The sequence below is a fragment of the Pseudorca crassidens genome, chromosome 3 (assembly GCF_039906515.1).
Source record: "Pseudorca crassidens isolate mPseCra1 chromosome 3, mPseCra1.hap1, whole genome shotgun sequence".
Lineage (NCBI taxonomy): Eukaryota > Metazoa > Chordata > Mammalia > Artiodactyla > Delphinidae > Pseudorca > Pseudorca crassidens.
In genome coordinates this window covers 136,468,825-136,585,587 of record NC_090298.1, presented here as the reverse complement: position 1 = coordinate 136,585,587, position 116,763 = coordinate 136,468,825, and the positions used below count along the sequence as shown (strand labels likewise).

At 44.7% G+C, this 116,763-nt stretch overlaps 2 protein-coding genes across 12 annotated transcripts; one reads left to right on the top strand and one right to left on the bottom strand.

The window, feature by feature from the left end:
• Window positions 1-14,662: 14,662 nt before the first annotated feature.
• Window positions 14,663-20,113, bottom strand: JMJD4 (jumonji domain containing 4). 5 transcript variants are annotated; one of them, XM_067732527.1, is made up of 6 exons: window positions 19,492-20,113; window positions 19,070-19,235; window positions 16,873-16,998; window positions 16,256-16,523; window positions 15,532-15,678; window positions 14,663-15,081 (listed from the first exon to the last, which is right to left on the bottom strand). In XM_067732527.1, exons 1-6 carry the CDS (start codon window positions 20,111-20,113, stop codon window positions 14,779-14,781), a joined length of 1,632 nt encoding a protein of 543 aa, XP_067588628.1. In that variant the 3' UTR covers window positions 14,663-14,778. The 5 variants fall into 5 exon arrangements, with proteins under 5 accessions (XP_067588628.1, XP_067588630.1, XP_067588631.1 ...); XM_067732529.1 differs by having other exon boundaries at window positions 14,663-15,024; XM_067732530.1 differs by having other exon boundaries at window positions 15,532-15,606.
• Window positions 20,114-20,209: 96 nt separating this feature from the next.
• On the top strand, window positions 20,210-107,734 carry SNAP47 (synaptosome associated protein 47). Of its 7 annotated transcripts, none has more exons than XR_010942234.1 (6): window positions 20,210-20,368; window positions 30,758-31,302; window positions 54,939-55,429; window positions 62,915-63,039; window positions 72,305-75,658; window positions 80,388-80,525. XR_010942234.1 is itself a non-coding variant. In XM_067732533.1 (6 exons), exons 1-5 carry the CDS (start codon window positions 20,210-20,212, stop codon window positions 80,532-80,534), a joined length of 1,467 nt encoding a protein of 488 aa, XP_067588634.1. In that variant the 3' UTR covers window positions 80,535-80,554; window positions 92,910-107,734. The 7 variants fall into 7 exon arrangements, 5 of the variants coding, with proteins under 5 accessions (XP_067588634.1, XP_067588633.1, XP_067588635.1 ...); XM_067732533.1 differs by lacking the exon at window positions 72,305-75,658 and adding an exon at window positions 92,910-107,734 and having other exon boundaries at window positions 80,388-80,554; XR_010942236.1 differs by lacking the exons at window positions 62,915-63,039; window positions 72,305-75,658 and adding an exon at window positions 92,910-107,734 and having other exon boundaries at window positions 80,388-80,554.
• Window positions 107,735-116,763: the final 9,029 nt, after the last annotated feature.

Below are 116,763 nucleotides of genomic sequence, written 5' to 3'. Positions count from 1 at the left end.
CATAATAAGGGCCATTTGTGGCAAACCCAGAGCCAACATTATACTCAATAGTGAAAATCTGAAAAATATCCTGTAATGTCAGGAACAAGACAAGGATGTCCACTCCTATTTAACATAGTATTGGAAGACCTAGCCACAGCAATTAGACAAGAAAAAGAAATAAAAGGCATCCAAGTAGGAAGGGAAGAAGTAAAAATGTTACTGTTTGCAGATGCATAGGAAAAGAATAAAATGCATAGGAATAAATTTAACCAAGGAGGTGAAAGTACTGTTCTCTGAAAAATATAAGACACTGAAGCAAATTGAAGATGATACAAATAAATGGAAAGATATCTGTGTTCATGGATTGTAGGAATTAACATAGTTAAAATGTCCATACTATCCAAAGCAATCTACAAATTTAATGCATTTCCTATCAAAATACCCATGACATTTTTCTCAGAACTAGAACGAACAATCCAAAAATTTGTACCTAAATACAAAAGACCCCAGATAACCAAAGCAATCTTGAAAAAAGAATGCTCCCTGGCTTCAAACTATACTACAAAGCTAAGTAATCAAAATAGTATGGTACTGGCACACACACACACACACACACACACACAACACACACACAGATCAGTGAAACAAAATAAACAACCTAGAAATAAACCCATGCATATATTGTCAGTTAATCTATGACAAAGGAGGCAAAAATATATAGTGAGGAAGAGACAGCCTCTTCAATAAATGTTGTTGGGAAAACCAGACAGCTACATGTAAAAGAATCAAACTGGACTACTTTCTCACATCATACACAAAAATAAACTCAAAATGAATTGAAGACTTAAATGTATGACCTGAAGCTCCAAGAAAAAAACATGGGCAATAATCTCTTTGACACTGGTCTTAGCAACATTTTTTGGATATGTCTCCTCAGGCTAGGACAACAAAAGCAAAAAAACAGGTGGGACCAAATCTAACTAAAAATGTTTTGCACAGTGAAGAAAACCATCAACAATTTGAAAAGTCAACCTATTGAATGGGAGAAGATATTTGCAAATGATATGTCAGATGAGGAATTAATATCCCAAAATATATAAAGAACTCATACAACTCAATATAAAAAAATCTGATTAAAAAATTGGGAAGATGACCTGAATAGGCATATTTTCAAAGAAGACCTACAGATGGCCAACAGGCACATGAAAAGATGATCAACATTTTACTGAACTTAGATTGGGTCTGCTCACCAAATGCACAGCAAAGCCAGTCTGCTGACACTGAGTTGTATTAAAGGAAGGTACAGCTTTTATTGTAAGGTGCCAAGCAAGGAGTTCAGGTCTTTTTTGAGCATGAGCTGCTGATTCTCCTTGCTTGGTTCCCTGCAATAAATGCTTTACTTTCCTTAACCACAACCCAGTGTCATAAGACTGACTTTGCTGAGTGTCAGGTGAGTGGACCCAAGTCCAGGTTCAGTAACAAATATCACTACTCATTAGGGAAATGCAAATCAAAACCACGGGATAGCACCTCATACCTGGTAGAATGTTATTGTCAAAAAAACTACAAGGGCTTCCCTGGTGGCGCAGTGGTTGAGAGTCCGCCTGCCGATGCAGGGGACATGGGTTCGTGCCCCGGTCCGGGAGGATCCCACATGCTGCAGAGTGGCTGGACCCGTGAGTCATGGCCGCTGAGCCTGTGCATCCGGAGCCTGTGCTCCACAACGGGAGAGGCCACAACAGTGAGAGGCCCACGTACTGCAAAACAACAACAACAACAACAAAAACAAAACAAAACAAAAACTACAAATAACAAGTGTTGAAGTGGATGTGGAGAAAAGGCACCCTAGTACACTGCGATGGGAATGTAAATTGGTACAGCCAATATGGAAAACTTCATGGCAGTTCCTCAAAAAATTAAAAATAGAACTACCATACAATCCAGCAATTACACTCCTGGGTATTTATTTGAAGAAAATGAAAACACTATTTCAAAAAGATATATGCACCTGAATGTTTACAGCAGTACAATACTCAAGATGTGGAAGCATCCTAAGTGTTCATCAACAGATAAATGGATAAAGAAAATGTGGTATGTATACACAATGGAATATTACTCAGCCTTAAAAAAGAATGAAATCTTGCCGTTTGTGACAACATGGATGAACCTGGAAGGTATAAGTCTTAGCGAAATAAATCAAAGACAAATACTGTATATTTTCACTTATATGTGGAATTTTAAAAAACCAAAGCAAATGAACAAATATAACAAGAGAGAAAATTACTCAGATACAGATAATAAACTACTGGTTGCCAGAGAGGAGGAGTGGGGGAAGAGGTAAAGTAGGTGAAGGGAATTAAGAAGTATAAACTACAAGTTATAAAGTAAATAAGTCAGTGGAATGTAATGTACAGCACAGGGACTATAGTCAATATTTTATAATAATTTTGTATGGTTCATAATCTATAAAAATATTGAATCACTGTGTTGTACACCTGAAACTAATATAATATTTTCGTGAACTACACTTCAATTTTAAAAAATTAAGTGAAATGGTAAGATACTTGTAATAAAAGGTGTTTCTAACAACCTGCTTGCCAGATGCATTCAGTAGAGTATTCTTTCAGTGAATGGAAATGATTCCTGTTCACTAAGGCATGTAGTGATATGGTTAGAATCTTGTAATAAAGGTATTTCTAACAAGCTACTTTGCATTATGCATTAAGTACAGAGTTCTTTCAGTGAAAGAAAGTGAAACCCACTATATAATGACTGTAAAGAATTGTGTCAAAAATTGAACTAAAGATTTTTCTATAGAGGTGTTCACATGTGTGTTAACCATGGTACTCTTTCAGTATATACAAGTGAAATCCATTCTTTAATTCATGTAGTATAGTGTTACCAAGACTTGTCATAGTTTCTAACAAGTTAATTGCAAGATGTGTTTGATACAGTGTTCTTTCCGTGATTGGAAGTGATAGTCATTCTGTAACGCATATACTGAATTGTTTACAATACTTGAAGTAAAGATGGTTATAACAAGCCACTTGCAAGTTGCACCACAAGCACAATTTGTTTTTCAGTTCATGGAAGTGATACTCATTCTGTAATGCATATCATGATTATTTAAGAGACATAATAAAAGTGTTCCTAAAAAGGTATTTGCATGCGATATTCAGCACAGTATTCATTCATTGAATAAATTGATATTCTTCCATAATGCATGGAGTGAAGTGTTTAAGAAACTTGTAGTCAAGGAGTTTCTAACAAGCTGCTTGCAAAATGCATTTGCTACGGTGTTTTTTCAGTGAATGAAACTGATACCTGTTGTGTATTGCATTTGAGAACTGTTTAGAGGACGTATAATAAAACTGTTTCTGAAAACACTTGCAAGCTGTGTTCAGTGCAGTTTCTTTCACTGAATGGACGTGATACTTATTCTGTAATGCATGTAGTAATGTGTTTATTTTTAAAAGTAATAAAGATGTTCCTTTCAGCCTACTAGCAAGCTTTGTTCAGCAGTTTCTTTCAGTGAATGGAAGTGATACCCATTCACTAAGGCATGCTGTGTGTGTTTTAAGTTCTTGTAAGAAAGGTGTTTCTAACAAGACACTTGCAAACCATGTTTATCACAGAGTTTATTCATTGGATAGGAGTGATATTTATTCTGTGATGCATTTAGTGAGGTGTTTAAGCGACTAGTAATGAAAGTTTTTCTAACAAACTATTTGCAAGCTGCTTTCAGCATGGTATTCTTTCAGGGATGGAAATAGATCCTGTAGTGCATGTAGTGAAGTATTTATGTGACTTGTAATAAAATTGTTTCTAACAAGGACTTGTAACAACAGTGTTTCTTAAAAGCCACTTGCAGTATGTGTTCTGCATAATGTTCTCTCAATGAATGGAAATGATGTCCTTTCTGTAATGCATGTACTAAAGTGTTTAATAAACCGTAATAAACATGTTTCTAGCAAACTACTTGCAAGATGTGTTCAGTTTAGTTTTCTTTCAGTGAATGGAAGGGAATCCCATTCTTTACTGCATATTGTAAAGTGTTTAAGAGACTAATAACAGTGTTTCTAATAAGCCACTTGAAAACTGCATTCAGCAAGTGATACTATTCTGTAATGCATGTAGCAAAGTGTTTAAGAAATTTGTGGTTTCTAACAAGCTTCATGCAAGCTATATTTAGCACATTATTCAGTGAATTGATGTGATACCCATTCTGTAATGCATGTAATGAAATGTTTAAAGTCTTGTATAAAGGCATTTTTCTAACAGCAAGATATTTTCAGTAGTGTTCTTCAGTGAATGAAAGTGATACCCCATGTGTAATGCATGTTGTAATATGTATAAGAGACTTGTAAGAAATTATTTTCTAAAACACCACTTACAAGCTGCATACTGCACATTGTTCTTTCAGTGAATAAGACTGATAACCATTCTGTAATACATGTAGTAAAGTTTTTAACTTTACAGGCATGGGCTGTTTGGTTAACCAGCTCTTTGCCCTAGGCATTTGGACTTTCCCTCAGCACTGGACTGGTAAACCAGTTGTCCATCTGAAGCTTCCAGATCACCAAATTATTTGCCTTGAGTGCCAGGCTGCCTGGGTGACCAGCTTTTCTTCCAAGCCATCCCAAAGTTGACCATGGACTCCAGGGTGCCAGATGACCAGCAGTTCTTCCCAAGCATCCCAGACTTAGAGTTGACCAGCTGTCTGTCCCTGGTGTCATGTACTTGGCCTCAGATGCCATGCTTTTGAGTCGACCAATTGTCCATCCCAGTCTTGGCCTTCAATGTAGGATCACCAATTCAACCAGATGTCAATCTTGGGCATCGCTGAGTTGGCCTCAGTTGCCAGGCTGCTGTGTTGACGAGCCTACCATTTCCAGTGTCCTGGATTTGGCCTCAGAGAGTGCTGCTGGATTGACCAAGTGTCCATCCCTAGCATCCTGGACTTGAGCTGTGGCACCACGCTGCCGAGTAGACCACTTGTCCATCTTGGACTTGACCTCCAGTGTTGGGCTGCCAGGTCAACAGGGTGTCCTAGACTTGGCCTCCAGATTCAGGCTAATGAGTTGACCAACTGTCTATCTGAGGCATCCTGAACTTGGCCTCAGCAGCCAGGAAGTCAGGCCAACCAGCTGTCCATCTTAGGTGTCCTGGAATTGGCTTCCAGTGTCAGGCTGCAATGTCAAATAGCTGTCTTTCCCAGGCTTCCCAGGCATCCAACACTTGGTCTTGAGCTCTGGACTTTTGGATCAACCAGCTGTCCATCCTGGAATCCTGGACTTGGTCTTAGGTGCCTGTTTCCAGGTTGACCAGCTGTCATTCTGGTACATCCTAGACTTGGCCTAATGTGCTAGGCTGCTGGATTGTCCATCTTGGATGTCCCAAACTTGGTTTCAGGTGTTGGGCTGGTAAGTCAACCAACTGTCTATCCCAAGTGTCCTGGTTTTGGCCATGTAAGCCAAGCTTCCAGGTCAACCAACTCTTTGTCTGATGCATTCTAATTTGGCCTTGTGCACTGGCTTTCTGGGTTAATGAGCTGTCCTTCCTCTCTGCCCCAGAATTGGCCTTCCTTAAGTGCCAAGCTGCTGGGTTGACCAGCTATCCATCCTGTTTCCTGGTCTTGGCCTCAGGAACCATGCTTCTGGGTTAACAAGCTGTTTGTCCCAGCTGTCAAAATCCTGGCCTCAGACATCATGCTTCCAAGTCAACCAGCTTTTTGTTCATCTCACATCTGGTCTCAGTGTTGGGATGCTGGGTTGACCTGGTGTCAATCTCAGGTGTCCTGGGCATCCCAGACTTGGCCTTGGGTGCCAGGATACTGGGACAACTTTGGGCACCAAGCTGCTGGGTAGTTCAGCTCTTTTTCAGGCATCCTGAACTTGGCCTCAGGCGGCAGGTCTGAGGTTGCCCAGCTTGGGCATTCCATAGTTGACCTCACCACCAGGTTACCAGGTAAACCAACTGTCTGTCCCAGCCTTCCTGGAAGTCTTGGACTTGGTCTATAGTGCCAGGCAGCTAAGCTCTCCAGCTCTGTGTCTCAAACATCCCCGGCTTGGCCTTTGGTGACAAGCTTGGGTTGACCAGCAGTTTGTCTCATGCATTTTGGAAATCCCAAACTTTGCCTCAGGCACCAGGCTGCCAGGCCAATGAGCTGTCCATTCTGGTGGTCCTACACTTGGCCTCTGCCTTCAGGCTGCTGGGTTGGACAGCTGTCTATCCTGGGCATCCTGGACAACTCTGAGTGGGCCTTAGGTGCCAGAGTGCCAGCATGACCAGATATCTTTCCTGGGCCTCCCAGACGTGGCCTCTGGCACTGAGCTACTGGGTCAGCAAGCACACAATACTGGGTATCCTGTACGTCTGAGACTTGGCATCAGGTCAGGCTACTGGATTGACCAGCTGTCCTTTCAGGATGTCCTGGACTGTTTGAGAGTCCCAGACTTGGCCTTGAATGCTGAGCTGCCAGGTTGATCATCTGTGCATCCCATGGCATTCCAGACTTGGCCTCAGACCCTGGGCTGCCAAGTTGACCAGCTGTCCCTCAGAAGCATCACAGTCTTGGACTCCTGTATTGAGCTGCATTGACCAGTAGTCTGAGGTGCCCCGGACTGGGCCTCTGGTGCTGTTCTGTGGGGTTGATGAACTGTGAATTCTGTGGCATAGGGAACTTGGTCTCAGACACCCAGCTACCAGGTGAAACCCGTTGTTTGTCCCAAGCATCACACACGTGGTACAGTGTTGGGCTGCTGGGTCAACCCGGTATCTATCTGGGGTGTCTCAGACGTGGCCTCAGATGTTGTGAAGAGTTGACCAGCTGTCAATTTGAAGTATCCCAGACTTGGCCTCCAGTGTTAGGCTGCCAGGTCGACAAGCTGTCCTTCCTGAGCACCCTAGTGTCCTGGATTTGGTTGGCAGTTTCACCAGCTCTTTGACCTGGGCATCCCAAACTTGGCCTCAGGTGCTGGTCTGCCAGGTGACTAGCTGTCCTGTTTGGGCATACTGGATTTGGCTTTAAGTGTCAAGTTTCTGGATCAACCACATGTCAATCCTGGGCATCCCTTGTATCCCTGACTTGGCGTTGGGTGCTAGACTGTCAGGTAAACCAGCTGACAATCCTAGGAGTCCTAGACTTGGCATCAGGCACTGGGCTGCTGGGTTGACTTGGGTGTCCTGTGTGTCTTGGAGGGTCCCAGACTTGGCCTTGGGCACTGAGCTGCCAGATCGAGTTATCACTGGCATCTCAGGCTTCCTGAACTTGGCCTTGGATACTGTACTACTGGGTCAACCAGCCGTCCATCCCAAGTGTCCTGGACTTGGCCTCTAGTGCCTGACTTTAGTTGACCACCTGTATGTCCTGGGCCTCCCAGACTTAATCTTGGGTGCTGGGATACTGAATCATCCAGCTCTTTGTCCCATATGTCCTAGACTTGGCCTTGGGCACTGAGCTGCTGTGTCTACCAGCTGTTTTCCCTAGGCCTCCCAGACTTGGACTTGGGCGTTGGTCTTCTGGGTTGAAGAGCTGTTTGTCCTGGGCATCCCAGACTTGGCCTTGGTCACCACATTGCTGGGTCGGCCAGCTGTCTTTCCAGGGTGTCCCAGACTTGGCCTTTTGTGCCAGGCTGCCATGTCAACCAGCTGTCTGTCCCAGGCATCCTGGACTTGACCTCTAGTGCCAATGTGTGAGGAGACCACTGTCCTTTCTGGGAATCCTGGAGTTGGCCTCAGGCTTTAAGCTGTCGTGTTGACTTGTCTGACCCAATCATCCTAGATTTGGCCTCTAGCACCTGGCTGCCAGGTCAATCACCCATCTTTCCAAGGTGTCCCAGCCTTGGCCTTGGCCCTGGGCTGCCTGCTCAACCAACTTTTTGTCCCAGACTTGCCCTCTGGAATCAGGCTGCTGTTTTGACCAGTAGTTTGTCCCAGGCATCCCATATCTGGCATCAGGTGATGAGCATCCAGGTCAACCAACTGCCTGGCACCCTGAACTTGCCTTAGGTAACAGGCTGCTGAATCAAACAGCTGTCTGTCCCAGGCATTCTGGATGTCTTGGACTTAGCCTCAGGCATGGGGCTGCCCAGTCAAACAGATATGTATCCTGGTCATTCAAAACTTTCCTTGGGTGACTGTCTGCTGGGTAGACCACCTTTCTGGTCCCAGGAGTCACGAACTGGCCTCAGGCACTGAGATACCAGATGGACCAGCCATTCATTCTGATCTTGGACTTGGCCTCGGGCACTGGGTTGGCCAGTTGCCTGTTCTGAGTGTCCCTGTCTTGGCACTGGCACCAGACTGGGGGGCCAACAGTCATCCTGGAATTGGCCTCACAAGACAGGTTGCTGGTTTAACCAGCTGCTCATCCTGGGCATCCTAAAATTGACCTCAGGTGCTGGACTGCCGGGTTGAACACCTGTCCATTTGGGCATCCTGGACTTGGCCTTGGGCACCAGGATACCGGCCTGTCTAACCATCAATCTTGGGCATCCCAAACTTAGCCTCTGGATTCAGGTTGCCATGTCAACTAGTAGTTTGCTTTAGACATTCCATACTTGGCCTGGGGCTCTGGGTAACCAAGTCAACCAGCTGTCCATCCTGGGCCTTCTGAACTTTATGTCAAATGCCAGGCTGCCAGGTCTACCAGCTGTTTGTTCTGGGTATCCTGGACTTGGCCAGAGTTTCCAGGCTGCTGAATAGACTGGGCTATTCATTCTGAGCCTCCTGGGTGTCCAAGACTTGGCCTTAGACTTCAGAGTCCTGGGTCAGCCAGCTGTCCACCCAGAGGATCCCACCTAGGGTGCTGGGCTGCTGGGTCAATCAGTTGTTTGTACCAGTTTTCCCAGACTTGGTCTTGGGCACTAGGCTGCTGGGTTGGCGAGTTATCCATCCTGAGCTCGGCCCTGGGTGCCAGGTTCCAAGTGACCAGCAGTCTGACGTGGGCTCCTGAGCATCCAAGACTTGGCCTCAGGCACTGGGCTGCCAGGTCAATCAGCTGTTTGTCTTGGACATCCTGGACTTGGCCTTGGGCACTGGTCTGCTGGGTTGACTAACTGTATATCAGTCCAATTGCCTTCCAATTCTGATGAAGTCCATTTGTTTTATATTTTGTTGCTTGTACCTTTGGTGTCATGTTTAAGAAACCATTGCTAAATCAAAGGGCATAAAGATTGGCCTCTATGTTTGTTTGTTTGTTTTCTTTCCCCTAAGGGTTTTGGAATTTTAGCTCTTGGATCCATTTTGAGTTAATTTTTGCATATGGTGTGAGATAAGGTTCCAACTCCACTTGTTTGCATGTTGAAAACTGGGATATCCAGTTTTCCCAATGCTATTTGTAGAAAGACTGTTTTTCCTTCATTGGATGGTCTTAATGCCTTTGTTGAAAAATCCACTGGCATGGGTTTAATTTTTAAGTCTCAATTTCTATTCCATTGATCCTGCAGCTTGACTGAATTCATTTGCTAGCTCTAACAGTTGTGTGTATGTGTGTGAATTTTTTAGGATTTTCTACATATAAACTTTTGTCATCTGTAAATAATTTTACCTCCTACTTTCCAATTTGGATGCTTTTTGCTTTGCTTGCCTAATTGCTCTGGCCAGAGCCTCCAATGAAATGAATGTTGAATAGAAGTGGTAAAGGTGGATGTCTTTGTCTTGTTTCTGATTTTAGGAAGAAAGCTTTCAGTCTTCCAAAACTGAACATGATGCTAGTTGTGGGGTTTTATACATGTCCTCTATCATGTTGAGGATGTTCCCTTTTATTTCTACTTATTGAGTTCTCTTATTCTGAAAGCGTGTTGGCTTTTGTCAAATGCCTTTTCTTCATCAGTTGAGATGATCGTGTGGATTTTTCCCCCCTTCATTTTACTAATGTGGTATAGATTGCATTTCATATATCGAGCAGTACTTTAACCCCTGGGATAAATCCCACTTGACCATGATGCATAATCCTTTAATATGCTGCTGGATTCTGTTTGCTAGTATTTATCAAGGATTTTTGCATCTATACTCAAGGGGGATATTGGTCTCTAGATTTTTCTTGTGAGATCTTTGTCTAGCTTTTGTATTAGTGTAATGTTGCTCTCACAGAAATCCTAAGTGTTCCCTCCTCTTTTACTTATTGGAAGAGTTTAAGAATTGGTGTTAGTTTTTAAATGTTTGGTAGGATTCACCGGTTTTGTAATTTGTGTGCTTGTTGGAATTTTCCCATTTCATCTAGAGTATGCAATTTGTAGGTGTATAATTGTTCACAGTTTCTTATAAACCCTTTTATTCCTGTGGGGTTGGTAGTGTTGTCCCAACTTTGTTTCTGACTTTAGTTACTTGAGTCTTCTCTACTTTTTTCTTAATCAATCTAGCTAAAGGTTCATCAATTTTTTCATTTTTTCAGAGAAAAAACTTTTAGTTTGTTGATTTTCTCTATTGCTGTGTTGTTCCCTATTCTATTCATCTCGGCTCTAATATTTATTTTTTAGGTTTACTTTGCTCTTTTTCTGGTTCACAAAGGGCATCTTCTAACTGACTCCTGGCACTAGCTAGCCTCAGGATCACCCTCTCCAGGGTGAGCTAAAAACTTACAGACTGGAGTGGCCCAGGCCAGACAGGCACCGTGCTCCCAACGTGACAGCCCAGGCCACCTCCAGGCTTGTTTCACCACTGAACCTCTTCTGGCTGGGTATGACACCTAACAGTTGACAGGCTGAGCTGGACTCCTGTGGACCTTCTTACTGCCTTAGTTGCCTTCTGCTCTCTGGGAACCAGAAGGCTAGTTAAGTTTAGCTGAGGAGCACTACCAATGGGCACAGTGCCCTGCCTGCTGCCAGATATTGCCCTCTGTACACTTCTCTCATTGCTTCACAGGTACCAGTCGTTGTCATCTGTGCCCACAGGCATCCCAGAGCACTCACCCACCCAATGGGTCTGACAACTTCAGTTCTATCTTCATGACTTACAGCACCTGCCTGTTACCCTCCCAGGGGTCCTGGCCCTGCCTCCCACTGCGTTCTCAGGCTAGATTCCATCAAGGCCAACTGAGAGTGATGGACTTACCTACCCCCTTCCCCCAGTAGAGGAGAGACCCCACTTCACATACCTTGCTGTTCACCAGGTGAGGGGCAGCTGAGTCCCACTGATGTTGTCTGGTGCCACTGCAAGTGCCAGACACCAAGGACTTTATGAGACCACAGGAGATGGGGTCAGTGGGAAGGGAATAGTTCAGAGGAGGTGAGAGGGTGATTGATTTTTTTGTATAAAAGGTAAAAAAAAGGTTTACTATAGTTGTAAATAGCAAAAGCTGTACTGGAATATTATATTAAAATCCCATTTCTACTATAGCCTGGGAGTTGTGGTTTTGTTCTTTCATTTCTTGTGTTTCAAAAGAGATAGATACTCTCACTCTTCATTCAATAAGTCTTTAGGGCCATCAGTTTATTGTATGTGGGAGAAGTAGGAAGGGCCAGCTACCCTTCTCTGAAGGACATGCCCAAGTCCATCTTTCACAGAGATGTTTGTTTCAGTATCATTAAACTGGGCAAGGAGCTGAGAAAGCCCCTCAGAACTCAGGGGGCTTGGAGGGAGGTTGAAGGTACTTTCACAGGCATAGCAACAACCACTGAAAACTGGGCATCTTTAAAAGTAACTCTTGCCAGGACCATTTCCTGTCCCAGGACAATGGCTGCTTTTCTACACTCTGGCGAGGGCTTTTTGCTTCTCTCGCTGAGGTATCTTTTGACCACCAATTAGGAAACTGTAGGTCAAACTCTGGAATTCTATAAGCCCTAAGTGGGGAAAATGGTAAAAAAAAAAAAAAAAAAATACAACATGGAAAGGAAAAAGCCAGAGGAAGATTATTTGCAAACAGACTGAGGGCAGGCAGGATTTTTCATCATCCCTCCCCACCAAGGTCAGCACTTTACCTAAATTTGAATACTCCTCTGACTTCAGACTTCCTTTTCCTGCTTATTTCTTATCCAGGGGAAAGATTTGTGATGCAGAGTTTAGGCCTATAGCTGGGTGTCATTCTATAAGCATCCCTGCAATGCCCTGTATAATTGTTTTAACCCAGAAATGCCCTAGATGGCCCCCAGGACACCATCAGGTACACTGATCAGGTACATCAGGTCACTCCTCTCTGGCTGGGGCCTGATGAATATACTTTGGTTATGTCAAGGGGATGTCAACCTTTCATGTCGGAAGGGCTAAAAGATGCAGCCTGATAAGCAGGGGAGGAGGTGTACCACCAGGACCAACAATCCATGGGCAGCACAGACACAGCTCTACCAATTAAACACTAGAGTGCTTCCAATCTGGGTGGGAAACACACACTGCCCTGCACTCACCTGAGTGCCCTCCTGGGGCTTCTCCCAGGATTGGAAGCTAAAGGGCTAATGCCAGGCACAGGGAGGGAGCCCCTGAGACCCTATACAGCCTTCAGCCTGCACCCTGTCACCTATTTTCAGTAACATCCCCTAAATATACAGCCTATAAAGGCAAGAGACAGATGAAATGCAGGGCAATTCTGAGTTACCTTTTCCTCCGTGACGGCTCTGTCACTCAGACACAGAGCAGGGCTCACCTCTGCCAGGCCCTAAGTGATTTGTGCAAGTGACTGTTGAATGCAAGTGGGAGTGCAAGAAGCGGACACAGAACAGAGCAAAATGGAGCAAATGGTTGTTGAACTACAGATAGCAATTGCAAAGTTGATTATTGATGGCTTAGTGGAATTAGGATGGCGCAGAATGTGCAAGGAAAGATTGATAAGTTGACAGAAACGTGCAAAAGAGTAGTTGTTTTGCAGTGAGTGCGCAAGCACTGACTTAAATGGCACACAGTGGCTGTATAGGAGGGGAAGCTGGAAGAATAGTGAAGAGTAGTTGATAACATGGCCCCAGGGAGTATTCAGTGACTCTTGCAGTGGGTGCAACAAGACTTTGTTGAATAGCACACAGTGGGTGTGTGAGAATAGAAAATTTGATGGTGAGCATGGGAGGAGCAATTGTTAAATGCTGCAAGAGTGTGCTGGAGTGAAAGTGGGATGCACATGCATAGATTGGCTGTTGAACTGCACATGGCGAGTGTGTAAACACTGAATGGCAGAGGTGTGCAAAGTGTGAAGTCAAATGGAAATGACAGTCATTGGCTTTTGAATTGCACAGTGAGTGAGCAAGGAGACACTGGTCAATATCATAAGAAGTGGGCACTGGATGAAGCAGAGTGACCAGTGAATACGCGGGGAGTGATTACAATGGTGCATTTTATGTGCCAGTGTGGTCAGGTCATGGTGCACAGTTGTTTGGCTAAATGCCAGTGGCTGGATGTTGCTGTGAACTCAACAGACTTTAAGCAGATTACCTTCCATAATGTGGGTGGGCCTCATCGAATCAGTTGAAGATCTTAAGAGCAAAGGACCTAGGTTTCCCAAAGAAGCATTTCTGCCTCTAGACTGCAACACAGAAACCATGCCTGAGTTTCCAGCCTCCAGACTCAAGACCGCAAGGTCAACTCTTCCCTGGGTCTCCAGCCTATCCTGCAGATTTAACAAGCAACAGCCCTTAACACCTCTCTTTCTACACATACTCTATTGGTTCCATTTCTCTGGAGAATCCTGAAACTCTGACTATTGGGTGTAATATAGGTGTGCAAGAAGTGGAAACTGGATAGTACATACAAGTGTAAAGAGTCTGCAATGACAAAAAATTCTGGACGGGGCAGAATGAGTGCACAAAGAGTCGTTGTTGAATCAAACACTGTTTGCAAAGTGACTTTAGATGGCGGATAGTGGGTGTTCAATGAGTTGAAGTAGTATGGTGCAGAACAGGTGTATGAAGTGTGGAAGAGGCCCAGGTTCCAGCTGGCCTTTTGGGCCCTACCTGGCCTGCAGGGAGACCTTGGGCAAGGCCCTCTCCCTCACTGGGTATGCAGCTGCTAGGGTTGGCTTAGTCTCTGAAGGGGAAAGGTGGTGCTGTAGCAAGCAGGAGGGGGATGAACTCACTGGTGCTTTGCCTTGCCCTACTGGCAGCACGGCCCAAGCGGCACGTCAATGATGTACCTATGACACTTGCGGGGCTTGCATGAAGGACAGCACACGAGGCCTAGAGCCCTGACCAACAGACATCCTTGGCTTAGGATCCTGCTGGGGAGGAGGTGGGCACAGGTGGTTCTAGTGTGGGATAGAGACACAGGCCTTTGGTCTTGGGGCTGCCTTGGGGCCCAGACCCTCCCACTGATGGTCTTGCTCCAGTGGGAGATGTGTGGACTCATGCAGGGATGTGGTGCTACTGCAGAGGGGGCCCTGCCAGACGAGCCAGCTGCCCTGCACTGCTGAGGATGGGAGGCCTGTCAGCTTGGATGCTGGCCTTTGCTGAGGGAAGGCTGGGGGGTGGGGGAGAAGAAAACCTAGCCACATGCCACCCCCACTCCTGAGTCCCCAGCACATTTCCAGCCTCCTTGCTGTGGGTCCAAATGACCAACACCTCCCCATGCACCCCCCCTCACCGGATCCAGTTCCCAGTCCTGGCTGGGCCTCACGAGGACAAGGAGCCTGGACCCTCTGGACAGGCATCGGGGCCCCAGGGATGCCAAGAGACAGCCAGGACATATCAGACCCCAAAGAGCAGGAATTGTGCCTGGGACGCCGAGGTGACAGTTCAACAGGGAGGTGACACATCCCAGGCCACAAAGGAGGACAGAGCTTTATTTCCAGAAGGGACCCTTGCACAGGGTGACTGCCTTCCACACTGGTGCCTCCAGGGTCCCCCAAGGATGTGCTGCACCCGATCCTTGCAGCATGCACTAAAGGGATGTGGTGGTGGCCACAGCCTCCTCCAGCTGCTGTAGGAGCTCCTCTGGCCGTGGTGAGAATGCACTGGTGTCCACTCTCTGGAAGTCAGGATGGGCCACGACGGACTCCAGCACCTCAGCTATGCGGCAAATGTCAAAAGCGGCCTGCTGGGGGCCCAGCCTGGTGCCCTTGCCGCCCTCCACCTTGCCAGGACCCATCCCCTTCGCCAGGAGGAGAAGCCTCCTTTCAGCAACGACCTTGAGGAAGTGATAAAATTCCTCGAAATTAATCCCGGAGCAGGACTTCATGATGACCTGGGCCAGAAAGAACAACCAGTGAGCTGCTGCTCACTCACAGCTCTAGGCAAGTTCTGCTGACCCTGCATCGAGTCTAGGCTACACAGGGCCCTGAGACACAGTCCAGTCCTCGAGGATGGAGACACTTGGGGGCCAGCCAGTGATCAAATGGGTCTGAGTCCTGCAGCCTGAAAGCCCCAGAACCCTCACTCAAATAGGTAGGCCTGGTTGCCACCAGGCCCCCAAGACTACAGATCTGACCTTAGAGACCACACCCTCCCTTAAGATTGCAGGCTGTCCTGGGGCTTTTCCATACCCTCCCCACACTGACGCCCTGGGCCAGGTGAGCACCCTCTTGCCCTTGACTGTGGTCCTGGTTCAGGTGAGCCCCCTACCAATCCTCCCACTATAGATAGCCCTGGTGAGCCTCATCCTGTGCCCCCCTCCTGCTCAGACCAGTTGTCCCACCTGGCAGTGGTGGTGCCAGTCGGGCATGCTGTCCCTCCACTCAATGATCTCCTGCTGCACAGCACAGAGCTCCTGCTGCAGAAAGTGCCACATGTTGGCCAGGTTACAGCCGTTGACCCAGTTGTGGTTGATGGAGATGGTGTCCTCCTGGAAGGGGTAGGGCACAGGCTGTCCCCGTGAGCCCACAGGGGGCACCATCCCCTCCCCGTCCTGAGGTCCTCTCAGCTTTCCTCCGCTGGGAGGAGCTGCTTCCATCTCCCAATGGGAGCCAGCAGAGAAGAGGGAGCTGGGATCATTTGAATCCACAATTAGCCCAGAATGGGGCTCCGTAAGGGCTGGGACACCACAGTGTGTGGATCCCTTGCCCACTGTTGCCCAGGAAAGCAACATGGGAGGGAGGGAAAGAGGCTGGGGGCCCTCAGCAGTGCTGCATGCAGGGAACCAATATAGCCACATGCAGTACCAGCCTTGCCCATGGCCTGCCCCATCCCATACCCAGGCTCTCCCAGAGGGACAGCCTGCCCACTCTATGGGATCAGGGCGGGTGGGCTCAGCCCTCTCTCTGCAGGAACGCATTTAGGAAGGTGCCGAGGGCAAGAAGAGCTGCTGAGCAGGCCAAGGGGCACAGGTGAACGGGGGTAAGAGTCAGCTCAGTGGAGCCCTGTGGCCTGTCTCCCTGACCCATCTGGGCCACAGCACATGGGGTAGGGAGTGCCCAGCATACCAGGTTGTGGACTTGATGGTGCCACCCACTGGGCACAAACACCATCTCGCCTGCCTCCTGTGTGACCTCCAGTGGGGGGCTACAGTGATCTCGCATGGGGTGTAGGCGGCTATCCAGGAGTGTGGGGGAGGTCACGTCGTAGGGCAGGCTACCGTGGCAATCCCGCAGGGCTTCTTCTTGCCCCGGTGGGAAGAAGAACCACTTTTTCCTCCCGCAGATGTTGACGGACCAGCTGAAGGAGCGGAAAATGTCAGCATGGAACGGCGACCTGTGCGAGAGCTTCTGTTGGTGCTGTGTGGCTTGGATGTGGGCTTTGCTTCTTCTGAGTAGACTGGCCAGGCTCAGTGGTCCCCAGCTCTCACACCTGGCCTGTGAGCCAGGTGGGAGGGCCAAGCCTCCCCCACCCCAGAACATCACACAGGAGGTGCACGAGCTCTTTCCACAGAGGAAAGAGGTAAGTGGGCTTAGAAATGCCAGACCTGGCAGCCGACTCCATTACGTGGCTAACAGGAATCTCTGAGAGGCTCTGGGCAAGAGCTGACACACCAGCAGGAAGGTTCAGGAGAGTGACCAGGGACGGGGTGTAGGATGGTGGGTGGGAGCAGACAGGCGGTTACCAGGTGCCGGTGGGCCCCATGTAGATGAAGCGGTAGTCATCCACGTCCAGGGCATCCCAGTACTCGTTGAGCCAGTCAGATGAGAAGTATATGGGCAGAGTGAACACGCCCTCCGCCGAGGAGTCCCTTTAGAAAGTGGCATGAAGCTACAGAAGTGGCTACAAGCCAACCTCCCGGCACCCACGTCCTGAGTGCATGAAATATCATGAGAGCTTTGAAATTATGTGAATGACCCCTGACCTGCCTTCTGGAGTCAGCACCAACCACCAGAAGTGGGGCCACCTCAGACCACCCAGCCATAGACCCGCCACCAGATGACCACAGCCCCAAGTAGCCCTAGCTGATCCCTGCCCAAATGACTGAACCAGAGTTGTAAGCAGATGAAATGGTTTTGGGGGTGCTGTGACACAGCCTAGACAACTTGTACAGGCAGTGACCTAGATGTTCCTGGCCACTCCCACACCCATTCCAGGATTTCAGCTTCGGGCTGAGCTGGGGTTTAAATGCATCATCTGCATCATGCTGGTTTCCAGAATTTGGGGGCCTCCTCCACTTTTTTAACCACACCAGTGACCTTGATTCTGCCGAGAAGATTCAAAGCCACAGGCCCAGGCGTGACGACAGCCCAGGTACACGGAGGTCCTTTTCAACCCCTCACTTCCCTGGATCCATCCCCACAACCCAACCAATGGGGTCCCAAACAGAGGAGCATTCTAAACCAGCCCAAGGGAGAGTGCAGTTCTACCAACAACATGGTCACACAACACTCTCGGTCAGAGCCCATGACAGGGGAGAGCCTTAGTAGTACCAAACCACCAGTAGTTCCCCAGAACACCATGCAGGTCCCTCCGCTGCCATGCCTTTGTACAGTGACAGTCTCCTGCTTATCGTTCAAAACCCTGCTCAGATATCACCTCCCATGTGGCTACCCCTGCGTGCCTGATCCAGGCCTTCCTTTGTTCTTTTTATTTTTGGGTTGCCAAGGAAAACGCAAGACACTTCCTCAAGACTGAATTTCAAATAAACAGTGAACAAGTTTCTAGGATAAGTATGCCCCTTGTAATACCTGGGACATACTTATACCCAAAAAACTACTCGTTGCTTATCTGAAGCACAAATTCACAGTGCACGAGTGTCTGAATCTATGAGTCCATCTGTGCTGTTGGAATATGAGTCCGTGAAGTCTAGGATCAGAGTCTGGTTGCATCTTAGTGACTGTCTGCCGGGCCAGGTCTCTCTGACAAGTAAGAAGCTGTGTGGCAGACAGTACCAAGGGCAAACTTTGAGCAGGATGCTCGTGCCCTTCATGTACTCTTGGATTGCTCTTGGGAATCACAAGGGCCTGAATTTTTTTTTTTTTTTTTTGAGTCTTAGTTCCTGCATCAGCAAAACAAGAATTCCACTGTTCACTCATTCATTAAATGAGCACCTGATCGGTGCCAGGGCCCTGTGCTAGATGGCGGGGGTCTGACTAGGACCTCCTCTCTGCTTGTGAAAAGCATACCCCTGGCAGGGGAAATGGCTACAAAACCTAAGGACCACCTCAGAGAGTGGGAAGGCCAGCAGAAGGGGTGGGGCTGCCTTCAAGAGCGAGGCGTTTCTCAGAGCACATCCTTTGAGCTCCCCAGGTGGAAGAAGCATATGGTAGTGGCAACAGATCTCGGAAGGCCTTGTTAAAGAGTTGGCATTGCTTGTTAGTGATGGAGATTTTAAATGGTTGGGGCACAGTCCTGCTTGAAAGCTCACTTGGACTTTAGCAGTGGGGTGCAGGACTTGAGGCGGGGCAGCTAGTCTGGAGACTCGCAACAGCCAAGGTGGATGATAACAGGCCTGACTTGGAGAAGTAGGTCTGGACAGGGGAGGCTGGTCCCAGGGGCATCTGAGAGAACAGGCAAAGGCTGGATGCTGCCAGTTAGATGGAGGTGAAGATGACAAGCATGGTTCTGGGCAAATGTGACAAAGAAGAGGTGAGTAACCATAGCCCATCTGTGCCTCTGCCAGGCCCACATTCCTCATAGCAACCAAGCCTGTGCAGGCATGGTGAGATGGCCATGATTGGAGAGAATGACACTTCCAACCAGGCCGAGGAAAGTGGGTTAAATTCCGAACTGGGGAAAAGATGAGTTCCTCCGTGTGCAGCCAGGGCTCACTCAGAACTGAAAAGCAGTGCTGTGGCCAGTGCTCCAGGCTCCTTTACCTGCACAGATGCCAGTCTTTGAGATAGAGACAGCCCCGTGAAGAGGAGTAGTTTCCCTGAATGTACTCTTTCCAGTAGCTGATGTAGTCCCTGAGGGTCATGTGTTCTTTGGGGTTGGAGTTGTATTCCCGGACCCCACAATTTGCAACAGGTACAACCACGTCTCCTGAAAGGAAAGGGTCAGGGACAAGACTTTTCTGAGTCCTCCAGCCTGTCAATCCTCCCTGACCCTGTCTGCCCTCCAACTCATTGCTACACCGTCTCCAGGTGAATTCTTCTGGGGAGTGACTCATGCCTTGCCTCCCTCAAGCCCTCTGTGGCTGTCCTCATTTGCGCCCTCCCTCACAGTCCGACCTAAGAGTCTAGTCCTGTGTTTGCACTCCATGCTGTTCTTGCCCGGGGCACTCGCGCTCAGTCCTTACCATAGTTCTGAAGCAGATAATCGAAGTTGGGCTTTCCACTGGGTGTCACCCAGAGCCTCCTGCTGCCCCAGCCCTCGGTGAAGGCGCTGGAGAAAACACAGGGTAAGTTAGGGAGCAGGTAACCCTTGAAAAAGTCGGCGTAGGAAAAGGAGTCCGGCTTCTCGATGAAGTCCACGCGGTCCAGTTTCGGGCAGACCCTGCGGGGGAGACACCCCTCAAGGCCTCGGAAGTGGCTCTCGGCGAACACGCGCGCCTCCCTGTCCATCCCGGGCCAGGTTCGCCGTCCCTGGCGCGCGGGATGAGTGGGGTGGGAGTCTGCCGGGGGGATCTGGAGGGCTCCCGGGAACAGGGCGGGGCTCGGGGGGGTGTCGGAGGAGCTGCAGGGCACAAGGAGGGCTGCGGGGCGGTCACAGACGCTGCGCGGAGTCGGAGGAGCTGCTGGGGACAGAGTGCTCCTGGAGGCCCAGAATCCGGCTTCCGGCTTCCCACTTCTCTGCTCTTTAAACAGGGAGGTGAAAAAGGAAGTATTTGTTAAACCTGCTTCCGGAGTACACGCTCTGAGCACCCGCGCCTCACAGCCCCGCGCCGGCCAGAGCGAAAGCGGCGAGGTACAGACACTCATAGGCCGCGGTCGTCCCGGAGCACTCGAGCGGAACCTAGAGCCCGCGGTCTAAGTTCCTGGCCGAGCCTGAAACACGGCGAGCCAGTTCTTGGGCGCATGCTCGCTGCATTCTACGGCCCTCACCCGGCGCAGGCACAGGAGCGGCCCACAGCACGATCTTCCCAGCTCCAGGTTCCCCCGCCCCCGCGGCTTCAGAGATTGTTGAACGGTGTCGGCCCCCAGTTTTGTCGACTTCGCGCCTCCCCCGCGACTCAGGTAAGGCGTGTCTCCAGTCTGCAGCTGGGCCTGTGCTCTTCCGTCAGGGTCCCTCCTAACGCTACCGGCGAAGTGAGGACTCCTCCTCTTTTCAATGCTCCAAGGACTACGGAAGGTGGTGGGATGTGGGCTGGGCTACCAGAGAGGCACAAGGGCCAAAGGTAGTGTCCTGAGGGATGCTGGGTGTCTAAGGGGATGCTGGGGACCTGGAGGGAATGCTGGGGGACTAGGGCGATGATGGAGGCCTAGGGGGCTGATGGGGACTTGGAAGGAATGCTGTAACTTGCCGGTGATGGTGGGACCTGGTGGGGATGCTGGGAGACTAGGGAGGTTCTGAGGGCCTAGGGCGATGCTGGGGACCCGGAGGAAATGCTGTGGACCCGGAAGAAATGCTGTGGACTAGGAGAGGATGGTGGGACCTGAAGGGCATGGTGGGGACCTGGAGGCATGCTGGGGGACTAGGGCAATGGTGGGGACCCGGAGGGGTTGCTGGGGGAATAGGGTGGGTCTGAAGTGAAGGTGTGGGGGCATCAAGGGTGGGGATATGAGGCTGTGCACACCAGCAGACCTGAAATGGGGGACATCAAAGAGGAACTTGGGTGGGGGTGACACGTCAGGGTCTCAGCATGTTGGAGAAATAGATGTCTTTCCTACCCATATCAATATGGAAAGGAAGAAAACAGTTTCATTACTGTATGAGCAGATTACATGCATGTAAGGCATCTTCAAGAGAGTACAGAGCTGGGCAGAACGTCACACATTTTATACACAAGGAAGTAGAAGAATGAACTGTTAAGACCTCTCTCATCTCCTTGAGGGAAAAATAGATGCACCAGTGTAGTCTGCAGCTGATGAGTGACTCCTGCCTCAGTTCTGGAGGTCCGTGTTTACTGCTCTGAGTCAGCAGGTGGTGACTGTGCCCTGTAAAATCTGAACACTGAGTTTGTTTCATTCTTGACTAAAGGAAACACTCAAAGGGCAGGGAAGGGGCAACTTCTTCCCCTTTGTTAAACAGTGAAGATGTAATCTTGTTTATTTACCCTTATAGATGGCATAAGTGAGATTCTGGGGATATGAGGGCTCTGAGCTTTGGAGCGGGGCTTGAGGGGGGACTCTTTCCAAGGGGTATGAAGCTTATGCAGAAGGTGAACAGCGAGGACCAGAAGTGGGGAAAGGCAGAGAAGGGGAGGACTAGGAAAAAGTGAGTTAGGGAGAGTCTGAAGTCCAGGTATAGGAGGGGTCTAAAGTGGGAGCTGAGAACATGGGCAAGATGTTGGAGTGGAGAGTTCGTTGCAACCAGAGCAGTGTGAGGGGTTGTGTGATTCTGTGTGCACTGTGCTCCCTTCCCAGTCTGTCTCATTGTACCTCACATGGTCAAGCTGTGGAATTCTTCATTGGGCCAGTGTTGGGCAGAAAGTTAGAATGCACTGGGAAGTTAAAATGGAGAAAAAGAGTCACCCTTAATTTCATCCAGAGATGAGCAGCTTTTGTTTCTTGATATAGAGTTATCCTTCCAGGCATGCACTCATTCATTCATTTTTTTTCTCTTTGTCCCTCCCTGTACACACACACACACACACACGCACACACACACGCGCGTGCGCATGCGCGCGCACATACACAAAGACACAGTCTCTCTTTCTATTTTATATGTATGTAAGTTTATATATATAAGCTTTTGCTGCTTTTAACTTTTTTAAAAAGATTAACAGATGTCAATTTCTTGCCACATATTGACCAGATGTTCCTTAATTATTTGGTTTTAGTTGTGGTGAGTGCAGATCATGGAAGGCAAATAGAAAAAGTGTGGGAAGCAGAATGTTCATAATTGTCTAAAGAACTGAGAAATATGGCTCAAAGTTTGCCTCACAGGGGAAATATGAAATTCAGATAGACATTGCCTGGGAAGAATCCCAGGATTCTAGCTTCTGAAGCTCTGTGGTTGAGACTAAGTTTCATAATAAAGGGGACGCTTTAGGCCAGCAGGTCCACATGCTCCCCAGGATTGTTGGGGCAACTGAACCAGTAACTCAGGGTAGGAAAGAAGGTCTCCTTTCTTGAGCATTTGCCCTGGACCAGGCATTTTGTCCTGTATTTCCCCTAGTTCACATGATGGCTCGCTGGTGTTGACAGTATTATCACAACTATACGCATGAGGCCCTGACATAACTAGTGAGAACAGGGGACTGGAACACAGGTCTGTGTCCCTCCAAGGCCACTAGACGGCAGCCCTGGCATCACCTGGGAACTGGTGGGAAATGCACATTCTTGGGCCCCACCCAGACCTGACTCAGAATCTGGGAGCAGGGTACTGCTCTAAGCCTTGTCACATCTCAGTGACACACCCCACAGAGGGCCAGAAAGAAAAATGGCAGGAGTGGAGTTTAAAAGTTAGCATTTTGTAGGAGATGCAGTGGGAATAACATAAAATCCTAGTTGTCTGCTCTGAGAGGTTAGAAAGATAGCACGTACCATGTGAATAGGCTATGTTATTGTAATGAAACGAACACCTGCAAACCTCCCCGGTTGAAAGTGAGAGCCTCTGAGGAGCAGGAGGTGAAGGTAATGGAAAAGACTGGCCACTGGTGCCTGGAGACACTGCTCCCAGTGTTCTGACTCTAAGCCTTCTTGTGGTCAGGAGTTATTGGAAGGTGTATAAAATGTTGCTTAGTCTGTTACTTTGGAAATTAACTAAAAATAGGATGTTTACTTGATACTGAGTCTACTCCAGAACACAGGTCTGATGGAAGTGCTAAGAGAGATCCATTATACTAATTGCAGTGTGTTAATTAGTTCAGTCCCTGTGACCATTCATTTCTTCCCCAGGAGCATCACTGTGTGGATTAGTCTCAAAGACTCTTGAGGTACCTTGCCATGACCTCTTCTCCCTAATTCAGCAGGCATGTTGTGTTTTCACTGGAAGATGTGGGTTCCAGTTTACAGCAGGTGAGGACCAAATGAGGACTCTGTGAACTTAGCATAGAGTGAAGACCTAGTTCAGCAGATAGATGGAAGAAAACTGTCCACAGTGGACACAGTTAATGTTTTCACATCATATGATTTGTGGTTCACTCAACACGTATTTAATGGGTTCCTATGATGCACCAGCATTGTGCACAAGGCACCCTCCTTGTAATGTTTGCCTTCTCCATTGTTTTGACTGAGTTGGTCAACGTGTAAGCACATTCACAGGCTTTTTGGAATTATGGTGAGTACTGTGGTTGGTGAGTGCTGTGGTTGGTGAAGGGGCAAGGATGCCACTGGAGCAGAGGCCTGGAGAGTGAGGTAGAGTTGGCTGTTCAGAGTCCCAGGAGCAGCAGGTGGGGAGCCTGAGACAGGAACAGAGCAGAGCAGAGAGAGGGTACGGGCTGGTCGGTGAGGCTGTAGTTAGTAAAGCCTACATGACTTGGGTGGCGACTTTGGACTTTACTCGAGGTACATGGGGAAGGGTTTCAGCAGAAGAATGATATTTTCTAATTTTGTTTTATGACTGTCACATTGGCTGCTGGCTAGAGAACGGGTAGTGGGAGGCAGAGTGAAACAAGGAGGTCAGGTGGGAAGTTGTCCAGGAGAGTAATGACAGTGTTGCATAGTCGTGTGGCTGTGGGGATGGGGGGCGGTGCAGACGGCAGATGTGAGATACAACTGCCAAAACTTGCTGACAGATTGAGAGGGATGAGGAAGAGGGGATCCAGGAGAACTCACCTGGCAGTGCCTTCACTGAAATGCAGGAGCAGAAGGAGGGGCTTGCTAAATTGCAGATGCCTGTTAGATGGTCATGTGGAGACGCCCAGGCAATACTCAAGTCTCAGAGAGTCTGGGCTGGAGAGGAAAGTTTGGCAGGCCAGGCAACAGCTGGAAGGTGATATTTAATGCTGTGAAACTGTGTTGACTCACTTAGAGAGTATTGATTAAGAGGACCAAGGTTGTGACCTGGTCATTCCAGCATTTAGCAGTCAGGTGGAAGAGGAAGAATCAGCAGAGGAGACTGAAGACAGGCCCCAGGGAGTGGGAGACCAGGGGAGCATGGTATCCGGGAAACCAAGACGTGATGTGTCTCAGGAGATGGGCAGGTGTGTTGGACAGAGGTTAGAACAGATGTGGGCATTGGATTTGGCCACCTGGAGGCCTGGACAGAGAAGTGTCAGCGAGTGGCGGGGACAGGAGCCTGTCTGGAGGGGGAGATTCCTGGCTGGTGGTTGGGGGGCAAGCACAGGGAAGCATTTGGAGTCTCTTGGAGGAGCAGTAAGTGGAGAGGACTGCGGGGATGTGGGGAGGGTGTCTGTTTTAAGATGGTCTTAGAGCGTGAGTGTAAACTGATGAGATGATCTAGGACGGGTTGGTAAACTATGGCCCATGGGCCAAGTCTGGCTGCCACCTGTTTTATAAGTGAAGTTTTATTGGAACAGCCACACCCCTTTGTTTCTGTATTGTCGCTGGCTGCTTCTACTCTACAATGGCAGAATAGTTTAAGGGAGACCATGTGCTCACAAAGCCTAAAATATTTACTACCTGGCCTTTAGGGGAAAAAAAGCATGCCCTTTCCTAGTGTCGAAGGGATGGAGACCAGACTAGAATCTGGTCTTTGAGGGAGGGAGCGGGGACACTGCTTCCCGCAAACTGTGCATGGAGACCAGAGGAAAGGCAGGACACCCAGGAACAGGTGTGGTATCAGAGTCCTCAGCTGAGGGAGAGGGAGGGTGTGGGTGGGGTCATTCTAATGCACACGGGAATGTTGTTCTCACTTTGGCCCTTCCACTTAATCCTCATTTATTTTGGTCTGTTGGGAAAGCTGCCATGGAAATCTGTGGTAGGAAAAGTTGTGGCCACAGGTTTTTCCTTTTGCTTTTTCCTTGGTATTTGTCAAACCTGAGTACTTTTCTCATATTTCTTGTATTAGTACAATCATGAGAAGTGTTTCTGTTCTTCTCTTAAATTTTCTTTCCTCTAACTTTTCTCTCTTTTTGAATTTTAGAATAATTTAGAGCTGATATTGCCCTTAGGTCTTTTAGTTATTTTCATGGTTAAACAGAGGCCCAGAAGATGAAATAGCTTTTCCACAGTCATAAAGTTTGTGGCAGAGCTGGAGTTGGAACTACAGCATGGTTCCTTGGATGCTGCAATGCCAGACTCAGTAATTCTTTGGGGAATTTGTGCATAATCTCACTCAGTGCTTAGGGAATACCTCTCAGTACACACTCAGGAATGACAGCTTGGGTCAGGCAATTGTTAATATAAATTCAATTTTCATGCTAAATCAAAGTCTCAAAGTATGGGGAATAGCGGTAAACAAGATATGGCCCCTCCTCGACTCTCTTGGGGGTGGTTCATGGCAGACAGGGGGTGGCCAAGTGGCAGGAGGCTCTTTTCAGCCAGGAGAACCAGAGTCTAGCTGGTTTCAGGGGCTGACCCGAGCTGTGAGCACATTGCAGTGACTGAGGCCAGAGGTACCTTGCCTCTGACATTTGTTTTGAACGTGGAAACACTGAAAACCATGGTTGATGGGGTTAGTAGTCCCTAATGCTGAGAGTAAAAACTTTTCTATTATTCACATCTGAATAACTGCCGAGTGGCCTCATGGCAGGACAGTGCTAGCAGGTTGTGCCGGTGGCTCGCCGGGGACCTCACAGCTCATGGGGGACTGTAGGTGTGTCAGTCATAAAAGCTGAAGGTCTACACACCCTTGCTTCCCTGTCCTGTGAGAAGCCCTAGTCCAGCGACACTCTGTAGTCTGTTTTATGTCTGTTTCAGAGTGCTCAGGTGAGTGTCCTTCTTACTAGGGAGAAAGGTCTGATGAAGACACTTTGGCTTTACAGTTCCTTTTGTCCAGAGTGAACCACTGTTAAAGAGGAAAGGCACCCTCCCAGCTGCTCTGCCCCACGCAGGGAGCTTCCACACAGTCCCACTGTGTGCAGGGAGCTCACACATAAAGCCCCTAAAGAAGACACCAGTCTTCTGTACAGGAGGTCAGGAGTTTTAAACACCTGAGATCTTCGTTAGCGTTCCAGCGACATAAGAGCATGGGTTTCCTGGATCCTTTACAGAGCCCTGCTGAGTTGGGAGTATGAGATTGTTTGTTTGTAGTGTTGAGATTCCCCTTGGTCTGGCATTCATCATCATGTTGCCTAAGAAGATGGATTCTTGGGTTTGTGTCTCCTTGGGGAAGTTTCTGACCCCATAAGCCTCAGGCTCCTCTGTGACTCAGAATGGTCATTCCTACTGACGCACAAGAAGGTGGCACCAGACCTGAGAGTGGAAAGTCTCTGCTTCTTCCTGCTCCAGCCCTGCTACATTCTTCAAGTAGGAGGCTTGCCTTCCTTATAATCTTAATCTGCAGTAGTCTCTTCTAGAATGTTCTTTACCACTTACTGTTTTTGCAGTTCAGTGCAAGTATCTGCAGTCTAATTGTTGCTTATCTTTAACTGTATATGTTCTGTCTCCTTACCCCTGTACCCTCTGGTCCCTGCACTGTATTGTATCTCCTTAAATATGTAGGTCCTAAGGCTATTGCTTTTTCAGAATTGACACTCAGAGAAAACACTTGAAGATGGTAATACTCCTGAAAGAGTATTAGCCAAGCTATCAGTGGACTTTTAGAGCTTCTGCCATGATAGAGTTGTGCTCATTCATTTGTTGAATGAAGTGAATTGGAGATGATCTCTGTGGTCCCTCCAGCCCTGACATCATTTTGTCGTGATGACAAAATTCTCATGCTTAATATGGCAGCTTTCTTTTAGGTTTGTCCTAATTTCAGGTATTAGTAATTAGCAGAGCTGGTAGACTGGACTGATTTGTAGTACTGAGTAACAGGGGTTGATTGGCACATACGCATATCTGGGAAGTTTGGGTCAGCCCTTGCTACTGTGATTAAGAGAAGTTCTAGAGTGTACTTGGGAAGTACTTCAATCTGATTAACATAGGAGTTAAATTTATTTCTCTTATAATGGAATCAAGTTGTTTGGCACTTTAATTTTGTGTACACTAGGCACATTCTTCCTTCTTTCTTTCTCCTCTTTTTCACTGTCATGTTTGTTTTTGTGGCCAGGTGCTGTCTATAGCCAACTCTGATCAGGTGGTGAAAACTAATGAGACCAAATAACAGATTCTGGGTATGGTGATGTTTTAGCAGTCGTTAAAGAAATGGAATCAAGAGTAGACTCTTCACATTCCTAATAGATGAGCTGAGTTAGTTCTGTAGATACTTTGTAGTATTCACAATGATTGTAATAACACCTATAGCATATATTAGGTGCCAAGTACTCTTCTAAGCACCTTTCACATTATCAGTTCAGTTAAGCCTTACAGCTGCAGTGTGGGATAGGTACAATTATTATCCCATTGACAGATCAGGAAGTGGAGGCAGCGGGGCTGAGTAGCCAGGGGTCACACACAGATGAGTGGGAATACCTGCCGTTGTCCATATGAAAGGTTTGTGCTGTAGTCTTCCAGCTGTGCTGCTACCTAAGGCAGTGATTTCAGATGTTTTTGAAATTGTAATGCCCAGCTGAAATTTAGTTTTGGTATATCTTTCATATGTACATTTATTATTAATTTTTAATAAAATCTTATATTATTACTAAATATTTAGTAAATCCTTCATTGAAGTATTAATGAAGAAAAGTGAACAAATCATAAGAACCGAAAATGCACAAATCTTGAATTATCAGAAAATTAATACACCCAGGGCAAGAAATAGAACATTACCAGCACCACAGAGTCAAGGCCTCCTTTCTCCCCAGTTATAACCACCATTCTGACTCCTGTTTCTGAACTTTTCATGTACTTATTTTTAAAATGAATTAAAGTTTGGGGAAAGTTTTAATTCCCGTAAGTCAAATAAAAACATCCTAGGGTGTTATGAATCAATAGAGTTGATTTGTAGAGTTTGCTTCCTAAATATTTAGCTTAATAGAGATTCTCGTATGAAGAACCCATACCCAAAGTAGAATGATCTTTGTGTTGCACATCACTGTTGGGGATTGTGAAGGGTCTGAGACTTTATTGCGGGTTGAAGAGTGAGCCTGCCATAGTTTTGTAGATGTGGCAGAAGAGAGGAGGCCCTCTGTCAGAAAGGGCCTGTTATGCATGGCACAGCAGGATTCATGTGTGCATCTGTTCCCCTTGCCCCCTACATTCTGAGGGCACAGGTGGATGCTGCATATACCATGGGTTTGTGTCACAGCTTATGAGGGGGCTGCTAGCAAATCTGTCCAACACTTGCCTCCAAGGGGACACTGACCTATTATCCTGGTCAGGAAACAGATCTTCTTTCAACCAGGAGGGAGACACTGTCCACAGTTACAAGGAAGATAGCCTGGGACAGTTTTTGGTACATAAAATTTTATGTCAGTTTTTGACATAAAATGTGGAGAAGCACTGTGAAGAATTGCCTCCATAATGTCCATACCTTGTATGTGCAGTATTTAATTAAGCAGTAGGATGAGACCAGCCTGAGCATTGACCTCAGCTATGCTGAGAGTCACAGATGGACAGATACCATAAACCACGAGTGTCTGTTCCATTTATTCAGTCACAGAGTGTTTCCTGAGTTAGGATTATGAATAAAATATGGTCATTGCCCTTTGAGAGCTTGCAGTCAAATAACAAGTGGTCATCCTACCATTTAACAGGTACAGTAAGTGTGCGTAAGTTCCATACAGCCCCACAAGGGAGAGAGAGGGTGGGAGCGGCCGAGGGCTGGATGGGGCCTCTCTTACTGTGGAAAGAAAATTGCAGTGGCAGTGGGGGGGTATTTTGGAGTACCAGCGGCAGGAGACCAATTAGACTGCCACTGTAGTCCACTTAAGACTTCCTTACATTCTGTATCATGCCTACAACCCTATGAGCTTTGGGGTTTTGTTTACATTAACATATTTCATATTTGATGATACATTGCCTAATCTCAGATCACTTTGTTTCTTCATAATTAGGAATCTCAATTCAATTCAGGTTCTTCAGGTGCAGGTACTGCCTTTTTCTTTTGCTGTCCAGGCTTGTGCTGCTTGATGTGGCGTCTATACAGTAATTACATTGAAGAGTCTGAGTCTTTAGAATATAACTCAATGAGGAAATTTATAGAATTCCAGTGGACTCTAAGCTCCATGAACCAAGGACTATGTCATTGTTGTTTCTTTTGTACTTGCAGCCCAGCATGGCATGGTGGGGGCTTAAAACTTGTTAACCAAATGCAGAGAATCCCTGTACCATTCTGTAAAAGTCCACACGTTTCAACATTTTTAGGGATAATATTATGTCTTCTCCTGTTTTTATAAGTGAAATCATGTAATAATTAAACTCGTGTGTGTGTGTGTGCGTGCACGTGCGCGTGCGTGTGTGCATGCAAGAGAGAGAGAACGAGGATTTGAGGAAAGAGGGAAGGAAGGAAAGAAAGAAGGAAAGAAGGAGGAGAAAGGAAAGAAGAAACGCCATATTACAGGTGGACCTCTAATTGGAAGAGCATTGGACTAGGCATTACCCTGCCTAGTTCTAGCCATGTTAATATCATGAACTTGTGGTTTGACCTTGTACAAAGTCCTCATCTTTTCTTGGCCTTATATTCTTTATCTGTACAATGAGAAGGTTGGACTAAGTGTTCTACAAGGGTTGTTTCAAATCTGTCATTCATAACTTTAAAATGCATCCACAGGGAATTCCATGGCAGTCCAGTGGTTAGGACTCCACACTCTCACTGCCGAGGGCCTGGGTTCAGTCCCTGGTCGGAGAACTAAGATCACACAAGCCGTGCAGCGTGTCAAAAAAAAAAATGCATTGATAAGTGCAAATGGTGAATAGTACACCTTTGTTATGTATAACTATATATAAAATATATACATATAATTATATAATTATGTAGAACCCTATAAAATTAGTTGGGATTACAAGAATGGAGAAGGTTGTCTGTAAGATTATTTTCTAAGTAAATTTATAAAACTAAGTAAATTTATAAAAATTTCAAAAGGAGAATGTTAGTTTGGAAACTTGTAGAGTGTGTAGTTGATAGGGGTCATCACAGCTGATGGTGTTCCTATGAAGAATCCTTGGGTGGTCTTTTCCAGTGATTTTCTTCTTTTGGTCACATCAGCTGTGGACCCTGGTCCCAATGTGGGTGCTCTGGTGAGTGAAGAGACCCTGGGGACCTTGATGCTTTGGGTCAAGCACAAGTCTGGCCCCAGCCCTTACCTCTCTGCTGAGTAGGGCAAGGTCTTCATCCTGCCTATCACAGGTGGTGTGAGAGTCCTTGCTAGGTGAGGACTTGGCCATGTGCTGGCGTCTCCAGTGTGCTTGGAATCCAGACCATATCCTTGCTGTCAGTGTCCTAGTATCTCTAGTCCAAGTGTGATGTCCTATTTTAGGCTCATCTATCCACTAATTTGTCCCCCTCTCCTTCAGAGGCAGAGTGACCTTGGCCGTAGTACAAACCGACCTAGGAACCAGATGAGCAGAGACATCTGCGTCCACACCTGGCCATGCTCCTATTATTTAGAACTTGAGAAGCAATGGGTCCCTGGAAAACTTTCATTAACTTCTCTCTCACTAAAATTTATGACTGATAAAACTAGAGAAATTCTTGTCAACTTTCCTCTTTCTAGTATAATTGAGATCAAGAAAGAAGCTTCTTATTTTATCTTCAGTTCTATTACCATCCTGGAAAAGGACCACAACAAGCACTGGTTCAGTTCCTTGCAGCCTAGTCGAAATGTCGTTTTCAGCATCATCGAGCATTTCTGGAGAGAGATGCTGTTGTCCCAGTCAGGAGCTGCTGTTGAGGAATCATCCACCCCCATGACCAAGGGGAAGGAGTTGACTGGTCTGATGGCCTGTACCCAGAAGCGTCTGGAAGACACAGCCAGAGTCCTTCACCATCAGGGCGAGCAGCTTGACAGTATCTCGAGAGGCCTGGACAAGATGGAATCTGACCTGGATGTGGCTGACAGGTAAACAAACACTGTAATCATAACCTGACCTTTGGATGGCTGAGGTATGGTATCTTTTCCATCATCCCATATTTATTACACATTCAGCCTTCTGAAAACACATGCTGTGCCCCTGTTGTGGACAGTTACACTGGGCTGACTGCTGTGGGCGTGCAAGTAATGAGGGCCAGCGTTCGCTAAGTGTGCAGTATGTGCCAAGGACAGTTTTAAGTGTTGAAGGGGGATTACCTCACTGAATCAGCAGACAAGTCAAGAAGAGTGTGTTGTTCTTCATTTTACCCATGGGGAAACTGAGGCTGAGAGGCCGGGTAATTTGTTCAAGATCACACACACTAAGTTCGTTAGTGTAGTTTATCTTAATTTCTTTACCATAGCTGTAGAGCAGCAAGGTTTGAGCCAAAGCATTTTGGCTTCAGAAGCTACCATCTTAGCCACTGCACTAGCCACTCTCAAACCTTCAGTCTTGGGGGCCACTCCATCCACCTTAAAAACTGAGGACCCAAAGAACTTTTGTTGATGTGGGTTATATATACCGATATGTACCATATTTTTTTAAAACTAAGAAATTAAATAATTATTTATTTAAAAAGTACAATGATAAATCCATGACCTAGTAACATAAATAACATTTTTTTAATGAAAAATAACTTTTATAAAGCAAAACGTGTAGTGAGAAGAGTGGCACTGTTTCAGATTTTTGTACCTCTCTTTAAAATAAAGCTTAGCAGAAAACAGCTGGATTCTCATGCCTGCTTCTGCAGTCAGTCTGCTGTGATTATCACAGGTCACATGGTCTCTGGAAACTCCACTCTACACTCATGAGAGAATGAGAGTAAAAAGCCAAATAGCCAAATAGTGTTGTGGTATTGTATGAGGTGACTTTGACCTCCCAGACTCCTTTGGAGGGTCTCAAAGACCACACTTTGAGAAGCGCTGCACTGACTATAAGACATATAAGGTAAGTCAGGGATCTTAGAGTCTAGTAGGAATAACCTCTCCCCCATGTCTGGAATGGTTGCTTGAGAGCTCAGGATGAGGTGGCAGCCTCTCAGTGATGGGCCCTGAATGTGGGCCCCCTGTCTCAGACCAGGGCTGCATGGCTGCTGTTCGTGAGACCCCTTGCCTCTGAGTGACCCCACTCTGCAGTTACCACCTGTTGCTATTTCTAAGCACTATGTGGTAAAGGGCATCGTGCTAGAGCTACAGGGAACAGGGCCCTGCATCTTATTCTTAGAGGGGGTGCTTATGGTGGTTGAGATGTAAGATCACCAGACCTTTGTGAGTTTTCCTCATGGGAACATGGCTAGACATTTTTCCACCCTCCCTTGCAGTTTGGGGTTTATATGACTGAGTTGTGGCAGAAGTGATGTAGGTCACTTGCAGGCCTAGTCTCTAAAAGCCCTGCTACCCAATCTCTAGTACTGTCTTCCCCTTTACCTGCTGGAATCCTCCAGGACTCGAAGGCCCTAGGACAGAAACATTAGTTAGACAGAGTTTAGGGCCTCAAATGGCTTCCCAGAGCAGAACGCTGACCCCAACCCTCAATTGGACTACAGTGTGAACAGGAAATAATCCTCTATTGGGGCTAGGCCCTTAAGATTTCGGGAGTTGTTATAGCAGTCAGCCCTCGCAGAATAACACAACATTCCTGTAGGAAATTGAGACACCTATTAAATATCTTCAATACGTAACAGGACATAGAGACCAGAGATTTAGAAGAATGTTCATTTGCACTGGAAATCAAAGAAATACACACTAAAATAATGGAAATCTAGGTTTTAATGATCAAATTAGTAACAATTAAAAGTAAGAATACACAATACCAACTGAGGATAGTGAATAAGCATTTTCATACACTGCTTATTAGGAATGACAATTGGTATAATCCTTTTGGAGAACAATTGGGTGGTTTGTAAATCTTCTTTTGACAAACAACAAAGTGAAAGGATGAACCTGAGGCTGGGAGAAAGTATTTGTGATACCTACCCATATCCCAACAAAGGATTAATACCCAGCTAGTTAAAGGCAAAATGAGAAAAAGGCAATTCAGCAGAAAAGTTAGTAAAGGCCGTTGACTGGAGTTTAGGCTAAGAAGCTCCTATAACAGAGATCCAAAAATATTGTGGTTGAAATAAGTTAGACCTCCATATAATGATCCAGAGAAGGTAGTTATCCCAGGCAGATAGAAAGCCCTGCTTTAGGCCTTCACCTCTGGCTGCATGTTGGCTAGAAGGTCTCCTGTCTTATCACATGGCACCATCACTACATCAAAAGTTGCTGGTATCACTCATTCGCAGCCAATGGGAAAGGGGAACAAAGAGGGAGGCCAGGGAACACAGCCTTGTCTTTAAGAAGGTGACCCCAAAGTTGCACATATTACTTCTGCTCATATCCTACTGGTAGGACTTAATCTCATAGTTACACCTAGGAACAAAGAAGCGGGGTAGTTGTGAGAGATTACTCAGGCATTCCATTATGGAAGGAAGAACAGGAAAATGGACACTAGGCATCATTAGTTGTCTCTGCCACAGTGTCTCACAAATGAGAAATCCCAAAAGACCAATGAAAAGGGAGTTTAGCATCCCTAGTGATTAGGGAAAGGTAAATTAAACCAACACATGTATTAGTTGGGTAGCACCAGCTGTTGGTTAAGATGTGGGGTGATAAGAACTCTAATGTTTTTGTCAATAACATGAAATGGTTCAGCCACTTAGGAGAGCAGTTGTCAATACCTAGTGAAGCCAGAGGTGCACAGACCCCATGACTGTGACCTTGCTCTTTCAGATGTGTATCTTAGGGAAACATTGGCACTTGTGCACAGCATGTGTGGACATGAACTTTCATTAAAGGATTGTGGATGGAAGCGAGTGATTGCAGTCAGTTGCTTCTCAAGGGGGATTGGGTATATAAGCTATGTTTTAGTCACAAAATAGACTAATTCTTTCATGGTAACTGTTATATGTTAGATCTATACATATCAGCTTGAATAAATCCCAAAGCAGTATTAAAAAAACAAAGCAAGTTGCAGAGAGATGTGTACAGCAGGATACCATTTATAAGGCTTTTTTTTTTTTTTTTTTTTTTTTTTTTGTGGTACGCGGGCCTCTCACTTTTGTGGCCTCTCCCGTTGCGGAGCACAGGCTCCAGACACGCAGACTCAGCAGCCATGGCTCACGGGCCCAGCCACTCCGCGGCATGTGGGATCTTCCCGGACCGGGGCACGAACCCGTGTCCCCTGCATTGGCAGGTGGACTCTCAACCACTGCGCCACCAGGGAAGCCCTATAAGGTTTTTTTTTTTAATATGCCAAATAATACTATAGGAAAAACATTGAGTTAAAATATGAAAACCTGAACAGGAAGGGTGCATGCAGGGCACCATACTGTGTAGCTCTGTGGTTAGTTATCCAGAGAGCAGCTGACTGGTGTTCCTGGAGTGGTCTTGGGGTTCATGATGCTCTTTGGCGTGGGTCCTTTCAAGCCGATTGTGGTAGGCCCTCAGTGAGCTCTCTAATTTGTCCATCAGAGCTGGGGAAATTTCCTGTATTATTTCTTTGATAATTTTTCCCCCTCAGTTTTTAAAATGTGTTCCTTTTGGAACTTCTCCTTTTTTTGTTATCTGACTTCCTGAACTGATCTTCTAATATTGTTCTCATTTTTTATTCTCCTCATCCTTTTGTTCTGCTTTTATTTCTTGAATTTTATCTTCCTACCTTCTATTTCTGTTATCATGTTTGTAATTTCTAAGACTTATTTTTTGTTTTCCAATGTTCCTTTTGAATAGCAGCCTATTATTGTTCATGGACGCCCTATTCTCTTATCTCTTGGGTTGTTATGGATAGCCTTGTCTTAGTATGTTATGTCTTGTATGGGAAGGCCTGGGTGGACTGTGAAATTTTTGGTTCTGCTGAAAAGGGCTGTGGTCACAGTGTTTGAGAGCAGTGCTCTGTGGTCTGAGAATATCTGGTCTCTCTTCCCATGACAGTCCTAGATTTATGCAGTTACAGTGTTTTCAGTAGTCTTCACAAAATGTGGTCTCTTCTCTTTCTCTCTCTCTCTCTCTCTCTCTCTCTCTCTCTGTTTCTCTGTCCCTATGTCCCTCCTCCCCTCTCTGTCTCCCTTTCTATCTCCCTGGCCCCCTCCCTCTTTCTCTTTCTGTACTGAAGGGTGAGTTTTATGAATTCTAAGGTTTTTGGAATCTCTAATCTGATTAGATTTAAAGCGACTAATAACTCTTATTTCAAGTGGTATAGAAGGCACTGATGATGTGGCAATGGTGATATGTAAAATAATCATCATGGGATACTCGTAATCAAATATTTTAAAAAGGCTCTGAGTGACCATGTATTTGATACCTAATAACATTTTTGTCAAGCTAATGAGTAATGAGATTGGCTGGCTGCTCTAACTCTACTGGACAAAGTGTGGAAAGGAAAGGATGAGTTCAGAGTGCCCAATAATGACCTGAACATTTCTATATCTGCCTTGAAAGAAAACCTTAGGTCCCGTAGCTGCAGCACTGAGATTTCTGAAATTCAGATCCGGAGTGTCATCCTGTAAGTGACTAAATTACAGTGTAAATTGAAATCTCAAATTTGCATGGTGTCTGCTGTTAAACTGAGGGTATTGATAGGGGAGAAATGGGATCCTGAAAATTGGAATGTAGACATATGGGAAGATCCTGATGAAACTGAGAAAATAGAACCCCTAAATTCTGATGAGTCTTCTTTGCCAGTAGAAGCAGCCCTTCCTCCCCTATCTGAGGTGATTAACCACACTTTGCCTGAGGAAGCTGTAATGGCCTCCCCCGAGATAATTGCTTTGCAAGACGGTGCAGATTTCTTTCAAGACCCACCCCCACCACCCCCCTTTGCTTCCAGGTATATTGTTAGAGTTAAGTCTCAGCACAGCCCAGAAGATGAGGCATAAAGTGTGGCCCATGAAGAGGTGCACTGCACTCTGAAAGAACTACATGATTTTTCCAATTTATACAGACAGAAATCCTGTGGGAATGGATATCTTGGGTGTGGGGTGATGGTGAGAGGAATATGAAGTTGGATGGGGCTGACTTTACTGAAATGGACCCACTAAGCAGAGATCCTGGATTTGGTACCATGGCTCGAGGAGTTAGAAAGGCTCTAACAGTTTGGTTGGTTGGCTGAGATGTGGACTAAAAGGTGGCTTACTCTAAATGGAGTCTGAAATGTCAGAACTGCCTTGGTATACTCCAGAGGAAGGATCCAAGACTGAGGAAGATTGGAATGGTAGAATAGATTTATTATGTGAGATCTCCTCACCCATCCTGGCAGGGTCCAAGAAGACACACTTTTTACCATGACTGTGAGAAATAAATTTTTAAGGGGAGCCCCAGCATCCTTGAGCTGTATGGTTGCTCTTCTCTGTAGGCCAGAAATTACAGTGGGAAGTGGCTGGGATCTGAGCTGGGAAGCCACTGAGCTGGGATCCTTAAATGCAGCAGGGATAATTGGATCCTGGGGTGGCAGGGCTAAGTGGTAAGCACTTAATCACCAAAGACAATTGGGGTTGGTTACCATAATGGACAGCAGAGTCAAAGCAGCAATCAGAATAGTCTGACTCCCAGAGACCTATGGCATTAGCTAGTTGTTCATGTGCCCCTAGAAGAGAAATAGTTGGGCAGTCTGCTCAATTCTTACTTGATCTGTTAAGCAGAAGAGTTCTAGGTCATGTGAACAAGCATCTAACCTGAATTTAAAAAAAAAAGTCACGGCTCCTTAATTGATTTCTAGATTTGACCCGGTTTACACACCCAGAACACCTTGAATGACGGGGAAGGTGGGTCCCCTTGTGGAAGGACCTCAGTATGCTACCAAATTTTGTACTGTTAATCTTTCTCCCAGCCTTTCCCAGAGAGACATACGGCATTTTACCAGGGTGACTGTGCATTGGGGAAAAGGAAATCAGATTTTTCAGGGACTACTGGACACTGGCTCCAAACTGACACTGATTCTAGGAGACCCAGAACATCACTGTGGCTCACCTAGGGGCTTATGGAGGTCGTGATCAGTAGAGTTTTAGCTCAGGTTCATCTCACAGTGAGATGGCCCCTGAACCCATCCTATGGTAATTTTTCCTAGTTCTGGAGTATATAATTGGAATAGACATACTCAGTAACTGGCAGAATCCCCACACTGGTTCCCTGACCTCTGGAATGAGAGAGATTCTGGTGGGAAAGACCAAGTAAAAGTCACTAGAACTGCTTCTACCTAGAAAAATAGTATACCAAAAGCAATTTTGCATTCCTGGAGGGATTATAGAGATTAGTACCACCTTCAAGGACTTGAAGGATGCATGGATAGTGAGTCCTACCCCATCTCCATTCAGCTCACCTATTTGTGCAGAAAAAAGATGGATCTTTCAGGACAGTGGATTATCTTAAACTTAACCAGGTGGTGACTATAATTGCAGTTGCTATTCCAGATGTAGTTTTACTGCTTGAGCAAATTAACACATCCTCTGGTACCTGGTATGCAGCACCTGCTCTGGTAAATGCTTTTTTTCCATCCCTGTTAGTAAAGACCACCAGAAGCAGTTTCTATCAGCTCACAAGGCCAGCAATACACCTTCACTGTCCTACTTCAGGGGTATACCAACTTTTCAGCCCTATGTCATAATATAGTTCACAAAGATCTTGATGCCTTTCTCTTCCACAAGATAGCATGCTATTAATGCTGATTGGACTGAGTAAGAAGTAGCAACTACTCTAGACTCATAAGACATTTGCATGTCAGAGGGTGGGAAATCTGACAAATTCAAGGGCCTTCTACTTCAGTGAAATTTTTAGAAGTCCAATGGTGTGTGGCTCATTGGAGTATCTCTTCTATGGTGAAGGTTAAGTTGTTGCATCTGGCTCTTCCTACAACCAGAAAGGAGGCACAATGCTTCTTAGTGTTTTGGAAGCAACATATTCCTCATTTGGGTGTGTTACTCTGGCACATTTACCAAGTGACTCGAAAGCTGCTAGTTTTGAGTAGGGCCTAGAGCAAGAGAAGGCTCTGAAACAGGTCCAGATTGCCACAGAGCTGCTCTGTCACTTGGTCCATATGATCCAGTGGTATATGATGGGTCAGTGGCAGATAGGGGTGCTCTTTGGAGCCTTTTGCAGTCCTCTGTAGGGAATCACAGTGCTCACCCTTAGGATTTTGGAGCAAAGCCCTGCTATCCTCTGCAGATAACTACTTTCCTTTTGAGAAACAGTTCTTGGCCTGCTACTAGGCCTTAGTTGAGACTGAACACTTTGGACTTTTCAGCTTCCAGAACTGTAAGAAATATTTGTTGCTTAAGCTACCCAGTCTGTGGCAGCCCAAGCTGACTGATAATACTCTGGAAATCTAATTCTCCTATGCCTCAGGGGTTGCTGGGTTTTGCTTGCTGAGGGTTGGAACTGACTTTTTGTGACTTTTCCAAATTATTTTTTCAAAGTGTGTATTCCTTGTTAAGTGTGGTCACTGAATTTCCGAAGAAGGAAAAAGTAAATAGGTCTTGTTTCTCTCAATTCCCTCCTGGCTGGGAAGCCACTTCAGCTCATGGTGGTAGAAAACTCTATGCCAACCTCTCAGCAATCAGAAGCCCCAATCAGACTCACAGTCCCAGTTTTTGGAGGAAAGGTCTTTATTGCCCACCCTGGCTTCAACAGGCCATACTAAGAATACTTGCGGCTGTCCCACAGCTGCCAGTTATGGATTTGTGGGATGGGGGTTGGTAGCTGCTACTGCTTGAAAGCAGAAGTTGATTGAAATTTATTGGTCTCTCCATCAAACTCACTGCTGGATGCTGCAGATGTTCTACTTGACCTAGAGTTCCAAAATAGTTGCTTCAGACAGTTCTGCCAGTTCCTTCATTTTGCTGGAGGGACAGATTCCTGCAGCTTCCTATTCCACCATCTTCCCTGCTGCCACTAACTGTATGGCTTTCATGAATAGATGCTGCCCTTCATGTACCATTTCATTCTGGGGCAGATTTCATGGAGGTTTGCTGTTTTTCTGTATTTAGCAGTTTTCAAGGTAATGACTTTGTTCTTTATCCTCAAAAGATGTTCAGTTATTATTTTTAAAATCCTTTTGAATCCCTGGATTTAAAAATAATTGAGTTTCAATCCGTTGCAATTAGTATCTTATTGATCTTTAAACTTCCATCTTTGAGCATGTTGTGACATTTTTAATCCAATAATTTAGCAAGGAGTAATGTCTAGGATTGTAAACCTTAAATTATATAATATCATGGGTTCCTGGACAGTTCCTGTGACCATTTTTTACACTTTAAATATAACTGTGTTGGGTGAATGGGCAGACAAATACCAGGTAAAGTCCACATTACAGAGCAGAAGCAAGGGGTGGCGCAGAACGTCAGAGTGACTGGAGCAAGTCTTGTCAGTGAGGTTGGCATCCAGAGGCTTTATTTGCAGCTGCCTCTTGGGAGGGAGTTAAGAGCCCTGGTTCCCTAATGCTCATTCAACAGCCATGCCATTCTTTAATCAGATCTTCACCACTTCCTCACATTCTGTGGTAAAATAAGGACTACATAGTGAATTTTTAGAAAACAAAGTTTATTTACATATATTAAAATTCTGGATTAGACACTTCCTACTTTTTGGTATTATGTATGTCAACCGAGAAAAGAGGCACAGCTAAAATAAAAGAATTTATTTGGTGTCTTAGAACCATCACCTCAGTTGTTTGTCAAGAATTGTGATTGGAAGATATAATTACAATTTACGTTTCATTGGGTTTCTAAGCACTTTGCATAGGATACTAGGAAATCTATTATTGGAGTGTCCAGATTTTATCTTGGAAATGTGGCCATAGCAGTCATGTGGTCAGCCATCTGCCTTTGCCCAGTACAAGAGTAAAATTTGGTTCATGCTATATCAGCATAAGGTGGAGGTCAAATCCAAAATGCAGTCTGTTCTGTTCAGTTAAGCACACAGGTTCACACATGTCTCTTTAAGTGAAACGAGGACGTGTTAGTAACGCAGACTTGATCGCAGTTTGCTGGAATCTACTTGGTGAAATAATTGGTCTGATTCTGTTTTCACTGGGGTTTGTGAGTAAGTAGTATTGTCTCAGTCTTTATATGTTGGAAAATGCCTTTATTTTACTGACACTCTGAACGATAATTTGGCTCTTCACAGTTGAGCCAAATTTAGCTCAACGTTTTGAAGATGTTTTTCCATTGTCCTCTTTGCGTATGTTATTGCTAAAGAGAATTTACTGTTTCTTTGTGGCTAATGTTTTTTTTCCCCTATTTTAGATGTTTTTTTACTCCATTGTGTCTGTGTAGATATTTTAGAACAGCTTTCTAATTTACATACCACAAAATTCACTCATTTTATATGAACAATGATTTTTAATAAATTTACAGAGTTGGACAAACATCACTATAGTTCAATTTTAGGACATTTCCATCACCCCCAAAAGTTGCCTCAAGCCCATTTGCTGTCACTCTCTGTTCTCACCCTAGCCCAGGTCACCACTAATCTATCTATTCTCTTTTCTCTGTTGTATAGGGTATTATCTTATGGGACTCTGGACATTATATTCTGTTTTAGCAGATCTTTCTTTGACACATTGCCCCGGGGAGCAAGAAGCTGATTCTTCTTACTGCCATGTGGGGATGAGAGTCCAGATTCTTCTCTTGGCCCTAGTTTATCCCTTGGGATGGAAAAGGACACCTGTTGCTACTGACTGGGAGTGGAATTTCAGGTTTCCCCATAGGCCTCTGCTAATACCACCCTGATTGGGAGAATGAGGGCTGTCTTGTTACCCCCTCCTGGCCTATGTTGACCTGTAAGGTTTCCCTCATTACTGCTGGCTCCTCACATGGCCTTCTCTGACACTACCCCAGTTAGGAAGAAGTACCCCTCAGTGCAGGTAGGAGAGGGTCCATGTCTAGGCTCCTCATGTGGTGTTTGCTAATGAGGGTGGGAGTGGGCTGTACTTCTTTCTAGGGAGTTTGGCTGGAGTAGAGCTGTTATTGACTAAAAGTTCTCTGTCTTGTCAGCTTCCCCTTTTCTATAGGGTAGGGAGAGTAGGCTTTCTTTTATTTATTTATTTATTGTCTGTTTATCCAGGTTTCTGGCTTCTTCAGGACTCAGTTCAGAATATAGTAAATAAAAAGAGAACTCGCTTCCTCAGAGTTTCTGAAGTCCTGAGACCTACCAGCCTGACTTTTTCTCTCCACTCTCCATAATCTTATGTGTGTTTCATATATAATATCCAGGGTTTTAAGCTGTATTTAGTGGGGAGAACAGGGAGAAGCGTATCTGCTCTATCTAGTCCTCGAATTGGAAGGCCTTCAATAGATCTTGTCTTGTATCCAGCCAACTTTCTGAATTCGTTTATTAGTCCTAGTGGCTTCTGTGTGGATCTGTAGGATTTTCCACCTGCAGAATCATGTCTTCTGTGAATAAAGATTGTTTTACTTTTTTGCTTCTAATCTTGATGCCTTTTATTTCTATTTCTTACCTAATTGTACTATCTAGAATTTGTAATACAGTGTTGGCTGGAAGTGGTGAGTGCAGACATCCTTTACTTGTTCCCAGTATTAGGGGAGAAAGCATTCAGTCTTTCACTGTTAAGTTTGATGTTGCCTGTAGGTTTCTGATATCAGATTGAGGAAGTTCACTTCTATATCTGGTTCATTTAGTGTTTTTATTAAGAATGAATATTGGGTTTTATCAAAAGCATTTTCACCATCTATTGAGATGGTCATGTGGTTTTTGTCCTTGATTCTGTTAATACAGTGTAGTATCTTAATTGATTTTCAGATACTAAACATTTCAGATATTTTTGTTCTTTTGATAAGTCCCACTTGGTCATGGTACATAGTCCTTTTGGGTTTGGTTTGGTAACTTTGTTGGGGATTTTGTGTCTGTAGTCATGAGGTTTATTGGTCTGTAGTTCTCTTTCTTGTGATGTGTTTATCTAAATTTGGTTTGGGTAATACTGTCCCTCATCTGTAGTTTCTGGAGAAATTTGTGAAGGATTGGTATTATTTCTTCTTTAAATCTTAATAGAATTTACCACTGATGCCAACTGGGCCTGAGTTTTTTATGTGTGTGGAGTATAATTACCAATTCATTTCTTTACTTGAATAGGTATATTCAAATTTTCCTTTTCTTCTTGAGTCAGTTTAGTAGTTTGTGTTGTTCTAGGAATTTTAAAATGTTATCTAAATTGTCTAATGTTGTAGCGTGAAGTTCCTTGTGGCTTCCTTTATAATCCTTTTCATTTATGTAAGGTCTGTATTAATGTTCTGCTTTCATTCCCAATTTTAATAATTTTTTAAAAGATTATTTATTTAATTTGGCTGTGCTGGGTCTTAGTTGTGGCACGCAGGATCTTAATTGTGGCGTGTGGGATCTTTTAGTTGCGGCATGAGGGCTTCTTGTTGCCACATGTGAACTCTTAGTTGTGGCATGCATGTGGGATCTAGTCCCCCAACCAGGGGTCAAACCTGGGGCCTCTGCATTGGGAGTGTGGAGTCTTACCTACAGGACCACCAGGGAAGTCCTGATTTTAGTAATTTTTGTGTTCTTTCTTCTTGGTTGGTCCAACTGAACAGTTTGTCAATTTTGTTGATATTTTCTAATAATTAATTTTTGTTTAAAATGATTTTTCTTTTATATTTCTCTTTTCCATTTCATTGATTTCCTCCCCTCTTTAATTTGCTCTTCTATTTTCTTGTTTCTTAATGTGAAAGCTTATGTTTTTGATTTGAGATCTTCTTTTGTAATACAGGTTTTATGGTTATAAATTTCCCTCTAATTACTGCTTTAGCTGCATCCCATAAACTTTGGTATGCAGTATTTTTATTTTTATGTAGCTCAGACCATTTTCTAATTGTCCTCAGGATTCTTTCTTTAACCTATTGGTTATTTGGAAGTGGGTTAATTTCCAAATATTTGTGGTCTTCTGAAATTGCGTTCTGTTGATTTCTATTTCATTCCATCATGGTCAGGGAAGAAAGATACTTTGCATTATCTAAATCTTTTTGAATTTATTGACACCTGTTTTATGACTTAGCAAGGAGCTGGCAAATGACAGCGGACTAAATTCATCCCACCTCCTATTTTTACAAATGAATTTTTATTGGGACACAGCCATGCCCATTCATTTGTGGTTGTTTTCCTGGTCTAATGGAAGAGTTGAATATTTGTAACAGAGACAGTTGGTCCTCAAAGCCTAAAATATTTATTGTTTGGCCCTTTGTATAAAAAGTTTTCTGACCCATGGTCTAGCATAGCATCTATGTGGGAGAATGTTCCATTTATACTTGAGAAGAGTGTACATCCCAGTGTTGTTGAATGAAGCGTTATTTAGATACCATTTAGATGGAATTGGTTGATAATGTTCAAGTGTTCTGTATCTTTGATGGTTTTTTCAGTCCATTTTGAGAGCAGGGCATTGAAGTCTCCAACTATTATTGTTGAATTGTCTATTTCTCCTTCAATTCTGTCAATGTTTTCATAATGTATTTTGTGATTCTATTGTTAGGTGTGTATATATTCATAATTATTGTTTCTTCATAATGAATTGACCCTTTTATCATTATAAAATGACTCTCTTCATCTGTGTTAATTTTAAAAAAAATTTTATTTTGTCTAATAACAATAGTATAACTCTATACCTCCCTTAGGATCACTGTTTGTGTGGTGTATCTTTTCTCTTTTTACTTGCAGTCTATATCTTTGAATTTAAAATGTGTCACTTATGAACAACATATAGTCTGATCTTTTTTTTTAATCCAGAGTGACAACTTCTGCCTTTTGATTACAGTGTTATTCATTTACATTTATTCTAATTATTGGTATGGTTGGATTTACTTCTGTGACTTTGCTATGTGTTTTCTATATGTCTGTAGCTTTTTTCTTTCTGTTTCTCCTTTACCACCTCTGTGTGTGCATTAGATTTTTTTCTAGTGTACTGTTTAAATTATTTCATTAGTATTTTAAAAATTATTTTCTTAATTGTTATGTTAGATATTACAATGTACATATTATGATCTATTTCAGATTAATGCCAATTTAATGTACTCCATTATAGCTTCATTCCCTCCCCTACCTTTGTGCCATTGTCATATATAGTACATCTATATATATTTTAAACGCAATAAAACAGTACTATAATTATTACTTTGTATAGTCTTGTATATTTTAAAGAAATTAAGAGAAGAAAGAAAAATATAGAATATTTTATTCTAATCCAAAAACTGCTTTCAGTACACATCATTTCTACCTGCGGACCTGAGTTACAATCTGTTGTCACACTCCTAACCCCCTTTTATGCCATTATTTTTCATATATATTATATCTTTGTATGTTATAAGCCTCAGTATAATTTAAAATTATTATTTTATGCAATTATCTTTTAAATCAGTTAGGAAAAGTAAACAAAATACTTATATTCTCTAATTACCTGCATGATCTCATTACCAGTGCTTTTTGTTTCTTTGTGTGGATTTGAGTTTCCTTCTGGGGGTGTCTTTTATTTTCAGCCCAAGAAACATCCTTTAGTCTTTTTTTCAGGAAACAGGCTTGCTAGCAGTGAAGTTTCTCAGCATTTATGTGTTTGGTAATGTATTTTCCCTGATAGTTTTGCTGGTGTAGAATTCTCTTCTGGCAGTTTTATTTCTCTCAGAACTTGGCTTTTGTCATCCTATTACCTTCTGGTGCTCATTGTTTATGATAGAGGTCAACCATTAATATTATTATGATTCCCTTATTCATGATAAATCATTTTTCTGTTGCTGCTTTCACAGTTTTCTCTCTCTCTTTGGCTTTCAGTGGTTTAACTAGGATGTATCTTACTATTGTTTTAATTTAAGAAATTCCATTTGGTTCTTTTTTATATAATTTCTCTCTCTGATTTGATAGTCTCTGATGAATCATTGTCACTATACTTTTCTTTACTCTTCTTAACATGGTTTTCTTTAACTCTTGAACATTTATAATTACTTCTTTGACATCTTCACCTCTTAAGTCCGGTATATGAGTGCTCTCAGAAATGGATTCTGTTGACTTTTTTCCCTACTCCTGTGTATGAGTCACATTTTTCTGTTTCCTTGCATATCTAATACTTCTTTGTAGAAAACTTGGCATTTTAAATAATACATTGTTGCAACTCTGGATTCTGATCTCCCTCCTTGCCACAGGATGGTGGTGTTTGTGGTTGTTTTTATTTGTTTACTCATTTTAGTAATTTGCCTGAACTAACTCTGTGGAGTGTGTTTCCACTGTCATGTGCAGCTTTTTTATTTTTGTTTTTTTTTTATGTTTTAATTTTTAAGCATGGTTTTAAGGCTTGGTTCTTGGTGGTTGTCCCTGCATCAGCATAGCTTAGTGGTCAGCCATTGATTAGTCAGAGGTTATGTTTAAGTGCCTTGTGCTGACAAGGCTCTACCCTTTGCCATTGGATCTCTGTGTAGATTTGGGGAATACTTTCAAAATTCAGATACTTTAGAAGTCTGCCCATTTTTTAAAATTTGTTTCTGATCTTAAACAGAAGACATTGACTTTTTCAACATGAGGCATACAGTTACATGTACGTTTTTTTATAGATACATACATGTATGCTTTTATAGATGTCCTTTATCAGATTGAAGAAATTTCCTTCTAGCTTGCTGGGGTTTTAACATGAATGAGTACTGAATTTCATCAGAATCTGTTTTTGCATCTTTTGTGATGATCATACAGTTTTCCTTTTGTTTTTCTACCAATGAAATAAGTTGCGGTGATTAATTTTCAAATGTTAAACCAACTTCAGTTTCCTGGGATTAATATCACTTAATCATGATATTATATTCTTTTTTTATATATTATTAGATTTGACTTAATATTTTCACGGAACTCTATCTGTGTTACTAAAGGATATTTTTACGTACGTATTTCCTTGTAATGTCCTCATCAGGTTTACGTATAGGAGTTATATTGGTCTTGTGAACTAAATGGGCAAAACATTCACTCTTGTTCTGTTCTTTGAAAGAGTTGGTATACAGTTATGATGATTTCCTCTCTATATATTTGGCAGAATTCATCAGTGAAGCCACTTGGACCACAGTTTTCTCTATGGCAAGATTTTAAATTGCAGATTCAATTTCCTTGTGAGGCTATTCTTATTATTAAACTATTTCTTGCCTCAGTTTTGAAATTTTGGGTTTTTCAGGTGTTTTGTGTATTTCATGTAAGTTGTCCCATTTATAGGTATAGAGTTGAGTATAAAATTCCCCATAAACCTTTCAAAGGCTAAATGATCTGTGGTGATGCCCCTTTTTTTATTCCTGATATTGGTAATTTGCATTTTCTTTATTTTTTTCTTTATTATTTCTTGCTAGGTGTTTAATTTTTAAAATTACTTCAAAGAAGCAACTTCTGGCTTTGTTAATATTTTGTATTTTTTTCTGTTTTCCATTTCATTGAGTTTTTAAAAAATAAATTTATTTATTTATTTATTTTTGGCTGCATTGGGTCTTTGTTGCTGCACATGGGCTTTCTCTAGTTGCAGCGAATGGGAGCTACTCTTCATTGCGGTGTGTGGGCTTCTCATTGTGGTGGCTTGTCTTGTTGTGGAGCATGGGCTCTAGGTGCATGGGCTTCAGTAGTTGTGGCACATGGGCTCAGTAGTTGTGGCTCATGGGCTCCAGAGCGCAGGCTCAGTAGTTGTGGCGCACGCAGGCATAGTTGCTCCGCGGCATGTAGGATCTTCCCAGACCAGGGTTCAAACCCGTGTCCCCTGCCTTGGCAGGCAGATTCTTAACCACTGTGCCACCAGGGAAGCCCCCATTTCATTGATTCCCACTTTTCCTTTCTTCTACGTACTCTGGGTATAATCTGTAACTTTTTGAGGTAGAGACTTAGATCGCTGATTTTAAACCTTCCTAAGACGTTTTCAAATATATGCATTGAGAGATATGAATTTCCCTCTTATGACTGCTCTATTTGCATCCCCGTTTTTTTGTGTATCATGTTTTTAGTTTCGTTCACTTCAAATATTTTCTAATTTCCTTTATTTTAGAATTGTGTTTAGTTTCCAAATATTTGAGGATTTTCTAGTTAACTTTTTGTTATTGATTTCTAGTTTCATTTCTTTGAGGACAAAGGATGTGCTCTATATAATTTCAATACTTGAAATTTATTGAGACTTGTTATACTCTTTTTTTTTCTTTCAGTGTTATTGAGATATAACTGCCCTACCATACTGTGTAAGTTTGATGTCCAGTATAATGATTTGAGTTACATACATTATGAAATGATTACCACAGTAAGTTTAGTGAACATCCATTGTCTCTGATAGATACAAAATAGAACAGAAATTTTTTTTTTCCCTTGGGATAAGAACTTACAGGATTTACTCTCTTATCAACTTTCATGTATAACATACATCAGTGTTAATTAAATTAATCATGTTGTATACATTACATCCCTAGTACTTAATCTTATTATTGGAAGTTTGTACCTTTTGACTACCTTCATCCAATTTCCCCTTCCCCCAGTCTCCACCTCCAGTAACCACAAAACTGATCTCCTTTTTTATTAGTTTGTTTCTTTGTTTTTTTTCTTTTTAAAGATTTTTATTTATTTTAATTGAAGTATAATTGATTTACAATGTTTCAGGTGTATAGCAAAGTGATTCAGTTATACATATATATGTGTATGTATATTCTTTTTCAGATTCTTTTCCATTACAGATTATTACAAGATACTGAATATAGTTCCCTGTGCTATACAGTAGGTCCTTGTTGGTTATCTGTTTTATATATGGTAGTGTGTATCTTTTAATCCCAAATTCCTAATCTTTCCGCTCCACCTTCCCCTTAGGTAACCATAAATTTGTTCTCTTTTGTCTGTGATGCTGTTTCTGTTTTGTAAATAAGTTCATCTGTATCATTTTTTGAAGTGTAATTTACCTACAGCACTATATTAGTTCCAGGTGCACAACATAAGTGTTTTGAAATTTCTGTACATTACAAAACAATCACCATGATAAGTCTAGTTACTGTCTGTCACCATTCAAAGATATTACATTATTATTGACTATATTCCCCATGCTGAATTCATCCCTTTGACTCATTTATTTTGTGCCTGGAACTTTGTACCTCTTAATCTTCCTCACCTGTTTACTCATCCTCCTCTCCCTTCTGGCAACCACCTGCTTGTTCTCTGTATCTTTGACTCTGTTTCTGATTTGTTATGTTTGTTCATTTGTTTTGTTTTAGATTCCACATATAAGTGAAATCATACAGTATTTGTCTTTCTCTGACTTATTTCACATTGCATAGTACCCTTCAAGTCCATCCATGTTGTTGCAAATGGCAAGATTTCAATCTTTTTTTATGGTTTCCATTTCTATATATATACCACATATTTATGCATTCATCTGTCAATGGGCACTTAGGTTGCTTCTGTAATTTGGCTATTGTGATTAATGCTTCATTGAAAATAGAGGTGCATATATATTTTTGAATTAGTGGTTTTGTTTTCCTCAGAAAAATACCCAGGAGTGGAATTGCTGGAACGCATGGTAGTTCTAGTTTTAATTTTTTGAGGAACTTCCATAATGTTTTCCATAGTTTTCTGTAGCTGTACCAATTTACATTCCCGCCAACAGTGTTCCAGAGTTCCCCTTTATCCATTTCTTTGCCAGCATTTCTTATTTGTTGTCTTTTTGATAACAGCCAACTGACAGATGTGAAGTGATATCTCATTGTAATTTTGATTTGCATTTCCCTGATAATTAGTGATATTGAGCATCTTTTCATGTGTACGTTGGCCATCTGTATGTCTTCTTTGGAAAAAATGCCTGTTCAGGTCCTCTGCCCATTTTTTTAATTGGGTTGTTTAGTTTTTTTTGATGTTGAGTTGTATGAGGTCTTTGTATATTTTAGATAGTAACCCCGTACATGTATATTGTTTGCAAGTGTCTTATTTTTCTTATGTTTCCCTTGCCTGCGGAGACATATCCAAAAAATATTGCTAAGACTGATGTCAAAGGGCGTACTGCCTATGTTTTCTTATAGGAGTTTTATGTTTTCAGATCTTAAATTTAACTCTTTAATCCATTTTGTGTCTATTTTTGTGTATGGTGTGAGAAAGTAGTCCAGCTTGATTCTTTTGCATGTAGCTGTCCAGTTTTCCCAACACTATTTATTGAAGAGGCTGTCTTTTCCGGGTTGTATATTCTTGCCTTCTTTATTGTAGATTAATGGACCATATAAGTGTGACTTCATTTCTGGGCTATCTGTTCTGTTCCATTGATCTTTGTGTCTGTTTTTGTGCCAGTACCTTACTTTTTTGATTACTGTAGGTTTGTAGTATAGTTTGAAATCAGAGCATGATACCTCCCACTTTGTTCTTCTTTCTCAGGATTACTTTAGCTATTTCTGCATCTTTTGTGTTTCCATACAAATTTTAGGATTTTTTTTCTAGTTTTGTGAAAAATGCCATTGGTATTTTGATAAGAATTGCTTTGAATCTGTAGATTGCCTTGGATAGTATGGTCATTTTAATAATATTAATTCTTCCAATCCATAAGCATGGTATCTTTCCATTTGTTTTTGTCACCTTTGATTTCTTTCATCAGTGTCTTATAGTTTTCCAAATATAGGTCTTTAACTGCCTTAGTTAGATTTATTCCTAGGTATTTCATTCTTTTTGATGTAATTGTTAATGGGATTATTTTTTAATTTCTCTGATAGTTTGTTATTAGTGTATAGAAATGCAACATTTCTATACACTAATAACAAACTATCAGAGAAATTAAAAAATAATCCCATTAACAATTAATGCAATGTATTTTACTGAATTTTACTGTATTTTACTGAAATTTTACTGAATTCGTTGATGAGTTCTAGTAGTTTTTTGGTGGCATCTTTTGGATTTTCTACATATAGTATCGTGACATTTACAAACAGTGGCAGTTTTAATTTTTCCTTTCCAATCTGGATTCCTCTTATTTCTCTTTCTTGTCTAATTGCTATGAGTTGGACTTCCAATACTATGTTGCATAAAAGTGGTAAGAGTGGGCATTTTTGTCTTATTCCTGATTTTAAGAAAATGCTTTCAGCTTTTCACTGTTGAGTATGATGTTGGCTGTAGGTTTGTCATATGTGGTGTTTATTATGTTGAGGTATGTTCCCTCTAGACCCAATGTTGAACATTTTTATCATAAATCGATGTTGAATTTTATCAGAAGCTTTTTCTGCATCTTTTGAGATCATATAATTCTTATTCTTCAGTTTGTTAATGTGGTGTATCACATTGATTGCTATGCAGATATTGAGCCATTCTTGCATCCCTGGGATAGATCCCACCTGATCATGGTGTGTTGTCCTTTTAATGTATTGTTGAATTTGCTTTGCAGATATTTTGTGGAGGATTTTTGCTTCTATGTTCATCAGTGATGTTTGCCTGTAATTTTCTTTTTTTGTAGTGTCTGTCTGGTTTGGTATCAAGGTGATGCTGGCCTTGTAGAATGAGTTGGGAAGCATTCTTTCCTGTTTAATTTTTTGGAATACTTTGAGAAGGATAGGCATTAGTTCCTTTTTAAATGTTCTGTGGAATTTACCTGTGAAGCCCACTGGTCCTGGAATTTTGTTTGTTGGAAGTTTTTAAATTAATAATTATAATTAGTCTGTTCGTATTTCTTCCTGACTCAATCTTGGAAGATTGTACATTTCTAGGAATTTATCCATTTCTTCTAGATTGTCCGTCTTATTGGCATGTAATTGTTTGTAGTAATCTATTACAGTCCTCTGTATTTCTGAGGTTTCATTTGTAACTTCCTTTTCATTTCTGATTTTGTGTATTTGGGTCCTCTCTCTTTTTTTCCTTGATGAGTCTGGCTAAAGATTTATCTTTTCAAAGAACCAGCTCTAAGTTTCATTGATCTTTTCTATTGTTTTTTTAGTCTCTATTTCATTAATTTCCACTCTGATCTTTATGACTTCTTTCCTTCTAACTTTGGGTTTTGTTTGTTTTTCATTTCCTGCTTCCTTCAGGTGTAAGGTTAGGTTGTTTATTTGAGATTTTTCTTGTTTCCTGAGGTAGGCATATATCACTATAAATTTCCTTCTTAGCACTGCTTTTGCTGTGTCTTACAGATTTTGGATTGTATGTTTCCATTTTCTTTTGTCTCCAAGTATTTCTTTATTTCCTCTTTGATTTCTTCTATGACCCCATTGGGTTTTACTAGCATATTGTTTAGCCTCCATGTGTTTGTGTTTTTTGCAGTTTTTTTCTTATAGTTGATTTCTTGTCTCATAGTACTGTGATATGAGACTAGAGTTATCTTAAACTGTCCTCATTTTTAAAAATTTCTCTTTCTTTTTTCTGTTCAACTTGGGTGATTTCAACTACTCTGTCTTCCAGATCACCTGTCTGTTCCTCTGTATCATCTAATCTATTGATTCCTTCTAGTGTATTTTTTAGTTTCAGTTACTATTTGGTTCTTCTTTATATTTTCTATCTCTTCTTAAACTTCTCACTGTGGCCATTCATTCTTTCCCTGAGTTTGTTGAGCTTCTTTATGATCATTACCTTGAACTCTACTGGGTACGTTGCTTATCTCCACTTCACTTAGTTCTCCTGGGATTTTATCTTTTCCTTCATTTGGAACATGCTCCTTTGTCACCTCCTTTTGTTTACCTAATTTTCTGTGTTTATTTCTATGAATTAGGTAGGTTGGTTATGTTTTTGATCTTGGAGAAGTAGGCTTGTGTAGGAGACATCCTATGGTGCCCAGCAGCACCAGAGTTATATGATCTAGGGATGCCCCTGTGGGCATGTTGGTAGGCAGGGCTGTCCCTGTCCCAGTTGGCTACCAGGCCTTGCCTCGTGCAGAGGCTGTTGGCCACTGGTGGGCAAGGCTAGGTCCCAGAGTGGCCAACTGAGTGGCCCTGGGGTTTCCTGAGGCATATCTCAGCCTGCTGATGGGTGGTGCCTGGTCCCAGTGCAGTTGACTTTGGGGCCTGGGGGGCCTTGGACTGCTGTCTGCAGGTGCTGACAAGTCCCGGTACTGGTACCAGCTTGCTAGTATGTGGAGCAAGGGCCTTGAAACTCCTGGGGCTGGTGCCAGCCTGCTTGTGGGCAGAGCTGTGTCCCAGTATGGTCGGCTATAGGGCCTGAGGTCCTGGGGCTGGCTCCAGTCCATTGGTGGGTGGTGCCAGGTCCTTGTGTGGCTGACTACAGGGCCGTGGGTCCAGGACTGGTCTCAGCCTGCTGGTAGTCAGGGTCATTTCCTCATGTAACTGGCTTGTCAGTGTGGGAGGTCCCAGGACTGTGGCCAACCTGCTGGTGGGTGGGACCATGTCCTGGTGCAGATAGTCTAGACACGAAAATGGCCCTTGCCAGCACCAGTGTCCTCGTGGTAGAACCTAAATGGCCCCCATAAATGGCTGCCACCAGCATCTATGTCCCCAGGGGGAGTTCTGGTGGCCTTCTCCCTCTCTGGCAGCCTTCTCCAAGTTCAACAAGTGGGACTGACCTAGGCTTCTTTCAGATTACTCCCTCTGTGGTGGGTCTAAGAGCATGTGAGATTTTGCTTGTGGTTTTTTTTTTTTTTTTTTTTTTTTTTGCGGTACGCGGACCCCTCACTGTTGTGGCCTCTCCCGTTGTGGAGCACAGGCTCTGGACACGCAGGCTCAGCGGCCATGGCTCACGGGCCCAGGTGCTCCACGGCATGTGGGATCTTCCTGGACTGGGGCACGAACCCGCATCCCCTGCATCGGCAGGCGGACACTCAACCACTGCGCCACCAGGGAAGCCTGCTTGTGTTGTTTAAGAGCAGAGTTTCTGTTTTCTACAGCCCTCTAGCTCTGTCTTATGTAAGTCCCACTGGCCTTCAAAGTCAGATGTTATGGGGGCTTATCTTCTGTGTAATACTGGGCTGGGGAGCCCAGTGTGAGGCTTGGACCCATCACTCCTTGGGGAGAACCTCTGCAATTGTGATTGTCCTCCCTTTTGTATGTCACCTACCTGGGGATGTGAGTCTTAACTATACTGTGTCTCTGCCCCTTCTACCCATCTCATTGTAGTTCCTTCTTGATAACTTTAGTTGTGGAAAATTTTTCCTTTCTAGTCTTCAGGTCCTTCTCATCGTTAGTTCCTCTGTAAGTAGTTGTAAGTTTGGTATACCTGTGGGAGGAGGTGAGCTCCAGGTGTTTCTTCTCTGCCATGTTGACCACTCTGTTATATATAATCTTTTTGTTGTTATTGTTTATATTCTGAATATACTTAACAGAGTGCATTCAGCATTTGGATGATGTTTCTGTAAATATCAGTCAGGTTTGAGATGGTTGAATAGTGTTGTTCAAAATGTCTGTATTCTTATTAATTACTTTTGTCTTCTTGCTGTATCAGTTGTGGAGAGCAGTTTGTTAAAATCTACAACTACAGGTATGATTGTCTATTTCTTCTTTTAGTTTTGCCAGTTTTTGCTTAATGAATTTTGAAGTTCTGTTATTAGATGCACGCATATTTACTATCATTAAGTCTCTCTTTTGGATTGATCCTCTTATTATTATGCATTGTCCCTCTTTTTCCCCAGTAACACTCCTTGTCTTAAAGTTTACTTTTGGCATGATTCTTTTTACTTTACTTTTCCAATCCCTTTACTTTCAGTGTATCTGTATCTTTATATTTCACATTGCTTCTTGTCAACAAGATATAACTGTGTCTTGTTATAGACTGACCATCTGCCTTTAAAGGCTGACAATCTGCCTTTTAATTAGAGAATTTAGTCCACTTACATTTAGTATGATTACTAATATGGTTGTGATAATTCCACCATCTTGTTACTTGTTTTCTATTTATTCCATTTGATCTTTGTTCCTTTGCTTTTCCTTTCCTGCTTCCACCGTTTTCCTCTCTTATTGTCTTTTTAGATATATCTCTGGATATTATTAGTGGTTAATTTAGAGTTGTCCAATATGGTAGCCACTAGCCACATTAAAATTAAGTTTAGGGCTTCCCTGGTGGCTCAGTGGTTGAGAGTCCACCTGCCGATGCAGGGACACAGGTTCATGCCCCGGTCTGGGAAGATCCCACATGCCGCGGAGCGGCTGGGCCCGTAAGCCATGGCTGCTGAGTCTGCGCGTCCGGACCCTGTGCTCCGCAACGGGAGAGGCCACAACAGTGAGAGGCCCGCGTACCACAAAAAAAAATAAATAAATAAAAGTTTAAAATTCAATTCATCATTGCATTAGCTGCATTTCAGGTGCCCAGTAGCCACATGTCCCCATTACTGGATTAGGCAATACAGATTACTGAAGAAAGTTCTATTAGACAGCTCTCTAGAGATTATGATCAGGATTTATTTTGGTCAAAATTACACCAGGTCAAGTGTGAAAAGAGCAATATTCTAGTCACAAGATGTGTGTTTTTGTTGTGTGTCTACTTCTGGTTAGTTTTGTATCTGTAGGCAAATGTCCCACTGCTCTTAGCCTCAGTTTTCTTTTCTAAAATGTGGGGATAATAATGCCTGCTTTATGGAGTGCTTGTGGAAAAGAAAACTATAAAATGGTAACATTCTTTATAAAAGTCAAAACAGTTTTCAAAAAAAAAAATTAACTCATTGACTACTTTCTGTGTTGTGTTTGCTTTTTTAGGCTGCTGACAGAACTGGAGTCTCCTTCTTGGTGGCCCTTTAGCTTCAAGCTTTGGAAGATGCCATCAGAAACAAAGCCCAAGTGGGACGCCTCAATGGCTAGTTCCAAAGCTTTTGGAAAAGAAGGGATAGTGATCAAAATTCCTGCTGTTATTTCCCAAAAAACAGAATCTCATGTTAAACCAGGAAGGCTCACCGTCTTTGTTTCTGGGTTGGAAATCCACAACTCAGATTCTTTGCTCATGCACAGATTTGAAAGAGAAGAAGTAGATGACATCAAGGTTCATACACCTTATGAAATTAGCATCCGCCAGCGGTTCATTGGGAAGCCAGATATAGCTTATCGTTTGATATCTGCCAAGATGCCAGAGGTTATCCCCATTTTGGAAGTGCAGTTCAGCAAGAAGATCGAGTTTTTAGAAGATGCCTTGATGCTCAGAAGCACTAGAACCTCTCCCCTAGCAGAGAAGGGCTACTCAGTCTGGCATGCAGGTGAGTGATCATCAAAACAATCCGTGCGCAAGACCTCTAAAGTCACAGTCAAACTCAACACACCCATGGTGCGTTGCCGTGATGCATCACATAGAGCAACTGCCAGTTTCAGCTCACTAGTGACTACTTATTTGTTTGTAAATAAAAATAATTTCAGACCATTTTCCTTAGTACTTGCCACCTGAATCTCAAATCACTCAGGTTTATCATGTACTTGAGAGCTGTGCCTTTTCAAATAGGTCAGAAATGGTTTTGGTGATGCTTTCAGAACAAAGGAAAGCTCCAAGTTAGATGTTTTCACCTCTTTCCTCTGTTTGATTTGAGAACCAACACTTTAGGGTCTTAACTAGCATCGTCCCCACCTGCTCTGGTGTGTCTCCAGTCCCTTCCCCTGACCCAGCATCACACTCGGTTTTCTTGGCACTTAATTGAGGTATTCCCAGCCCACCGTCCAGATGGGCATTTGGATATCAGAATTTTTTGAAAATTACGCAGCATAGTTTCTGTGTGTTTTTTTTTTTTTTAGCATCCCAGAAGTATTGTGAAACCCTTGCTTTTCTTGGCATTATGGCTGCAGTATCCTCTTTTAGGTCTCTGTGGGGCATAGACGGTATAGCTGAGTTTGGCCTGAGGTTCTAGTGTGGGTGGCAGGACATGTGGATATGTCCCCAGGTCCCAGCCTCCTCCCTAGCATAGAATAACTTGGTGGTATCTGACTTCTCGGTTTTGCCATTCTGACTGATGTCAAGTGGTATCTTAAAGGTATTTTTATTTTTTTGATTGATTGTGAGGTGGAGCATCTGATGCCTTTTAGTTGCTTTTTGGTCCCACAGATTTTGCTCTGTGGGTTGCTTGTTCTGGGTTTTTTGTGTTTTTTTTTCCCCCTACTGGGCTTTTCTTTTTTCCTCTCTGATTTGCAGTAGTTCATTATTCATTCTAGATATTCATCCCTTGTTGACTTTAGAAGCTACCAATACTTCTCCTAGATTGTCAGCTTCCATTACAGAAATCTTTAATTTTGCTATGGTCAGATTTACCATTTTTCCCCTTAAGTTTATTTTTGAGCCCTGCTTAAGGAATCCCAAAGTCATAAAATATTCTAATACTAGCATTATAGGTGACATTACTTCTATGTTATAGTGATTTTTCTAACAAGTAAGTCTTTTCTTATTAACTTCGATTGCTAGAGTTTGTTTAAAGTAAGAGATATGGGCTTCCCTGGTGGCGCAGTGGTTGAGAGTCCGCCTGCCAATGCAGGGGACATGGGTTTGTGCCCCAGTCCGGGAAGATCCCACATGCCGCGGAGCGCCTGGGCCCGTGTGTCCAGAGCCTGTGCTCTGCAGCGGGAGAGGCCACAACAGTGAGAGGCCCGCGTACCGCAAAGAAAAACCAAAACCAAAAACAAAAAATAAAGTAAGAGATATGTTTGTTACTATTCCAGTTCCTTTTCTTTTTTCCTCTTAAGTGATTGATTTCAATTCCAATATGTAATCTGTTTCCCTAACATATGAATATTTTGATGTTATTCTAGATGACTTCAAGTTTCAAAAAGAAATTGCTTGATAATAGATCTGGTCCCATAAGTATCAAAATGTTGGAAATGTTAATGTAAAAACTTAATTTAGAAACTTACTTTCTTAATTTAGAAACTTACATTTCCAGATTTTTCTTTGGCCCCTCATTCAAGGCAGGGCTCAGAAGCTGGCCCATAAAAGGGCCAAGAAGGGTACACTGTACCAGCCAACATAAGATCCTGACCAGAAGGGCCCTTCAGGAAAGGCCATTTGCAAGCTCAGCTGGGTAGCCTCTCTGATACCCCAAATCTCTGAGTCCCCCTCACTGCTGTTTTCCTCTGGGAGGAGCCTCAGCAGTGAGAGGAGGGAGGAGGCCCTGGCTGGTGGGACCAGATGCAGAGCACCGTGGGCTGTTGGTTCTGACAGTGCTGTTGGAGAATCCCTCTGTGCCAGGCATGGTGCCAGGTACCTACTGTCCTGAAAACAATCCTTCTTCTTATGGAGCTCTACCATATTCGTGGGTTTTATGTTAGGCATGGTGGTTTCAGAGAGAGAACACGACATAGAATGTTACAAATGAGATGGCAGATGCGAGCATGTCACGTGTGTCACAGAAAGTCACACTGTACAAGTGAGAAGGGTGCAAGCTTGCTGTGCCTTGCTGTCATGGAGGGTGGGTCCCGAGGAAGATGGGATGGTAAGCTCTGACTCCAAGCATACAGGTGGCAGATGGGCCTAGAGAGGAGGGAGTGAGTGCCAGGGCCTCTGCAGCCATAATCAGACTGCAGGAAGCTGAGTGAGTGCAAATTCTGCAGGGCCACCCATCAGGAAGGGGAAAATGAACCTCTTGTGCACAAGCTGAGGCTGCTGACCAGAGGCTGACCGTCTTTCTCCTCAAGGAAGCTGCAGATATACTTTTAAGGTTTTTCAGCTGATTGAACCAGGCCCACCAGATTGTCTAGGACAGGCTCCCTTCACTAAAGTCAACTGACTGAGAGCCTTCACCACGTCTACAAATACCTTCCCAGTAACACCTAGATTAGGGTTGGATTGAATAACTGGGGACTATGGCCTCACCCATCACAGTAACGGATTGTATATGTATGGAATGAGCTGAGCCGCATCCACGGTGACAGATGGGTTTTCATCTCAGTGCTAATTTTAGCCTGTGGGTAGGATCCCTACAGTGTGTCAGAGTCTGGACTGAGCATGAAGTGCCATCCTCCCCTGGTGAAGCCTCCCTGCGTAGGCGAGGCAGGTGTACCTTACAGCTGTGGATTTGGAGAGGTACAGGTGACAAGGAGTTATGTTTGGAAGAAGCCGGCATGCTGAGTTCAGTAAGCAAGATGGTATCTCATTTGCTTGGAACTTCACAGTAATCCTGCACAAGCCCAGCAATGAGAACTTACTTCTCATTGTTACCTCTCTTGTTGTTGCATCTGTCAGCACCTCTGTTTTTACTATTCTGCACTGGAAACTACAGAAACGGTGGAGGTAGAAACCATGACTTTGACCTCTCAGAAACAATTTCTCTCCTCGATGAGCTATTTTGGTAAATTGTGTGTGGCCAGAAGGTGGCGGTCTAGTAACAGGGGACCAGTGTCCTAAAAGAACTTTCCAGAGACCTCTGTAGTAATGTATAGAGTAGACAGGTTGAGGGCCTGGGGTGGCCAGGCCAGGACTGGGGGAGGAAGAGAGTCTCCTGGGCTTCAAGGGCTGGAAATGATACAGGTGGGCAGATCCCACCTTAAGGAAGAGCAGTTGCAAATCGCTGTTTTTCTGCATAGTATCTTTAAAATAATCTTTTAAATTTTAGAATAGTTTCAGACTTGAGAAAAAGTTGTGAGGATAGTACAGAGAGTTCCCATGTCTCCCACACCCAGTTTTCCCTATTCTTGTCATCTTACATTAGTATCGTTCATTGTCACAACTAATGAGCCTGTACTGATACACCTTTATTCACTAAAGTCCATATTTTATTCAGATTTCCTTATGTTTTACTGTTCCAGAATCCCATCCAGGATCCCACATGATATTTCGCCATTTCATCTCCTTGGACTCTTCTTGACTGTTACAGTTTCTCAGACTCTCTTTGCTTTGATGATCTTGATGGTCTTCAGGAGTAGTGGTCAGGTTTTTGTAGACTCCCCTAGTTGAACTTTGTGTCATGTTGTCTCATGATCCACTGGGGTGATGGGTTTTGGGAGGAAGCCCACAAAGCTCTTATCATATAAGAGCAAGGTCCGTGCATAGCATTTTTAAAGAGTTTTTTTGGTACTGATTTTTGTTTTCACTGTTTGCGAATTGTCGCCTTCTGAGAGGGGCCTTCTCTGACCACCTAATTTAAGAGGACTAGTTTCCCATTCACTGATCCTATAGAAATCTTGCCTAGCACTTGCCCTCTGGTGCTGGTACCCTCTAGTTTGCTGTTCAACTTCCCACACTGGGATGTGTGCTCCAGAATCAGACACAAGTCTGTCTTTTCTCACCCCATCTCCAGCACCCAGGACAGGCCCAGGTAACCAGAAGGCACGCACATCTCTGTGTAATGATAAATAAACTTCTGAGGCATTGAAGTCTCTGCATAGGGTCATTAATTTAAGATCATCTTTTGAAATAGTGAAGTTCTGACCCTGGGACACAGCACCATGCTGACCACCAACAGACTTCATGTGGTCACTAGATATGGGTATCAGGTTGACCACCAACAGACCCCTCCATGTGGTCACTAGGACACAAGCACTGCACTGACTTCAGACAAGCCCCATGTTATTAGTTTATTAGGACATGGTGACCCCTTGACTATCGACAGACCCCCGGAGAGCTGCTTGGCCCTCACCCACTTGATCCCTTCCAAGGACCCATGAGTCAGTTGAGACTGCTGTCTCTCTCCATTTCAGTTTTCTCTCTGTTACACTTCCTGTTGTATTGAGGACATGGGGCGTTTTGTGTTTTTTTTCTGAAAGGGCTTCCCACCCCAGTTATATAAGCTGCTGTATCCATCCCTGGGTAGAGTAGGCATTTTCCTGTGTCATCAGTGAGGCGTACGGGGCCCAGAGACAGGGAGAAAGATTTGCTCAAGGCTGGACAGGCTTGGAGCGGTTTTTCTGCTCCCAGGTCAGGCCCTGGTAGTCTTTGGTCTGAACTTGCAATGAGGTCAGGAGTCTATGTCTGATGCACAAAGGAGACTGGCGTCCCAGTGTTGCCCCTGCCAGCGCAGTCCTTACTCAGGGTTTCCCTCGATGCCTCCTTGTTCTTGGAAAGTGGAATCATCTGTAAGGTAGCATGTAGCTTGAACGATTTGTGATTATTTTGTTTAACTGAGATAACTAATGACTTTTGAGACAAAAACCATCTTATACTGAACTAAATTAATTTTTTCAGAAGATATTTCAAAGCATTGAAGTAGCTGAGTCAGAAACCCAAGTCTCAACACAAAGTTCACGGGGGTGGCCGAGTTTTGTATTAGGCAGGATCCTGCTGATCCCACAGCTCGTTGTGAAAAACATCTCTTATTAGTATGTTCCAGGCAGAAAAATCCTCAGTTTTGGTTTTCTGGTTGTTTAAGTAATCCCATTTGTTAAACATTCAAAAATAGTATGTCTCTAACTGTAATATAGCTGTAGGTATTGAAATGGAAACCAGAGTGACAGTGCAGGAGCACAGTGCTGGGCACAAGTGTGAATTAGACATGGGCCGTGCTCTCAGAGAAGCTAGCTGGGGAGATCCCAGTTTGAAAAGATGCTGAAAAAGATAAATAGCAGTGCAGTACCAAGCAAGTGACTGTCAAAGGTGTGTAAACTGAATGGTACCAGGACAGATGAGGGAAGATTGCTGCTAATGGAAGGGCTGAGTGGAGAACATGTCTCCAAACTTGGGCTAGGGGACATCTGTCTGCATGACATGTGCAGAGCGGGGGCAAGGTGGGCAGGAATAGCATGCTGGGGCCAGGGTGCCGGGGTGGCTGGAACAGGAGTCTGCAGGATCAGGCGCAGACTAGGAAGGAGGAGGGTGTAGGCTGAATGGGGAGTTTGCTTCCACCCATTAGGCCATAGAACCACTGTTAACATAGACAAGTGAAGTGCGCTTTGCCATCATGTTATCACTGATAATGTTTTAACGTCAGGTGTGTTAGTTGGCCTTTCCTTTAGGCTAATAATATCTAGTAAAACATGTCCTCTGTTGTCTAGTTTAGCTCTGATGGTGTTCTATTGCTGTTTTAGAAAAGTGCTTTTCATTATGTAACATGTTAGTGACATTTAGATCATGTAAGACCAACCGACAGTGAGTTGTATGCTATGGAAAGTTCTGTGCTAATTAATAAGCCCTTAGGATGTTGAAGTAGTGGCACTTTGGAGATTCCAGGACACAGGTTGTAAAATCAATTTGGTTGGTTGCAACCAGCTTTTATACAAAGAATAGAATAGAAAAGCACATCTGAGTACATGGTGTGTACTAAGGTTTTTGTCTTGTGAAACTTTTTCAGACCTCCAAGGTGCTTGTACGGGTGTAGCAGTTCTGTGTAGGAAGCACTTCGCACAGTGGTGCACAGTTAAAGGGCACGAAGACTCTCACAAAGGGCCTCCTTCCCAGTGGAGATGGGCCTGGGGAGGGCTCAGGCCCACAGTGTGGAACCCTCGGGTCTTGCCTTCATGCAGGTTTTGCTTCGCATCAACTGGTTCCTGAACTCACTCCATCTGGCCAAGACCCTTTTCCTCTCTAGGATCCCAAGAAACATGCTTTCTTGTCATCACGTCTTCTTTGCTCAGCTAGGTAATCTCAGGGAGTGTTAATTTGTAAGAAATTTTTTGAGAAATAAGAATAAGGGGATGTTTGTGTACCTGTTGGAGGTGGCTGGTCTCTCCCTGGGGAGGAGGGGCTTGTGCAGTTGGTGTGTCCTGGATTCACCACCTGGGTTCCTGCTGTTCAGGCCCAGCAAGACCTTTACCCCAAGATGGATTTCCTTTCCTAACAATGCATTTATCAGTTGCTTCAGGCTGCTCGGATGAAAGGCAGCTCTGCTGACTGCCACTAGGGTCCTAGGAAGGAAGTGGGGTGTCCTGCTTTTGCCCTCCCATTTTGCTGAAACAGAGAAATCTGCTCAAAGGAGTTGGTGCTGGAATCCACACTGCTGGTTCTCACCCCAGAATGCTTTCCAGCATCCTAATAAATAAACATGGCTATATTGACACATCTGAGGTGGTCTGTATCATGGAGAAAAGCAGGTGACAGACTCTAAGCTATGCTCTTATCTGGGCCTTACAGTGCCAGGGTTGCAGATGGAGGCAGCTCTTTAAATAAAGGATTTACACTGTTCCTTGCCAAGCTGCTCTTCTGCTTCTTAGCAAGACTACCCAGGCATAGATGTGTGAATGGAAACACCCCTGAGCAATGCCTTGCCACGTGCAGCAGTCTGGCTCACCCCTACCTCAGTACAGCTCCACATTCAACTTTGCTTGACCTGACTAGCTGACCATTTCATGTGCTCTCTAGAACCACAGTGTTTTGTGGGGTAATCAGATGGTAATGCAGTTCCTAGTAGTGTATTTCATGTACATTTCACCAGGGCTCAACAAGTATTATGTTTCATACTCCAATCTATTGTCCTCTCAAAAAGAAAAAAATCACTCCTGGATAAAGCATCTTTCTTCTAAAAGCCAGTTATAGAACTAGATCCTGAGTATTTACAGTGTTGCACACTCTGATCAGTGTGGGGTAAGGAAGCAGCCCTGGATTGGGGTAGAAGGCAAGGCTCAGGTGGGTCCCACATGCAGTCAGCTCAGCAGAGGTTCAGAGAGGTGGACTCACCGCTCCCGCAAACACAGAAGCTCTAAACCAGTAAATGCCTGGGAAAACACTTCGTCAACCCAAAGAGCTCTGACGGTCTTAAACACTTTTTGTAAAGTTCTGAATGCCCTTGCGTTGTTCACACCTTCTAGAAGATGCCACTCTGTTTGACTTTCCATTTCAGCATCTGGGCTTTTGGACCGAGCCATGCACTGTGAGCCCTCCTCAGGGAACCAGGAAGGGAGGCCACTTCAGCTACAGATGAGCGAACCGTTAATTTCCGAGGGGGACAGCCAGGAACTGAGACAGGTAACATGCATTCGTAGTGTCATGTCCTCCCCTGCAGGCAACTCACTTCTCTTTCTTGTCTAAAAACAACTCTCCACTGATTTATGCTTGTCTGTCACCTGCACGGAAATGCTGGGACATCCACCTGATTTGCTCGGCTCCCTATAGCTTGAGGAAGGGCGGTGCCCATTCTGAGTCCTTGCGTTTTGTGGCATGCAGACACACATAGCATTCCTGTGCACACACAGTGGTCTTGGCAGCTGCCTATGTCTGTTGTATGTGTGTGTATGTCTGTATATATGGGCTCAGATGCACATGTAGGCTGTGTATGTGCACGATGTGTGTGTCCAGGTGGGCTCTGTACACGTACATGTATGCATGTGTGGCGTGTGTACTGTGTGCACACGTGTGCAGCACCTGTATGTGTGTGCCATCTGTGTGTGCACTACCTGGGCATGTACAGTTGAGGGCACTTGCTCTCAAGTGCTCAACACAGGTTCTTGCGGAGGCTTGCCACTTTTTGTCCAGGAAGTTGAAATTTAAACAATGTTTGATAGAAATACTTGCAACTTATCTTCCTGTGTTAATGCTGGACAACACAGTGGCCTTTTCTTTTTCCTTTTTTAATAATTATGTAGCAAATACCTAGACGTTATATCATTTCATTCATAAATATTTCAGTATGTAGCTTTAAAAGATAAGAACTGTTTTAAAAAATCAGCACAATACCATACTCACCTTAAAAAAGTAAAAAGTAAATTCCTTGGTATCATCAGACATCAAGCCAGTGCTCACATTTCCCTAGTTACCTCATTTAGGAAAATGTGTTACATGTTTATTCAGATCAGGATCCTCATGAGGCCCGTGTGTTGCTTTTAGTGAAGTGCCTTTAATGCATAGCTTTCTTTCCTCTGTCATCTTTTTCCTTTGAAGTTTATTTGATGAAAAACCTAAATTGTTCCTCTGTCAAGATTTTGCAGCTTGTATCTTCCTGACTTGGTTTCCCCAGCTCCCAGCAGGTGGTGAACTGCCTGCTCTCTGCCCTGGTACTCTTGTAGGTCAGTTTGTACCTCTAGAGGCTCCATCAGATTCAGGCTCCATTTTGGAGAGACTGTTTCATTGGTGGCATCCCACACTTAACATCAAGGCATACAAGAGACTGTATGTCTTTTAAACCTGTTTTTAAATAATTTTGTTCTGTGTGTCTACATAGGCATAGACTCCTTTAAGCTCAGCCTTTTCCATTTTGGGAAAAAAGTGTTCATCTTTTGCTATGGGATATTTTAAATATACATGATTTGTCACTTTTTCCTTCTGGTCTAACTTTTAATCACTTTAAGTAATGACACAGAGACATGCCACTTTCTAGCTGCAACTAGGAAATTCTGCAGGTTACTAATCACTTCTTTTGATAGGCTTAGTGACTCCAGAACACTGCAGATCTTGTCTGCCTTGGGGCTTGAGAAACCCTCATACTATAAAGGCAAACTTAACCTGTTCTCATGAAAGTGGGTAAGATTGCATATAGGCCTCAGGATCAGTAGGATTTGAGACCCTCCTCTCCCATCCTCCAATGAAGGTGTCTGTGGCTGAGATGAGCTCTTCTATGTCCCACAGTTGTGCTGAGGCTGAAGCAAGAACATGGGTTTTGTAGGACATGGGAAATGTAGGAATTTTATCTGTTAATTCTAGTGGTGGCCATGTAGTTTGAGAGGGCCCTTGCAATTTCAAATAACCAATCGCTACTACCATGTATATACAACGTGCCCTTCCCCTAAAAGCTGTGATAGAATGGGAGAGGTCAGGATGAATGCACCAACAGCTGTGAGTAGAATAAAATTCCTCAGTGACCACTGAGGTCACCATTCTTTCCCATGAAAGTGTGTTTCTTATGTGGTTGGTCCTGACTGTCATCAACAAGTCTTAGTGAGCCCTGTGGCGTCCATGCTGGGAACAGCAGATGCCATGGTCATGAATCAGGAGGCTGGCTTGGGGGCAGAGGACACCGTGATCCCTGAGCAGTTAGGCTGGGAAGACCCACCCACAGGAGGGGCAGGGCTTTGTGCTAGTTAGCTGCCTCATTCTCCTTCCCTGCAGGGAGAACCTAATTTCATAAGAGATTGTCCTTTTGAGGTAAAACACATGTTTCATATTTAGAGAAGAATTCTGAGCTGTGTAGTTGAAGCTCAAGCATAGGTAGGAATGAGTTAAATTTCTGGGGAAAACGAAAATGCAAGAAAATCTCCCTCCATTCATCTGTGGTTTCTGTTGCAGATGCTATTAAAGTCATTACGTGGAAATGGGTTTTGGTGACTTAAACTGCAGTTGGGGTGCTAGAGAGAGGATTTGCCGTGATTTCCTCAGGGAGCAGCCGTGCTTAGTACAGTGTGCCAGCTCCCTCTGTGCTGGGCCCCTGGAGCGGGCATGTGGGCTGCGGTTAGGCCCCATCTGCTGCGTAGCTGTGGCCGTCCACCATCCGCTGTGGGAGGGCACGTGGTGGAGGAGGCTGGGAGAGGAATCAGAGTCCCTCAGATGGGTTTGGCAGAGTCCCTCAAATCATTTCCAGTGTCTGATGTGCTAACCTTTCCTGCCTCAGAACTCCTGCTCTTTCGTTACTAAGTCTGTGGCTACCATATATTTGATACAACATTTGGAAGTGATAAAACAAAAAGCAGTATGGCTCTGTCCTGAGGACATTGCAGTTTTACATAAAGTTTCTTCATAACTTCTTAATCTGCACTTCTCTGTCTTGTCCTGCGTTTGGTGTTTTTTCATCCCGCCTCCCTCTTTCACCAAGAAGGAATCAGAATGAAAAGCTGACCCAGGTCTGGTCTCATGGTTTATCAGGCTCTGCAACAGCCCTGGCACTGGGAACAGCAATGAAGGAAGACTTGCACTGGATGTTCTCATCATTTCCAATAAAGAGGGATGCACAGAGTGTGGATTCATGGCAAGTTTTTAGGTCATAGTTTTGAACTTTCTGTTTGATTATATTCGGCATTTAGTCTGCCTACTGTATGTGATATCTTTATAAACAGTAAATGCAAAACACAAAAATTAAAAACTGAGGTGATTAATTCAGTTCAGTCAGAAAGTTCGTTTACTGGAAAACCTAGCTAGTCAGCTAGCGTGAGGAGAAGAGTTTATTGAAAAGGCAGCCCTGCGGATGCCTGTGCTGGGGAGATGAGTGAGGCCCAGGGCTTTTGTCTATGTGTTGCTTAGCAGAGCCAAGTTCCACATGTATCTGCACTGGCAATTCACTGGATCTTTCCTGAAATAATTCTAGGCCGGAAAGGATGCTGTGGTTCTCTACTTGCTGTGAAACTATCTTAAGAAATTAATGTCCTTCTTTTCTTTCTTTTTTTTTTTAACAGATACATATATTCATTTTCACATTCTTTTCCATTATGGTTTATTATAAAATAATCTTATTTTCGTTTTTTAGAAATTATAGAATACATTTCATCTTCAGTAACTCCACCATTCTGGTCTTTTCCTCTGTACTTTGTTCCCAGTTATTTAAATTTGTCCCAATTCATCTGTCTCCTCTCTTACTAGTCAGGGAAAAAAAAAAAAAAATCTGTCATTTCTTGCATACCTAATCTATGTAAAAGAATTGTGTTTAGCAAGTGTTCTTCAGCCTAAATTAAATGTCTGAATCAGTGAATTATTTAGCTGTGGCCTCAGTGAGTTATTTGGAGAAGACAACAGATCTGGGTTTCCTTGGATAATTGTCAGGACAAAGTCATGAGATAATGAGCAAGGGGTGATATCCATGATGCTTCTCATCAGTTGTGGCAATGGACTAGACCACACTTCTGGAATGCAGATTCCAGAACTGATACTGCTTAGGAAGGAGGGGATGGCTAAACTGGTGGGCCCTCAAAAGTAGAAAGGCAAGGGCAATGCACTCCAGCTATAGGACCACCGAACAGTGCTGGGACGGTGTGCAGACACCTTTGTTGGAGTGAGCTCTGTGGAGGGGTCTGGGGACAGAGAGCTGGACATGTCCACTTATCAATACCTTCATTTAGTCTGGGTTTTGTCCTGTAAGCAGTTTGGAATCATTGAAGATTTTTAAGCAAGGAGTCATGAGATGATTTCAGATTTTTACCCATTCTCCTCAGGTTCTCCCATTGTCCTCTGCTGCCTTCTGAATCTTTCAGACTGTATCATTTCATTCGTTAATTATGGGGCACAGTTAGATGGTTAGTGTTTTTATTTGTGGCTTTGATACCAGCCTGGATATTAGCAATGAGCTAGGCCGTTTATTTAAATATGTGTTACTCTAATTGTGAATTATTAATAAATGTTTCTGACATCATATCCTATGTCACTTCTAAACGTTAAACCATAAGAAGAGCCTTGGTAACCAGGAAAACATACCTAGTATGTGGACATTTCAATAAGAGGACATTTCAATAAGAGGTCATATGTCTTAGGATGAGCCCTGGCCTAGGAACCTGGCATCCTGGCGCTGGTCCCAGCCCCTCCCTGTCAGCTCTGTAGTCCTGGGAAGGCTGGTTTGCTTCCCTGTCCTCAGTCTCCAGCTCTGAAAAGGGCACTGACTTGTAGCGTATTCCAGTATCTACCGTCTAATGTAGAATCCACCGCAATGAAATGAAAGATGAGTTACAGAAAAATGTCACGCCTTACTTTTAAATATTCATTCATGGTTTTCCTGTCTGCTCTGTTGGTTAACTAGGTCACTGGTAACGATGAGCATTACTTTGACAGACAGGAGACAGACACGCGGTGCCCCCACCGCTAGCCCAGCCCTGCCTGCTGTGGTTTCATGTGCCTCCCACTGCTGCCTTCTGTAATTGCCTGGGACAACCAGCTCTTCTCCACAGCAGCCTTCAGAACTCCCATTATGTTGGATGTGGTCACCACTCTAGCAGAGGCCCATGTTGTCTGTGGCAGTGGTTGTTCGGAGTGGGAGGACCTGTCAAAGCGTGTGGCTGTGTGTCCTCTGCAGTTGACAGAGAAGGCTATGTGGGCACACCGGACCTCCCTCACATAGAGGCCATGGTGTAAACGTGAGCTGCATGGAGGTGGCATCTGCCCTTCAGGTCCAAATATCCATGCAGATGAATCTTGGGGGTGTATTCTGTCCCTTCCACTGCCCCTGGGAACTGTGGACAGGGAGGAAGCTGCCAAATAAGGAACTCTAAGATATTGTGCCAAGGGCAGGATTCCAGAATGTACCAGCATCTCAGCGAACAAATTCTAGAGCAGCTGCTTGGCTGTGCAGAAGGTAGAATGCCAAGGAGCAAGAAACAGATGCTCAGGCATTTAGACTGGGAGGATGACTTGTTCCCCCTTTGGAACATTTTCCTGTGCTCTTGGTCAGCTTTCAAATGAACCTCAAGTCTTAAAATCAAGTGTTTGATTATATTGTTATTGAGTGCTTGGCTATGGAAGGTTTCATATATTATAACCATGTTTTTTATTGTGGTAAAATATATAGAATAAAATCTTGCCATTTTAACTATTTTAAGTGTATAATTTAATATCATTAATTACATTCAAAATATTGTGCAACCATCACTGCTATCTATTTTATTTTCAAAGCTCGTTTACAACAGAAACTCTGTTACCATGAAGCAGTAACTCCACATTTTGCCTCCCCCCAGTCCCTGGTAACCTCTAATCTTCTCTCTGTCTCTATGAATTTGCCTATTCTGGGAACCTCCTATAAGTGTAATCCTTTTGCATCTGGCTTTTTTCACTTAGCATAATGTTTTCAAGGCTGATCCATCTTGTAGCATGAATTGGTACTTCTTTCCTTTTTATAGGTGAATAATATTCTGTTGTATGGTTAAAACATACTTGGTTTATCCATTCATCACCGATGGACACTTGGATTATTTCCAGCTTTCAGTTCTTTTGGACATATACCTAAGAGTAGAATTGCTTGGTTATAGGATAATTCTGTGTTTAACTTTTTGATGAGCTGCCAAATTATCTCCTTAGCAGCTACACCATTTTACACTCTCACCAGCAATGTATGAGGATTCCAGTTTTTTCACATCCCTGCCAACACTTATTTTCTTTTTTGAAAATTTTAAAATTATTCTATCAAATAGAATAGATAAGGAGGTAAGTGTTGGAGGTAAGGGTCCAACTTCATTCTTTTGCATGTGGCTGTCTAGTTGTCCCAGCACCACTTGTTGAACAGACTATCCTTTCTCCATTGAGTAGACTTGGCACCCTTGTCAAAAATCTGTTGATCTGAGGACTCTTTATTCCATTAGTCTATTCTTATGCCAGTACCAAGCTGTTTTTATTACTATAACTTTGGGTAAGGTTTAAAATTGGGAAGTATGAATTTAATTTCATTCTTCTTTTTCAACTTGTTTTTACTATTCAGGGTCCTTTGCAATTCTATATGAATTTGAGGATTAGCTTTTCCATTTCCGAGTAGGGGGGCTGTTGGAAATTTGATAGGGATTACATTGAATCTGTATATCACTTTGAGGAGTATTGCCCTCTTGCCAATATTGTCTTCCAGTCTAGGAACACAAGATGTCTTTTATTTATTTAGGTAGTCTTTATTCCAGCATGATTTTATAATTTTTAGTCTTTCACCTGCATGGTTCTTTTTTCCTAGGTATTTTATTCTTTTGGATGCTATTATAAATGGGATTATTTTCTTAATTTCTTTTTCTGATTCTTCATTGCTGCTGTATAGAAACACAACTGATTTTTGTGTGTTGCTCTTGTATACCGTAACTTTGCTAAATTTGTTAATTAGTTCTTCTAGTTTTCTTGTGGATTCTTTGGGATATTCTATATATATAGGGTCATGTCATATGAAAATAGAGATAGTTTTACTTCTTCTTTTCCAGTTTGGATACCTTTTATTTCTTTTTCTTGCCTACTTGCTCTGTCTAGGACTTCCAGTGCATAGTGGTACTGTGTAGCAGTGGTGAAAGTAGGCATTCTTGTCTTTTTCTGATCTTAGGGCTTTCAGTCTTTCCCCATTGAGTATCCTATTAGCTGAATTTTTCATAAGCCCCCCCTTTATTTTAAAAGTGTTTTAAGTTTTTACTTTATTACAGGCTTTTCTATTTCTAATCATTACAAATGTTTGCAACATTTCATTTATCTGCTCCATTGTATTCCATTTATATTTCATTATGATTCCCATCTGTCTATCATATATTCAAGTTATGTCTACTATTTTCTTTTTTTAATTTTTATTTTATACTGGAGTATAGTTGATTAATAATATTGTATTAGTCTCAGGTGTACAGCAAAGTGATTCAGTTATACATATACATGTATCTATTCTTTTATAAATTCTTTTCCCATTTAGGTTATTAGAGAATTTTGAGCAGAGTTCCCTGTGCTATATAGTAGGGGTTTGTTGGTTATCTATTTTAAATATAGTAGTGTGTACATGTCAATCCCAAACTCCCAGTCTATCCCTCCCTCCCACCCTTCCCCTCTGGTAACTATAAGTTCATTCTCTAAGTGTGTGAGTCTGTTTCTGTTTTGTAAATAAGTTCCTTTTATCATTTTGGGGGGGGGGGTTCTGCATATAAGCGATATCGAATGATATTTGTCTTTCTCTGTCTGACTTACTTCACTTAGTATGATAATCTCCAGGTTCATCCATGTTGCTGCAAATGGCATTATTTCATTCTTTGCAATGGCTGAGTAATATTTCATTGTATTATTTCATAGTAATATTTCATTTCATTGTACCACATCTTCTTTATCCATTCCTCTGTCGATGGACATTTAGGTTGCTTCCACATCCTGACTATTGTAAATAGTTCTGCAATGAATGGTGTGCATGTATCTTTTAAATTATGGTTTTCTCCAGATATATGCCCAGGAGTGAGATTGCTGGATCATATGGTAGCTCTATTTTTAGTTTTTTAAGGAACCTCCATACTGTTCTCCATAGTGGTTGTAGCAATTTACGTTCCCACTAACAGTGTAGGAGGGTTCCCTTTTCTCCACACACTCTCCAGCATTATTGTTTGTAGATTTTTTAATGATGGCCATTCTGACCAGTGTGAGGTGATACCTCACTGTAGTTTTGATTTACATTTCTCTAATAATTAGTGATGTTGAGCATCTTTTCATGTGCCTCTTGGCCATCTGTATGTCTTCTTTGGGAAATGTCTATTTAGGTCTTCCGTCCATTTTTGGATTGGGTTTCTGATTTTTTTTTTGATATTGAGCCACATGAGCTGTTGTTTGTAAATTTTGGAGACTAATTCCTTGTCAGTCACATTGTTTGCAAATATTTTCTCCCATTCTGTGGGTTTTTTTGTTTTGTCTATGGTTTCCTTTGTTGTGCAAAAACTTTTGAGTTTCATTAGGTCCCATTTGTTTATTTTTGGTTTTTTTCCCATTATTCTAGGAGACGGCTCAAAAAAGATATTGCTGCAATTTATGTCAAACAGTGTTCTGCCTATGTTTTCTGAGTTACTTTTGTGTATGGTGTTAAATAATGTTCTGATTTCACATGTAGCTGACCAGTTTTCCCAGCACCATTTACTGAAGAGACTCTCTTCTCTGCATTGTAGAGTCTTGTTTCCTTTGTCATAGATTAATTGACCATAGGTGTGTGGGTTTAGTTCTGGGTTTTCTATCCTGTTCACGCATCGGTCTGTATTTCTCTTTTTGTGCCAGTACCATACTGTTTTGATGACTGTAGCTTTGTAGTATAGTCTGAAGTCAGGGAGCCTGATTCCTCCAGCTCCATTTTTCTTTCTCAGGATTGCTTTGGCTATTTGGGGTCTTTTGTGTTAACATACAAATTGTAAAATATTTTGTTCTAGTTCTGTGAAAAATGCCGTTGGTAATTTGATAGGGATTGCATTGAATCTGCAGGTTGCCTAGGGTAGTATAGTCATTTTGACAATATTGATTCTTCCAATCCAAGAACATGGTATATCTTTCTGTTTGTATCATCTTTGATTTCTTTCATCAGTGTCATATAGTTTTCAGAGTACAGGTCTTTTGTCTCCTTAGGTAGGTTTATTCCTAGGTATTTTATTCTTTTTGATATGATGATAAATGGGATTGTTTCCTTAATTTCTCTTTCTGATCTTTCGTTGTTAGTGTATAGGAATGCAAGAGATTTTTGTGTATTTTGTAACCTGAAACTTTACCAAATTCATTGATGAGCACTAGTAATTTTCTGGTAGCTGTTTAGGATTTGTTATGTATAGTATTATCTGATCTGCAAACAGTGACAGTTTTACTTATTCTTTTCTAATTTGGATTCCTTCTATTTCTTTTTTTTTTTCTTTGCGGTACGCAGGCCTCTCACTGATGTGACCTCTCCTCTTGCGGAGCACAGGCTCCGGACACGCAGGCCCAGCGGCCATGGCTCACGGGCCCAGCCGCTCCGCGGCACACGGGATCCTCCTGGACCGGGGCATGAACCCACATCCCCTGCATTGGCAGGCGGACTCTCAACCACTGCGCCACCAGGGAAGCCCGATTCCTTCTATTTCTTTTTCTTCTTTGATTGCTATGGCTAGGACTTCCAAAACTATGTTCAGTAAGAGTGGCAAGAGTGGACATCTTTGTCTTCTTCCTGATCTTAGAGAAAATGCTTTCAGCTTTTCACTGTGTGTATGATGTTAGCTGTAGGTTTGTCATATATAGCCTCTATTATGTTGAGGTTTGTTCCCTCTATGCCCACTTCCTGGAGAGTTTTATCATGAATGCGTGTTGAATTTTGTCAAAAACTTTTTCTGCATCTATTGAGATGATCATATGGTTTTTATTCTTCAATTTGTTGATTTGGTGTATCACACTGATTGATTTGAGGCAGTGAAAAATCCTTGTATCCCTGGGATAAATTCCACTTGATCATGGTGCATGATCCCTTTAATGTATTGTTGGATTCAGTTTGCTAGTATTTTGTTGAGGATTTTTGCGTCTATGTTCATCAGTGATATTGGTCTGTAATTTTCTTTTGTGGTATCTTTGTCTGGTTTTGGTATCAGGGTGATGGTGGCCTCATAGAATTAGTTTGGGGATATTCCTTCCTCTGCAGTTTTTTGGAATAGTTTCAGAAGGATAGGTTAGGTGCCTTTTATCATGTTGAAGTTCTCTTCTAGTCCCAGTTTTCTGAATTTTTATCGTGAAAGTGTGTTGGGTTTGTCGTGGCCATTTCTTCATCAATTGAGTTGATTGTGTTTTTTTCCTCTCTGTTCTAATAATGTGGTATATTGCATTAATTGATTTTCTAAGGGTGAACCACCCTTGTATTCTGAGATAAATCCTACTTGAATTCAGTTTGCTAGTATTTTAGTATGTTGTGGTTTTGTTTTCATTTGTCTCAAAGAATTTACTAATTTCCCTCTTTGACCCACTGGTTGTTTAAGTGTGTTGTTTGATTTCTACATACTTGTGACTTTTTTAGTTGTCCAGATTTCCAGTTTCATTTCACTGTGAAGGTACTTTCTATTACTTCAATCTTAAGTTTGAGGTTTATTTTGAGGCCTACCATGTGGTCTGTCCTGGAGGATGTTCTGTGTGCACTTGAGAAGAATGTGGGTTCTGCTGATTCGGATGGAGTATTTCGTTTATGTCTGTTGGATCCAGATGGTCTATAGTGTTGTTCAAGTCTTCTGTTTCCTTATTGATCTACTATCTGGGTGCCTTATACATTACCAACATCTTTTTATTAACTTTTAAAAATAGTTAACAAGTATTAGACGGTTTTTGGGTTCAGGGTGGGAAGTTGGTTTTGTGCAGTTTTTAAATGTGAAATTGGACTGTATGCATGAACACAGTGTTGAGTAGGCTGTGTGGCCTTGGGCAGCATATGTCTGTCCATCCCATCTGTGGCATAGGGCTGGGGACTGATTGTTGGAAACATGGTTTCTCGTAGCCAATAAGTACCTTTGCCATGTTAGCCATGTGGCCTTCAGCAGGCTTCACATTTCCCTGAAAAAGTACTATTATCACTTTTTACACAACAGGGTCCTGCCTTAAGGCTTGCATGGGTTTGAAGTGAGGATGAGGCCTGTACTATATGGAGCAGAATTCTAGCACACATTGAGTTCTAAATAAATGTATCAGTGGGACCCCAACTGTCTTTGACCTAGTCAACTCTGAAGAGCCCCAAACTTAATGCATTTTCTGTCTGTTTCATATTCTGAGAATGTCCCTGCTGAGGCATTTACTTCCGCATGTAAGATGAATCTTCAGTTTATTGAGCATTTCACTTGGTAGGGATTCCATTGCTCTCTTAAAAACGTGGTTCTCATCATGGGAAGCTCTGATAGCAGCTTGGCTCTCAGGACCCCTCTCTAGTCCTGGGAGGTGCTTTCCCTGCCCAGACCTTGAGTTACAGGGGCCATCTTTGCTGTGGGCCATTGGGGCCATTTGTAACTGGAGGCCAGTCAGCAGACTTCAAGTGAGGGCTAATAGATCCCTGAAGACTCAGCTGTGAGTCTTGCTATACAGACACAGCCATGGTGCCTAAGGCAGGTTTGTGCTCATCCACCCTCTGCCCTGAGAGGGGGTCGTGAGGAAGGGAGCACCGTGGTGGGGGAACTCCTTAAAAGAGAACCCTGTGCTGCCCCTGTTCACCCACAGAGCATCCTCAGGTCCTCAAGGAATGCAGCGCAGAGGACAGGGTGGGATGTGGGGGGTGGTCTGTGAGTGCTGAATGTGACAGGTTGCAGCTTAGGATATTCTTTACAGCCTCCAGAGCTTTGGCTGAGAGGGAGCCAATTTTTCCCTCTTTACCTTCTTTACAGCATGTTCTACCCCAACTGGTAGAATTGCAGACAACTTGATCTATCCCAGCTCTATTCTTAAATGGTTGCTAGTTTCTCACTGCAAGAAAATTCAGTTTTTCAGTGGTCAGTTTAATAACAAGATCAAGGCAAACAGTCTAGCCAATACTAACTCACTTTAGGTGCTTAATATTAATATACTAATACTCTAAATCCTGGAGTTCTGTCATGAGGTAGAGCAAAACATTTTTTTCAGACTATAAGTTGAGGCAACAACTAGCATATTATAGACATTTTAGAAATATTAAGGCCCGTACTTGTATGTACCATGTCCTTACACAGTGAAAGCACAAGCTTGGTTGTTTCAGGACCCCCTTGGGGGCACAGCTTACAGTAGAGCTTGGGGCCTCTGATTCCCAGACTTGCACACCTTGATAGCTGGCATGAGGCATACAGTTAAATACATCTGTTTTGATAAGTGAACCTCCTCTACTGGATGAGCTGTTTTTCCATAATTTATTTTCTGTTTTTATAAACAAAATGGAAATGGTTGGAAGGCTAAAATGTCTCCATATCAGCTCTTATATCAACCAGACGGTGTCTGTGCCACCTTTCTGAGGTCTGTGGTATTGCAGAGATGGAGGTCACTGTAGCATGTGACCAAAGCAGAAGGTCTTCCTCTTCCAGAGAGGACAATAACTTCTTCTCTGCCCTGGGGACCACGTGGTGCCTCCCACTTCCTGCCTGAGTCATCTCGGCTATCCCCCTTGCCGGTTACTGACGCTGTGAGTGAGCCCAGCATCCTGCCTGTGGGGAACCAAGCCTCCTGCTCTGGCTTTGTTGAGCGCCTGTGACCCCTGAGCTGAAGAGCACTGAGTGTTTCTGTGGGTTTTATTTCCAAGATACTGCTCCCAGAGGTATTGGCATGTATGTTTCTATGTCTTAACTTGTGGTTATGTGCATTATATATTTCTTTGGAGTTAGTTTCTCCTACAACTCAATGTACTGTTAATCAGGTAATTTCTGTGTAGGTACAAATGTGGCTGGAAAGATGGCTGGCTGCTGGGTTTATTTATTAGTGGAGCAGAAACTTGGGGAAAAGTCCATTTTGACCCTGGTCTTTGACTCAGAGCCCAGTGAAGTCTCATCTGAGAGGCCAGTTGATATTCCAGAGGCTGGCAACATCATACATTGATGACTAGACAGCTTGTCATCCTGGGCCACAGAAGTAACAACTGTTTTTAAGGTTTGGCCAGACTTCATATTCTCCATTCTTTCCATCCCATGTTATATGGAATGCACACGATGCCATTTAATTACTTCAGTCCCTTTCTTAAAGGAAAAAGACACTGGACCAATATTCCAGTGGTACTAGTAGTTTGAAAGTTTACTCAGTAATTTTCTTTGCAGACTTAGTAGCTGTAAAGATCTCGTTTATATTTTTGTGGTATTAATTAATTTCAAGTGCAGTTTTGGCAGACCAACCAAGGGTCTCAACAGGCTGCATAGAATGGGTGCTATTTTTAAGGCCATCATCTCAGTGAAGCTTTTTCCAAATGAAATTCAACAGGAACCAGCCTTTATTTGGACTGTACACTCAGTAAAATGCTCAACTTTTGTAGGCATGTCAGCAGTTCTTACAAAATAAGTTGTGTGTGCCTTTTATTACTGTGCTTATTAAGTGTAGACTCAGGAATGTTGGTGTTCTTGCTTTTGCCACTGTTTCATTTTGGAAAGAGGCAGTTGATTCATTCTCTAGAGAAAGATGGCCATGGAAACGTAGGACACATAAGGTCAGTCACACAAAGTGGCCCTTGGTGGAAGTGCTATCATGTGGTGATGTGGTCCTGTGCTACCTGGCACAGTAGCCACTGGCTACTGAGCACTTAAAAAGCAGTTGGTCTGTGACTTCCCTGGTGGCACAGTGGTTAAGAATCTGCCTGCTAATGCAGGGGACACAGGTTCGAGCCCTGGTCCGGGAGGATCCCACATGCTGCAGAGCAACTAAGCCCGTGCACCACAACTACTGAGCCTGTACTCTAGAGCCCGTGAGCCACAACTACTGAGCCTGCCTGCCACAACTACTGAAGCCCGCGCACCTAGAACCTGTGCTCTGCAACGAGAGAAGCGACCGCAGTGAGAAGCCCGCACACCACAATGAAGAGTAGTCCCCGCTTGCCACAACTAGAGAAAGCCTGTGTGCAGCAATGAAGACCCAACACAGCCAAAAATAAATAAATAAAAAAAATAAATTTATTAAAAAAAAGCAGTTGGTCCAAGTTCATACTAGCTTGCTAGGACTTCATATAAAAAAAGAATATAAAATATCTCATTAATAATTGTTTCTATTGACTTCATGTTGAAATGCTAATGTTTTGGGTTGATGGGTTTAAATAAAATATATTATTAAAATTAATTATACTATTTACTTTTTATTAGAAAATTTGAAATTACAGGTATGGCTCTCCCCTAACTGGACATCTTGCCACAGTTGCTCAGGGCTCTAAGAGCTGGCACAGGTTCTGGGGTGTGTGAATGGACTGCCTATTCCTGGTGGGAGCCCTTCTGCCATTTTTTAAGGGTCTTAGGCAATTTTTTTCAGTGTCTCAGTGATGTGACCTCTGAGTCATGGCCATGACATCTATTGTCCACACAACGGTCATGTCAGGGCTGCTCTGGGAGCTGGACCCCAAGAGCTTGAGCAAGTCACCCACCCTTCTCAACCTCATCTGTGAAACAGAGTTAGATCGAGGATCAACAGGGAATAGTTAGGGCACATTGCAGGGGTCTCATAACTCCTATCCTTATTTAGGATAACTGGAGGATGAGGAAACAGAAAACAAAACCATGTATATGTATATATATATATATACTTTAATCCGCAGTTTTTCTTTTCTCTGAAAGTGTACAGATGTTGGGATGAGAAAGCAAGATGAAAAGGCCACACAATATTATCAGCAGTGCTTATCTGATAGGCAGTAATTTGCATTTGAATTTTGGAGGAATTTTATTTTCTCCTCTAAGTTCTGTTTCCTGGTTTTCTATGTGCACTGTAATTATCGGAACAGAACAGGACAGTTGACTATCTGTGTGCACTAAAGGGAATACATGGCTGCCTTGCTGAAAGCCCATCTCCTGCCATCAGTGCACGTGCAAACACTGATTGTTTACAGTTCAGAATCTGGTGGTCCTGAAAGACAGTTCAATTGAAAATAAACTTGACCACATTTTGATATGATTGACAAGGATGTAGAGGTAGCAAAGAGAGCCGCAAGGTCTGTGCGGGCTGATCACTCAACATAGGAGAGAGATTTGACACCCTCCTCGAGGGTGTCAAATCGGATGCAGGTGTGTGACAAAGGGGACATTTTATGCAAGTTCCTGGTAGAACGGCCTTATTATCACACTAAAATGGAGGTAATGAGGAAGGAATAGTTGACCAGAGAGAACAGCATGGAAGGACCTGCCTAACATAGTGATGAGTGGTGACTTTTTTATTATGCTCTCTGGGCCTCAGCCATATGAGATCATAGAAATGAGAGATGGAAAAGACCTCCTGTATTAGGTCATCCAGCCCATCCCCTCCAGAGCTGACTGACCCCACAGTGTACTTTCCAGAGCTCCGTCCAGTTTTTCAAGTGACTCAACTGATGGAGTTTCCACCAGCTCCCAGAAGGTGCAGAAAGGTGGTGTCTGAGACAGCTAACTTGGATCTGGATTTATTCTTTCTCATGACGAAGATCCCAGCGATGATGCTTTGTTCAAAGAGAGATGTGGGGGTGAATCCCACCTCTGTCACTAACTTGCGGATGACTGCGGATGACCCCAGCTCACCTCATCTCCACATCCCCCTCCAAAAGTGGGGGTGCTTTGCTGGGCTCCTTCAGTCTGAGTGAAGTTCTAAGACTTGGCGGCGGCACCTTACATAGCACTTTATGGTTTTCACAGCTTGTTCACATTTGTGATCTCATTTGAGCCTCACCATTCTTAGGGCAGGAGTTGATCTTATTATCCTCCTGGCCATCTCCCTGCCTTTACTGTTTCTTGTTAATCAGATGAAGCAGTTCTCCCGGGCAGTGGGTGCTGGGCCAGGTGGTCAGGCATTCCTTTTGATTCTAAGCACAGAGCTGCTTCCATTTGACCTCACGGGTACTATTATACCTTCTGAGACACCACACGGGTACAGTTTACTCTCCTTGAGGTGTGGCCTCCTTTCCCGGCAGTAGCACTGCTCAGGATTGTCCCAGGCCTCCTGTGGAACCTAGAGCTTTCTTGCCTGTGTCACCTGGTGGGACCTCTGGGAGCAGGGGGCAGGATTTCAGTGTGGAGTATGATATATTATCAGTAGATTGCACTTGGGGTCCTCTGAGGTGGTCACCCAGGCTGTTCACTAGTAACATCCATCCCTGTGTGCTAAAGGACTTTCAATGGATCTGTAGGCAGGTTCATCCACTGGGAGTTAGTAAGCAGGGCACCAAGGGCTCATCTTAATAATTCAGATTCTGCAGTTCCTTTTTCTTGACCTAACCAATGATCTGAAACTTTCCCTAAAAGAAAAGAGGTATTAACATTTATTGCAAGTAGTTGGTCATTAAGATTTCTCTTAAAAATCATTACTTTTTGTTTCGGCTTGGGGATATTAAATTTTTAAACCAAGGTTCAGTAAGTATGTAATTAAAGTACATTTCACAATGCAACTAGTCCCAATAGAATTGTAATACAGTGCTGCTCTTAACTAGTTTATGAAACTGTATGAAGTATGACGTGAGTCATAGAAATGGGGACGAGGAGCTGCCATCCAGCCTGGTCGGCTCCCTTGGTCTAGCCATGCTGGAGCAGTCCTCCACGCTGTGGGCGCCATCCTCCCCTGTGGCATCACTGTGTGTTTATGGCATTTCTGAGTGTCCTCCACGTGTCTGTGCCCACAGATATCCTTTTTGCCTCTCCACAGAACCCTGCCGTCTCCCAGTTTTTCTCAGTAGGCCCACGGGGTTATGTTGTGTAACTGCTTCATCACCTTGGGTTATTTGTGCTGTGTTTTGTTCTGCCTTTTGTATTTGTATGTGAAATATTTCAAACATACAGACAAAAAAGTGTTTTGCCTTTCTTCTTAAATTTTGTTTTTCCAGCTTCAGTCTGCAGTTAGGCACTTGGATGCAGAAAGGTAATGAAAACAATGATTGGGTGAGAGCTGGAACTCAGATCTGAGTTGTAGGATCCAGATCCCTGGTTCTGCCCTGTGCTGCTACTGTTTGCAGGAATTCCACGTGGATGTGGTAACATTCCCAGCAAGGCTGTCAGGGTTGGTGAAACAGCAAACCGTGGGTTGGAAACAGCAGTGCCGCAGGGGTGCATCTCCTGGGGCTGTGTGGTCAGTCTCCTTGCTTATGGCTTGGAGCAGGGCCAGAGAGCAAATACATCATCTTCCAACAGCTCTACCTCGCTGAAGGTCAGTGCCAGAAAGTGGCAGAGCTGAGACCCAAACCCAGGGTCAGAGCTGCAAGCTCTGGCTCTGCTCAGAGTGTTCATCATTCCCATTGACTTACAAATTTTCTTAAGTACTGTAAAAATAACGGAAAGAAATATTGTCTGTTTTTGAGAGTATAAGAAAAGGCACCCCTCTTATCATTTGTGCTTCCCTTGCAGATCCTGAGGAAACTAAAAGATCTCGCGTTGGATGCCGAATCAGAGCTGGAGAGACAGGATGAGGCCTTGGATGGCATCACTGCAGCTGTGGACCGGACAACCTTAACCATTGACAAGCATAATCGACGAGTGAAAAAACTGACCTAGAAGGACAAGAAAGCATAGAGGTGACTGCTTTTGTTGAGAATCACTTCTCTGAGTACGTTGTTCTCAACTCCTGCATGCTTCCTTTGAGATGAAGACCCCAGGAAGTCATTCCAAGCGCCCTGCCCCAGGAGGTGCACAGCTGCCTCAGGGTGAAGGGCTGGTGTTGACAGCTGTGAGCAGCTTAGCTTGGGGTGATTGTGGCTTCCACCAAGGGATTCCCTTGCAGGGAGCTGAAAGTGCAGCTGAAGGAGAGGAGTTCTGCCTGCAAATACAGCGAGCCGCTTCCTCCCAAGGCCCTCTCGGGCTGCTTGTGGAGTCAGGAGCACACACGCATTCAAACATGGGCTGAGCCCTATTGAGGTGGCCACGACAGCAAGGTGGCTCTTCATTCTGAGGGTGGGCTGCACCCAGCACTCAGGGACCACTTTGCTTGGCCACAATCCCAGGTCTCCAGTGGCACAACTAGCTGCATTTTCATCCTTTTTCCATTCTTGATAAGCATAAAAAGGTTGGTTTAAGTCTCTGTGAAAGAAATCTACTTATTTCTAACCCTCTGCCTATCTGAACACTCTAGGCATATCCTATGTCAGCAAAATCTCTTCTCCAGGATCACATTCAGGTCTGAGCCTGCCTCTCCTACATGGGCTGCTCAGCACAGACCCCACTGCCTTCACTTTGTTCCAATTTTCTTTGGTGAACAGGTCAGTTTCTTTTTGGTTGTATTATAATTTCGAACCAAAGCTGAGTCTAGTATACCTCAAGGTCATCCTATAAGCACCTGAAATATTTTCACTGCTCAGTTTTTAGTCAAACATGAAAATAGTACATACTGCACCTATTTTAAAAAGTGTTAATTTTTGCTTTTTTGCCCCATTTCTACCCGGAAACAAAAGAGAAATGCTAGCTTTAGAATATTTTTTGAAGCTATGCATTGATGCTGCTTTTTGCTTGGTTTTGGGTATCTTAGTGTGTCCCTGGGAGAGCCCCTCATGGGGAGACAAGAGGAAAGTAGAGAAGTGGGTGACCTCCCCCGATTCTCACAACAAGCCACCTCCAGACTGCTTTGAAATAGCATCCCAAAGAACCTTGCACAGAGAGGCTCATTTAGACCTTGTAGAGATGTTACTTTGAAGCACCTTTCCTACAGCCCTCCTGGGATGGCGCTCGCAAGCCCTGTGCTGCCTTGCTGCACCACTCCACTTGCATACTAAGTCCTGGATCGTTTTAAGAATTAATTCACAGATGCAGTGTAAGTTTCCTGGGGCTGCCCCAACAAAGTACCACGAACAAGAGGCTTACAACAATAGGAATGCACTTCCGGAGGCCAGAAGTCCAGGATCGAGGTGTAGGCAGGCTGTGCTCCTTCTGGAGATTCTAGGAGAGGATCATTCCTGCCACTTCTAGTTGCTGGTACCTCTATGTATCCCTGAGCTTATGGCCACATCACCCCAATCTCTGCCTCCATCGTCATGTGGCCATCTTCCTGTGTTTCTGTGTCTCAAGTCTCCCTCTCCTCTCTCTTATAAGGATCCATCCTAATCCAAGGTCATCTTATCTTGAGATCCTTACCTTGATGACATCTACAGAGACCCCATTTCCAGATAAGGTCACATTCAGAGGTTCCCAGTGAGTATGAATTTTGGGTCACCTAGGGATGCTCAGCCTTGTCATAGCTGACCCATTCCAAAAAGACATGGAAAGTAGCACTTTTAGAAAGTAATGTTCATAGGGGTCTTTCAGTTCTTTCCTGTTTTGCAATTTGGTATATTATATTCCTAGTCTCTGTTTGTCTTACTTGGTTCGTACTTACTAACCTCCAAAATGACAGGTGGATCTGTTCTGTCAAGGTTTCTCACGCTAATGCAGCATGTGAGCAGTTTGCTCTTGACCTTTCCTGGCACATCAAGTGATGGAGCTCTTGGAGCTCATGGTCATTCCAGGGGGTCTGAGCCCCATGCAGCCCCTTCTAGTGCTTGATGACAGGGAGGTCGGGGAGGACACGGCAGGTGTGAAGATGTGTCAACAAGGACAGTTATTGAGAGCTCATGCCTAGAGGCAGCGGCAGCTGGATCACATCCCTAGGGAACTTGGAGGAATGCTGGAGGAAAGGCAGCTCGTGCCCTGGGCACAGGGCAAGTGCAGGTGGGCAGGCTGCGCCCAAATACTGTAGCTTCTCACAGCAGCCCATGAAGAGTGAGTTCCCCTGAGGTAGAGTATGTGGTTCTCACCGTGGCCACACACTGGGCTCATGCCAGGAACTCAGAAGATACAAACACACACGCACACACGCGTGCACTGACCCCAGACCCCTCAGTCAGAATCTCTGAGGGTATATACATTACCCAGATGTTTCTAATGAGCAGAAGGGGAAGATCCACAGGCCAGGTGACTTACTGCCACTAGACCTGCTCTCTCTCTACATCTAGCTCTAGAGAGCCCTGAACAGCTGAAATGAAAACGAATCTGTCCCACTCATGATGCTCTTCTGAATCCAGGTGGGCACTGCTCAAGAGTTCCCAGTGCAGCCTCCAGCAGCCAGCCAGCCTCTGCTTGTCCTGAAAACAGATACCACCCAGCACTCATGTGGCATCAGGGCTATACACACCTCGGCTGCTAACAGGCCTCTGGAAAGCAGGGGGCCAGGACTCTTGGTGATCCCTCGCCAGGAGCAAGCCCTGGGCTCTCTGGGCCTCACGCTCTCCTAATCCATCACCTAGGGATGCATAAAGCCCAGACACTCTGGGCATGAAGGTGTGTGGTACAGAAGACATTGTACTGTTAGAGGATTATTCTCCAGGCCTTTTCTCTCCCATGAATAGTTAAATTGATAGAGACTATGGTCTGTTTATGTGGAGACTTACAGTGTAAAAAAAAAAAAAAGGCCATCAAGGGCCATTTTATGCTATTTTTTTTAACCTTGGCCCTAGAGTTAACTTTTTTAACCTTAACCCCTTCCAGTAGCAGAAAATCCATGTGCCAAACTGTTAGTCACCAAGGCTGAGACAAAATTGCCAGGAACCGTATAACACCAGGCATTGATTCCCACGGCGCACTGATTCCCCACCCCACGTGCACTAATTCCACCTCCCATTGCTCCCTCAACCTATGGTGCACTGACTCTGTCTCCACACTTCAGACGTGGGAAGGACACGAGGGGGAACAGATATCATGATGCTCCTAGAAGCAGTACCAGGGGAAGGAGATGAGCAGGTAGGCTGGTGATCTCTCCTGCCATCCTCAGGCAGCCCAGGTGGTAAGTGCCATGATGGTTAGAACCAAGTGGATCCCATCAGGTGAGTAGACCCTCTGGAGAGTGGCAGAAGGGGCACACTGAGCCTGTTGGCATCATCATCGCTGGTGTTTGGATCAGGACCCATTGTGTCTCCTGTTGTGTTTTTTACTTTCCTGATGTGGAGTATGTCCTCTAACATTGACATTGGGTTTATGTGTGGGGTCAGGCTCACCCACATGAGTACCAAACTCTATTTGCCGCTGTTTAGCCTGTGACTGAGGGAATTATGAGGGGATTATGTTAGTTTGTTGTCACCCCCTAAGGTGTTTGTACTTCCTAAAACATGTAACACTTCGAGCTCAGTTTTACACTCTGTAGAGGTGGGCAGAATACAAGACCCACGTCTGATGCAGCTGTGAGACCAATATTGAGCTGAAATGAAACTGCTTTGACATTTCATCAAAAATGGCTGATCCTTTTGTTTGTTTTGTTTCTATATAAGGGTCAGGTAGAAAATACTTCATCTTTCAAGCCATATGGTGTCTGTTGTGAACAAATGGCCATGCTGTGTTCCAGTAAAACTACCTGTGAGATTAGAATTTCATATATGTCATGTGTCCTGAAATGTTATTCTTGTTTTGATTTTCTTTGTTCAACCATTTGAAAATTCAGACATGTCCTTAGCTTGCAGACCATAGGAGAACAGACTGCAGGGCTTTGTAGTCACCTGCCCAGGTGGGTGTGTTCCCTTTGAGGTTTCACATAAAGTTGTCCAGCATTGTCTGTCCTGGAGGGCAACTTACTTCCCTCCTCAGCCCCAAACTCAAGCATGGCCTGAGCTCTTCACATGCCACTGCTGCTGGTGGCCAAAGCTGAGCCTAGGGTTGCGGCTGGGAGGGTTCTGGGTATTTTTGCCATAAAAAATAAAAAGGGCATAATGAAAAAGACAAAAATGGCATAATGAAACATGAAAAATTAATGACAAAATCTTTAAAAGATTTTATTGTGGAAAAATGAAAATACTAAAAATATTTTAATACAATTAAAATGTGTGTAGATTCATGGTTATAGTTGTATTTGGGTATAACTTAGAGGAAGTGATGATACTTCCTTTCTCAAAGTCAGTCATTAGGGATTCAGGATCTAATGTCAGTTGTAAGTTCTTTATGATATAAAATAATCTGTTGTCTCTTAAGATTTTTCTGGAAGTAAAATAACAGATGAAGGATGCTATTTCTTATCAATATATTTCTTGTGTATAACTGGTAGTACATATCTGGACTACATTTAAATGTTCCATCACATGTCCAGTTCTTATATTTAACCAGATCATCTAAGCAAGATCTGTGCCAAATGCCAAAATTCTGGTTACATCATGTACTCCGCTATCAAACAGCAAGAACGTTTCACCATTTTCAAGAAACTTATGCTCATCAGGAATCACATAACCATTTATTTTTGTGAGGGATAGGAGGTCCTAGATTCTTCTTTTCCCTCCGACTTCTAATATTGCATAAGTTTGGTAAAGAAAGCATTAGAGAACAAGCTGCCATATCTAAATTAGCTAAAGAAGCGATAATGCTCTCAAAGACTGCTGTGAATTAGTTACTTTATCTTTTATGGCACAATTGCCATACAGCCAATTAGTTGTGTGACTGAAATGCTTGCAGCAAAGATGCTTACAGCAAACATACCGGTCATAGGCTGGGAGACCCCTACCACCTTGTTTCTTACTGTGCTCAGCTGTTCAGAGCCTCAAAGCCTGCACTGATGGCACAAAGTCAGTCCTGTTCCTTTTAAAGGCAGAAACAGGAAACTGTAGAGAGAGGGGAGTGAGATGGGAAATGGCAGGTACTGGTTTCCACAAGTGATCTTCTCTGGAGGCCCCAAATTAGCACACACACAAATTTTAGGAGAGAGGAAAAAACAAAAGTCAATCCTTGAGGGCTTCCCTGGTGGCGCAGTGGTTGAGAGTCCGCCTGCCGATGCAGGGGACACGGGTTCGTGCGCGGTCTGGGAAGATCCCACATGCCGCGGAGCGGCTGGGCCTGTGAGCCATGGCCGCTGAGCCTGCGCGTCCGGAGCCTGTGCTCTGCAACAGGAGAGGCCACAACAGTGAGAGGCCCGCGTACCGCAAAAAAAAAAAAAAAAAAATCCTTGAGACATTTTCAAATAACACAGGAAACTCAACTATATGCAGTCAGTTGGGGTGGGGGCTTTGGTTTTGGGTTTGATGAAATGGCCTCTTGGAGACACTTGTATTGATTGGCGCCTCAACCCTGGCATGAGACCACACGACAAGCAGGTGCCTCCAAGGCCCCACTGGCCTCACCTGTGAGGAGCCCTCTCCCCTTTCACTGCTCCCAGTTTAATTATTAGCTATGGGTTTGAATAAAACTTGAAACACTTGCAAATTGTAATCAGTTTTCACATTTGCAACTGATTTCCACAGCCACATAATATCTCAAGCTTTTGGCACCCATCTGGAAACTAAGAACAGCAGTGGGTTTGCTCAGGAGGTAATTTTCCCTGATTCATTTTGAAAGTGAAAAGTCACAGGGTTGGTCCTTCAGCTAGGGTGGTCCTGCTTCCCAAAAGGACTGCTCAGTCTTATCCCTCAGCTTCCTCAGTGAGAAGTAGACTGGCATGGGCAGAGTGGGGAAGGCATAGATTCAGAGACAGCAGGAGCTGCTCGCCAGCCCAGGAGAGCCATTCAGGGGCCACATGCAGTGTCCAGGTGAGGAGACCCAGGCTACAGGGGTGGGGAGCTATGAGCAGGACCATGGTCAAGGCTGTGTTCTGTGGGCCTGACTCATGTCCTGCGCTCTCGCTGGTTAGGCAACGAAGTCCAGGCCATCCCATCATGAGTGGCTACTGTCCTGGGGGGCACTGGTGCCGCACTAACTGTCCAACATGTTCTCCCACCAGGTCTGAAGCAGCACTTGTTCCTCAGAGCCCTCTGGATTTTACTCTTATCACCTATCACAACCTCTGCCCCTTTGTCTCACCCTGGGGAGGCAAGTGTGAGCTAGGGAATGGGCAACTCACTTCCCCCATCTATCCCTTCTGGAGGTCAGAGGGTTAGGGAGATCTAGGGCATGTTTCCTAGAATGAGTAAAGGGCAGGGTGCAGAAACCTAGCTGTACATGAAGGAGGGTCAGGGCCTCACAGGTGTCCCAGGATGCCTCTTCCTCCACACTCTTAGGCTGCTTCTACCCATCAGCAGTGGCTGTTCTGTTCCCACGCCTGGCCCATGGAGCTGGTGCTGAGAGATTAATGAGGCTGGCCGTTTTTTAGAGGCTCAGGGCAGATGCCTTGGAAAGGGGTGGGAGGTGAGGTGCAGCCATTGGGCTCCCACACCATGGAAGGTGAGGAAAAACAGAGAATGCACAGCCTTGTGAAGTCCCTTGGGTGTAGTTGTTTGGACCTTGCGCTGCATTTTCCAATGGAAATGACGCTCTAGAGGGCAGTCTGTTTCCTAATGTGATGGCAGCACTGAGATGCGCAGCATGGGAATGAAGATGATAGGGATGGGTCAGAGGGCAAGGCCAGGGATCCCATTCCCAAGTGCCCAGTAAGTGGGTCATCTGTGAATCAAACACTCAAGTCTGCTCATGTGTGCTTGCCTTGCTCTGAGTGCTTACCTTGCTCTGAGTGCTTACAGAAGCTCCCCAGAGGGGAGCTCTGTTTACCTTTCTTATGGGCAAGGAAACAAACACCTAACTCCCACCCAGGGTCGGCACTCAAGCCTCTGGGGGCTGCTGAGATCCTGACTGCCCAACAGGAGCAAACCCACAGGAGGGACTGTGGGGAGAAGGGAAAGTGTCCCAGGTCGTGGGTGTGGTCTGGATGAGCCAGGGTTACTTACAGATCCAAACCCACCCATTTATGCCCCATCTCATAGAAAACTGGTTTCTTTTCGGAAGCAGTAGCTGCCTGCTAAACTTTCAGACCACCTTTCTTACCAATTGGCTTGTTCATGTAGGACATTGCCTTGGTGCAGGAGGGTCACAGAGAGGGGTTGAAGCAGTAGCTGGGGAGGCGGTGAGATGCCCTCTGGGACACTCACTGTCCTGATCCCTCCAGCTTAACCCCAAATCAGGAGGTGCCTGAACCTGGAGCCTCACTCGCTCTGTGTGCTTGCTGGAGTGTGCAGTCATGAGGAAAGACACCATTGCATCTTGTTCAAGCCCACTCTGACCTCTGGGTCCTATGAAGTAAGCACTCTGCCCTCTTGGCATCATAAGCTAGCCTGAGGCTGCTCACAGCTCCACCCACTCTTGCTTGCTTAGCTCTCCCTTGTCACACTGCCCAGCACAGGAACATCATCATGGGTGGGGTCTCCGTGTTACTCTGCCCTCAGGGTCCACAGACTTCAGCATGGGTGGGTTCTCCCCATCACCCAGCCCTTCACTCTTACCAGACCTTACAGCATGGAGTAGGGTCTACCCCTCACCTGGCCTGGCTGCAAACTGTACAAAAGAGCAGATGGAGGTGTATGATCTTCCTGGGGCTGCTATAACAAAATACCATGAACTGGGTGTCTTGAAACACCAGAATTTAAGCTCTCACAATTCTGGAGGTCAGAATTCTGAAATCAAGGTGTCGGCAGGGCCCTGCTCTCCTCAGAGGCTCTAGGGGAGAATTCTTTCACCTTTCCACTTTCTGAGGCTACGTCTCTCCATTTCCACTGCATCTTCGCATTACCTCTTCCTCTTCTGTGTGTCTGTCTCAAAATTCCCACTGCCTCTTTCCTATAAGGACACTTGTCAGTGGATTTAGCATCCACCAGGCAATCCCGCATGATCTGCTCATCTTAAGATTCTTAACCTAACTGCATATGTAGAGACACATTTTCCAAGTAGGTCATATTTACAGGTTCCTGGAATTAGGATTGGACATATATTTTGAGGGCAACAGTTCAGCCTATTATAGTCTGCCTGCTGTTCCTCCTAAATTCACATTCATCCCGCATACAAAATACATTCACTCCATCCCAACATCTCCAAAAGTCTCAACCCATTATATAACAGCTCTTCATCCAAAATCTCATCTAAATATCATCAGCTCTGATCTCATCATCTGAATCATCTAAATCCAGTATTGGTGAGACTCTTGGTATGGTCCATCTGGGGCAAAATTCCTCTCCATCTCTGATCTGTGAAACCAGAAAACAAATTATCTGCTTCCAAAATACAGTGGTGGGACAAGCATGTGATACATGACAGACTGTTCCTACTCCAAAAGGTTGGGGGAGGAGAGGGGGAGTAGAAGTTAGGAAGGGTCACCAGAGTTGCTTGTTTCCTGTCTGGCATGTGAGGAGCTGGGAAGTCGCCACTCCATCTTAACAACAATTTAAAAACTGAACAGACTGAAAATGAACAACCCTTCTTGGATCCATTAAAGAAGTGAGTTCACAGGGCAAACCTCCTAACTCATTCTAGGAGGCCAGCATTTCCTTAATACAAAATCAGACAAAGGCATTACAAGAAAACTACAGACCAATATTTCTCATGACCATAGATGCAAAAACCCTCAACAAAATATTAGCAAACCAAATCAACAATGCATAAAATGATTACACACAATGACCAAGTGGGATTTATCCCATGTTTGCAAGGCTAGTTTAACATTCAAAAAACAATCAATATAGTCCATCACATCAACAGACTAAAGAAGGAAAATCACATGATCATATCAATAGATATAGAAAAAGCATATGATAAAATCCAATACTCATTCATGATAAAAACAGCAAACTAGGAACAGAGGGGAGATTGCTCAACTTCATAAGGAACATCTACAAAAAAATCTACAGCAAATATCATAATGGTGAAAAACTAGATGTTTTCCTGCTAGAATCAGGAACAAGACAAAGGTGTTCCTTCTCACCCTTCCTTTTCAACATTGTACTGAAAGCTAATGCAATAAAATAAAAAAAAAAGAAAAGTATACTGATTGGGAAGGAAAAAATAAAACTTTATGCTTGCAGAGAATATGATTGTCTATGTAGAAAATCTGATAGAGTTGACCAAAAAAAACCCAAACAACCTGCTGGAACTAATAAACCGTTATAGCAAATTTGCAGGATACAATGTTAATATACAAAAGTCACTTTCCTATATACTGTTGATGAACATGTGTAATTTGAAATTAAAAACAATGTCATTTGCATTAGCACCCCTCCAAATGAAATACTTAGGTAGAAATCTAACAAAATATGTACAAGATCTCTATGAGAAAAACTACAAAATACTAATGAAAGAAATCAAAGAAGAGCTAAATAGATATTCTATGTTCATGGATAGGAAGACTCAATATTGTCAAGATGTCAGTATTTCCCAACTAGATCTATAAATTCAATGCAATTCCAGTCAAAATCCCAGTAAATCATTGTGTGGATGTCAACAAACTGATTCTAAAGTTTATCTGGAGAGGCAAAAGACTCAGAATAGGTGACTTAATATTGAATGAGAAGAACAGAGTCAGAGCATAACCTGACTTCAAGACTACTATAATGCTATAGTAATCAAGACAGTGTGGTATTGGTGAAAAAATAGACAAGTGAAACAGAATAGAGAGCCCAGAAGTAGACTCACATGAATATAGTCAATGGATCTTTGATAAAAGGGCAAAGGCAATACAATGGAGCAAATATAGTCTTTTCAACAAATGGTGCTGGAACAACTGGACATCCACATGCAAAAAATAAAAAATATGAATCTAGGCACATACCTTACATCCTTCACAAAAATTAACTCAAAATGGATCATAGGCCTAAATGTAAAACATGAAACTATACCTAGAAGATAACATAGGAGAAAACCTAGATGACCTTGGGTATAGTGTTGCCTTTTAGATACAACACCAAAGTCATGATCCATGGAAGAAATAACTGATAAGTTGGACTTCATTAAAATTTAAATTGTCTGCTCTGTGAAAGATAACTGTCAAGAGAATGACAAGTCAAGCCACAGAATGGGAGAAAATATTTGCAAAAGACATACCTGATATCCAAAGGACTGAATGAACAAACTGTGGAGCATCTAGACAATGGAATGTTAGCACTAAAAAGAAATGAGCTATTGAGTCATGAAAAGACATGGAAGACCCTTAAATGTGTATTACTAAGTGAAAGAAAACAATATGAGAAGGCTACATACTATACGATTCCAACAATATGATGTTCTGGAAAAGTCAAGACTGTGGAGACAGTAAGAAGACCAATGGTTTCCAGGGATTTCAGGGAGAAAGGGATGGATAGGCAGAGCACAGAGGGTTTTTAGGGCAGTGAAACTACTCTGTATGATACAAACATAATAATGGTTATATTTGTCAAAACCCATAGAATATAACACCAAGAGTGAACCCTAATGTAAACTATGGTCTTTGGGTGATAATGATGTGTCAGTGTAAGCTTATCGATTATAACATATGTACCCTTCTGTTGTGGGATTTTGGTAGTGGGAGACACTCTGTGTATGTAGGGACAGGGAGTACCATCTCTATACCTTGCACTCAATTTTGCTGCATAAATCTGCTCTAAGAAAGAAAGACTACTTAAAAAAAAAAAAACAGGGAAAGGAGGGAAGGAGAGGGGGAGGTAAAGGAAGGAATGAAAGCAGTCTCCAGTCCCAAGCAATACTAAAATCCAGCAAAGTCCTTTCAGTTTCAAGACCTGAGAATAATCCTCTGTGATTCAAGGCTTTGCCCTCTGGGCCCAACTCCATTCTTGGAGTCATTCTTCCTTTTTCTTGAAGGATAGAACATGTCAACAGCTCAGTATTTCTATCAGCCTGTTTGCTGCCTGTAGAATTTCAGAAGTCCAACAGCCCTTTTTTCGCTCCATCCCTTTCAGTTTAAGCTGTCAGTGTTTCTGCTGATTAACATTCTCAAAAAACTTGTGGGTTGCCTGTGTTTGTCATGGGGATCCACACCACAGACAAGAAGATCCTCCATAGATCCTTCCTGGGTAACACCATCTCTATTCCTGGCTTCTGCTGAGATGGTTGAGTGCATCCATGAGGTCACACCCTTAATCTCTTCAGCCACACTGTTGGCTTTCTCACCAGTGCACACTTTCCCAACCATGAATCTCCTAATTTTAGCCTCTTTTGCTATCTGAACAGGCTGAGAATTTCCCAAACCATCAGGTGCTCATCATTTCTGTTAGTTCCTTCCTCAATTTATCTCTTCCCTCTAAAATGTTACTATAAACAGCCAGGAGGTACCAGGCTACACCTTCAAAACTTTGCTTAGAAATCTATCTCTTCATGTTCATTTACAAGTTGTGCTTTCCACCCAACAGTAGAATACAGTTCAGCTGAGTTCTCTGCCACTTTATAATAAGTTTCCTCCAGTTTCCAATAACATGTTACTCATTTCCTTCTGAGCACTCACTGGCAGAGTTTTTAACATCCATATTTCTACTAATAGTCTATTCAAGGCAGTTTAGGCTTTTTCTATCACGTGTCTCAAAACTTTTCAAGGCATTACCTAATTCTAAAGCCACTTCCTTATTTTTAGGTATTTGTTGCAGTGGCACCCCACTCCTGGGTAATAGAATCTGTATTTGTTTCCCGGGACCATAACAAAGTGTTACGAACTGGGTGGCTTGAAACAACAGAAAGTTACTCTCATAGTTTTGGAGGCCAGAATTCTGAAATCAGGGTGTTGGCTGGGCTGCGTCCTCATCTGGGCTCATCTGGGGCTCCAAGCTCATCCAGGTTGTTGGCAGAATTCAGCTCCTTGCAGCAGTGAGACTGAGGTCCTCATTTCCTTTCTGGCTGTCAGCTGGGCCGCTCTGAGCCCTTGGAGGTCACCCATGTTCCTTGCCACATGGCCCCTCAATCTTCACACTAGCAGCAGAGGCCAAATCCTTCTCATGCTGTGAGCCTAGGACTCTCCCTTTGCAACCAGCTGGAGAAAACTACTTTTAAAGGAAGTCATGTGATTAGGTCAGGCCCACCTGGATACCTTCCTATCTTAAGGTCCACTGATCTGGGACTTTGATTCTATATATCTGCAAAATCCCTTTGCAACAGCACCTTATTAGTGTTTGATCAAATAACTGGGAGAGGCTGTGTGTACACCAGGGCAGGAATTTTGAGGGTATCTTAGGATCTGCCCCTCTCTGTTTCCAGTATCCAGGAAAGCTGTGGCCCGGCCCTCATTCCTCACCCACAAGGAGTAGACGCATCGACCCACAGTGCTGGCTCTCCTTGCTGACTGTAGGACTTCAGTAAGTTACCTCCCACCTTTGAAGATTCATTTCTGCACCTATAACAGGTGTATTCTGAAGATCCACTGTCACAACCAGGCAGAGCCCCTGGCCCAGGCTTACTTCCTCTCTGCTTCTCTGTGAGACGCCCCCACCCCTGACGGCTGTGAGATGTCCTCACACTGGCTTCAGGAGCTAGGAGAGAGTGAAGAAAGGGCTTTATGAAGCCACTCCTGTTCCAGGAGGCTGTTAGTGCCGAGGGCCTGGGAGAAGTCCCCTTCCTCTCCTTCACGCGTTTGAGGAGACGGAAGGAGCACAATGAAGCCAATCATGAGGGCTGCAGCTGTGGGGAAGAAACCCCCTCACCCTCTTGGCCTGGAGGGCGACGTGACCAGGTGCCTTTGTCGTCTCAAAAGGAACCTCTTGCTATGGTTCTAGCAGGCTGTTTTCAGGGTGACAGCCAGACCAGAACCTGCAGCGGGCCAGGGAGGTACAGCTGGGGACTTCCAATGAAAATGGCCAGCTGGACACCAGCCCCATCCACAGAAATGTTCCTATTTGTTCCACATGTTCGGCATGTTTTTAGTTTAATGGTTTCTATTGTGGTGCACAGTGTTTCCAGCAATAAAGTCAGGACAGACAGGAGGTAACTGTGGGCCCAGGATCCCCATATAGCGAGTAGGGCACTGCCCAGTTGCCAGTGACCAGGGGTGTGAGTAAGGGTCTGAGAGGGGACATCGTGGTTTGCTGCTGTTTGTGGGTACAGCTCACACCAAGAGAAGGGCAGTGCAAAGGGAGAGCAGGAAGAGATGCAGGCCTGAGGGGTGAGGCCTCTACGGAGCTCACTCTGCTCCATGTGGGGTCCCTCAGCGCTCTGCGTGCTGTGGATGGATTGGCGAGACAGTGTTTCTGATGGGAAACTGGCTCTGCCTGATTGGAGAGCAAGTCCAGAGCCCCCTGCCCTCTGGGGCTTGAACCTTGTCTGTTTGAAAGCGGGATCCCCTTGAATTTAGTTCCTTCCCACAGCATTTCAGTGCAGTAGACATCAAGCATTTCTGACAGTCATCGAGCACAGGTGGTGAGCTCCTATCACTGGAGGTGTTCCAGGAACCAGGGCACTCTCGAACAGTGACTGTACTTCTTTTGGAGAAACTGCCACAGGGACCTGTCCATCATGTAACATCATGTAATGCTGTGGTTCAAAAACCCGCCTTCCTACCTGCTTGTTACAAGAGGGTCACTAACTCAAATTGCTCGTGTTTGGGCCTGAGACAAGTCTGGCCCTCCTGGTCAGCACTGAGATCAGCACTTTGTTCAACACCCTCAACAAACACCCCTCAGCTTCTGGGAGGGAAGAGAGGCAGTCCCTGCCTTGGAAGGGCTCAGCATCCATGGAGAGAGGGGCCGAGGCCCAAAGTGGGGCAGGGATCTTCTGATAGCACCCAGGGCACTAGGAGGCTCCCTCTGATTGAAACAGAATGGGGAGAACTAGCCAGGGCGTCTGAAGTTCTGGGTGAAGTTCTCAGTGCTGTTGACAGATCTTGTGATGAATTGACTGACTGCACGGAACAGAGCTCACCTGTCCAGTGCCTGGGAACCTTTCTGGAAATTGCCATGGAGTGATTCTCTGGGAGACAGAGATGCAGATTCTCCAGGTGGCAGCCCCTTGGGACTACCGTCTTCGCTCTCCTCTTTGCACCAGGGCTGCAGGAACCCCGTGGGGAGGGACCCACCTGTAGGAGGGTGCTTGGCAGAGGAAGCAGAGACAAGGCCCCAGTCTGTGCTCTCTGGCTTTGGCCCCCACTCCCCCTGGGGAGATAGGGCAGGTGGCTGCAGCATGCTGGCATTCAGGGTGAGCCCTAAGCAGGCCCAGAGGTGATACTGGAGCCCCCATTAGGGTCTAGGTGCATCACCTATACCCACGTGCAGCTGGGTTCCTCCACCCTTCCAGTGGGGCCTGCTAGGGGTCAAGTGGGCACATTTATACCCATAAGGGCATTCCTGGCACACAGTTGGCATCAAACCCCATTTAGGGTCATGGCTACATGAAGTCCAGTTGGATGGCATAGGGGAGGGCTCCTGATGTGTATGCCGCTGGGAAAAGCTATTTTTATTGCCCTAAACCTCAGCCTCCAGCTTGGGTGTGTCTCTGAGCAGGGGAGTGGTGAGCATGGGTGGTGGGAGTGAGGAAGCAGAAAGCAGAGGGCCTGGGCAGCGTCCTGGGGAGAGGGAGGGGTGGGCGTTCCTAAGGCCCCTTCCTGTAAAGAAGAAGGCCCCATTGCTTGGGACAAGCACAGTCCTGCAGGAGGGTGTCGGCGGTCCCTGTGGAAGGACTCCACACTTGGCATCCGCCTCTGACCAGTCTCTTATTTTAGAAAGAGGGCCGGACATTTTGTGCATTTGTATGACTGAAGTTGCTGTGTGCTTGGCATGACTAAATCGCAGACTCTCACCAAAAGCAGATGTTTATCTCCAGATGCCATCCCAGCGAGCACATGGCCTGAATAAATAAATAAATTACTCTGCAATTTCAGAAGTAAAGCATGCCTGTCAGTATTGGCTTTCAGTAATTTTCAAGGGAGAAAGTTCCAAAACAAAAGTCTGCTTGGATTTGGAAATGATACCTCCTTCAAAGCTTAATTCTTTCCTTATGTTCAGAGTCTGATAAAAATGAGATACAGATTGAGGCCTATTTTAATACAGTCCTGCTATCTGTACAGTGCTAAAGGATCAAGATAAAATTTTGTGCGGGAAGTATTTTGCTCATTCATTTGTTGAGCACACTCACCTCTGAGTGTGGGCTTGCCTGGACCCCCGCTTCAGGACCCCTGGGAAGATGTGAGAGTGAGCTTATGGCCACAGCGAGGCAGAAGTGGGCTGGGCAATGGTCAGATGGCAGGGAATTTGGACACGGGCAGGGGGAGGGCATCCAAGTGGAGGGGACAGGCGATGGAAGGGGCAGGGTGCAGCTGGTGCAGAGCTCAGGTGGCATCTCCCAGCAGCTGGAATCTGGGGTGTATGGAAGGTGGGAAGGGGTGGACTGTGATGAGCTGCTTGTCTTTGGTAAAGTGTCAGGGTGGGGGGAGCAAAGGACCCACACCCTCCAGGCACCAAGCCTAGAGAGGGAGACGGTGAAACCCTGATGGGTGTTCTGAAAACAATAACTGAGCTGATACAGTGGTACCTGCACACACCGTGGAGCCTTCCGTGCAAGTGTTTCTGCACGTAGGCTGCCCTCAGCTTGGGCAGACATCAGCAGACCACGGGAGGCTCCCTGCTCCTTGATGAGCGTCCCACCTGTTTTTTTTAAAACTTTTAATTTTACATTGGAGTATCGCCGATTAACAGCATTGTGATAGTTTCAGGTGCACAGCCAGGCAGCTCAGCCATATGCATACATGTATCCATTCTCCCCCAAACTCCCCTCCCATCCAGGCTGCTACATAACATTGAGCAGAGTTTCCTGTGCTGTACGATAGATCCTTAGGATCTCACTTTCTGACCAGACCCCTGGCCTCCTCAATCCCTAACCTTCAGCTCCTCAGGCCTTGGTCACCAGGGTTTGCACAGGATACTAACCAGGAGCCCTGCCCAGGGCCGGCCTCTCTCGCTCCCGATTCCAGAGCTGGGTTTGGTCAGGGGATGCATGCCTGGGGTGTCCAAGGGTGCAGCAGGAACAGCCTTGTGGGGTGGAAGAGAGAGGGCTAGCCTGGCTCTAGGGCAGAGGAGCCAGTGGGAGAGAGTATTCTGCCTTGTAGCCCACCAGGCTTCCTTGGTGCTGTTGCTGTCAGTGTTCCTGAGCCTGGGTGAAGACACATCACGGGACAATGGTGTGTGTACGTGAGTGTGTGTGTGTGTGTGTGTGTGTGTGTGTGTGTGTGTGTGTGTATTGGGTGTGGGGTCAGGTGTGTGTGATGGAGGGTATGTGGGTGGATTTAGAGGTGTGTGTGTATGGGTATGTGTGTAGGTTTCAGTGTGCATGAGTGTGTATGTGCATGGGTGTGTGTATATGTGTGTGCGCATGTGATTTTAGGATTTGTGTGAGTGTGTGGATGTGAATGAATGTGTGCATGAGTATGTATATGGATTTGGGTGTGGGACCTATGTGCACGTGAAGGGGTTGGGGTGTGAGTGTGTGTGCATGGGTGTGTGAGAGGATCTGGGTGGGTTGGGAGCCTGGACCAGGGTGCCCTGTGGCAGGACAAGGAATTCTGCTTCCTAATAGCCGAGGTCAGCCATGTTCTGTTCTGTCGTCGGGCAGTAGCTGCCAAAGAAGCTGTGCAGCCCTGGGCAAGGGTGGATCTGAGGCTGTCTGCTCCAGACTTTCCCCTCTACCACCCACAGTACGTTAGTTGCAACATCTGAAGTAGGAAATGTGAGTATTCTCAGCCACGGCGGTTGAGGGAATGGCGCTCGTTTGGGTGGTGTGCCAAAGATACTTAGCAGCCACTACTGTCAGCTGCACATTGGTGTCCCTTAGGGAGATGGAAACCTGTGTCTGGGGCAGAAGTGTTGTCGTCTCAGAGGGACTTGAGTTTGGTCTCCACGTGTGTGGTCAACCCTTGCTCCTTGCCCACTCCAGATCCAGCGTGTGATACCTGTGCTCTGTGTGGGCTCTGGCTTCCCATCCAGGTGTGTGGTCCTTCCAGCTGATGTTGAAGGCTTCCTATTGGCGACAGCCAGGTTGTACTGGCACTAGTTTTTCATACTCTGTGCACTCCCCATGCAACAGTTAACTAGTACCACCTCAGCACAGAGCATAGCAGTCCTTGGACTACATCACTCCATCTGAGTGGCCCACCAGTGTGAGTCACAGGTCACAGGACCCAGTAACTATGGAAGACCAGCAATCTGTGCCCTATCCAGTGGACACCAAACAGTACTGCTTTCATCAAGTTTTGGGGCCACCATACGAACTTTTTACTCTTCTCCCAGTCTTCTGCTTCAGTCACAGACCCTGGACCTTTCACACCCCAGGGAGGAGTTTCCCAGGATGTGGGACTTTGGCATGAACACTAGGATGTCACTTCCCTGTCCTGGGACCTGAGGAACCCTAGTGAATGCAGGGTCCACATGGTCCCTCTGAAAAGGCACAGCGGTAAAGAAATTCATTAGCCAAAGTGGCTTCACAGCACTAAAACCTCCCACCTGTGTTTCTCAAATAAGCAAGGCACACACATCCTTTGTGGGGGCATACTACACTAGTTTCCTGTGCTCTCCCATCTCCACCTCCACTGCTTCCTCCCTCCATGTGAGAGGGACCCCATGTTCATCAGAGCACTCCAAGGACTAGCTGGGAAGGGCACAGGATGTGCACAGCCACGGGGCTCCCTTCGGCCCATCTGCTGCTGGCATTGAGTGGCCCAACGCCCCACCGGACACCAAGGTCCCTGTTCTTAATGCACCACCCAGGGAAACTTGGGTCGAGCTCTGGACTCTGGGAAGGCTGAGGAAGCTGGGTCAGACATAGAATTTCTCTTGGAAGGACAGGAGTTGTGGCACCCCAAGTTCTCTGCAGACCAGCAGAGAATGGTATCACCATCTTCCCTGGTATCACCCCACCCTCCTTCCCCCCTGGGCGGGGTGCCACTCCTAGCTGGCCAGGCTTTGGCTCCTGGCCAGCTGAGAGCCAAGGATGGGAGAAGGAAATGTGCATGAGACAGCTATGCCAGCTCACCTAGGCCCAGGCTCCAGACAGGGATGGTGACCCCCGCGGGTGGGCCCACACCCAGCTCCTCACTCCAAGGGGAAGTAGGACCCTCATGGCCTCATCTCTTGGACCCCATCCTCCCTGAGTGCTGTCAGTTCCTCCCCAGTTGCTGTTGGTCCCACTCCCCACTGCAGTGTACGCAGTGCCTTGTTACAGCCAAAGGAAGCCTTTGGGCCAACTTTCCACTGAGGAAAGGGAGGCTGCTGTCCAACCTCCCTTCCTAAGCCTGGCTCATCTTCTCCTTGAGTGACGGACGATACTGCACAGAGCTCAAGGAGAGGCAGCTGAGGAGGGTTTAGGAGGAAGAGAGGCTCCTGGTTTAATCTCCACCCCCTGACAAAGGGAAGGGAAGCTGAGGCTCTGCAGAAGGAGAGTGGACCATCCCCTAGGCAGCTCAGGGCCCCGCTGTGGTGAGAGCCAAAAACAGTATTACCCTGAGAAGGAGCATAGGGCAGACAACCTCTGAGTCCACCCTCTGGGCCAAACCGTCCTGCCCGGGAGGTCAGGTGTTTCTCCCCAGTTCTAGTCCTGTATTTTCAGGTCTTCACTGAAAGAGGCCAAATGAGTTTCAAAAATTTTAAGGAAATCAAAATTAAAAAGTAGAAAAATTCACAAATACAGAATCTGCAAATAATGAGGGTCAACTAATTAATGGTTTGTGTTTACTTTCTCTCAGAAAGGATCATGCTGGCTTAAAATAAAAACATGTATATGGAATGCTTAAAACTGGAAAAAAACTTAGGAAACTCTGGCTTGTGGAGGAGGAAACAAACCAGGATACTGGGTGGAGTCACCTCGGGAGGCTAGGCCAAGGCCAAACGGGCATGTAAATACCTACTTTTGTCATATCTCTGGATGAATGTGGGCAAGCTGAAGAGTTCACGGCAGAAATAGGTTTTTCCCACACGCCACCTTCCATGCAGAGCCGTCTGGGGTCCTTCTTTAAGGTACTAACTGCATGCTGCAGTTCTGGAACCCTCCTGGTTCTTCCGTGACCCACAGACATTGGAACTAAATGTCTGCATAGATTAGGGATGGCTCCAGTGTCCTTGCAAGTGTTGGGTGCGTCTTACTGACTTTTCTAATTTATGATTAAAAATGCAAGCATCTGTGTGGAGCTTTGCAACACAAGTTTGCCTTCCCTGAGCTTCTGGATCAGTGTCTTGACATTGCAAGGCAAACTTAAAAACAAAACATTACATTTCCTGTAAAACCAACAAAATAAATTGTAGCTGATACTGACCATAAAACAGCCTCTTCCTTGACTACCGTGGTAAAAGTCACAGTTTAAACACATAGTAGTAAGTGTATCATTAGACTGATTTGAAATCAAGCTTTAAATCCATGATCTTCTCTCTGGGATTGTTCTTCAATTGCAATTCTCATCTTATTTATGGATTGACCATTAAACATTAATTCCTATGATAATAACTGGTCCTGAAGAACTGTTTGCAGTAGTAACTGTGCAGACACATTTTCACCAGGTGCCCTGCAGGGTGGGAGCCTGTGCACCTCCCCTCCAGACTGATGGTTGCTTTTTAGTACACCTTGTGGTGATATTCTCAAAACTATTTTAGCAGATATTCTTTGTGAGAGGAAAGAAGAGGGGAAATTTATGCTGGAAAAGTAGTTGTCTTCCCTAGTTACTTTTTAATCTACATAAGGAAAAGGAGGTTATTTTCAGGTAAAACTCTGACTTGCAGACACAGCTAGAGTGTTTGACTCTGGAAGCCCAGGCTCCAAGGGCCATCAGAAGAACTCTCTGGCCACGCATGCCCTGAGGAGCAATGCCAACCATGAGCTGCTGTCAAGTTTCATGTCTTCCTATGATGTCAGGTACATTTGTAATGTTATGCAATGTTTCTATACATTCAAGATTTTGTCACACAAACTTCTTTCCCATGGAACTGGGCCCAGAAGGAGGAGGTTGTATCTCCATCACCTTTGGCGGCCACTCCATGGAAGCAAGCCTTCCATCACATGGGCTCCTGGAGCCATGTGCTAATCCACTAAAACCAATGTGGGGGAGCTGTTCTGGGACTTCATCCCCCACCAACTCAGAGGTAATTATGCAGTTATTTATTCATATGTCCCTGTGTGTGCACACACAGAGGCATACACACACACAGACACATATGTGCAGACAGACTCAGGCACATGATGCTCATGGAGACACACAGGCATGAGGAGACCTGCAGTCCCACACAGAAACATGCAGACACACAGACACATGGAAACGTGCAGGCACATGCAGACAGGCACACACACAGCATATACTCAATGTACCTTGTTCCAAAAGTTTTTAGAGCAGCTTCTAAAGGATGCATAAAATATCTCAGAAAATAGATTAGTTACAAGAAAGGAAATTTGGGAAAAGGATAGTGACTTCAGATGGAGGTAGGAATAAAAGCTAACAGAAAGCATAACGATGCTGATGCAGTGACAGCTAGCTCTCCTACATCACTCACCATGCACCTGGGCTGAGGCATGTAGGATTATCCTGCATCTCCCAGGTGAGAAGCTGCATGTCCAGCCACCTCTTCTGGCATCCTTTGATGGTGTCGTCATGTGAAGCACAGAACCATCCAGCAGGAGCCCCTCTGAGCCACGTTTGTGACCAGCGCCAGGCAATGCCTCGCACAGGTCGGTGCCTCTTGGTGACAGAACGGGAGTCCCTCCTGAGATCTCTGTGTGTGTGCTCTGCTCCCGCAGCCTGTGTCTGGCCTCTCTCATGCCCCAGATGAAGGCTGTGGCTTTGGCATTTACAAAGGCCATTGCTGGAGCCTTGTGGGCTGTTCTCTTGGGCCCAAATATGGTTTGGAGTCAGAGAAGATATTTTAAGGAGGAGTGGGGGGGCTCCTGTTTGGACAACCCCTGTGTCATCATCTCTGTCCTTTTTGTTCAGAGGAATGATTGGCAGCCAAGAGACCTGTCCCAGCTGTACGGCCATGTGGTCCCAGGCATTTCCTTCCCTCTCCAGGCCCTTCCAGCTTGGCCACCTGGTCAGTAAGGGCCTGCTGCTTCTTGGGCCCTTTATTTATTTATTTTTTGAGGCAAGGAATACGACTTTATTCGGAAAGCTGGTAGATCAAGAAATGGCAGACTAGTGTCTCTGAAAAACCATCTTCGGGCCCTTTAAATGAGCTTGTTTTTCTGGTAAGACTAGACTCTGCACTCACATGATGGGAATAGAAACCACAGGCGGGACCTCAGAACAGAACAGGTGCAAATTCTCAACTGATAGATACCATCTGGCAGCCTGGAAAAGCTAGAGTGGAAGAGAAGCAAAAACTCAGGTAAAACCCCACCAAGTGAACAGGAGCCTCATGGGGCAGGTGCATGGTCAGGATCCTGCCAGAGTCTTTGTAGCACTCATACTGTCTGAAGCTCTCCTGTGTGTTTAAATCCTTATGTGTCCCCACCCAACAACTGTGGTGTAAGACCCATAAGACCTGGGACTTTATCCAAAATTATTGATGAGTTGGAGGTTCCATCTCAGGTGCACATCGGGCCTCATTGGCAGCCTGAGTGAGGTGGAGCAGCCCAGGCGAAGTAGAGCAGGTATTGAGACAGAGGCCTCAAGAGAGGAGAAGGTCCAAGGCCTGCACATGTGTACTTCACTCTCTGAGCAACAGCATGCTGGAGTTGAGTCACAGCTATAGCCCCCCAGGGGACAGTTTGAAGGGTGCTCAGCTGTCATACTTGGTTGTTTCTGTCCAAGCCTCATCAACCATGCAGTTTCCTTTAATGAGGACAGGAGCACATCGTGTACATCTTTCCCATCCTCCCCAGTGGTCCCCGGTGGCTTTAATCTAGCTGATTATGGTCTCTGTTACAACTAGGTACTTAACTCTGCCATTGTAGAGTAGAAGCAGCCAGCGACAATATAGAAGCAAAGGGGTGTGGCTGTTCCAATAAAACTTCATTTATGAAACAGGTGGCAGTCAGACTTGGCCCACGGGCCATAGTTTACCAACCCGTCCTAGATCATCTCATCAGTTTACACTCACGCTCTAAGACCATCTTAAAACAGACACCCTCCCCACATCCCTGCAGTTCTCTCCACTTACTGCTCCTCCAAGAGACTCCAAATGCTTCCCTGTGCTTGCCCCCCAGCCACCAGCCAGGAATCTCCCCCTCCAGACAGGCTCCTGTCCCCGCCACTCCTTGATACTTAACATCTACCTGTGAGGTGCTTGGAGGGTACCACCTATGAATTCTATCTGTGATGTCCTGGGAGGGGACTGAGCAATGGGATACAGGGTGGCCTCACCACTGTAGAGAGGCCCACAGTGAGTGGGAGCTCCAGGCACACTCACAGTCAGGTTTTTTGGAGTGAGGAAAGGGAGACCTGGGGTCTCCTGACCAGAGTGGGACTCTGGGTGCTGACCAAGGGATGCTCTGATTCACAAACCATGCAGCCCTGGATGCCCATGGATTGTTGACGAACTGTTGGGATGTAACGGGGTTTGCAGGGGGTGGCAGAGGGGCCTTGGCTCAGGAGGACATGCTGGAACTTCCCTAGTCAGAGACAGCAGGGGAGGCCAGGCCCAGGGTCCAGGAAGCCGCTCTGAATCCCAGTTCCTCTTGGCAGAATCTAGACTCAGGTCCCCAGATGCTGGAGAGACACTCGGTGGGCTCTGTGGGGCAAAGCAGTAGGGGTGGGATGTCTGGGCTGCAGTCTGGAGGAGAGAGGGAAGGGACCAGCTCCTGGCCTGTCCCTCAAGGCTGCCTCTGACCCATGTGATGGACCGGAAACGTAATTTAGAAAATCCTCATGGCATCACCGGAACTAGACTGGCCTGCTGCTTCCAGGAAGGGTGGAACCGCCCTCTTGTTCCCTGGGGTGGGCCAGGACCAGTGGGGCCACCAAGATGACTCACAGGAGGGCCAAAGGCCCACAGCCAATCCCAGCCTTGAGTTTCTGGTGTCTTAGGCCCACAGGTATATGCTCTCTCCTGGGCAATCAGGCCTGGGCTCTGCAGTCAGGGTTTTCCTTGTGCTTAGGCAACCCCTGGGTTGGCTGGGACTGACGTACACATCACCTCCTTTAACCTGCCCCCTATTGCCCTTGGAGGGGTCCCTATATCCCAGGCTGGCTGCACTCTCTGAGTAGGGATGGACCTCCTGAATGAATGAGAGGGTGATGCATGAAAGAGAGCTGTACAGGCAGGAGAGAGGCCCGAACTTGCCCTGGGTGGCTAAGAACTGGGATCTCCCAGGTACCCCCAGCATCTGGTCCTCAGGCCAAGCGGGTCTTGCAGCCCCAGCTTGGCCACCATGTCCCACCCAGGCCCCGCCCCGCTCTTGCCTGGGCTCCCCACCCCAAGGACGCTAAGCTCATCAGTCCCCTCCTGGCCCTGCCCCAACTCCCCAGAGACCCCTTCCAGGCAGGGGCTTTACCTCTCTCTGCCAGCAGTTCCCGGCACCCTGCTCCTGCTCTCTCCTGCTGCACAAGCTTGGCCAAGACCCCAGCTTACCGGGATAGTATAGTTCCTTCTCTCAGAGCTCAGCACAGGCTGTTCCTCCACATAGCATCCTGGCCCGCTGGACCCCAGAGCATCATCCCTCAGAAGGGCTAAAAGAGGTGGGCTGCTGCCCAGGGTCTCACCCACTGCTGCTGCCTCTGGCCCTGCATTGTCTCCTGAAAGTTTTGGAAAGTCCTGAATGGTGAAATACTCAGAATATCTGATTTCACACATACTCGACAGACTTCAAGAACAGGAGTGGGGCTTCAAGAACAGGAGTGGGGCTTCCCTGGTGGCGCAGTGGTTGAGAATCTGCCTGCCAATGCAGGGGACATGGGTTCAAGCCCTGGTCTGGGAAGATCCCACATGCCGTGGAGAAACTAGGCCCGTGAACCACAACTACTGAGCCTGCGCATCTGGAGCCTGTGCTCTGCAACAAGAGGGGCCGCGATAGTGAGGGGCCCGCGCACCGCGATGAAGAGTGGCCCCCGCTCGCTGCAACTAGAGAAAGCCCTCGCACAGAAACGAAGACCCAACACAGCCATAAATAAATAAATAAATAAACAATAAAAATGAAGGAATTCCTTAAAAAAAAAAGGAGTGGCTGGGATCTCTGCTTCCTTCTCTGGAGTTAGCCTGTCTTAGCATCCGGAGTGTGGGCTTCTTGAGGGCCGTGTTGGTTTTCTGGGTGTCCTCCCCTCAGAGAGCCAGTTGAAGGAGGAGCCTCAGCTGTAGCACCCAGCACATCAGTGGAGTTGCTGGGTCACCGAGGGAAGGGGCTTCAGGGATGCAGCTGAGTTGGGCAGGGGAAGGGGTGACACCCTCCAGCACCTGAGGCTCACTCCTTCAGGGTCTGTAGGGCTCTGACCCCTCCCTGCCTCACCTGGGTTTCAAGGTACAAATACAAATTCCTGAGCCCCACAACAGGCCAGGACCAGAACCCTAGGGAGCCCAGAGATCTGCATTTGTAGCCTAATGACTCTGAAGCCTGTGGCGTGTGAACCCCTTTCTCCAGAAGCGATAGTACCCAGTTAGTAAGACCCCTCCCCTGAAAAAAGTCTGACGGAAGTACTCCTTGTTCCACATGACCCACACAGCCAGGGAGTGGTCACCCATCATGGCAGTGTGCCCTGGCCGTGGGCTCCATGACTGGGGTTAGGGTAGAGTAGGCTAGAGGACTCACCTGTGGTAGGGTCTGGAGGGTGTGGCCCAGGGCCTGGGGGTGCAGTAGAGGGGCCAAGGGAGACTGCTGAGAAGGCCGCAGGGTGGCCAGGGCCCTGGGAGGGGAGGGAGCCTCAGTGTGGACACCTCTGAGCTTTCCCTGAGGGGTGGCCCAGAGGCACTAAGACAGGTATCACTGAACTTGTATGGACCAGCTGGCCTGCCTGTGGTGGGAGATGGCTCCCTGCAGGCCCAGGGTGGGCTATGATGCTAGGTACATGGGCCAGCGGCTTCCAAGTCCTGGGCCCCACCCTCAGGCAGCAGTCTGGTGTCCACTGGGGGAAGCCAACACTACAGGCATGTTTGCTGACCCCCCATGGCCATCTACCCTAGGCAGGTGTGGCTTGGCCCTGTCTGACTCTCCTTTTCCTTGCCTGTCTTGAGTCAGCACAGGGGCCTGGGGTGCAGAGGTGTTGATGAGGCTAAGGTGCTATGGGAGAGGTCCCACCTTTCCTGGGACTCCCCAGTCCACACTGAGCGGGCTATCAACAGTCTCTGAGAAGACACCACTGGTGGTCCCCTCATCCCTACAGGACAGAGTCTCTGCTCCTGTCCTACTGCACTCTCTCTCTGTGCACCATGTCCTGGTCACCCCCAACTACCCCACCTACCCTTATACTTTTTATTGAGGTGAAATTTGCATAACATGCAAGTAACCATTTTTAAGTAACCTTTTTTTTTTTTTTTTGTGATACACGGGCCTTTCACTGCTGCGGCCTCTCCCGCTGAGGAGCACAGACTCCGGTCGCACAGGCTCAGCGGCCATGGCTCACGGGCCCAGCCGCTCCACGGCATGTGGGATCTTCCCGGACCGGGGCACGAACCCGTGTCCCCTGCATCGGCAGGCGGACTCCCAACCAGTGCGCCACCAGGGAAGCCCTCTAAGTAACCATTTTAAGTTCAGTGGTATTTGGTGCATTCACAATGTTGTGAAGCCACCATCTTTGTCTAGTTCCAGAACATTTTGTTACCCCCAAATAAAATGCCAATAAACAGTTTCTCCCCATTCCTTTCCCCCTGACCCCTAGCAACCGCCAACTTGCTTTCTGTCTCTGTGAATTTGCCTACTCTGGACATTTCATATAAATGGAATCAAATAAAATGTGGCCTTTTGTGTCTGGCTTCTTTAACTTAGCACAATATTCTTGAGATTCATCCATGTTGTGGCATGTGTCAGTACTTCATTCCTTTTTATGGCTGAATGATCCATTGGTGAATATTGGGCTGTTTTCATTTTTTTGACTATTGTGAATAGTGCTGCTGTGAATATGGGTGTACATGTATTTGCTCGACTCCCTGTTTTCGGTCCTAGGGACTCCATTACCTAGGAGTGAAGTTGCTGGGTCATATGGTAATTCTATATTTGATTAACCATCATTCTGTTTTCCAAAGTGGATGTACCACTTTACATTCTCACCAGCAGTGTACACAGATTCCAATTTCTACACATCCTTGCTGACAGTTGTTATTCCCCCCCCCCCATACACCCTTTTTCTTGTATCTCAGCATGTGTAAAGTAGTATTTTGTTGTGGTTTTAATTTGCATGACCCTAATGATTGATAATGATGAACATCTTATCATGTGCTTGCTGACCGTTTGTATATTGTCTTTAAAATGTCTATTAGTCCTTTGCCCATTTTAACTGGGTTGTTTGTCCTTTTGTTGGTGAGTTGAAAGAATTCCTTATATATTCTGTATACTAAACTCTTTTCAGATATATGATTTGCAAAATTTTTCTCCTGTACATTGTCTTTCACTTTATTAATAATGTCCTCTGATACACAAAAGTTTTTAATTTTGATGAAGTCTGTTTTTCTTTTATTGCTTGTAGTGTCATATCTAAGAATTCATTGCCAAATCCCAGATCATGATTTGTCCCTGTGTTTTCTTCTATGAGTTTTATAGTTTTACATTTAGGACCCATTTTGATTAATTGACGTGGGGGGTTAATTTGAGCTAGGGGTCCAACTCCATCTTTTGTGTGTGGCTATCCAATTGTCCCAGCATCATTTGTTGATGAGATTCTTCTTTCCCCAAATGGTCTTTGTACTCCTGGTGAAATCCACTGGCCATAGATGCTTGATGTGTCCCTGTACTCCCAGCTCCATCCCATTGGTCCTATGTCTATCCCTGCGCAACAACCTGCCTTGAATTTGAACCATCACTGTTCCCTCAGCTTCACCAGGACTCACATTCTTCCTGGGTACCTGGGTCCTGAGCCTCTTCCCAGCTTTACCTCTGATTTACTGTCCCTGCCTGAAGGGGGTTTAGACATGCTTCACACTAAGTCTACTCCAGCTGTGGCCTGTGGGTACCTGTGCTGGCCCTTCTCCACCACTGTTACCTGTGTCCATCCTGGGTAGTGCCCCACTAATGAGGAGGGCAGTGGGTCCTTCTCACCCAATTCTCACCTTCCTCCCCTCCTTCCACCTCCATGCAGTTGGCCCTTTCCTGAGCGGGGCTGGACCTGGGTCCCTGCTCCATGTTCAAGTCTCAGAGCAGAGGTCCAGCACCCCTCATCCATGAGCCATCCTGGTCGGGAGTGTGGCCCCATCAAAACCCTAGGGCTATGGGGAAGCCCCAGATCTGGGAATTCAGGACTTGTTGGTGATCCTGTGTATGTACATGTAAAGGCCCAGTTCTGACACCCACGCCCATGGGCTCAGCTCCCAGCTCGACCACGTCCATGGTCTGAACCTGGACTGGCTGCCCACCCTGTAGTAGACAGTGACCTAGTGCCGTGAGGGGCTGAGCCCATCTTTTCTACCTCTGCTTGGGCCTGAGCCTTCAGAGCCCCTGGGAAGACTGCAGCCAGGGTGAGTCACTGCTGATTAAACCAGGCAGGAATTTCCTGGGTGGGGTTATGTTCCTGGAACAGTCCTGCCCTCAAGAAGCATGTGGGAACAGATTACCACTGCTCAGGTATAGGATTATAGATAACCATCTGAGAGGCTTGGCATTGCAGAGTGGAAGCCTGTAGGAACTGGACCCTGAGGGCGGACCACAAGCTGACCAGATAGAGGGAACAGGGAGGGTGTGGGGGGCAACTGAAACTCAAAGTCCAGAGAAGAAAAGAGGATGGCTTGTATGGGTGAAGGTGGGCACAGCTGGTGTGACCAGAGCACATGTGAACCTGAATTCTTATGAGTTCTTATGAGTGTCATCACATGTGTGCAAGTGTACCTGTGCATGTGCAAATGTGTGCATATACGTACAAGTGTGCATACACGCAAGTGTTTGTGTGTGTAACTGCATGGGTGTGGGTGTAATGTATACATGTGATTGCATGTGTGCAAGCATGCCAGAGTGTGTGCAATGTGTTCATGTATGTGAATGCATGTGTGAAATTGCTCATGTGTGTACGTGTATATTGTGTTCATGTGACTGCATGTATGCCAGTGTGCTCGTGCATGCAAGTATACTAGTGTGAGTGTATGCATGTGTGAATACAAGTGTGTGAGTGTGTTATGCAAGTGCACCTACAAGTGCATGTGTGTGCATATGCAAGTGTTCATTTGTATGTTTGCCCATGTGAGTACAAATGTGTGTGTGTGTGCACAGTGCATATGTACGAGTATGTATGTGCACGTGTGCATTCCAGAGTACCTGTTTGTGTGTCCAGTATGGACCAATGCCCTAGATGGTTGATAAAGGGCAGGGGCTCCAGCAACACCCTCCAGGTGGACCCTCCAGCTTTCTCCTCAGTGAGACACAGTGAAACCCCAGGAGGCCCCTGGGGTCAAGAAGCCCTAGGGGAACATGCCCCAGGGCAGGTGGGGAATAAGGAGAAGTGGACACTGGGCATGAGACCCAGCCTAGAACAGGAGCTCAGTGCCCCCTGCCCCACCTGCCCTTCTCCCAGCAGGCCCCACCAAGAGGCCACAGGGTCAGGAATAAGACCAGGTCTGAGAAGAAGGGCAGCATGTTTGGCCAGGGGCAAGCCTCATTTCCTGTTCTAGAGAATGAAGACTCATGGCAGCTTCCCTCGTGGGCCTCAGGGACAGTGGCTGAGGCCTCTGCTCTCCGGAGGGACATGCCAGTGTGAATCTCCCCTGTCACCAGGGCCAGGCTGGGGGCTAAGAACCAGGGGCACCAATGGCCCCTTCATGATGCCCCCAAGAAAAGTGCACAGGACACAACCCCTGTACCCACACATGGCACCCACACACAGCTCCACACATGTGCACAGCCAGGCCACAATCCCTGCTATGCATGCATGGCATGTCCTAAGGATCAGCTTCCCTGGGGTCAGGCCTTCCCCATCCCTTTAACCTTCATCTGTACAATGCCAAGGAGCCCCCACAGTGGTGTGGGGAGGACGTAGCAACCTCCAGGCAGGTGGGGCAGGGAGCTCAGCAGCAAGCAAGGACACTGGACCCTGGTCATTCCAGCTTGGGTCTCCTGGACAAGGGACGATACCCTATGGCTTGGCCTGTCTGGGGGCAGACACAGGCCAGGCGGACAGAATGGGGAAAGAAGACAGGCTGGGGCAGGTGGAGATGTGGGCCCACAGCACAACTTATGCAGTGCTCAGAGTTTTGACTCCACAGGCACAAGCAGGGTGGGCTTCTGGGGGTCCTGGGGCAGCTTCTTTCCTTCCTTCTCACTGGGTAGGCCCTCGCAGGGTAAGGGGATCTCTCTCACATCAGAGGACAAGGGTGGTGTTTGGTCCTGGAAGTGGGGCAAGCAGCCCAGCCTCCCTCAGGGATGTAAAAAAAAAATTAATGAACAGAAACCCCAATTAAATGGAGTCAGGAGACCAGAAGGGGGAGCTCTCACACCCTGCAACTCCTCTTCTTTCCTGGCAAGGACTCAGCCAATGAAAGGTCATAGACTCTTTGTTTACTGTAGCCCTCCCAACTTCCTTTTCCCCTCTATAAAAGTGTTCTCCTACCCTAGCCACACAAGGACTTGCCTGTGGCTCACCATGGTTGCAGACCCCAAAATGCAATTCTCTGCTGGAGTAATAACTGGCAGTCTGTTTTAGGTCAACATTTTGGTGGCCCATATGGGGGGTCAGAGAAGGTTCCAGAGCTGGTAATCAAACAGGTGTGAGACCCCACTGTCACTCACTGCTTTTCTTGCTGACCCTGGGATTTGAAGGTACATCTTTCTCCTGGATCTGAGCTCATGTTCTCTTTGCATTTTGAAGCTCTCCAGGTTTTACTTGGGATCAATTTAAAGTTTCATCCTTTCTGGTTAAGGCCTTGTTTTGTATGTGAGTACTCATTTGGCATTCTGTGTTAACCTTCAGCAAATTCCCTTTGGAACAGGAGCTGTTTCTCCTGGAAGTGGCTAGTCTTCAACCCATTCCTTTGGAAATGGGGTAGGGGGTGAGGGGGAGGCTGGTTTATTGGAGCTGTGCCAGTTCAGCCTTTGGCCCATTCCTTTGAAATAGGGGTTGTCCTATGGGAACTGGGCTGAGCCTTCGGCCTGGCTCCTCCAGGACCAAGCTGTTTCCTTAGAACTGGCTGGTATTAGGCCTGCAGGCTGTTTGAGTTTCAAGCCTCCAGAGCTATCTGAGCTCTTTAAACTGTTTGAACTGTAAACTGTTTGAGCTGTAAGCTGTTTAGGCCATTTGAAAATTATTCTTCCACTCTAGAGAAGAAACCCTGATAAACGAGATCCTAGTTACCTAAATATTTTGAGGTTACCCCCCGACACAGGGACTTTGCGCTGACTTTATGTTTAAAAACCACAGCCCTTCCTCATGCACAATTCTAACTAAATGGACCAACCTAACCAAAGGCAATTTAGAAAGTTAATGACCATTATGGGAAAGTTTGAAATCCCCAAATTTAATTTTCTTAAAACCAAATTAGACTACCATAGCTCTAAAATTTCCCAAACTGAATGGAATGCCTATTTTGATTGGTATTTTGAGGCTATACTCTCAATTCCCCTATCTTATTTCTGTCACCAAATTTCCCTTTTCTCTGAAACTCTCTCCACTCCCCTTTCCTCTGAATTTGTTAGAATCTGTTTCTTTAAAATTAAGTCTTCTAAGGATCCAGAGGCTAAATCTTTAATTTCTTATATGTCCTACACTAAAGCTGAACTGTGAGTCATAGTCAAGGAATTTCCCAAAATAACCAAAGATCCTCAGATATTTTCTGAGGAATTTAATACAGTCATTCAAACTTATCAACCTGGTTTCTCTGACTTACATCAGCTAGTTCATATGCTTGTCACTGAAGGCCAGGCCCAGCATTGGATGAAAACCGATAACTGGGAAAACTTTGAAAGGTCTCTAGTATTACAACCAGGAGATCAGCCTGCTAACTTATTATATGATTAGGTTCAGGCAATCACTACACAACTTCATTGGACAATTCCTAGGGCTTTTCCAAAGGTTGTTGATTGGGACAAAAGTCAGACTTGCACACAAAAATCTGAAGAACATGTTCATCACTATTATAATTGACTTCGGATTATTTTTAAAGAAAATTCTTGTCTTCCTTCAGATATTGATTCCACCAAGGTAGCTTTTAATTCTATGTTTATTAATGGACTGAATCAGGGCCTTACCTTTCTAGTAAAAAGGACCAGGATGGAATGAGAAACTGTGTCTACTCCACATTTAGTTAATCTGGCAAACAAACTTTCTAAATGAGTCACCTAAAAGGAAGACTGCTAAAATGCTTAATCTTCAACTCCAGCAAATGAGGGCCCCTAAGGGAAACCAAAACTCTTCTTGTTTCTGCTGTTACTGCAAAACAATGATATTGGAAAAGAGATTGTTACAAATTTAAGTGCTTTAGGCACTTGCAGCCCTTTGACCAACTTTTCCAATGTCCATCCAGTTCTCAATGATGAGGCTCAAAGGAACAACAGAGGCTCTTCCCAATATTCCCTCTTAATCATCTTGGAGAAACACTTCTCCAGATTAGGGTTGGGTCTCTTCCAGTACTAACTGACAAGAGAGCCATACTCTAGTACCAGAATGTTTAAATAGTGGGGATCTCTAATGAATCTCAACAGATTCCTGTTTCTGAACCTATTCTGTTTTTCTTAGGCTCTCTGAGAGATCCACACCCTTTTCTCTTTAGTTCCTCTGCCCCTATCCATTTATTAGGCCAAGATTTCTTAAAGAAGTATTATGCTGGAATTTTCTCCAAAAAGAGTAAATAATTCTAGAATTTGACAGTAGTCATCAAAGTAACCAATCAGGTGAATTAAATGACCTTTTGACACCTTTTATTTGCTCTGTCTCTGATAGCAGAGCTGATTCTGGAAACACTGATAATTTGTCCATATTGAATCAGCTACCATCCTCCTTTGGGCAAAATCTCCAACTGATTTTGGCAAAATTCACATGTACCTCTCATCAAGATTCAAATATATCCTTCAAAGCCTCTTCCCAGAATGTATATATATAGTAATATAAGTAAAGAAGCACTTTAAGGCACAAGGCCCATAATAGAAGATTACAAAGTTCAAGATCTTATTATCCCTCGGACTAGCCCCTGTAGCACTCCCATTTTATCAATGATAAAACCTAAGGGCCAAGGGTGGAGGTTTGTCCAGGACCCCCAAGCAATAAACAACATTGTTATCCCTCGACACCCTGTTGTTCCTAACCCTTGTACTAACATCCATTCCTACCAGAATTGCTTTGTGCAGTGCATTCTTCATACTCCAGTTGATAGAGCTAGCTGATACCTTTTGCCCTCACTTGGGAAGAAAAACAATTCACCTGGACAGTATTGCCTCAGGGTTTTACTGGGAGTCTCACAAATCCTGAAGGCTGATACGGATGACATTAGGTTCCCTAGAGGGTCTACTCTGTTGCAGTATGTGGATAATTTGCTTCTTTGCTCTCCTTCTCAAGCCTCCTCACAGAAAGGCACCTTCCACTTGCTAAAACTTTTAGCCTTAAAGGAATATAAGGTCACTAAAGAAAAACTGCAGTTTGACCAGACCCAGGTTTGATATTTAGGGCATCTGATATCAGAACAAGGGCTATATCTAGATCCAGATATGCTTCATTGTGACCTAAGTTTCCCCAAACCCAAGAATAAGTGCCAACTGCAAGGTTTTCTTAGGTTAGTCAGTTATTGGTGAAATTGGATTCCAAATTTATCTCTTATGGCCAAATCTCTGTATTTATTTATTTTTTTAACTAAAGAATAACAACCCCAACCCAATTTTATGGGCAGAACTGAATAATATAACTTTTAAGGCCTTAAAGGAGAGTGTGAGGAACCCACCTGCCCTTGGGCATCATAATTATCAGATTCCATTTTTCTTTTTTGTATGTGAAAAGAAAGGGAATGCCCTTGGGGTACTCACCCAAAAACAAGGGAACCGACATCAACCCACAGAGTATTATAACCAGAAGCTGGGCCCTGTGGCATGTGGATGACTCACTTTGCCTTAGGGCCATTACTGCCACTGTCTTTTTGGTGAAGGTCACCGAGAAAATCACTGTGGGATCTTCTTTAACTATTTTTGTACCTTGTACAGTAGAAGCTCTCCTGAATTTTCATCCCACCCAATATTTCTCAGCCAGCTGCCTCACCTCCTGTGAAGTCCTTTTGTTAACTGTTCCTCATGTAATGCTTTTGCATTGTGGTAACTTTAACTCTGTTACTCTTCTTCAACTGCTTAATGCTGATGGACCACCTCCTGACTCCTTGTGATGAAGCTCCTCTGCGTAATGCTGAGTCTCATGGTTCACTGATGGTTCTTATTTAAAAGGTAACAATGGTCACCACAGAGCATTGAGTAGAGTTCCCTGTGCTATAGAGTAGGTTCTCATTAGTTATCTATTTTATACATAGTAGTGTATATATGCCAATCCCAATCGCCCAATTCATTCCACCACCCCCTTCTCCCCTTGGTATACATATGTTTGTTTTCTACATCTGTGTCTCTATTTCTGCTTTGCAAATAAGTTCACCTGTACCATTTTTCTAGATTCCACATATAAGCAATATTATACAATATTTGCTTTTCTCTTTCTGATTTACTTCACTCTGTATGACAGTCTCTAGGTCCATCCGCATCTCTGCAAATGGCACAATTTCTTTCCTTTATATGGCTGAGTAATATACCATTGTATATATGTACCACATCTTCTTTATCCATTCCTCTGGACACTTAGGTTGATTCCATGTCCTGGCTATTGTAAATAGTGCTGCAATGAACATTGGGGTACATGTATCTTTCTGAATTATGGTTTTCTCCTGGTATATGTCCAGGAGTGAGATTGAAGGAAATTCAGAAAAGAGGGGATATATGTTTATGTATAGCTGATTCACTTTGCTGTACAGCAGAAACTAACACAACATTGTAAAGCAACTATACACCAATAAAAATTAATAAAAAAAGAAATTAAAAAATGAGGTTTAATATCATCTTAGAAGTAATATCACCATATTATAATCCAGATAGTCATCATGTTTATGTATTTTTCTTTTACCTTTCTAGGGATAATCACATAATTCAGGATTAAAATGTAGCAGCCATTTATAAGAAAATAAATAAAAGGTAACAATGGTAAATATTGTGCTGGGAATGATGTTGCAACCCCTTTTGATGCTGTTGAGGCAGCATCTTTACCTGTGGCTACCTCAGCCCGATACATTCTTACATAGGCTTACCCTTTAGCCAAGGACAAAACGGACAATATTTATGTTGATAGTAAATATGCTTTCAGATAGCCCACGATTTTGGGATATGGTGGAAGCAATGTGTCTTCCTTACTTCCAGCAGAAATAAAGTTTAAAATGACCCCTATGTTCAGGAATTATTGGATACGATATTTTACCTGATGCTTTAGCTATTAGTAAGATTCTGGGGTATCCTATACTTGACTTTCTGGAAGCTAAGGGAAATCACCTTGCTGAAATTTCTGCAAGGAATGCTGCCTTTAAAGGAACCAACAGCAGCCAAACCTCTGTCGTGGTCCAAAGGAATATTTCCCCCAAAGGATAACTTAGAAAAACTGGCTAGAGAAGCCCAACAACTGGCCTCAGAAAAGGAAAAATAAGATCGGAAATCCAAGAATTGTTGGTTCCATAAAAAGAGAAAGCTCTGGTTCAGACCAAATAATTTGGTTCAGACCAAATAACAGCCCAGTCCTACTGGAGACTCTAAAATTCCCACTCCTCACCACGGTACATGCCTCAATCCAGTGGTCCACTGAAAAAAGATAGCCTTCATGAATCAATATTGATGGGGAAACATTAACAAGGCTACAAAAAGTTCCTACCTCACTTGCCCTGCTGGTCCAAATCACAGCCCAAGGAGGCCTACTTGTACTGCTCCTGGACATTTTAAACTGCCTAATGGACCATTTGAGTTCTGGCAAATGGATTTCATACAACTTTCTCTGTCTAGTGGATATAAATATGTTTTAGTCATGGTATGCATGTTTTCACACTGGACTGAAGCTTTCCCTTGCAGACAGGCTACTGCCTCTTTTGCGGCTAAAGCTCTTTTGGAAAAAATTATCCCTATCTGCAGAATTCCTCTTGAATTCATAGTGATCAAGGAACCCATTTTATTGGTCAGGTACTTCAACACCTCTCTACAGGTTGGCTGATTTTACGACTCTTTTATTGCACTTACCACCCTCAATACTCTGGTTAGTCGAAGGCACTAATGGCACTATTAACACTCAATTGGCAAAATTCATAGAGACTCTCCAAATACCTTGACCAAAAGCATTTCAGAACTCATAAACTCTCACCCACTGAGATAGTCAGAGGATGCCCAACATACTTACCTCCTGTCTCTTTTTACCCACTACTGATAAAAGGAGAGAGACTCCAATATTGCAAAGATCTAATTGCTTCTATTTAAAATTACCATGTTTTGGTTGAACAATCTTTTCACAGTGCACTCTCAAGAGATGAAGACCTTAAGCATCATACCTTGAAACCTGGATACTTTGTCTATTGGAAAAGGTACCTCCAGAAAGACTCTCTTCAACCTCACTAAAAAGTGTCCATCAAATACTTCTAACCAACTGTTGTGCCACCAATCTCCAGGGAATAAACCTTTGAATTCACATGACACACCTAAAGAAAGCACCAAACTCTGACAGGACCTGCACATCATCTGGTGACCTGAAAGTAAAGATTTCCTAGAATTAAAGCAGATGACATCTGATGAGACAACTTTCCTAAGATATCCAGACCAAGCCTTGGTATGATCTTGATAACATATGGACTTTAGATAAAAAGTGCCTGAGAGTTCTCCCTCCTACCCCTCCTTGTTACTGAAATGTAACTTCAATAGGTTTCCAATCTGTGTACTTACCCTCCAACATAGGACACTACACCCAGGAAAGGTCCTTCTTGGCTCTGAGAGAAAAAAAGCTGCTGAAACTGGAAAACCTGACTCTTGATCTGCAATGCTTTCAGAGATC

Bases quoted from the DNA above. Each gene is read 5' to 3' on its own strand.
- JMJD4 (XM_067732527.1), bottom strand. From the start codon at position 20,113: ATGAGTGTCTGTACCTCGCCGCTTTCGCTCTGGCCGGCGCGGGGCTGT. The intron at 19,236-19,491 runs GTAAGGACTGAG...CTTTCCTTTCAG, and splicing joins TTATCTGCTTCAGAACTATG to GAGACGTGGTTGTACCTGTT. The intron at 16,524-16,872 runs GTAACCGCCTGT...GCTCTCGCACAG, and splicing joins ATGGGGCCCACCGGCACCTG to GTCGCCGTTCCATGCTGACA.
- SNAP47 (XM_067732533.1), top strand. From the start codon at position 20,210: ATGCTCGCTGCATTCTACGGCCCTCACCCGGCGCAGGCACAGGAGCGG. The intron at 31,303-54,938 runs GTAAACAAACAC...TTGCTTTTTTAG, and splicing joins GACCTGGATGTGGCTGACAG to GCTGCTGACAGAACTGGAGT. The intron at 55,430-62,914 runs GTGAGTGATCAT...TTTCCATTTCAG, and splicing joins CTACTCAGTCTGGCATGCAG to CATCTGGGCTTTTGGACCGA.